Below are 125,647 nucleotides of genomic sequence, written 5' to 3'. Positions count from 1 at the left end.
TTGTAAGTACACAATTTTTTCACGGAGTTTAGTTTGATTATAATATTTTATTTAATTCATTGATATTTTCCACTTGTATCACATATTTTGGAAATAATTCCCGAACGAGATTTCAACGAGACTGAAATATCAGAAGAATACATCCTTAAGCTGCTGATAAGAAATCATCTCTTTCTACACGTGTTACTGACATGTGTTGTCCAACCTTGATGACCGAAGGTAGTACACACATGCTACGGGAATGCTGTTAATATACATTCCTTTGTTATTTCAGACTGAAAAACACGGACGATTGTAGCTATGGGCGTACAGATGAGTACAGGTTCTACGCCAAACACTGATTATATCACATTTGGGAGAACGATAGGCCTTTCTTCAAATCCAAGGACTTTCTCATTTCACGAATGGACAGTAAGAAGTATTCCATAGTTTCGCAATTTAAATCACAAGTACTCTTTGCGTGGTCCCGCCAGTTTGTCACTTATTTGTGAATTTGTTATCAAGAAATTAAGTACATGGCACTTTAGCTATACTTTTTTCCTTACTGAAGAAATAGCTTTATAGAAACAGTCCTGAGCAAACTTAGATAAAAAAGAATAACGAATACTAAAAAAAGATGAAAGATTGGAGTCCATGCTAAAGTGTCTATGATCTGAGTTCATCTGGAGATAATTCTCTTGTTTTTAAGTGTGTGTATCTAGTTTGCTTTAGTTCTGACATGATTTAAAAAGAGGCGGGAAATAACAAGGGTACATTCAAAAGGCACCAGTCGGAAAAAAACTTATAGAGCCATGCCAAAAACTAAAGGCTAAGCAACACGAACCCCACGACCAACAAGGGTTGATCTCAGGTGCTCCGAAACGGTAGGCAGATTCTGCTCTATAGTGCATTTCCATGGCAACCTGCCATCCTTTGAGTTCATGTAATTATTTTAAAACGAAAGTTGAATTTTTTTCAAGCGAAGTTGATTTTAAACCGCTGTAGCCGCTCTTCCTAGACCCTCTTTGTATTTATACTCGACGTACTTTGAGGACTTTTAATGCATTTAACTTCCAAAATCTACCTAATGAAGGTTATTTCAGAAGCAATTGCCTTGCCCATTGCTATATGCAAAATGCGTAATATTACTTATACAGGAAAACAGGAACGTACCTTTGCTGGTAATCTATTCACTTCACATTTATTGCTTAGTTCCATTTATCAAATCTGTTGGAAAACTGGACTTTTTACGACGCCTTTACACTAGATTTGCAGATTGATATTTTAGTCTTGGAAACATGATTTAGTTATTAGTTTAAATTAGCTTTGCGGTATGGGTTTTGCTCATTGTTGAAGGGCGTACGCTGACCTATAGTTGTTAACTTCTATTTAATTTGGTCTCTGGTAGAGAGTTGTCTCATTGTCAATCATATCACATCTTCTTAATTTTATATTTGAAGTAGCTTTCAGTAACTGCATGCGAGTACTCTTAGATCGGCACTTTGTGTCTATTGACATTTAATCAGTTGTTTTTGTGCTTCGTGTCTATCTAATGTGTCAAACTCTTTCCAACTGATTTTTACAATTTGTTCTTATGTTGCGCTGTTATAGAGGAAGAATGGAGCGCTCGCAACATGTTAAACTCCGCCATGTTAATGGATCACGGAAAGGAGGCAGCAAATGATCCCAATAAACTAGTGTTTTGTGGTATTTCATTAATGTCCCAAAGTTTAAGGTTTTTTTTAAAGTCTGCCAAGTAAGTATCAAGGTCTTGATGACCAGATTTGTAAAATATATTTAAGGGGAAACAAAAGAACACAGATTTGAAGAAAGGACACTGATTTGAGCCTGGATATAGATTTGACTCTTACATATACACTTATTCCTGTAATAAGATTAATCTGTTTCAACGAAATTAAAAAAAAAATGCATTTGGTTTATACTCTAAGATCTCTCTGGAGAACTTCGTAAGAGATCATAGAGTTTCATATCATGGTGAAGGAATTAGATGTTACAGAAGGTACAATACAAGCATGTTCATATAAGACACTACTGAGATCATTTGGCCCTGGTTAAACTGGTTTCACATGGAAATTTATTTACTAAAGGCCATTATTTGTTTACGCTTTAAGGACGTTTTATCGAAAATGGAAGATCGTTTTGCAGAACACGTGCGTTTACATGTAGAATTAAGGGATCTGTACAACTGGTGTACTGTATTTAATGTCTCTACAACTTCATTAATTCGTTTGAGCTTATATCCTTTAGAATAAAACATGTATTAGCGTTATACCGTTGTTTTCCCTTTGAACGTTGCTTTTCTTTGTCTATTATTCTTGCGGCCACTCCGGCTTCCTCCGTCAATGAAAACTGACCGCCACGAAATAGCACAAAAGTGTTGAAAGTGGCGTTAAACACCAATCAATCAATCAATCTGTTATTTTTACAAATGTCTATTCGATACAAAGTAGGTTTTATTTCGTATTTACCCTTATCACTTTTGTCTGGCAAAAAATGATACAGTTTGACACAGCATTAGCAATTGTCTTGATTAGCAATCTTTATTTTAGGGATCTTGTAAATTAAAAATAGATGTATACGACGATGATACTTTGGAAGATGATTATGTAGATTCTATGACCGGACACTACTTCATGGAGAGACCATATTACAATGAAACAAATGCAATAACTAAAACTTTCAAACTTTCAAACAGAGTAAGGTAAGATACCATTAGGGAGCTACCATTTAATTTTGGAAGAATAGTCCATCCCCTACCCCCGAAGCCACACATTTTCCTTAATAAAAGCAAACATTCAAAATATGTTTCAATTGACACTTCAGATTCTAAATAATTCTTTTCCAATTAATATTTATTCAAAATCACCACATTGTTTTGCAAAAAAAAAACATAACTGCTTTAATTTTGATCTTTGCTTTTATTATCTCTAGGTCGGTGCAACTATAGTAGACGTTTCGTCCACGAAAGTTTCACCAGTCCAGGAGTCAGTACATTGCTACTGACTTAACATATCATTAGTACAGTCAGTTTTGGATCATATTTACTATTTATAAAAAAGTTGAAGTATCTAAAGCCCTAAGATTTTTCTACCCACAGGCATAGATGGCCTCAGCTAGATTTTGGACAGCTTTTTAGAATTTTTGGTTTTAGATGGTCGATATCTTCAATATATATATTTATTTTGACCGTTTCACTAATTCAAGCTGCAGTGATGAGTCTAGTGTAGACTTAAGGACCTCCTTCTAGTGTTTTATATTCTAAAGTAAGTGTCAAAGTCATTTAGTTTTATAAAGGAACAGCTGCTTGTAGGGAATGCAGTAAATGATAGATACATACATGTTGACTCAATCAACACATATTTACATGAGTAAAAAACGAACAACCAAAGACTGTCTGTACGAAGAAACCTTACAAGGACACCGCTCACTCAGTTTTTTTTATTTTCAATAACCGCTAAAACCCTATTTGGCATACATAGTATGTTTTACAACTTTCACGTCATACTGAACGTGTGTTCAATGTTTAAAGCTGATGTTACAAGTTCACGTTAAACTAAATTACACTTAAACTTAAACCGACCTGTAACCAAAAATGTAAATTATTTAGGGACGGACGGAGGGACAAACCAGCTACTGGACGAACAAACAAACTAACGGACGCACAACCCAAAAAATATATTGCCATCAACTATCATAATCAGGCATAAAACATTTCATCCTTATGATGAAAATTATATTATTAAATTATAGCGGTAGATCAAACATTGAATTCCCGCACAAAATCTAGTTACTCACCTACAGTTACTGATACAAGGCGCAATATATCCATTCATGTATAAAGTCGTACTTTTTGCCCCTTGAATTCGAAAACAAGAAGTATGGTATATCTTTTTGAGTTTATATATCGAAATATACCAGGTAAAGCCTGAGTTTTAGACGTAAACATTGTAAAAGAAAAACCGGGAAAACGCATTTAACATGTAGAATGAAAAAATATGGTATGATTGCTAGTAGACAACTATTCAGCGGAAACTAAAGGGCGCGAATATATACAATTATAGGTTACCGCGTGACCTTCCATAATGAATAAAACTCATGTAAGCTATAAAAGTCCCGACTTGAAAAATTGTAGACTATTTTAAACGAGAAAACCAACTGCCTATTTTATACAACAATAAACGACAAACAAAATATGACAAACAGTACCTTTATCCCCCTTGGAAACATGAAAAAAAAACAAAGGAAAACATTTATTAATGATTGTCTTTCGAAGTTAAAAACAATCGAAATAGAAATGAAAAGCTCAAAAAAGCACCGTCATCAAGAATATGAACGTTCTTGTACAATAACCTGACATGAAAAGGCGGACCTCATAGAAAGCATCTCCATATGGAATGAACCTATTCGTTCCGAAGCTGGCCGTGCTAGAAATTTTACTGAAGAAACTTACGATAAAATCCAGAGAAAAATACATATTACCTACAAGGCACATGACTTCCGGACGAAAAAGATGATGGAAAGTATTGATGAAAGTCTTTCTCTTGAAAAACGCGGGGAATAAAGACGGACTTTTGGTCAGCGATACACAGTAATACCATCCAAGATGGCAGTCTATTTCGGTCACGGGACTTAATCGTCACACATTCGCAGTTTACTTTTTCTGGTCACGCTTACAGGGTCACGTGACTTCACAGATCAACTAGTCTGTCCCGTGATTGATGACGTCAAATATAACTTCCATTTTGGTTGTTGACGTCCCAATGAGACGATGTATCGAATCCCCCCAACGAATCCCACACCATGAATACGATATTAAAAAGTAAAACAAAAATAACGAACTCCATGGAAAATTCAAAACGGAAAGTCCCTTATCAAATGGCAACATCAAAAGCTCAATCACATCAAAGGAATGGTTTAAAACCGCACCTTTACTTCTTATTATGGCCTACATTGAAATATTAATGACGTATTTAGTCAACCAAAAGAACAATTCACGAATCTTGTAAACTGATTCATTTTGAATAAATTGTAAATTATCTTAAACTATTTACAATCCTTTCTTTATGATTAGAGGGATTTCGACATTATTTTTTTTCTACATTCACGCTTCTATTTTGTAAATAAACCTAATATGAAAGGTGAAACAGTTGTCTTAACTTTCTTGATCTGCAAGTAGATAGCTTTCAGCTGTTTATGTTAAAATTTATATGAGTTCAATATTAGATTGCAAAATGTAAAAAATACATGTGACTAAAAAAAGGTAAAAAATGTATGAAACAGGCGGGATTCCTGCTTTAAGTGGCATTGAGGACGAACTTTTGCTTTTTATATATATATGAAGTGCAATTGACAGTATAAAAAAATTAAAGTTCATGTGCATTTTAAAATAACTTAAGAGAAATTGACCAAAAGTATGCAGGAAAAGGTGTCGTGTGTAGTGAATTCGTCTTATATTACAAAGTAGGTATGTACAATAAAAAATATGATAAAATAGTGTAAGCTCTAGACTCTAGACTATTAACTTTCTTCCGTAAGTACTATGAACAAGTGTTTTGTATTCTTATCAGTAACTTCCAATCTCTATTTTTTTAATATGAACAAAAGGAGGGGAAATTTGTTAGAGCAATCGTTTTAAACTTCCTTTAAACATGATTTCATATTTTGAATTTTACCAGTCTTACAATACTGCTATATATAGCCTCACGCTGAAAAATAAGAGAAGTGTATTTCTTTTCAATAAAATTATCAGAAAAAAAAACTATAGTCTATCATGTCCATCTTCAAATTATATCAGAAGAGTTAAGAATAAGATGAAGGAACAGGTGTTGTGCTTATTGATATTGAGTTATTGTTTGTTAACATTACGAAGTATGTATCCTTACCATTAGGAAATTAAATGTCTGTCTGTTTAACGCCTCTTGTCCCCTCTTGTCCCCTCCTGTACATCAATATATGGTTTTGATTACCAGGTTGGCTGTAAATATAAAAATAAGAGATGTGGTATAATTGCCAATGAGACAACTATCCACCAAAGTTCGAATGAAGTGGATGTAAGCAATTATAGGCAACCGTATGGACTTCATTAATGAGAAAAACCCATATCAAATAGTCGGCTATTAAAGGCCCGGAAATGAAAAATATGAAACAATTCAATTGAGAAAACTAACGGCCTAACCTATAACAAATTTGTTTAGGAAAAACAAGTATGACAGATATAAACCAACGACAACCACTGAACTATAAGCTCCTGACTTGGGACAGGCACATAAAGAAAGTGGCGGGGTTAAACATGTTTGTGAGCGCTCAACCTTCAACTAATCTATTCCAGCATTTATATATGCATGTATGCGTGGCTGCGTGTGTGTTGTTAAAGAGAATCAATAGGAATCCATTGGCTGTCGGTAATCATGGTGAATTAAATATAGCATTACATTAAATTAAATATGAGACACTTTACTGTTATCCTTAATATCATTATATAATCTACAAAGAATTTGGAGGAGGAAGTGTGATTATAAGCTTTATTGAAAAGATTTATTTACAAGGTTTATTGGGTGAAAAGAAAATGACATACCTTCACACCAGCAAAATATACAATATATCAGTTTTAACAATTCGTTTGATATCATAAATATTATATCTTTGAAAAAAATGATTATCCTTTCCCTAATTAAAAAGAATACTAGTAGTAACAATCGGAATATTAAAAAACAGAGACGAAGAAAAACAGATAAATCATGACAAAAAGAAAAAGACGAAAAGAAAGAAAACATTCCATATATAAAACACTGGAAAGAAAACAAATAATTGAGCAAAACCCAAGACCGTTCCTCAACTCATGTGCTCCTTAAATGTAAGCAGCTCTTGCTTCACTTGTGATTAGGTTGAACGTTTAATCTTAAAAAATAAAAAGTGCTTAATAATTTGCGAAAATGTTGTCGACATACGCTTTTAATTTACAGCTCTATGTACTAACTTTAACACTGCCCAACCAGTATTCATTCGATATGTAATTGGATTTATCTTCTTAAAATGTGTAACACCCTCTTATAACAAGAATAGTGTAGCATCTGTTTCGTTGATATAATGCAAAGGACGATTTTATCTTTCCTATTTAAATTTTACCATTTAATTAGAAACAAAGTCATTTGGTACTTTAATTTCGACTATAGAAAAAAAATGTAAAACTTGTATAATTGGCATTTTGAAGAATTTTGATTAATTATTGCAGAGTAAATTGAATACTGTACATACTTGGCCTTTGGCCTTGTTTTAACAGAAATTGCATTTAGCGACTTTTTTGCGATCTGGTAATGCAGAAAGTACAGATAATTAGATTCAAGCGGTATATACTATATTCGTATGTAAGGTGGTGCATCAAATTCTTTAACTGATATATTTTTGTTCACTAGCAGAGAAAACATGGTAGACACGTTGGGAAGACATGTTGAAAAGTTCGCGACTTTCCTATAACGAGAAAAATTTCAAAATTGTTGGGTTTCTTCCATTTCAAAAAACTGATATGGAGTGCAAATATTAAACCAAATTTTCTCATTTCATTGTTTATTTCTTTGAAGTATGACTGTAAAGATGACGGTGTATTGCGACCGAAATTATTATGGTAGAGGATGTGACATTTATTGCAGACCGTCTTCGAAATAAACATGTAACCGGATAACCGGTGCCAAAAGGTGTACATCAGGTTGGTATTTGTATCAATGTTGCAAATGGTATTTAATTCCAAAATATGTCATATAATATTGCAAACAATTTTTCTTGGAAATTATTGCAGTGTTGATGTCCTTATAAACAATCACGTAACAGAATCATTTAGTATTTACAAAGTAAACGGTGAGGCATATTGAGAAAGCAGTAGTTTGATGTGTTAATGCGGATAGCTTGCGGAAAGTGAACATTTGTTGAGGATCATAAGAATTATCAGGATGGCAAGCGGTTTATGTACACTAAACCCTACCCCAATAAAAAAGTTTTAGAAATGTTATGACAAACGACTGATTATATTATTCACAAATCGGTTGTTGAATTCTGCTATTCGTTTTATCTTTTGAATTGTTTCTCATTTTGTCATGTTGGGCCTTTTATAATTGACTATACGGTATAGGTTTTGCTTATTGTTGAAGGTCGTACGGTATTTTATATTGACGGAGACATTGTGTCAGCTTATGTGTTAAAGTGTCTGCTTTACGCAGAATATGAAGATCGCCACATATCCATCGAACAATTTAGTAGTTCGTCATTTTCATTTATGTTTAATGTGCTACTGACTGGAACCTTAAGAAATTGCAATATGAGATGGAACTTCTGTAAAAAATGCTTTCCTTGCCGATGTATCATGTCTATCCCAAATTGAAAGTTGTGATGTTGATTGTTTTACTGTTTTGATTCAAGCACCACTGACGAGTCATGCATGTGTATATGAGACGAACGTCTGGCTTACTATATTATAAATTAACATGTTCTCTTTCGTGAATTATTTTCTCCCTTGATTGTATGATTACGCTTGTAATTATGGTGTTGGAACGGGGAACTTTGCAACTTAAAAAAAGAATCAGAAAAGTCCAAAAGGGACAATTAAAACCACAAGTCGAAGAAAAACAATAACACCAACATTTTAATGGTCTTAAATATAACAAACAAAAATCTGTCTATATCTTTTAATACGCAGTTTTCAAATGCTTACAGTTGTTTGCTTTTTTCAAGAAATATCTATGATTTTGAATGGGAAATATTCGAACCTCTAAGGTTTTTCTATCCCCGGGCATAGACTGCCTAAGCCGTATTTGACACAACTTTTTCTGTATTTTTATGCTCTTCAACTTCGTATTTGATTCGACCTTCCACCGACGAGTCTGATGTAGATGAAACTTGAATATTGTTACCCAAATTATAAGCTTAATATTTTTTACAACCACTGGGTCGATGCCAATGCTGGCGGACGATTAGAATTGTTGATTTTAAAGTGTCTTCAACTTCGTATTTGATTTGGCCTTCCGACTGTCTTAATTCGAGCGCCACTGGGGAGTTTAATGTGTAGACAAAACAAGCGTCTTGCATACCAAATTATAAGCCTATAAATATTTAGTAATTCAATTAGTCCGGTATCAAGTAAAAAAGTAAAAGACGTATGTAAAAATATCAACAGATTACGACAATTAAATGTTAAGATCGTCATAAAAATTGTGATAATGTTATCCATTTGAAATAATACGCACGAGTTTTTGAGACAATTAGAAAATCATTAGCACGTTACTCCAACAAGTCATAAAAAATGCACAGTTGTTTTCAACTGATCGAGATAAAAAAAAAACATTACAAGATTAAAAATTCAGTTCTGTTTGAATATTAGTCCCTGTAATTTTTTGGCAATTTCAACAATATTGCAGGATGGACTGGAACAGACTGTCATATTAAGAGAAATAGTTTTGCTAGTGCACCCTGCAAAACCAAAGCTACATGCTACAGCACCAGGAAAACATATCGTTGTGTTAGTAAAGATGATTTTACAGGTGAGTTTTCAGATCACATTCAGAATGTATTCAATATCAACCTAGTCTCACACTACGTAAAGTTCATTTTACTTTCAGTGTCATGTTTCGGACCATGATATGTTAAATGAAAATCTGTATAATATCGCGACAGCTATTAGATATGTTTTATGATATTGCTCATTATTAAAAAAAATAACTTTTGAAATTCATAAAGGCTGATGTTTGACCGTTCAAAAATTAAAGTATACCCTGTCAACTACATGATCGATATTAAAATCGAAAAAAATATATTATTTTAGGTCGACAATGCAAAAAAGAAATAAACGAGTGTGCCAGTTTTCCTTGTAAGAACAATGGGACATGCGTAGACCTTATAAACAATTACAGATGCATGTGTCCATATGGTTACAGTGGTGAGGATTGTGACTCGTTAACTTACTTATGCAAGAAAACCCATTGTGTGAATAACAGCACATGCCTAATGGACTCTAACAACGTCAAGTTTCATTGCGAGTGTGGTAAGGGTTGGAGTGGTCATCTATGTGGCACTGATGTAAACGAATGTAATAGTAATATATGCCAACATAAATCAACATGCGAAAACACGATCGGTAGTTTTCGATGCCAATGCACGGATGGTTGGACTGGTAACGTGTGTAATATTGACATAGATGAATGTAACAGCAGCCCTTGTCTTAATGGCGGGATTTGTGTCAACACAAACTGAAGCTTCTATTGTCAGTGTTCTGATTCTTGGAATGGCATATATTGTCAATCTGACAAAAATAAATGCGAGGACGATGTTTGTAAAAATGAAGTAGAATGTAAGAACTTCGTCCTGACTATACTTAATTATATTGTTTCATTTTATTTTTTTCACTTTTTAAACTGTAGCAAGTAAAATTTTGTCGGAGTTTGCTCCGACGTTTGACCTTTTTTTTTGGTGACTTGCTGGGGCCGTTAGACGCCAAAGCGCATTCAATATTGAAATATTGCTAAGAAACACAGAGAGAGAAAACGTTAAAAATTATATGTTTTGTAGTTTAACTTTAAGCTAACGTAAGAGATGAAATAGTATCTGTACGTTGCAGCTTCCTTATATTTATTTCCAAATACATTTCAGGCGTTAACGACAAATTTGTGATCTATTTGGACCAGAATGTATCATCGGCCATTAGAAAGGAAATTGTTTCGAGGATAAAATGGCTTATCCATAAATATGCAGCATACGATGCAGATTCTGAAAATAAAGATGAATCAGCAGATTTTCTAAAGAACAATGAAGGGTATGTGTACTACTTTTTTTGTTTATAAAAAAAACATTGTGTTGAAACCAGTTTTTTATTTTTATGCATGACTACGATTCGTTCAGTTTGTTGTTTTGGAAAGACTTTCGTTGGTTTTGCTATTTCTCATATCTAACAATGTTTTGGTCTCTAAACGTTCAGTATCCGTACTACATTGTGAATTTTGTTTCATAATTGCGAACATGTACATTGAATTTGATAATAGAGGTTCATATGGATAACTTATTTACATCGCAGTTGTTTTATTTTTGTAAGTACACCCTTTAGTTTTTTTGAAAGAGCACCGTAGAAGGAACGTTTGAATGGCACGGGTTAATACGTCTACTAAGGTGTGTTGACAAATAAGTATGTGATCATTTGCTGTTTGAAGTTGCCATTTTCTAATGTTCTTTCTCAAATTGAATGTCAACATTTCTGTTTGTTTTCTTATGTATTATTTTCAAATAATTTTCCTAAAAAGGGAATTTATTCCAATGATTTACATTTAGATAAATCGTATCTTAAAAATCAAAAATTAAGAAGTTACCTAGATGACTAAACACATATCGAAGAGAAAAGACAACAACATGACAAAAAAGAAGAAATGAGAAATGATAGTCAAGAACTTAACAATAAACTACTCAAATCTATAGAATGAGCAACACAAATACCACTGAAAAATCCGAGGGTAAACCGAGATGGTTCGATTTCCATTCTTTTGATGTGTTTGAGCTTTTGAATTTGCCATTGGATAATAGACTTTCCGTTTTTGATTTCCTTTGGAGTTCGGTATTTTGTTATTTTACTTTTTTCTGTACCATTTACCAATAAGCAATTTAAAACAAAAATATTAAATCAAATGGTTTGAAGAGTGTCTATCTGAACAAAATTTCATCCACCATAATGCTGTATTTCTTTCAGAGACACGATATCCAATGTTTCATTATCTTTATCAATTAACGGTACAAAAATATGCGGGGAAAACCTGAATGAGATTAAACGTCTTTTAAAGAGAAATGAAAGTGAATTGCCATTTAACATATTCAATGAAAGTATCGATGGCTTTACAAAACCAGAAGACATAGTAGAACGACAAAAGATACTTCAGAAGGTAAACACTTAATTCATTGTTCTGCAAATTAGAACGTATGATCTAAGGTAGAAACTAAGACTGGTCGATTGTTTCTTTCTTTACGTCCAGTAGAAAATAAGAATCTAGAGGCGTGTTTTGGCTCATTGTGTTCTGTTACTTTTGAAGATAGATGACAAAATTTATTATTTCAACACTGGGTTAGATCAGGTTGGTGGTTCTCTCTGTGTACCCCGGCTCTTCCACAAATAAAATGAAAGACTGCCATGATATAACTCAGTGTGCTGAAAGGGGCCTTCAACACCAACGATCAATTAATTATCATGTATTCACATTTATGTTACTCAATATTCATGCAACATTCTCTATGTCATCCCCATGTGACTTCATTTCAAATTTGTTTGTATAGTATTAGAAAATTAATTTACATGGTTTATAGTAACACGTTTGTAAACATATTTTGCAGTATGAATAATGATTTTAAGTATAACTTTTAATAATTTCAGGCATGGTTGGAAGACAATTGGTATTTAATAATGATAGCAGTTGGATTGGTAGTAGTGATAGCTATCGTACTGTTTGTTTTACTTAGATATAATCGGTAAAATATCAAGAGTCCGTGAATTAAGTTTATTTTCTACTTTGTGAAAATTTTGTTTTTATCTAATTAAAATTAAAACTTTGATGACGTTCGTTTTTCGCAAGTTTTCATTTTACCTTTTCTTATATTATTACGTGTAGAACCTTTCGAGAAACTTTATTTGCTTACAACATATGATTTGAAATGAGACAAACTTGAATAGATGGTGTATAACCAACGTTTGACAGAAAATTGAATTGATTTCACAATCCATTAAGTCATGGTCATGACACTGGAATTTTATCAAACAAAACAATCAATCAATCATGAAACTAATTCAAATGACACCAGTATGCATGTTATATTACCTTGTAACAATTTACTCGTTATTTTTATTATCAAAAATGATCTTCAAATTTATAAAGGTATAATTATAATGACATAGCTTTAATGTTTCTATCCTAATTTTGCGTCATTCCAATTACAGCGTTACATTACAAAGGAATATTTAAAACACAATGCAAACTATATTTATCTCGGGACGTCATGATTTAAGAATTGAAATATAATTATTAGAATTGGATACTTTCTACTGGTATTTTTTAGGATTCTAAAAGCGTTAAAATATCTGTATGAAGCTTTTATAATGAATAAAGGCAAGAGTAGTATACCGCTGTTCGAAATTCATAAATCGATTGAGAAAAAACAAATCCGGGTTACAAAATAAAACTGAGGGAAACACATCAAATATAAGAGGAGAAAAAAGACACAACAGAAACACTAAATGCAACACACACAGAAACGAACTATAAGATAACAATAGTCATTTTCCTGACTTGGTACAGGACATTTTTTACGGCAAAATTTAACTACAAAAAGGAACATTTTATTTTTATATAATGCCTTTTTTTCTATATTTGTTGTCAAAAACAACGACATTTCAGTAATGAGCCTGTATATAAGAACAGAATATTTCAAAAGCCAAAAGAAAACAGCCCTATGATGACACTGCCATCATAAGCCTTTAATGATGTCCGAAACCAGAGTGCTACAACGGAACATTAATCGACATTTCGTCACTATGATAAAACATTTCCAACCGAACAGAAACAAGTACCAGAACAGCCAATACTTTTGCTATTGAAAATGATATTTATCACAGAGCAACCCGAAGAACAGGAGAATTCATGAATTATTAATTTTTCAAATTTTGACGTAGCGTTTCAGTGAATTTATTATTCTTCCAGATTTCATGTGCAACGCTTTCAATTGTAATTATGCTCATTGACAATCATAATATAAATGTAGACACACTATAATTATTTATGTTAGAATTTTGTTAAAGAAACAGAACATATTTGTTATTATGAATCTTTCAATTTTAATTATAAAAGAATTAGCATAATAAAACACTTTCATTTCTAGCTCACTCGACCCACAGGGCCATGTAAGCTTTTCTCATCACTTGGCGTCGGCTGTCGTCCGGTAACTTTTACAAAAATTTCACCTTGAAACTACATGAGGAGTTGGCCACAATCGTTATTAGGGTATCTAGTTTAAAAATATGTCCGATGATCTCGGCTGCCAACCAACATGGCTAGATGTACTGGTTGACAAACACGCACAGTATACATGTATCTGCCTTATGGAAATTTTGACTGCAGATTAACCACATAACGTGAAGTAGAACATAGAAGTAGAATATTGTAAAACACATCTTTAAACTTTGTCATTAACAATGATGGTTAAAATGTTATAATAGTTTGGGATATAAGAAAAACTTCTAGGCAAGCCTTTACCTCCTGTACAAAATGCTGTAGTTTGGTATGGAAAATGCTAGTCCAAATTACTATGACGTCTTGAAAGGCTATTTTACTTTACTGCGAAGGCGTCAAACCAAAAAAAATAAATTGCCTTTCTAGATATCATTATTATAAGGACTAGGAAAATGCAACATACAGCTTTTTTTTTTTTTTTGAAAACCGATTATTTAAACATTAAGGTTCTATACATAAAGGCAGACATCTTTGATTCGAAAAGGGGGATATGCAATGTTCATGCATTAAATTCTTAAAAGTCTATAGTTATAAATGTATGTTCTTCATTATATACATTTACATCTGTATGTAAAAAAAAATACATCTAGGTAAGGAATTACAAATATGAATGTGCATGTTTCTGTGCAAAACCTTTGCACAGTGTCGCTGGGCTTCTCATCTGCATGTTTATTTGTTTAATTTCAAATTAGTATTTTCCAAGATCAGATTTTTTAACCTTTGCCGCTTATCATTTCAGGACATTTAGGCAGCATTGCCAATCTAGTATCAGTTTCCTATTGTCATGTGATGGACACTACCTGGAGTTGAAGTCAATTAACAATGAACACAATCATGACACTTCTGAGGTAAATGTTATAAATGTTTACGGTCTAATGTTAATCTACTTCATTTGAACTTACAATGTACATGCCAATCTTAATTGACTAGGTTTATATAAGAAAGAAGATGTGGTATGATTGCCAATGAGACAACTCTCCACAAGATAATCAAATGACACAGAAATTAACAACTATAGGTCACTGTACGGCCTTCAACAATGCAACTCGTACAAAGAAATAAGTTATAGAACACCTGATGTAGCTAGCTTGATACACAATATAATAACATTTGTTCTGGAAATCAATGAAACTGATATTGCAGAAGGTTTGTACTTAAGCTATTTTTCATATTTTTGGAGAGTCTATTACAAGCAAATGCTTAAATAAAATGAATAAACTTATTGTTGATATACATAAAGTTCTTATGTATGCAGTTAAAACATTGATGTTGCCAAATACGGATTACGACAATGAACTCTTTTTAATTTAAAAATCAATGTGTGGGGAAAATTCAGCTCAGTTTTTATCTATTTCAAATTATTTTCAACATACCTTTATTTAAAAGAAAGAGACATTCATATAATATACTGTATTATTATTTTTAGAGAGAATACATCTTGAAGTAGATACAGAGAACATAAGAAAAACATGTTCATCTGATGATGGTACAGAAAACTTAGAACCTATATGCAGAAATAAGTATGCGTCTTGTAAGTAATAATTTTAAGGCGTAAGAATTTTGCAAAAGCCAACAAAAATTAATGTTTAGCTTTTCCTTCTCTTACTTAAAATTAATTTATTTTTCATCTCATTATTAAATCATAGAATGTAGTTACAGGGTATTAGGTTAAAATGTTTCTAAATACTGTTTTATATACATAACAAATCTGAAACTGTTGATGAAGATTTTAACCAAGATGAGAAGATACAATTAAGTTTTTAATTTGCTATCATATTTAATAAATATAAAAAAATCTGCCCCCAAATTCAATATACCAAACTAATTGTGAAGTGGCCTTTTGACTGAAAATAAGATAATTGGTTGATACATTTATTGGTGACATTTAATTTATAGATAGTTGTCTCATTGGCATCATACCGCACTCCTTATATAAGGCTAAGCATTTGTAAGTCAAATTGTCACACATTATAGTATTTGTTGCACAATATTTCAGTACCCAGTGACATTAAGTATCCACCAAAGTTATCCAGGAAAGGACGACCAAAAGGCGGTGAGAAAACTGTTATTGGTACATGTATAACAAAGAAATCAAAGAGACATCACCTTCAGCCTTTCTTCAAGAAAAGAAGTGTGATAAAAGAATTAGGTAATCACAATTGTTTTTTAAATGTTTGCTCTACTTCAAATTATGAAAGGGTAATTTCAAAATAAAATATTTGGACTTATTTTTTAAAATGTACTTATATGTCTATCGAATATGAGATTAGAGTTTGGTTTAAGGTAGTTTGACAGGTTATACTTCTGGTTAAAGCTAGCCTCATAAAATGGATGTGTGCTCACATCAACAAGTAAATAAAAAAAAACATTTTCATTATGATGTAAGCTTTTTAAAATATATTCCTAATAAGGGTTTTTTATCTAAAGTTTTGGAGTTCTCTGAAAAATGAAAATGAGAGCTGGTCACAGTTTTCTATGGAAGCATTTCTTGTTGGTGTGGAAAAGCAATATTTTGTTTTAGATAAAGTAAAGAGTATGTCTTATGTATAAAGAATATTGGCTTTGATATTTTATGACATTTGAAAAAAAAATGTTACATGTTTTTTTTTCTCTTACAGCAATATTACAGTGGATTCTTGGAGATGAAAAGGGAAGAGTAGTTTTTGATGATAAAGAAAAAGTATTTCAAAATTTCAAAATGAAGTCCAGGACTTTGCTTTTTCAAGTGCTCGTATTGATGACAGTGTAGACCTTTTAATTGTTGAAAAGTTTTTTTACAAAAGAAGCAATGATTGCGGTGATGAATGTAGTTATGATAAATAAAGAAAACTCGTTTCACAAATGTAGTTCATGCACTATGGATTTGAATTTGAAAACTAATGTTGTTAAGTGCTCGTCCTGTCTAGGATGGAACCACTTGCCATGTGTATTTTTGAAAACTGTTCCAAAAGCTAAACATTGGTATTGTAAAAGATGTAAGCAAATCAATAAGTAAAGAGTTTGTCATCAAAGTTTGAAAGATGATACCTCCTACAACTTTCCCTTCCAACATTATGTCCAATAGTATTTATCATATTGTTCCTCATTATTTTTGCCATTTTTTGCTTAAAGGCTATCAGTTCGGTTAAGACAACAGTATTTGTATTTGATAAAGCAAAGAACAATGAATACTACTTTAAAATGTCATTTGTAATTCAGGGTTTGTAAAGCCTGTCTTATATATTATGATACATATTTTGTCTTTTTAAAACCAAATATTTGTGCAGACGCTTGTCATGACAATGGATCTTTGTATTTTTTCCCAATTAAGTATGTATCGCCATAATTGTATAGCTTCTTTTTCAATAAAATTGATAAGTTTTTTATCAATGATTTAAAACATTGTGGCCTCTTAGAGCTTTCCAGTTTTTTATGTATTTGTATTTAGATTACTTCTTATTATTATTTGTTCTTATATACATGTATATACTATATATATTGCTATTTTGTTTAATATGATATTTGATGTTAATTTTGTTGATAGTATTTTGATTTTCTTTGAATTTAACAACTATATATAAAATAAATTTACATGTCTTGAAATAATTTGTTCTGATTGCCCTCTACAAGTAAAGCTTTTGGATGGTTTTATAGGAACCACTCTGTCCATCTATATGAAAATAAGGAGATGTGGTATAATTGTCAATGAGACAACATCCATTTGTCTGTCCATGATCCTCATTTTTTCCTAGTTTGCACATTATCAACACCATACCAAAGCTTTATATGGTCAGTGACTGTATAAAGCACAGTTGATAGGTCCTGTGCATTGTGAATGTACACTGAGCCAATCTGGACCAAACTGTCAAAATCCTTCTTTTGGATGTTTGTATTGCCTTGCATGTGTAGAGTCACATAATGTGAGACAAATTGAGGCTCATCTAGTGGCAACAGCTTAAACTGTTTGTTTTAAGCTGTATATTTCAGAAGGTATAAGACTTTAATGCTTCATTTCATATCCTGCATACAGATGCCTTATGTTGGTAAATTTCTGTCCATTGTCCTTGACCTCATTTTAAAATTATCAGACACCCACCTCCTGTTGGCCATTTAATAGATTTTCATAGATACATGTATGTTTAATATAATATGTTGAAAATTTGTTATTACACTTTTCTAAGAAAATACTGAACAGAATGACTTCATATTTGGTTAGCCATTTGACCCTTGTCAGATGAATTGGTAGGCATTTTGTACCTGCTTCCATTTTTCTGATACTGTGTACGAAAATATGGGGTTTACTAACAATTTGTTATATTAGGGGTGAACATGACCCTAATACACAAACCCTAAGTTGCATAAAAAAGTTTTTCTAGCAAGAATATGGTTTCGGAGTAGACATAATGTCAATTATTTAAACTTGAAGGTCAAGTTCAGAGGTAATCTTAAATGCTATGGAACACATCGTGTTGAGTTGTAGCATCCATGTGACAAATATCAAAAGCCTACACCAAGAATTTGTAACGTCTCAATATACAAATCCTCACCTACACAAATCAAATATTTTGCGGTCTTTGGTCAAGATAATTATGATATGTCATACATGGTTACTGGTATACATCATCTTGTCAAATATTATAAGTCTGTTTAAAGATAAAAACAAATTTGGCCCAGGCACTGAAGGTTTCATGAGAACAACTTTGAGAAGAATTGATTAAAAATGTATAGAAACTTAACCATATAAAAGTAAAAAGATGGCATTGCTGAAAAAGCATCAACAATAAAATCTCTGTTTATGAGGGAAAGTTTCAAATATAAAGCAGTAAATGGTTATGAACAGAAAGGGGTTAAACTGCAAAAAAACTCATGACGTGTTTATATTCTCTATAGCCTATAGTCAGACAGTGTCCCATGTTGTCATGTTCCACTTGCTTTCAATTCTTTTCAAGCTTTATAGAAAAATAAGGAGATGTGGTATGATTGCCAATGGGACAACTATCCACCAAAGTTCTGAAGTAAATGTCAGCAATTATTGGCAACCGTTCAGCCTTCAACAAAGAGAACAACCCAGACATTATGGTTGGCTATATGAGGCATCGACTTGAAAAATATGAAGCAGACCTGAAATAACGACAACCACTGAACAACAGGCTCCTGACTTAAGACAGGCACATGAAGAATATACAAAACGTTATTCTCTTTTCCTGCCATACTGACACATTTTTAGATTCCGTTGATCTGTGTAATTTTATTTTGACACTAAGCTATTTTGTTTAATATGATATTTGATGTTAATTTTGTTGATAGTATTTTGATTTTCTTTGAATTTAACAACTATATATAAAATAAATTTACATGTCTTGAAATAATTTGTTCTGATTGCCCTCTACAAGTAAAGCTTTTGGATGGTTTTATAGGAACCACTCTGTCCATCTATATGAAAATAAGGAGATGTGGTATAATTGTCAATGAGACAACATCCATTTGTCTGTCCATGATCCTCATTTTTTCCTAGTTTGCACATTATCAACACCATACCAAAGCTTTATATGGTCAGTGACTGTATAAAGCACAGTTGATAGGTCCTGTGCATTGTGAATGTACACTGAGCCAATCTGGACCAAACTGTCAAAATCCTTCTTTTGGATGTTTGTATTGCCTTGCATGTGTAGAGTCACATAATGTGAGACAAATTGAGGCTCATCTAGTGGCAACAGCTTAAACTGTTTGTTTTAAGCTGTATATTTCAGAAGGTATAAGACTTTAATGCTTCATTTCATATCCTGCATACAGATGCCTTATGTTGGTAAATTTCTGTCCATTGTCCTTGACCTCATTTTAAAATTATCAGACACCCACCTCCTGTTGGCCATTTAATAGATTTTCATAGATACATGTATGTTTAATATAATATGTTGAAAATTTGTTATTACACTTTTCTAAGAAAATACTGAACAGAATGACTTCATATTTGGTTAGCCATTTGACCCTTGTCAGATGAATTGGTAGGCATTTTGTACCTGCTTCCATTTTTCTGATACTGTGTACGAAAATATGGGGTTTACTAACAATTTGTTATATTAGGGGTGAACATGACCCTAATACACAAACCCTAAGTTGCATAAAAAAGTTTTTCTAGCAAGAATATGGTTTCGGAGTAGACATAATGTCAATTATTTAAACTTGAAGGTCAAGTTCAGAGGTAATCTTAAATGCTATGGAACACATCGTGTTGAGTTGTAGCATCCATGTGACAAATATCAAAAGCCTACACCAAGAATTTGTAACGTCTCAATATACAAATCCTCACCTACACAAATCAAATATTTTGCGGTCTTTGGTCAAGATAATTATGATATGTCATACATGGTTACTGGTATACATCATCTTGTCAAATATAATAAGTCTGTTTAAAGATAAAAACAAATTTGGCCCAGGCACTGAAGGTTTCATGAGAACAACTTTGAGAAGAATTGATTAAAAATGTATAGAAACTTAACCATATAAAAGTAAAAAGATGGCATTGCTGAAAAAGCATCAACAATAAAATCTCTGTTTATGAGGGAAAGTTTCAAATATAAAGCAGTAAATGGTTATGAACAGAAAGGGGTTAAACTGCAAAAAAACTCATGACGTGTTTATATTCTCTATAGCCTATAGTCAGACAGTGTCCCATGTTGTCATGTTCCACTTGCTTTCAATTCTTTTCAAGCTTTATAGAAAAATAAGGAGATGTGGTATGATTGCCAATGGGACAACTATCCACCAAAGTTCTGAAGTAAATGTCAGCAATTATTGGCAACCGTTCAGCCTTCAACAAAGAGAACAACCCAGACATTATGGTTGGCTATATGAGGCATCGACTTGAAAAATATGAAGCAGACCTGAAATAACGACAACCACTGAACAACAGGCTCCTGACTTAAGACAGGCACATGAAGAATATACAAAACGTTATTCTCTTTTCCTGCCATACTGACACATTTTTAGATTCCGTTGATCTGTGTAATTTTATTTTGACACTAAGCTACCGCTATTGCAAAGACCAGTTTTTGACAGTAACGCCGTCCATTTAGCATGATATATTATGAGCATGAACTAAAACTTCGAGCTGAGTGTATAAATATCAATATAAAAGTCCGATCGGTGATCAAATCAATCACCTAGGTTTTTCAATGAGTTCTTTTTCGTAAAACGATGTTAGACAATATTTCTCAGGACTATTCAGCCTTTACTTATCTCCTTAAAAACACGATGTTATATCTTCATCATTATATTTTTTGGCCGGACAAATAGCAAATTACCGTAAAAATGCTATTTGTCCGGCTTGCCGGACGAATAGACATTTTTGCCTATTCGTCCGGCTAGACATTTTTGACTATTTGTCCGGACGAATAGCCACTGCCTAGAAATAAATACAAAAATCTGTTAGCGGTAGAAATGTTCAGAATGTTGGGATATACCTTCTGTTCATTTACTCCAGAACTGTCAGACGATTTCTAATTGAAGTAATTGCCGGTTAATGACGATTTTCCCACTTTTTTCGTCAAATTTGACCATTATCTTAAATACAAGTACTATAATAGATGAAACTTAAATAGCATAAATGATCAGTAAGACAAGACCTACAAATAAGTCAACATGACCGAAATTGCCAGGTGACTCTTATATGAGTTATTGCAATTAAATTTCATTTTTGCCTATTTATATCTTTGAAATTATAATAAATAGATAAAAACTTTAAAAACAAAAATAAATACAAAAATCTGTTAGCGGTAGAAATGTTCAGAATGTTGGGATATACCTTCTGTTCATTTACTCCAGAACTGTCAGACGATTTCTAATTGAAGTAATTGCCGGTTAATGACGATTTTCCCACTTTTTTCGTCAAATTTGACCATTATCTTAAATACAAGTACTATAATAGATGAAACTTAAATAGCATAAATGATCAGTAAGACAAGACCTACAAATAAGTCAACATGACCGAAATTGCCAGGTGACTCTTATATGAGTTATTGCAATTAAATTTCATTTTTGCCTATTTATATCTTTGAAATTATAATAAATAGATAAAAACTTTAAAAACAAAAATGATCAGCAAGACTAGATCTACAATCAGTTAACATGTCCGAAATTGTATGTCAACTACTTATGAATTATGAGTAATTGCGCTCAAATTATGATTTTTACCAATTTCTTGCATTTTTGTCTATTATTGTGAAAATTATTATACATAGATAGACTTTTAAAAAGGCAAGACAAAATCTACAAATAAGTCTCACTGACGAAAGCGTTGGTCAACTCCTTATATGAGTAATTGCCCCTTGATGACTATTATTACCATAACCATCTAAAACTTTGTCAATATGTCTGAATCGTCGGTCGACTCCTTTAAGTGGTTAATGTCCCTATATTTACGATTTTTTAAATTTTTTTGCATTTTTTACCAGAAATATACTAAATAAAGAAAAAGAAAACAGCAAAAATTATAACCAAGACAAGATCAACAAAAGAAGAAATCTCAGTCATGAATCATATTCTAATACTTCTTTGTTGAAAAGGCACAAAGATAAAGGTGATCAACAAAGGCTCTTTGAAGCCTCTAGTTTTTATAATATAAATATAAACGTAAGAAGATGTGGTGTAATTGCCAATGAGACCGCCCTTTTGCCATAGACTAAATGAAGCAGACTTTAGGTCACCGTACGGACTTCAACAATAAATAAAATTCGTACTGCAAAGCAAGCTAAACAAACTTAATACAATTCAACCAAAAAAAACTAACTGCCTGTTTCATGTACAAAGTAATACACGAAATACAAATTTTATAATCAGAAAGAAACTTTAACGGCAGCCACTGAATCACAGGCTCCTGACTTGGGACCGGCATATGCAGAATGTGGCGGTATTTATCATGTTTGCGGGCGCCCAATCCAACCCCTTTACCTGGGATAGTGATGCAACAGTATGACATAAAAACTATAAAAATCAGATGAAATGGGCTTGACTCATCAGATCGATACAAATCACAACACGTATAGCAAAAACAATAGACACAAAGAACTGATATGAAAGTACTCGCAGTTACTGAAAGCTAGATCAAAGCTTCTACGACTAATAAAAAAATCATGCATCCAAGACAAAATATCAATCCCTTATTGAGTTCAGTTAAAAATTTAAATTATTAAGAATCTGCCACTTTATTATAATCAAATTTTCAATATTTCTTTATTTTTTGTTTGTTTATTCACTACAGAGAGGCAAAAGATACCAAAGAGACATTCAAACGAAAACGTCAAAAATAAACTGACAACACCATGTAAAAAAAACGAAAAAGACCAAAAGACAAACAACAGTATACAAAACAAAATATAGAAAACTAAAGACTGAGCAACACGAACCCCACCAAGAACCGGGGGTGATCTCAGGTGCTCCGGAGGTGTAAACAGATCCTGCTCCACATATGGCACCCGTCGTTTTGCTCATGTAAGTGCAAACCCGGTGATAAGTCTAATTCGGTAGGTCACATTTGGGGAAAAGACGACAGGATTGTAGTTACGACAATTGGAACATATCTGTCGTAATCTGTGAAGCAATTGGGAAACTGAAATCATCTCTTTTGTCGTAAAATTTTGTTCTCAAGCGAACCTCATTGTCAATTTGTCATTGTAAATCAAGATATAAGGCAGATTTAACTGTATCTGTTCTATCCTTTATTTCAAATTTGATGGGATAAATGCGTTCAGCATAGTCACCAAACTTTGAATCATTTATTGAGAGGACATCATCTATTATATATATAGCGGAAGGTGAAGTTAAAGGATAAGACTAGCTTCTTTTAATTCTTTCTAAGAAGCTCCTGTATGAATCAGCCTCATATGAATAAAAGAACAAGTCGACAAGAAGAGGAGCACAGTTTGTTTCCATGTTTTGTTTGATTATTTGTTGAAAAACACGTCCTCCAAGCGTAACAAATATGTTGTCAAAAGAAATCAAGCATATTGATAATATCAGATTCAGACAATTTTTTGTTTCAGTAAGAAGTGATTTTTTATAAAGTACGATTAGAGAAAAGATACTTGTATCTACGTTGGCCATTCTTTTTTATGAAACAAATCAGGAACAATTCTTACAATGTTTCTTTTAGTTGGGAATTGGGAATACTAGTGTTAAGGGCAGAAAATTCAAATGTTTTATTACTATTGCAAGATGAAAGAGTCTTAGATTGTATGTACTCTAACAGATCTTTGAATTGTTTTAGCATCCACATCTGATTCACGCCGCCTCTAGAATAGGCAGTTTCACAATAACTTTGAAGCCCTGCTGAAAATGATATTAATGTCCAGTTTATTGCATTGAGTTTTTGTACAAACTCCATGCAATAAACTGGACATTAATATTTCAAACCGTAAATGTCTATTTTGTACATTATTGAACTGGCCGTAATTCAGCAATTCTTTCAAAATCTTTTAATGAGACCTTTACCTACCAGCATAAATAAAAATATTATGGTTTGATCAAATTGTATATACATTAGAAACAGGAAAGCTGTGTTTTTTTGTTCTATGAAAAACTAAATATAGGATACGTTTTTGCCAGATTACAAATTCAGTGTATATTAACATTGCAATTATTCAGTCATATCTATTTTTAGATAACCTATTGTGAATGTTAGTTTATTTTTTCTTCATAAAAAGTAAAATCACAAAAATACTGAACTCCGAGGAATATTCAAAAAGGAAAGTCCCCAATCAAATGGCAAAATCAAAAGTTCATACACATCAAACGAATGGATAACAACTGTCATATTCCTGACTTGGTACAGGCATTTTCTTATGTAGAAAATGGTGGATTGAACCTGGTTTTAAAGCTAGCTAAACCTCTCACTTGTATGACAATCGCATATAATTCCATTATATTGACAACGATGTGTGAACAAAACAAACAAAAACAATAGGTAAAAATGTCACAAATAGGGGTGAATAGTCTAATTATAAAGGAGTGGTATATCCACTTGACAATCCTTTGGTATACAATAGCCTTATCTTATTCGATGGTTTTCACATTGCTACAGACCGGTCATACGTTTTAGGAGTTGTTATCAAATTGATTAATTGTTTAATTCATATAAGTAAAATTTGAATAAACTCATAGATACCAGGAATGAAATTGTGTTTCGTCTGGAAGACTCATAAGTGACGCTCGAATAAAAAAAGTTAAAAAGGCCAAATACAGTAAAAATTTCAAGAGCATTCAGGACCCAAAATTCCGAAATGTTTTGCGGAATAAAGCTAAGGTAATCTATTCCTGTGAGTAAAAGTTATCACATAGAAGGAATACACATTGTATACATAATCATATTATCTAATTTTATGATTCCTGTTGTGTCTAAAGGGGAATATTAACTTTATATATTAAATCCGACAGTATAATGCTTTGAGGAATGACTTAAGAACATCTTCAATCATAGTGTTTGTGATACAAATGTATGCATGTAAACAATTTACCTACTGTGCATATTGACCCGACTGTAAATAACTTTAGTTCAGTTTCATTCTAATGTTAATGCATTTACATATACAAAACAAGTCATTCAAGTATATCCCAAAATTAAATATTGTGACGAGATTAAATTTGTTTGACATATTTTCCAAATTGCCTCCCTTGTTTATGTATATTAGTGAACAAGGAATGGAGTTAGCTTGTACAAGGAAGTGTGGATCAAGGTGTTTTCAATTACGTTATAGGTTTTATAACATGTCTTTGTCTCCTTGTTTATAACAAGTTTTTATCTTTTTAGGAAATTGAAGAGTTTTTGACATAAATGAACAACATTAATCCAAGTTATTGTTATAAAAAAAACTTAATTTAGAAACTTATCTAAAACCGAAAAAAAAAATGGCTACTTCACGGGTGTTACCCTTAAAAACAGTTTACCAGCAGCGGCGCTGACTAAGTGCGAAAAGCAAATTAGTGCTTCTGTGAAATTGAAAGAAAAATATAAGCACATGTTGATAAAATGAAAATTGTATCTTGTTTTATAATTTCTGCTTTTGATATCGTCTTTGCAGTAGCTTTACCACCTTCAAGACCGTTGTTGGTAAAGTATGATGCATTTGTACAAGCAAACTTCTCATTTTCAAAATTACAGCTAACCTCTTTATTCCTTTTACCAGAAAAAAAATCTTACTAGTTAAAACTCATCATAGATACTAGGATTAAAATTTTGTACACCAGATACGCGTTTCGTCTACAAAAGACTCATCAGTGACGCTCGAATAAAAAAAGTTAAATTGTTTCCTTAAGAAATAGCCATAAGTTGAAATATAATTCGAATGTTCAACAATACCACCGATCTCGGTGTCATTTGTTTTGATATCCCTTTTTCATATGTTTGTGTTCTTATATTATAGATGACCTCCTGTACTGGTATAAAAAAGTACTAATAAAAAGAGCAGTTTTACATTAATCTCTGTATTTTATTTTTGTATTGCATAACGTAACTTTGAATAGAAAAATTTGTAAATAAATAATAGATATTTTTTTGTATTTCCACTGAGCATCCTGAGAATGACGTCCGACAACAAGGTTAAAAATGTTGGTCTGAAAATCAAGGTCACAAACGTTACTTCATATTGCAGACCCTAGGCACCTGTTTATAAATCGTTTCCGATGTATATCTTAAGAACCTCTTAGTTTGAAATGATGATACTTTGTATAATTGTTATCAACTAGAAAATGTATCGTGAATGAAGCTTGAAGATCAAAGTCACAAACTTATTTTAATGTTACAGACCTTGGTTCATAGTTAAAAATCGTGTCAATTCTTTATCTTTTGTGCTTAATCGTGTTAGATGGTGATAATTTAGTGCACTACTACGTGATGTGACGCAAAAAAGGTTAATCTAACCGTTCATAAATTCTTCGCTGATACATTTTAAAACTATTTCGAAACTATGGTTCCAACTTCCTAAGGAAAAGTGACCTCAGATGGATTTTGCTATTCTTTTTATATCCCTTTTGGTCATATGGCTCTTACTATATTCATGTACTTATATGTCCGTGGCTTATTATTTCGGGCGCATCTTCATAAAGTGTTTTTTTTATTTTTTTAGCTTGAAGGTTAATGTCTCATTGTATTTCTATATCTTTTCCATTTGCTATGAAATATAACAAATAGGATTACACACAAGTTACCAAAAGTTAGATAGTACACTTGTTATATCAATAATTATAGATTTGCACAAGTGAAGCAGGATCTGCTTACCCTTCCGGATCACCTGAGATCATCCTCAGTATTTAGTGGCGTTCGTGTTGCTAAGTCTTTAGTCTTCTATGTAGTGTTTTTGGTACTGTCGTTTACCTTTTTGTCGTTTTGCTTTTTTTTACCACTGTCTTGTGAAACAAAAAATAATTTTGTATTATAAATCAACAATAAAACGAAAAATATAAAAGGGGGTATGGGGTATTTAGCCCCAGTCGACTGCGTTTTAAAGATTAGAATCTAAATGTTTTGTACGATCCAAAAACAATCAAGTCGTATATTTGGATTGATGTCATCGCATACGTCATCGTTAATCTGTGGACACGTGTTTCCTTTATAAGCTGTTTTAATTGACATGTCCTTATGAAACTCTATACTTTTAAAATCAAAATTTAAATTAGAATGTTTCATGTCAACCATCGAAAGCTTATTTAGCTCATAGGGATTTACTTCTTATCAATTACGACAATGGGCAATAGCTCTTTCTTAGCCTGCAATCGAGTTAAAAAGAAAAGTGCAATGTCTTCTCTGCAATCCTTGCTTGTATAAGGAACTTTTTTTAATGCATGTATTGTATTGTGTTCAATACATTTCAATCAATTTATTTTTTCTGTTCCCAACCAACAAAAAGAATAATAAAAATAAATATTATGAAAATAACTTTATAAAGGATTTTTAGAAAATAAAAACTGTAAGTATGTATATTACTCAAGTGTGAAAGATAATTTCTACCTCACAATGACTGGAAGAGAATAAATTCTATAATCGATCGTCTTGCTTTTATTAACTTATTGCGTGAACCCCTGAGGGTTCACGCATGTTAATTAGTTAGAAATATAGTCTATGGAGGAATATTCGGAACCCTAATTATTGTTCATTCGGAACATTTATATTTCTTATCTGTATTAGCTTCCTGCAATTAAGAGCACCTCCATACGGATCATTTAAGATATCTAAAACTTGGCAATAAAGAACTTTACACAGATCGCTTAACCTCACTTATATGCTATATGGTAATAAAAGATATAGTTGATAATCTATATAGAAAAAAATAGAAATAGATTCCCATACGTATAATTCTTAAAGAATAATAATGATTCAAAACATGGACACATGTACCTCAGTCTTTCAAAAATTCATTGAATTAATCTAGAAATAATTAATGAGGCATTGAGTAATGGTCAACTAGTAGGAGACATTAATTAATGTTCCTTACAACTGATCATCAATAAGTGTAACTCTACCACGAGACTCATTGAGAGATTAAATGATCTAATACAAAACCATTTTTGTAGAGGCATAACTTTTAAGTTCAAGATACAAAAGATTTCATTAATAAAACACACGAGGTAAAAAGGGAATGCATTCTTATTGCCTATGATGAAACATAAATGTACACAAATATGATCATTGATAATTAAAAAGAAACAGTTATCAATGTAGAAGAATTAATTGACACCAAAGAATATCCTTTAAAGATTCTCAACAAAAAAGATTTAACTGCATTTATTTAAATAATTCTAAGAAACAATAAATTTGAGTTTAATGGAAAGTTATACAAACAAGTTATAGGAGCGCCCCCTCCGTAGGTGGTATATTTTCACCATCATGCACATACATGTATCTGCATCTGTCTGTCCTATTAATGAATTTCTTAGATAAGTTCAAATGGAAAGAAAACATCAAATTACACTGTCAATATAGAGATGGCGGTTTTATGGTCTTCACATGCAAAATAGAGCAAGTAGAAGATTTCTTTAACATAGCGAACAAAATTTCCCCTATACTTAAGTTCACATATGAGGTAGTAGTTGTGAGATTTTTGAAAAGGGACCCATGCTTAAAAAGTTAACTTTAAGCAAAAAGTCCCAAAACACTGTTAAATTTCTGAATTATAGGCAACAAACATAAGTTAGCAAAAAAACAGTGTAAAGTTTTGAGATTTATTACGTATGTTTATTTAAGGAACCGCATTTCATAATAATCGAATTATACTGATATGATTATATAATATTTGGTAAACTATGCTTGCCAATGAGAGAACTTTTCAATAAACATGGCGTTGAATGTTGAGTCTTAGCAAAGCGAGCTAAATGACATCAAATTGACCAGTGTTGTACAAGATATAAATCAATGGCAATATTTTTATACAAAAAAAAACGGAAAACAGACACGATAATAAGGAAACAAAAAAACAGGCTCCGGATTTGGACAGGTATATTAAGTATACATGTATAAGCAGCAAATTGAATGTATTAGCTGGACCCAAACCCATTTCTAAGGTGGAACGGGATTTTACGGCACAAGGTAAAATGGTAAGCAAGTAGATTTTGTCTTATTTGGTAGGAATAAAACTTTCACATTTAATGAAACAAAATATCGTACTTTCTCTGAAATATGTATTCTAAAAAGAAAAATATATAAAATTACTGAGGGATTCTAGTTGAAATATTACCTCTACCAATTAACACCCTAGAAGTGTCATCCATTGGTAGTAGTTTGACCTTTCACACTGGTAAAAATGAAAGCTAACACCATCCAGAAATGAACTATTGAAATTAAAACATTCCTTATCTCCCTACTTTATATTTAACACCACTCTCAACATGCCATAATTGTCCTGATTTACAATAAAAAGAAAATATTATCCTCCACACACATGGTAATGAAAATACTGAGATATAATTTACAATTCAGTTGAAATAATAATTAGCATAAAAAAAGTTCTAAGGTTCACGTATTGACTTTTTTTTTTTAAAAAGCAACTTGTCACTTGTTTCTACTTTCCAAGGAGAATTTAATCAAAACACACAGATTCTCTACACATGTCATAAAGATTCCGTTTAATTCTGTTAAAAAAAGGAAACAAACGTATGAATAAACCGGTAAGGGCAAAGGCATTTTGTTGATTTTTAATTGAGTATTACAATATTTACTTTTGAATGAAACTTCGACATCAGCTACTGTTTTATAAATAAAGGTTCTATGGCTCGATCTTGGCTAATTATGATATCAATAGATATTCTTTGGCTAAACTCGGCGGATTTGCGTAATTTAGTTTTGTCCTCTACTATGTAGCACTTTTGAAATGTTAATTTATCTTATTTTGTGATTTTTAACTACTAGGACTAAGGATTGAAGTATCCTGTGTTGTTTTGACGACCAAACATTAAAAACAAATCATAGAGAGACGTTTGGATTAGATACATTAATTCATGATATGGTACACTTGTGTCTTTTCAACAATGGCGAGTTGTCATCAATACATACAACTCCAAAGCAAGGACCGAAGCTCATAAACTCGGCAATCAACGCAGGACTTCGGGGAAGTTCGGAGAGCCGACAACCATGCTTCGGAAGTTGATCAATATATGTGTAGCGTAAGAAACAAGGAGTTCTCGTTGAAAAAATCATTTACCAAGAAATGTGCGAAATCAATATCATATATCCTGAACATCAAGACAACTAGCACAGGGGCCTTCAATTTAATTACGTGGAGAGTGGAAATCAACATTTAATAGTTGTATTTACGATCATACTTTGTAAATAATGTATACTAGTAATTATATATGATTATATCATTAAACATAAGTGTGAAAGAGTTTGAATACCTGAATATGATCGGAAGAAAAACATCGACTGATTCGGTTTTTTATAAGTACTTGCATGCGTGAGTATAGCTATTTGACCAAAAGGGGACCTTAACGAATAACCAAATCCATTTAAGCTCATGTTTGCCTTAGGGCGTTTGAACGTTAGTTTCTCAATTTATCAGCAGATATCTTACCAAAATTTGGGTAATAAGTCATATCTGACAGTACCATTTCCCAAATGCTCCAAATAATCTTGAAAACAATTATAAAAAAAAACGCTGTTATAATTGAAGTGTAGAGATTATTCATAGCTATGTTTAGCACAACCATTTGTCATTGTGTGTCCTCTATGCTCAACAAATTCCCAATTTATGTGGCCTTTTAACTTTTTTGATTAGAGCGTCACTGATGAATCTTTTGTAGACGAAACGCGCGTCTGGCGTACAAAGTTATAAACCTCGTATCTTTGAATAGTTTCTTCATAACGCAAAATGACCAGAAGAAACAAAATATGCAACCGTGTGTCTAGTTTTTGAATGTATGTTTAATACATTAGATTTGTGTTAACAAACCAAACTTTATCACAAAATCAGTTGTAAACATATAGTCTTATTTTGAATATTTGGCCCTCAAATAGATATACGAAGATGAGGTATGAGTGCCAATGAGACATCTCTCCATCCAAGTCACAATTCATAAAATTAAACCATTATAGGTCAAAGTACGCAGTCAATTTAGATATTTAGCCTTATTCCCAAGTAAACGTTATTAAATAAAATTGCTCTTTTCTATAGTGACGTTGCCAACCTAATTTACACTAGCCAAAACAATATCAATAACTCAATTTACAAGATAGATACAAAGAAATAACACACTTAGCCAATGGCACGCCAACTTCATTCGGGTCACGACGGTGATCTTCATTCAGTTTTATGCAAACCGAAAGCCCATATGTTGAGTCAAGGAACAGGAGTGTTGAGCCCAGAGCCCGGATAAACGAATAATTAGATAAGAAAATGAACAAATCAATAGATAAATGAGTGGTGTTTAAGAATTCTTAACATTGTGCAGCATATACAAATGAAAAACAATGATGCTTTAATGTTTAAACACTTGCTGGGTTCCAAATAAATTGTTACTTTTATTGCTTTATACGCTTTTCTATTATGTTATTATTCTTTCACACAAAAGAGTTTACTTTCCCTGTTGTCTTTGTTTTCATCATCGTTTTATATGCGATTTACAAAAATAGTTAAATTAACGCTAATTTCTGACTTTTCTTGTTTATTTACTCCTTTAACGGGAAAACATAGGAATACATTTGTTGATGCCATCTGTTGGAGTTTGAATCCCGCGAAGGAACTATATAAATTTTCAGGTACAAAATGCTTTCAGATCCTTGTCTTGACGATGTTGCAAACCTTGTTTGTTATTTTTTCATAACGGTCGGCAAATGGTATGTATTTTCCTAGGCGCAAGAACGCTTTCATGTAAGGATCTGATACGTCAGAAGTTTCAATGTTGTCATAATTGATAAGAAGTAACGATTTTGATTTGTTTCTTAAAAAGTGGCTTACAGCTCCTCTGAATTCCTGCACACAAAAAGGATCGTCCTCCATGGTATAGGCTTTTGATAAAACCACAATGATTTGTTTCGACTGAGCAATTTTGATAGATATTACCTCCCCTCTATTCGATCCTGGTAGTGTATCCAGAACAGTATCGTACACCTTTAAACCATTATTTAGCAACGTGTTCCTAAGATCTTTTAAAACCCACATCCGAACGTCGAGTTCATTTACATCATACGAAATGTAAACATCATAATATAAATTTTGAGCTGCCGCTGGTTTCTTCGTCTGGCGCATCATTCGGACTATTATCAGAATTTCATATTGGAAAAACATAAATAGTCCGAAAATAACGGCTAACAACGATACAATAACGGAAGATAATATTATAAGCCAGTCCCACTGAAATGGAATCTCATCGCATCCAAGAAATACTTTTGTAACTTCCTCGACAGGTAATATTTTGCCATTTACATTACAAAGCAACGGATTTATTGTTTTGTTTACGTTGTATACTTTTCTCCATTCTCCGATCCAGAGATTGGTACAATCACAAACAATAGGAGTTTCGCCAAGATAAATGAAGTTTGCATCTAATTCCTTAAACGAGTCGGGTATATCAGTCAAACTGTGATTGAAAATAATAACCTTTTTTAGTTTTTCAAAATAAGCTATATCCACAGAAAATAATGCATTAAATTCTTTGAATGAATTATAGGAAACATCTAAAATTGAAACTCTTTTCAAATATTCGAAGAAAGGGAAGCTTTTCATACCAGTGTTTTTGAAATATAGCTCTAGATTATGACCATAACCTTTTGGCATTACTTTCAAGTATTCCGGATTGCTTATTTCTTGGTCAGTACAATTGACAACGAGTCTATCTCTGCTTGGTTGGTCAAAGCAATCGCATCGACTTGGACAACTTAAATCGCCATGAAGGTCGCATGTAAGTTTGTCCCTTTCATTCTTGTCAAGAAATAGTTTCGCATTAATTCCCGCATTTGGGCCGTCAGGTGGACAAATATAGTCGGGAAAATTTGGAAAAACAAAGCTATAATCTGGTTTCCATATGTTCGAGAAACGTAACACAGGTTCTAATCTACAGTCACAATAATATGTGTTGTTTCCGAAATAAAAGTTGGTATTTCGCATTATCTTGAAGAGTTTTGGGAACTGATCCACAGAAAATCCAACATATTCGTAATCCGGAAAGTGCATTGGTGGATTTTGTGCAACACTAACCGTACCTGTTCCATAATGTAGGCTTGTGTTTACTTTCCATCCTAATATATTTTCTATTTCTTGGAATAGATTGTTTTCATAATTTATCTTACAATAAAGTTTGTCCATAACAAGATTTGTCACGTCAATTTTTGTAAGGTTGTTCCCGGACATATCAAAATTAAAAATGTTGACAGAATCACCATTAAAAGCATGTGGATCCATTTCTTTGATCTGGTTGTTGGCTAAACTCACACTTCGTAAATTTGACATATTTTGAAACGTTTCATTGCTCAGATAAGCTAATTTGTTATATTCAAGTTTTAGAATTTCCAAATTTCTCAAACAGGAAATAGTTTTTATATTTGTGAGTTGATTTGACTTTAAATCCAAAAGTTTTAAATTCTGAAAATCACATATATTTGTTGGTAATACTCGAAGTCTTCCATTTCTGTGTACAAGATTTGCAGGAGCACTTGTATTAAAATTTGACGGTGGCAGAACAAATGCATTCGAACCAAATTTAATATATTCGATATGCAAAGTCTGAGATGATCGTTCGAAATTTTTATCGAGTTCCCATAATCCTTTAGAATGACAGCTACAGCATATTTCATAATCAGCAACACCAGGTTTGCATATAGAACTGTCGCAAAGAAGTTTTTGGTCTCCTTTCCATTGACTGGGAGACCATGGTACCATGTTTGCAATCAACATTTGAATTTCAATCATCGCTATGAAATACAATCCTAAGGAGTTGAACATTTCAATTTGCTTTAAGAAAAAGTTTTAGCCGTCATAAAGTTAACCATTCTGAGATCAATTTAAGCATTTATACGAACGGAGGACAACTCGTGACAACGTTACTGCAATACATGTGATATCAACTCCGCCTACATACGAAGACTTAAAGTACAAGTAAGTAATTTGCCATCACAAGATATGTAGTAACCAAGGGTTGATCCCGTTTACATGTATAAATGAACTAAGTTAGATATTGGATTTAAATGTCGCTTTTGTCCATAATTCAAGTAGATAATTTGGAATGTGCGAAAAAAACAGTCCAAATTATCTACTCCAACGTGTTGGTTATCACTTTTAAATGTGAATTCTTTATCTCCATATTTCATTTAATCATCTCCGAAATTACAAAAAAAAATATTTATAACGAACAATTGCTCAATGAATTTTTCTTGATAATAACTGCGCCATTTTCAATTTATGTACTTTATTTTGCCATGTAATTTTGTAAATTGTTATTACTATTAATTAAGCTTGAGATAAAGAAAACTGAATTCTAAACAATTACTTTCGTTGCACTTGAAGTGGTATCATTACTGAATTTGTTTTTGTGTTCACCATTTTTCGTCATTTGGTCTCATATCCACACTAGCCTATAAAAACTGTTTTAATCCCGTCAAATTTCGATGATAATATCACAAATTAAGAACCTCGTCAGTGGATGTCATCAGTTATAGTTTTATGGGTTTTCTTCATTCATGGAAATTGGTCTTGATGGTGGTCTTTGAGGGTCTCTGGTCAATTTACTCGCGGTTATTTAGGTCTCGAGATTTTGTATGAACACTTGTCCAAAATCCTTTCTAAACCTCAAAATGGATTCTGTGTTTGTTTGTGGGTTTTTGTGTGTTTCTTGGTTGTGACTTATTGACATATACCACTCCTTTCCGTCGTTTTAAATAGTTTGAAATATATGTTTATACATGAACATAAACCTACTGTTTGGTCTGGTTGTGCGATGTATTTGTATGATTTGTATTTTGGTTTCCAACAATCGCGTTTAATTCACTTTATGACATTATGACATTAGTCCTACTACATGTACAGAAAATCTTTTTGTCTTTGTTTTTGATATGTTATATCATTAATAATCCAAAAGTAAAAATGTAAAAAAAAAAGAAAATACTGTGAGCCTTTTATTGCGGATATGTATTCTTCGTGTGATTCGTCTTCCGTAACAACCATATCTAGAGGCAGAATGTTTATAATGTCAATAAATTCACTTTGGCATAAGTATGCATGAAATATCAACATTATGAATAAAAGGATATAAGGGGTCATTAAAAAAAACACACAAAAAAAAGACAATTACGAGAGTTCCAATCTTATTAAAAAAACAGGTCCGGGGTCCACGCTTTGCTTGCGTTCTATTTTCTGTTTAAAGGACCTTTTGGGATCCTTTGGTATTGGTTTTCACAATGATACACTCTTTCAGAAATTACATTGCTGATATAATAATAACCAGAGTTCCGCACAGTTTCTTGTATTTTCCTCCATTAATAGTAAATCACTACCATAGGGTATAGACTTTAGAAAACAGTCTTTCACTAAAGGGTTTTTAGTATAAAAAGTCCACGGTATCTTCTAGACTGGTAGAATTTATGATCAAAAACATTAAAACTGTTCCTGTTTGAAAATTCATGTACATTTGACTCTCGTGTACTCTCTTGTTCTGTACTCATGGTCATAGTTACACCCTTTTAGTATGATGTTGGTGCATCTTATAACACAAACATATTCAGTTCTAGCTGCTCTTTCCATATCTTTGCAAATATTTGTATGACAGATCTATATGTTTGCCAGTACAGTCCATAATAAGCTGAAGGAGTTTGCCATCATTTACAATATCCTGATACATAGATTTGTCCCTCTCATCTGTAATATGTTTGATCTTATAGCAGTATTTTGATCTGATTTGTTCCCGTTCAGCACATTAAAAGATAAAATGTTCCAGATCTTCAATTCCCTGTCGAGATATTGTACATCAGAATAGAAAGTACAAGCAGAACGGAGTGTAAAGTGTGGACACAGGATTTGTATTTTGATTAGATTGCAGAGTTCAACACGCGGTTTTCAACATGAAACAAGTTTCTACAAAATATGTGAAGTTCTAACCTCGATCTGAGTCTAGAAAGTATTGAATAAATTAAGCTTAGACTATCAAAGGGAGGTACGCCCCTCCGGGTCCGTCACTGCAAGCACAGGTGAGGTCAATTTTACATAGTACAAGAAATTATAAAGTTCCCGTGATTGACAATCTTACAAGATACTTGTACGGTATAATGTAACTAAAAGAGTTTACATCTAATCTAAATTGGTTTCACACTAAGGTATACTAATTTAAACAAAAGCACAGAAATATTTATTGGCATGGCAAGATCCTGCACACGAAAACAACAGATCAAAAAAAAAACTTTGAAAAAACTTTTAAAAAATCAAAATAATAATAAACTATGCTGGTTTGCATTAACATTTTTTTTTTAAAATCCATCTTTCGTTTCATACATAAATGAAACGTTTTGACCGAAGTTTGAAACCAGTTCAAATAAGCTGTAACAGTGTCGATTCCACAGTTCTGTAACACATACTTACTGAAAATAGTGTGTAAGTGTTAATGATTCCTTTTATCAATGAAATAAAAGATGTCGAAGAGAGAGACCAAATATTACAGCGTTTGATATATTCTTTATAAGAACTCTTTATTTACACCTGCAAATCACTTAAAATTGACGTAACCCCCCACAAAAGCAAAATGAACAAAAAGATTGACCGATAGACGATAAGATTGTCTTTAGCCTTTGCTCTTTAGAAGAAACCTTGAATGATCTGTTGTTAATTTTAGTAAATAGATAAACTTGAAATGGACAGCAATGATCTATGTTGATATATATCCTATCAACGATACCACAAGTTCAATTGAAATGATTAATAGGAATATATATTGGTTTTATGTCAAGTAATTTATCAACAAACTTTTCTGTGTATTTCATTTCTTATGTTGTTAGTTGGACGGAAGTATATTCCTGTTTTAGAATTAAATAAAGTTCAGTCGAAATGCAATAAAATTGAGAATGGAAATGGGAAATGTGTCAAAGAGACAACAACCCGACCAAAGAGCAGAAAACAGCTCAAGGCCACCAATGGGTCTTCAACACAGCGAGAAAATCCCGCACCCGGAGGCGGGCTTCAGCTGGCCCCTAAACAAAATGTGTACTAGTTCAGTGAAAATGAACGTCACACTAAACTCCGAAACATATAAATGAACTAATATTAAAAAAAACATACAAGACTAACAAATGCCAGAGGCTCCTGATTTGGGACAGGCGTAAAAATGCGGCGAGGTTAAACATGTTTTGTGAGATCTCAACCCTCCCCTATACCTCTAGCCAATGTAGAATAAACAAACACACATTTCTAGAAGGATATATTAATGGAACCCAATCAGAAAAGTTTGGATTGTTAATGGAAAGAATATCATCAATATATCTGAATAGGAAATTAAATGATCTGGCTTCTTTGATCTTCTCGTTTTTGACAAGTGTCTGAAGGAACTCCAACTCATATAAAAATAAGAAGAGGTCGGCAAGGAGAGGCGTACAGTTTGTTACCATTGGAATGCCGACAATTTGTTGAAAAAGTCTACCCGGCTCCAAATTCAACAAATATGTTGTCAATAAGAAACTCCAGCATACTGATCACTTGCTCCTCTGTGTAGCATGTTTTACCTTTTTGTTCACTATTAACAAAATATGCCGTATGGTATCCCAAAGTAATAAATTTATAGCGTAAATTTAGAGCCTGCACGCAATAAACGCTAGTTAATAATGAAGTCCGATTTGGCTTATAGAAAGTATATAAACTTTGAGAACATTCCAACGTTGTCCAATATTTATTTACACGATAAATATTTTAAACACTTACCAATTGTCACTACAGTAAACGTAGCTTATTGCATCTTTCAAATGCTGGATTTTTGCTGGGTATAAGAGGAGACAACTGTCGGTTAAATTTAAGTGAAATAATATTCGAAGTTTTTCGGATGTTTGAATTTAATTTTGTTATAACAACATGACAAGTGTAAAATCCTTAATATGATACTCTATTCAGTTTGTTTCTGGTCACTGTCTTAACTAACTTTAATTTTCTTTGTGTGTGTCAATACACACTTTCTCGAGATATTTAAAAAGAAATCTTTCAATTGTTGTTGTCATCTATGGTGTTGAACAGACGACAGTTTCAATTTTTTGGTATGTTTACGAAGACTGTATAATATTGTTTCAAACTGCTAAAATAAAATCCATATACATCTTTGTATCTGCTTTTTTACATTTTTTATGATCCAAAATAATATTAAAATATTTATATTCATCAAACTGCTGATAAAAGCCTGTAAAATGAAGTAATTTTTAAAAATCGTGTTTTAACAAAAAAGAGTTATTTCCCGTTTAGGAGTTGAAAATGCAAAGACAAACTTTCTTATAAAGATTTCATTTTTGTCATAAACCATAAACCTCTTACATCTGGCAAAGTGCATGAAACTCTTTTTGGATGTGACAGCTTTCTCTAGTAATGCATTTTTTTCGCTTCGCTCCGTTCCGCTCGGCTGAATTGTCACAGTTAAGATCCAAATTTAACAAAGCATTTTTATCGGAAGTTCATTTCGTATCTTATAAAGGATAGGAACACACATAAGACATATTTTGCAAATGTAAAATTTTACAGGTTACACTAACTGCAAGTAACAATTATTAATTCTTATTGTTACTTTTTGCGGATAATTGTAGCCAGTGCCTATAAATAAACTCATCAAAGATACCAGGCTTATACTTTTGTACGCCAGACGCGCATTTCGTCTACAAAAGACTCATACAAAGCCAAATCAAGTACGAAGTTGAAGAGCATTGAGGACCCACAAATTTCGAAGTTACAATTCCCCCGAATACGAATCACTATAGTGTCAAGCTATCCAGCAATTCTCATCTTGCAATTCTCTTTATAAGAATCTATCCAGACCTGCAATTCGTAATCCTGCAATTGCGTTTGGAAAACTACTTGAGCGACAATTTTATTTTTCTTTAAAATCATAGTTTTTGACTTTTTGTTCGAAAACAAGATTTATATAGAAAATCAAAGACTTTTATATCCCATTAACAAAATTCTAAATTAAGTTTGCAAATTTCTATCTCATATTTACGATTTGTAATTAGCATTTACAATAATATCATGATGACGATTCAAACAAAGTATTATCTGTTAATAAGTCCAGGATGTGATTCGTATAAACCCATGTTTAACCCAAATTTGCGATTTTCGAAACTCATATTAACGACTAAAAATACAAAATTTTGATGTAAAATGAATTTTTTCATGGTATACCTGCAACACAACTTCTATTTGAAACTGGGTCACCCACTTGTTCAAAACCATTGCCCCGGCAGTTCTGTATGGCTAGGGGTTATAGATTCTGCTCTAATAAATAGCTTTTGGGTAGTACTACATCGAGGGGCCAAAGAATTTCTGGGGTAAGCATTCCTAGAGGACGAAAATCGCGTCCGAAACATGGAAATAAAGCCCAATTCGATAAAATACGCATTGGGGGCACCCACTTTCCAACCCGTTGTCTCGGTAGTTCTTTATGGCTAGGCATTATAGACGCTGCCCTAATGAATAGCTATTGGATAGTACTACAACGTGAGGGTAAAGAATTTCTGGGGTAAGCATTCTTAAAGGCCGAAAATTTCGTCCGTACCACTGGAAAAATGTCATATTTGTTAAAATATGCACTGGGGTCACCCACTTGTTCAAAACCATTGCCCCGGCAGTTCTGTATAGCTAGGGGTTATAGATTCTGCTCTAATAAATAGCTTTTGGGTAGTACTACATCGAGGGGCCAAAGAATTTCTGGGGTAAGCATTCCTACAGGACGAAAATCGCGTCCGAAACATGGAAATAAAGCCCAATTCGATAAAATACGCATTGGGGGCACACACTTTCCGACCCATTGTCTCGGTAGTTCTTTATGGCTAGGCATTATAGACGCTGCCCTTAGGAATAGCTATTGGATAGTACTACAACGTGAGGGTAAAGAATTTCTGGGGTAAGCATTCTTAAAGACCGAAAATTTCGTCCGTAACACGGGAAAAAAGTCATATTTGATAAAATATGCACTGGGGTCACCTACTTGTTCAAAACCATTGCCCCGGCAGTTCTGTATGGCTAGGGGTTATAGATTCTGCTCTAATAAATAGCTTTTGGGTAGTTCTACATCGAGGGGCCAAAGAATTTCTGGAGTAAGCATTCCTAGAGGACGAAAATCGCGTCCGAAACATAAAAATAAAGCCCAATTCGATAAAATACGCATTGGGGGCACCCACTTTTCGACCCATTGTCTCGGTAGTTCTTTATGGCTAGGCATTATAGACGCTGCCCTAAGGAATAGCTATTGGATAGTACTACAACGTGAGTGTAAAGAATTTCTGGGGTAAGCATTCTTAAAGGCCGAAAATTTCGTCCGTAACACAGGAACAAAGTCATATTTGATAAAATATGCACTGGATTCAACTAGAACGGGATAGTGCGCCATAAGTTAAATTAATTTTATTTTTTCTTTGCTTGCCATACACTTTTTCTGCTTTGTTTTACAAGACATTTGCTATAATTAAGATAATATCAGTTACTCTTTCAACATAGACATATTTTTATTTTTTCGGTCCTACTTTACAGGATGACATTTTCGGCCTTTAAGAATGCTTACCCCAGAAATTCTTTACCCTCCCGTTGTAGTAATATCCAATAGCTATTCATTGAAGCAGAGTCTCTAATCCCTAGCCATAAAGAACTACAGAATTAATGGGTCGGAAAGTGCGTACCCCAATGCGTATTTTATAGAATTTGGCTTTTCAATGTTTCGAACGAAATTTTGGGCTTTTAAGAATGCTTACCCCAGAGATTCTCTACTATCCCAATGTAGTACTATATAATAGCTGTTCATTGAAGCAGAGTCTTTAATCCCTAGCCATAAAGAACTACCTAGACAATTGGTTGGAAAGTGGGTGACCCTAGAGCGTATTTTATTGAATTTGGCTTTATTTCCGCGTTTCGAACGAAATTTTGGACCTTTAAGAAAGCGTACCCCAGAAATTCTTTACTTTCCCGTTGTAGTAATATCCAATAGCTATTCATTAGAGCAGAGTTTATAATCCCTAGCCATAAAGAACTACCAAATTAATGGGTCGGAAAGTGGTTACCCCAATGCGTATTTCATCGAATTTGTCTTTTTTCCATGTTTCGAACGAAATTTTCGGTCTTTAAGAATGCTTACCCCAGAAACTATCTACTATCCCAATATAGTACTATATAATACCGTAGCTATTCATTGAAGCAGAGTCTTTAATCCCTAGCCATTAAGAACTAGCAAGATGATTGGTTGGAAAGTGGGTGACCCTAGAGCGTATTTTATCGAATTTGGCTTAATTCCATATTAAGGACGAAATTTTTGGCCTTAAAGAATGCTTACCCAAGAAATTCTTTACCCTCCCGATGTAGTACTATATAATAGCTATTCATCGAAGCAGAGTCTCTTATCCCTAGCCATTAAGAACTACAAAAACAATGGGTCGGAAAGTGGGTACCCCAATGCGTATTTCATAAAATTTGTCTTTTTTCCGTGTTTCGAACGAAATGTTTGGCCTTTAAAATAGCTTACCCCAAAAATTCTCTACTATACCGATGAAGTACTATATAATAGCTTTTCATTGACGCAGAGTCTACAATCCCCAGCCATAAAAAACTACCCAGACAATCCCTAGCCATAAAGAACTACCAAATTAATGGGTCGGAAAGTGGTTACCCCAATGCGTATTTCATCGAATTTGTCTTTTTTCCATGTTTCGAACGAAATTTTCGGTCTTTAAGAATGCTTACCCCAGAAACTATCTACTATCCCAATATAGTACTATATAATACCGTAGCTATTCATTGAAGCAGAGTCTTTAATCCCTAGCCATTAAGAACTAGCAAGATGATTGGTTGGAAAGTGGGTGACCCTAGAGCATATTTTATCGAATTTGGCTTTATTCCCATGGTTCGGACGAAATTTTCGGCTTTTAAGAATACTTACCCCAGAATTTCACTACTATCCCAAAGTACTACTATATAATAGCTGTGCATTGAAGCAGAGTCTCTAATCCCTAGCCATAAAGAACTTCCCAGACAATTGGTTGGAAAGTGGGTGACACTAGAGCGTGTTTTATCGAATTTGGCTTTTTTTCCGTGTTTCGAAAGAAATTTTGGGCCTTTAACAATGCTTACCCTAGAAATTCCTTACCCTCCCGTTGAAGTACTATCCAATAACTATTTATTAGAGCAGAGTCTATAATCCCTAGCCATAAAGAACTACCAAATTAATGGGTCGGAAAGTGTGTACCCCTATTCGTATTTTATAGAATTTGGCTTTTTTCCGTGTTTCGAATGAAATTTTGGGCCTTTAAGAATACTTACCCCAGTAATTCTCTACTATCCCATTATAGTATTATAAACTAGCTGTACATTGAAGCAGAGTCTATAATCACTAGACATTAAGAACTACCCAGATAATTGGTTGGAAAGTGGGTGACCCTAGAGCGTATTTTATCGAAATGGATTATTTCCATGTTTCGGACGACATTTTCGGCCTTTAAGAATGCTTACCCCAGAAATTCTTTACCCTCCCGTTGTAGTAATATCCAATAACTATTTAATAGAGCAGAGTTTATAATCCCAAGCAATAAACAACTACCAAAACAATGGGTCGGAACGTGGGTACCCAAATGCGTATTATATCAAATTTGGCTTTATTTCCATATTTTGGACGATATTTTCGGCCTTTAGGACTGCTTACCTCAGAAATTCTTTATCCTCCCGATGTAGTACTATATTATAGTTAATTATTGAAGCAGAGTCTATAATCCCTAGCCATAAAGATTTACAGAAACAATGGGTCGGAAAGTGGGTACCCCAATGCGAATTTTATAAAATTTGGCTTTTTTCCGTGTTTCGAACGAAATTTTGCGCCCTTAAAATAGCTCACCCCAGAAACTCTGTACTATCCCGATGTAGTACTACAAAATAGCTATTCATTGAGTCAGAGTCTTTAATCCCTAGTCATAAAGAACTACCCAGATAATTTGTTGAAAAATGGGTGACCATTGAGCGTATTTTATCGAATTTGGCTTTATCTCTGTGTTTCGAACGATATTTTGGCCCTTTAAAAAAGCTTACCCCAGAAATTCCTTACGTTCCCGTTGTAGTACTATTTAATAGCTATTCATTGAAGCAGAGTCTATAATCCCTAGTCATTAAGAACTACCCAGACAATTGGTTGGAAAGTGGATGACCCTAATGCGTATTTTATCGAATTTGGCTTTTTCCGTGTTTCGACCGAAATTTTGGGCCTTAAAGAATGTTTACCCCAGAAATTCTCTACTATCCCAATGTAGTACTGTATGATAACTATCCACTGAAGCAGAGTCTCTAATCCCTAGCCATTAAGAACTAACCAGACAATTGGTAGGAAAGTGGGTGACCCTAGAGCGTATCTTATCAAATTGGCTTTATTTCCGTGTTTCGAACAAAATTTTGGGCCTTTAAGGATCTTTACCCCAGAAATTCTTTACCATCCCGTTGTAGTACTATCCAATAACTATTTATTAGAGCACAGTCTATAATCCCTAGCCATAAAGAACGACCAAATTATTGGGTTGGAAAGTGGGTACCCCAATTCGTATTTTATAGAATTTGGCTTTTTTCCGTGTTTCGAACGAAATTTTCGGCCTTTACGAAGGCTTACCCCAGTAATTCTCTACTATCCCAATGTAGTACTATATATTTGCTATTCATTGAAACAGAGTCTATAATCTCTTGTCATTAAGAACTACCCAGATAATTGGTTGGAAAGTGGGTGACCCTAGAGCGTATTTTATCGAATTTGGATTATTTCAATGTTTCGGCCGACATTTTCGGACTTTAAGAAAGCTTACCCCAGAAATTCTTTACCCTCCCGTTGTAGTAATATCCAATAGCTATTCATTTGAGCAGAGTTTATAATCCCTAGCCATACAAAACTACAAAAACAGTGGGTCGGAAAGTGGGTACCTAAATGCGTATTATACCGAATTTGGCTTTATTTCCATATTTTGGACGAAATTTTCGGCCTTTAAGAATGCTTACCCCAGAAATTCTTTATCCTCTCGATGTAGTACTATATAATGGCTAATCTTTGAAGCAGAGTCTATAGTCCCTATAGGAAAGTGGGTGACCATTGAGCGTATTTTATCGAATTTGGCTTTATTTCCGTGTTTCGAACGATATTTTGGCCCTTAAGTAAAGCTTACCCCAGAAATTTCTTACCTTCCCGTTGTAGTACTATTCAATAGCTATTCATTGAAGCAGAGTCTATAATCCCTAGTCATTAAGAACTACCCAGATAATTGGTTGGAAAGTGGGTGACCCTAGAGCGTATTTTCTCGAATTTGGCTTTTTTCCGTGTTTCGAACGAATTTTTGGGCCTTAAAGAATGTTTACCCCAGAAATTCTCTACTATCCGAATGTAGTACTATATAATAGCTATCCATTGAAGCAGAGTCTATAATCTCTAGTCATTAAGAAGTACCCAGATAATTCGTTGGAAAGTGGGTGACCCTAGTGCGTATTTTATCGAATTTTGCTTTTTTCCGTGTTTCGAACGAAATTTTGGGCCTTTAAGAATGTTAACCCCAGAAATTCTCTACTGTCCCAATGTAGTACTATATAATAGCTATCCATTGAAGCAGAGGCTATAATCCCTAGCTATTTAGAACTAACCACATAATCGGTTGGAATGTGGGTGACCCTAGAGCGTATTTTATCGAATTTTGCTTATTTCCATGTTTCGGACGACATTTTCGGACTTTAAGAATGCTAACTCCAGAAATTCTTTACCCTCCCGTTGTAGTACTATCGAATAAATATTTATTAGAGCAGAGTCTATAATCCCTAGCCATAAAGAACGACCAAATTAATGGGTTAGAAAGTGGGTACCCCAATTCGTATTTTATAGAATTTGGCTTTTTTCCGTATTTCGAACGAAATTTTGGGCCTTTACGAATGCTTTCCCCAGTAATTCTCTACTATCCCAATGTAGTACTATATAATTGCTATGCATTGAAGAGAGTCTATAATCCCTAGCCATTAAGAACTACCGTGATAATTGGTTGGAAAGTGGGTGACCCTAGAGCGTAATTTATCGAATTTGGCTTTATTTCCGTGTATCGAACGAAATTTTGAGCCTTTAAGAAATCTTAACCCAGACATTCTTTACCTTCCCGTTGTAGTACTATCCAATAGCTATTCATTGAAGCAGAGTCTATAATCCCTAGCCATTAAGAACTACCTAGATAATTGGTTGGAAAGTGGGTGACCTTAGAACGTATTTTATCGAATTTGGCTTTATTTTCATGTTTCGGACGACATTTTCGGCCTTTAAGAATAATTACCCCAGAAAATCTATACCCTCCCGTTGTAGTAATATCCAATAGCTATTTATTAGAGCGGAGTTAATAATCCCTAGCCATAAAAAACTACCAAAACAATGGGTACTCAAATGCGTATTTTATCGAATTTGGCTTTATTTCCATATTTCGGACGAAAGTTCTGGCTTTTAAGAATGCATACCTCAGAAATTCTTTACCCTCCCGATGTAGTTCTATATTATAGCTATTCTTTGAAGCAGAGTCTATAATCCATAGCCATAAAGAACTACCGAAACAATGGGTCGGAAAGTGGGAACCCCAATGTGTATTTTTTAGAACTTGGCTTTATTTCCGTGTTTCGAACGAAATTTTGGGCCTTTAAGAAAGCTTACCCAAAAAATTCTTAAACATGCATAAAAACGAAACCATATCCGGGACTTCACAGATATATATCTCTTTGTGAATCGTCATGATTTTTCTAATTGTAAATTCTAGTTATAGACCGTAAAGATGAGTTAGAAATTTGTAAACTAAAGTTAGAAATTTGTGAATGGGATATAAAAAACTTTATATTTATCTTTTTTTTCAAACAAAACAAGTCAAAAACCATGATTTTGAAAAAAATTAAAATTGTCACTCAAGTTGTTTTTCGAACGCAATTGCAGGATGACGAATTGCAGGATATCTTTATCGCAAGAGAATTGCAGGATGAGAATTGCTGGATAGCTTGACACTAGTATACGAATCTCATTGATCGATGTTTTAGAAATATAATTATCCATGTATTTATTATACATTAATTCCAAAGCTTTTCCTGCTCCACATGTGGCACCCGTCGTGTTGCTCATGTTAGTACAAACCAGATAATAAGTCTAATTCGGTAGGTCACAATCGTAGAAAAGGGGACGGGATTGTAGTTTGGAACATATCCGCTATCATCTGTGAAACGGATATTCCATAACGGTCAACCAACTCGTGATGACATCCGTAAAATTTATGAAGGGATGATTTCAACTTCATCACTTGGAACTCTTGGTTTAATAGCCTCCTTGTGAGCAGCAACCCTCTATCAAGGAAATCATGATAGGAAAAACAAGCCCTGGAATATCGTATCAACTGGGAGATATATACTCCGTATGCAGGCGCTGCTGGAGTTGCTACATAGAAATGTAATAATCGTCATGATTTCGGCTATTAAAGGTAATAGTAGATTCTGTCTTTCTGATAATTTTGGCTTTAAAGTTTCTATTACAGTTTTTGAGATATTACACGGCTGTAATTCGGTATATCGAGAAAAATATCGTGAAAGAATAAGTAACGGTGGGCAAGTATTGTTATTGGATCGTGAAAGATCTGGTATACTAGAAGGATCGTAAAAGATCTGGTATAGGATCGTGAAGGATATTTTATCGAGAAGACATTCATTCAACGTCAATAAATAATCTAATTTAATCAATTAACATGACAAAACTTGGAAAAATAAAACTGTCTGTAAAATCAAGTCTTAAAAGTACACCGTTTTTACAAAACTACAACAGGCAGATGCTCTTCGAAATTTCAGAGAAATAAAAATGTAAACATGATTTTTTTCAAATTTTTAATGCATTAACTACTTTTCTCTTAAAAAAAATCGTTCAATGTTACTGTTTAGAATAGTTCTTAAAGTTATTTTGATTTAGTTTAATCAGAAACTTTGCAAATATGGTAATGTTTGTAAAAACTTGATATTTCGGATCGTGAAAGATCGGGTACCGCATTTTGATGATCGTGAAAAGGATCGTGAAAGATCTGTTGCCGCTTATTCTTAATTACAAAAATTCCACGAAAACGATCAAATCTTTTTTAAAACAAATATAAAATGATAATTTATATTTGTAATTGGTCTAACAAAAGATTGGATTTGCATGACTTATTCCGCTTCACTTTTATTTGTGAATAGGGCTATGGTAGTTCGATGCCAATGGATCTCATTATTGCATTGTAATACCACACCGAATGTCATTGGATCTGATTATTGTATAATACCACACCGACTCGTCTGTTCGTCCTGCATAAGTTTTATGTCGTTTTAAAAGTCAAGATTGTCCCATCTGATTTCCATTAATGCTTATGCACAGTCATATCTATAAAACGAAGATCCATGTTTAAACCATTGCCGTGATGCCAGCCTATTCATTTACCGTGGATTCTTTTTCTTTGGCACATACTTACAACTTCTCGTCCAATCAAATTGCTTATATTTGCCTTCTTATTTTTATAGTACATACTTTTCCTGTGTACTAAGTAACTACGCATGAATGACCACAAGGGTAAGATTTCATTGTATCGTAATCAAGATATTTAAAACAAAAATTGCCACTGGCTATTTTGAAATAAAATGCTGTGTTCCAAATTAAATTAAATAGTTTGTAATTAGTTTTCACGTTGATTTTTAAATATCCTGCTATTAAAATCTTTGGATCTAAAAATTGTTTTTGACAATTGCAAATTTTATCATTTAAATAAAGGGTAATACATATGGTTCTTTATACCTTGATTAGAGTACAACGATATCTTAAAATTATGATAATGTATCATCCATGCAATTACTTTGTACACAGAAAAGTGTGTACTATGAAACCTTGTGCAGGAAAATTAAAGCAACTTGGTGATAAACTTTCTTAAGGAAAGCAAGCCCCTCGCTCTAAATTTCATAGTATATACCTTTCCATAGACTAACCTAGACATAGAATCAACGCTTCCTAAATCTGTCGCTGAAATGGACTCACCAAATCATATTCAATATTGTTTCCTTTGTGTGCCTAATTTCATTAAATTTGAATTAGCTAATTTACTGATTTCTGTTCACTAATGGATTAATTTAAACACTTGCCTTGAAATCTCTCGGCTTCCAATGAGTTGTAATCTTGCTGTCTATTTTATATATATAAATGAACATATGATACACATCGGTATGTTATTGTGGATATTTTTGAGTAGCGGGTTTTCCCGTTTTCCCGTTTATTTTTGGATTATTATTGGCCAATTCATGTACTTGAATAAAAAATATCACATTCAATTTGTGCATTTTTGTTTAATTTATAGTATGATCACATCTGTTTTACTACATATCTTTACAAATGTTTATTCGCAAATACCTATGCGAGTAAATGGTGATGTGTCTAAAATTAGGTTTCTTGCTAGAAATATTGGCAATGTACTTATTATTTATACTTAAAAATAAGTTCGAATATGTCTTATTTCGTAAATTACGAATAATATTCAGATGCATAATAATTTAAAGACAGACGTGTTATGTTATATTTGTATTTCTCTAACCAATTAAATGTGAACTTTAATGTATCGTTAAACATGATAACAAGGTTATTTATACTCACTAACATTACCTTCTAATTAAGAAAAGGCTTTAATTTTGAAAAGAAATCAACACAATAGTTTAAGTTATAGATACAATGATACGCGTTGATTCATGAAAAACAAACAATTCGCCCTCCGGGCTCACGGTTTCTGTTTCAAGAATCAACGCTTATTCATTGTATCTATAATACAGATTTTTTTTTAAATTGGAAAAAAAAAACATTGTTTTTAAAAACCAAAAGGAAAACAACTGTCACATTCCTAACTTGGCACAGGCATTTTCTTAAGAAAATAGTGGGTTAAATCTGGTTTTCTAGCTAGCTAATATGCCCACTTGAATGACAGTAGTTAGTTGTTTAATGTTCCGTAATATTGCCAAATTTAATGAGCAGCCCAAACAGACATAATTGGTTAACATGGCCATATCTGGGATTCCGCAGCAAAAACTGTGTAAACATACATCACAAATGAATTTAAACAAAAAAGTTTTTGCAGTTGATAATGCAATCAGTATAGTAAAGCATAATTACGGAGCCCCTTAAGTATCATGTAAATATAATTTTTTTCGATTGCATGAGATTCAATCTGGTGCGCACCATTTTGAAAAATCGCGCACACAACTTTTCAGGTTGTGCACAAGACTTTCAAACTAGTGCGCATGACTTTCAATATGGCGCGCACGACTTTCAAGAACTGGGGCGCAGTTTGAAACTCGTGTGCACCAGTTTGAATGTCGTGCGCACCAGTTTTTGAAAGTTGGAAGCTCCTGAAAATCATGAGTTGAGAAATATTTACTCCATATACGGACGAAGTTGGTAAATCACTTCTAAGGTGAGGAAAATTTATAATTGATCTCTTTTGTCATAGAAACTAGTATTGAGTTGATTGCTGTAGTCAAATTTGGGGTATATGTCTAAAAATGAGGCTGAGGAAGCTGTATATATATTTGGTGTCTGTAATCTATAGTTCGTGACTTTTAATGGTACCCAATCAGAAAAGTTTGTACTGTTAATGGAAAGAATATCTTCAATACACATGTATGTAAAATTAAATGATAAATCGTCTTTGGTCTAAGCCTTAGGAAAACATAAACGTACGCATTAAGATATTTCCAAGGGAAGACCACCACAGCCACTCTCGTTTCACTCATTCATGGATGCATTTAGCATTATATATACAAAGATATTTACTTTTCTACAATTTACGCTCCTGAAGGTCTTATTACTAGTATCTTGGATGGCTAGTTACATGTAGCATTGCCTCAACATTCTAAACATTTCTGCCATATTTAAAGCGGTTTTCAAGAAACTTGCATTTTACCCCCATGTTTTTATATATATATATATATATATACATAATTACTCTAAACATTACAATGTTAAATCTGCAAATTTGCAGAAGCAAATTTTTGTTCTTCCCTCGCCAGGATTGGAACATATATATTAACCATGTTGGTTGGCAGGCAGGATCATCAGAAACATTTTTAAAACTAATTACCCCAATGAGAGGAGAAAATTTTTGTAAAGTTAACAGACGATGACGGACGCCAAATGATGAGAAAAGTAAAGGGCCAATTGAGCTAAAAATGGTTCAAACTGATTATTTGATGTTTAATGTTAAATGTCCAGCAACAAATGTCTCGTGAATAGTTTTAGGTATGTTATGTATTAATGTCATATAAATATTCACTTCTTTGTAGAAAACCAGCAGTCTGAGTTAGATTTATAAAATGGTCGCTCTCCCTGTAATAGTTTGCCAGGAGACACATCAGAGTACATCAACAAGTCTGTGTTTGTTTCTTAATAATGCACACTTGAGGGGAAAGCACCAAATATCCAAATATTAACTTTAATAGTATTTTAAAACATCTTGAAGTTCAGGCAAGTATGACAATACAAGACCCAAAGAGGCTTTTCCCCTGGAAGAAATTAATTCCAATGTAACGTTTAGAAATGCTAGAAAAGTTCTAGAAGATGGTCAGAAATAGAATATAGCAATATTTCAAGATTGGCCATGACTTGAAATGTACTAATCAATCAACAATATATTGAAATTAAATTTTTGTCGGAGTGCTTATTACAACACAAACAAGAACAAAGCAATTTCAAGAATTATCATTGACATATCCATCATCTTCACTTCTTACTTTTTGCCACCCGAGTTGACCCCTAGTATTTGGTGAAATTCGTGCAGTGAACAATATTTAGTTTTCTTCGTAGTATTGTTTTTTATTACTCATGGTTTTAATTTCATCACAATCAGACATGAGAATGGTTTCTTCTCCACTTTCTCATAGAATGTATAAATTAATACCATAGGACATGATATTTAAATAAATGGTGCTCATGAACCTGCCATTTTTACTTCATTTCAGGATAAAGCTTTCAATAAAACAAACATTACGGCAACAAACATTTTTTACATGGGGAAGTCATGTTTTTCTAATTAAGCATGAAGATGCCATAAAATGAATTTCATATACATAGGGTCATTTTTGCTTTCCACCATCATATAAAAAATATTTTCAAAATGTGGAATGCAAAAATAACCTTGTTATAAGTGTCCCTTATTTAACTTGAATTATCACGAAAAACAGGGTAAATGCTTGGAATACGAGGAAACTTTTCTCTTTTAGATGAATTGAGCTATTCTTTTTAGTTTTTTTTTTGTGGATTTGAGCGTTCCTGATGAAAGTGAATCCAGAAAATTTCTTCGGATGGATGAAATTTCTTGTGTAAATTTCATTTACTCTTTCAAAAGAAATAAACTGCTTCGCTGAGCACAGCTCGATACGCCCGCAGAGGTCCAACCCTGAACAGTTGGGACAAAAATGGACACAATATTCAAGCTTGATACAGGTCTGAATTTGGATTGTAATTAAATATTTGATATATTATAGGTTTCTGAATAAATGTAGTCAAAGAACTTGAAATTGGTTATACGAAAGATTTCTTGCTGTTGTGCAATACACTGTGCTGTTGCGCAATACTTAGTAAATCTTTTGTCAGACTATAAACAAATAAAATCTTACAACTCGGAAACGTAAAATCGAAAATTTATAAAAATCAAAAGGGAGCTTACAAAAATAGATATAAACAATTTACCAAAGTTTTATAAAAAATGCTGAAAGCATTTTTGAGTTTTTGTCCGAAAACTGGAAAATTCCCCTATTTGCAATGAATAAAATGCCATAAATCGGAAACGTATAGTCTGAAATTTATAAAAATCTAAAGGGAGCTCATGTCGATAGAAATAAACAATTCACTAAAGTTTCTTGCAAATTGGTGAAATTGTTTTTGAGTTATTATCTGAAAACTGGAAAATCCCCCTTTTTTATTTAAAAATAAAACCACAAAACTTGGAAACAGTAAATCCGAAATTTATAAAAAACGAAAGGGAGCTCACGTCAATAGATATGAACAATTCACAAAAGTTTAATGCAAATTGGTGAAATTTTTTAGTGTGATGGTCCGAAAACTGGAAAATCCCCCCTTTTTTAATGAATAAAACCCCAAAACTCGGAAACGGTAAATCCAAAATTTATAAAAAACGAAAGGGAGCTCATGTCAATAGATATGAACAATTCACAAAAGTTTCATGCAAATTGGTGAAATTGTTTTTGAGTTATTGTCTGAAAACTGGAAAATCTCCCCTTTTTTAATGAATAAAACCCCAAAACTCAGAAATGGTAAATCTGAAATTTACAAAAAACAAAAGGGAGCTCACGTCAACAGATATAAACAATTCACTAAAGTTTCATGCATATTGGTTAAAGCGTTTTTGAATTAATGTCTGACATGTTGACGACGGACAGAAAGATGGACGGACAGACGGTCAACGGTATACCATAATACGTCCCGTAAATGGGCGTATAAAAATATACAATAAACTAAGTCAAAAATTTCTGGAATGCTTTATTTTTACAAGCCATGTGAAATTTATAGAATAAGAATATCTATGAAGGTATCAAATTAACAAATGCTCATGAAAAAAATGTCCAAACCAAGAGTCTTCATTTTACAGTTACTTAACATACATTATAGTGTTGATATATATTTTGAGAAAAAAAATCAGTTCATAGTTATCATTTAGCTTCTTAAATTTTAAATCATTACTATTTTTATATTTCATGATTGTAATAGAAAAACCATGCATACATAGTCAATTATATCTCTTCAGTTACAAAAACAAATAAAAATATCTAGCTTGTTGTTTTCTTTTTCATACTTTTTGCAAATCTAGTTACTGTCCAGTCATCGACACATATCAGTTAACCAACTTTTTTCAAACAACTGCAGAGATGTAAAGACAATAGATAATTATAGCTTCATTGGTTCACAAATAAAAAATTAATAAAATTATTCTTCAATCATTTCTCATCCTTCATAGATATCCAATACAATACAGGAGGGTCTGGATCTTTATTTCTTTGTTCTTTTGATTTTTTTAGGCCATTTTTCTTTATTCTTCATTTCTTTGCCCAATATTCTATATTCTTTATTCTTTATTTCTTTGCCCAATATTCTATATTCTTTATTCTTCATTTCTTTGCCCAATATTCTATATTCTTTATTCTTCATTTCTTTGCCCAATATTCTATATTCTTTATCTCATTTTTGCCCATTTTTCTCTATTCATATTTCTGGTCTGTTATATCCCATCCAGACCCTCATAAAAGTTTTATGCAGTGTATCTAATTACTATGGTTATATCCCATAGCACCAAGTATCAGTTTTGTCTGGATGCTAAAAACATCTCCGACTTACAAATGGTATGGTTTTGGACGGAATCACAATTTCAAATGGATTTGAAATATTTACAATAATCATTTTTAATTATCACATCCTTTATATTTAAAAAAAACATGAGTTTGAAAATCAAAAAGCAGAAGTAGCCAAATATATTGATGATAAAAGCGAAGGATAAAACAAATTTGTTCATGATGTTCTGATAATTAAATGCAATTTAAAAATAAATAAATAAAGTTTTGGTCAATTTCAGAATCTATGTATATAAAAAAATCTCATACAAGTAGATAAGAAATAAAAAGAACTTCACATATCTTGGAAATAGATCTCATTATCATCATCAATGAGTATTCATAAAATATGTTGTGATGACTGACAATTTTTTAATTTTAAGAAGATTTATTTTCTGAAGATTGTATAAATCGAATATTGTCATCAATTTTAAAAAAATGCTATGTTTTATAAAAAAAAAAAAATACAGCATCATACAGTTCATATTCATACAATTATACATGCATTATATTCTTACAAAAATTTACTTTTAAGAAATTATATATATTTTCACTGTGAATTGCCTTGATCATTTGTTGATTGCTAAATATATATGTTGATTTTCAAAAGCCAAGCAATACTGTAAATAACAACCCTATATCAAAATAGAACTACAAAATTTTTAAAGTCATATACAAATTATAGCTGTGTGATGCCTAAAAATACAATCTTGTCACCACCATAATTTCAGTTTCATATAGTAAATTCATAATAATAAAATACAAATGATCTACAATTTACAAAATAACTATAAATGATATATATATATCTTGGTTTAATTACAGTTATCACAGAATTAAATATACATATTGGTTCACATTAGCTGTAGAGAGGCTAACAAAATAAAATATCACTTTCACTTTTAAACTATCTTCACTCTAAATTATACAACTTCTAGTATTTCTTGCTCCTAATGGACATGCATGACCAACTGAAACTTACAGAAGAAGAAAAATGGAACCAAATCAAATAATCCTTAATGGTTTTTTTTTTATATAGCAGAGAAATCAGGCAATAAAATAATTGAATCAGCTTTTTTTTTGCTTTAAGAAATTGGACAGTTTGTCAATGTGTCAAAAAATATTACTGAAAATATATCCTTTGAAAAAAAACCAACAATATCAACTACAGAAAGCACTGAAGGTGTTGGCAGATTGATGGCAAGAGAGTTATCAAATCTAAATGCACAATAATCATAAATGCAATCAGCTTTTTCAACAAAAACAAATTAATATTCCAAAAACTAAAATCAAACATTAATCTATAAAAATATGTTAAATATATTAAAAACAAATCATGTAATAAGTTGAGTTTTCCACACTTTTGCTCTCCCTTGATTGAACTCTCCATCACCTTCAGAGTCCATTTTCTTTTTATACTCCACAAGAGCATGCATACTCAATGGCTGCCAATCACTGACATAATCTGTGTAATACTTTCTATGTTTGTCAGGAATTGGTGCAGATTTGCAGGATGGATGCTCATCTGAAAACAAGACAATTTTTCAGTTAATTATTAACTAATTAATCACAAATGCTCAAAGTTTCACAATATATTGCAATTTAACATTGCCATTTAGAATATTTTGCTCTCCATCTTATAACCAATGACATAAAAAGGATAAAAGTTCAATAAAGCAACTGTCAAATGCTCTTTGGTTTTTTATATTACATCTGATAGAATCATTTATGTTGTCTCTGTATATTTCCCCCATGTATTTTTTTTTTATAAAAACCCTTGATAGAAAAAACAATATTTTCTTTGATTCATTGTATCTTATCTGACAAAATAAAAAAATATTCCCTCTTTGTACATCTCCCCTCCTCATGTCTTTCCTTAAAAAAACAATCAATATAGTGACCTCCAAAATAATTTGTTCTATATCTTTTATCTGAACGAATAACAACATTGTCTTTGTGTATTTTCCCCATGTCTTTCCATTTCAACACCACAAAATAGTTGTTAATACTTTCTGCAAGGCATCAAAGTTGTCTACCTTTGATCAAGACAAAATTAATAGAAAGAAAGATAACTCTTGTATTACCTGATGATGCTCTCATTCCCATTACAGAATGCGACTTATTTTCTGGAGCTTTGGCTTCATTAAATGCTCTAGGGATGTCTCTGTCCTCCCTAAATTTCTCAGAAAATCCTCCTTTGTATCGTGTGTCTTTTTCTGTAAGGAACTTTAAGCTTTCTCTTGGTTTCCTATGTCGTTTTCTAGACATAAGCAAAACTAGCTCATCATCAAGACCACTGTACTGTTCCTCTGGTTTAATGTTTTCTTTGAAATTATCTTTTATTTCTTCTGTATCTTCTTCTGCAATAGGTTCTGATGTAAAGGTGCGCTCGTTTTCTTGTCCTCTTACCCATCTTTTATATTCTTCTTCTGAGTAATCCTGAAACAAATTTTTCAGTAAAATGTATATCTTGTTTTAAAGTGGGATTCTAACAATCAATATCATAAATTAGGGAATAGTGCTTTCATATTAAATGTCTTGAATATCTACAACTTTTGAATACCTTGGAACCCTTTTCAGATCTGCAACATTTCTAGTTGTCATATAATTGGACTGGTGCCTGATCTGGTATCATTTGATTCAGTTTCCTCAGATCAACTATTTTTCGAGCACTTAAGCATTTCATAAACCCAAATACATCAAAATATATTTATAACATTATCAAACAATACCGTAAATTCAGAAATTTTTGCAATGTTTTTATTATTGCGAAAAATGCGACAGGGTTATAATCGCAATAATTTAAACTCACATTTTGAAATTTTTTATATGAATTAAACAGGACTTTTCTCAATATCGTAAAAATTCAAATCGCATTTTAGTCTAAAATGACAAAATCGCAATAATAAATGCACACAATAATTTCTGAATTTACAATATATATATGTGTTATATCATGTTTGGCAAATCCTGAATCTGTTGTAAATAGAGAGAAGTGAGTGTTCCAGGTTTTCACAAAATGAATCTATGGTTAGCATCAATGTTTTTTCAATTTTCAATTAGGATAATATACATCTGTAACTTACAGATGAATCATCAAGCCATGATGGCAGATATTTGGCCACACCCTGACCAATTTCAGCGTCTAATTGATTAACTGGATTTTCGATGTTGAGAATATTTGTCCTGTCTTGGTTATTCACTGAGGCTCTGTACATCAGTTCAGTCTTATGCCTCTGGTTACGAACTCTCCTCATCACTGACTGGTCAGACAGACGAGATATTTCCGAAACCTAACAAAAAAGAAGAATTTCAGTTTATTTTATTGGAATATGCCCAAATCATTTTTTTTCTTTCTTTCCAGTGAAATTTAGATAAAAATTTAACTATAAGACTGCTACCTAATCAATTCATTTCATTTCAGAGTAAATTTTTCCTCCTGATTCGAATATGTCAATATTTTCTCTTAAAATTCATTAAATTGTTCAATCTACAAAATGTGTTCCTTCAATTTAAACAAGTAAAAAGTAGATCTAAGAATACAATAATATCACAATTTATGTTCATGTGCTATATTTTTTATTTAATTCAGAGATCAATATATACTGTAAAAAAGTTAAGGTGGCCAAACATGTTAACATTCAGGAGGTTAAAAAAAATTTATTCTAAACTTTCTTAAAATGAGAGGGGAAATTTTTTGTGATTGTTTTGCGATATTTGTGGGGGAACAAACCTCACAAAAAATTTCCTTTTTTTTTTTTTTACAGTACTGCACTATTGTATACACAATCATAACTTACATCCTCATTGTCAGCAGCAAATATTCTTCGAAGATTTACATTATATTTCCCTAAATGGAACCTCACCAAGGCATTATAAGCATCCTAAAATGGAAAATAAAATATCCCTATAAAATGAATCAAATTTAAAAACCAAGTTGTCTGGAACTGTTAATATCTTACTAGCTAAATTTCTAATTAAAATCATAAGAAATACAACAGAATAGTGACATAATTATCACAATGTAAAAAATGCACTATTCGTCAAAATAAAATTTTGTTTTTCTGTGCAATTAACTGAAGGACATAATACTCTGCAGGGTTTCATCATGTTTTAACCATGCATGTTCCATTGTCCACTGTGATGCTTTGAGCTTAAACTTCAGCATTTCATTTCGATGTACATTGAATTGCTTTATTAAATGGTTCATTACAATCTCTATCAAATTTGCTTGAAAATTTAGATAAGACAATTACATTGCAATGCATTATGAACATTATAAGCTCCATCATACAACAGACACCACTGCAACAATGCTTTGAATACTCAATTTTTTTTCAAGGAAGGAGAAGCAATAGAAAGCTCTGGAAAGTCAGAGTGGAATGTTGTTCCCTGAGAGTATCATCAGCTCAGTAGTCAGTCCTTTGGTACTGATATGATTTATAACACATTTTCCTGTTGATAAACTAATATGTTATTAAGAAACTGAGGTTCAAACTCCTTAAGGCAAAGTTGATTTTAGATGAATTCACCATTTTGGAATCTATAAAGTGCTGTGGGTAATCTCATTCTTCGTACCCCATTCAAAACAATGCACATCATTGGTTGAATTTCAATTGTTTGGGACAATGTAAGCCAATCACAGCATTTTGATGTGTGCTTTTGAAAATATTACCCAGAATGCATTAGATTCTGAAACAGCAAATTTAGCTATCTTTTTTAGGTCCCCTCTCCTACTCAGGAATTTATCCTTGGTTTTCAAAAGTTTGGGATTGAGCATTCCTGATAAAGATAAATCTTGAAAAGTGCTTACTATACATGAAATTTATAAAGTATTCTTTTTATTCATTTTCAGACCCTTGAGATACAGTTATAATCACAACAGAACTGTAATTCCACTTATCATTTCTCTTAAAATTTGCTTTTGTTGAAACTGACTGACAATTAAAATCATTCAAAGTGACAGATACCCAGTGAATAAACACATCTTAATCTACAAGTTTCTCTTATGCAACACAGATTAACAAAGCAACAGTTAATTTCAGAATCTTTTCTAAAAACGGAATTGAAATTGTTACTTTTCAAATAATAAAATGCTCTTAACTGCCTACATTAAGATAACACGGAAGTTAAATTTCTCTAAAAACAAGACTTCTAAGATATGGTCACAGCCAATAAAATATTCAAAGATTTTCAGATTCTTCATTTCAAAAGATTTGTTTTTGTTGAAATAAAACTCTGACACATTAAATTATACAAAATGAAAGTTACATGACAAAAATACCACATGTCTTATTTTTTTCTGTCATAAGATTATGTAATATGTACTTTCAAAGCAAAACATAACTCATTAAACGGCAACTTTGCATTTAAAAATCAATACTAATGTCATTCAAGTATGAATTCTAATTGACTTAAGATTCTAAAGTAGCAATTTTGGTTTGACCTATGAATTTAGATTTCATTGTCATCTGATATCTATTTTTCTTCTTCAATTATTGATTGATTGAAGGCAGCTCAATGTTCAGCAGCATATTCAACATGCATTTTCAGAATAAAAACTTGTTATTGAGATATGAATGTATCCTACTTGTACTATATCAAATTTTAATGTGCTAGCTCAAAGATTGAAGTCTGTGGAAAGACATACAACCTTATTATTACATTATTCTGACTCCAAACCGACCAGTTTTTCCTCTTATGCCTAAATGCTGTGTGCTTTGTCAAAACAGCTAATACAAATTTCAAATTCTTTGGTTTGACCCAGTTTGGGATCAAATCCTAAAAGTCCCATACTCAAAGTAAGCAAGCTCACGTAAGCAGAAGGAGGTAATTTTTTCTTCTTCAGACATGTTGAATAAAAAGTAGTGTTTTTACTGTCAATGATTTTTTTCCCACTCACATTTACATCTAAATGTGTTTCTTGGTAATTGAAATTACAAAAATGTATTGTATTTTCTCAAATTTTTCCTTGATCTTTCTGTCATTAGCCAATCATAATCCGAGAGATATACTAGGCCAGTGAAAAGTTTTCTCTCATTTTGGTATAAAGAGAAGGTATGATGTCATAAGCTTACATCATTGACGTTGTTTAAAAACAAATAGTAATAAACAGACAATAAGTGATCTTTCAAACTGGAGAATGTTTCTCTGTTATTGCCCTTTAATGAGATTGCAGAAAAAAACAAAATATAACCGAGAGTTAATCCCAAGTCACTCAGTGTATTGAGTCTCATAGCAGATAACAGAATGTGCTCATGATTACATGTAATGTCATGAAAAATTTTCAATGGGATAGATCACAAAACTTCCATGTCAGCCAAACAATACATGCAGAATCAAATGATGAATAATTTATTTTTCGCCCACATAATAAGGTAGACTTAATTACATTACTCCAAGTTATGGCTTTTTTAAATGCAATACTTGAAAGACTTGATATCAGTTAAGAAAATCAACGTTTTTTTTATTACTTTCATCATTTATAATCAAATGTGTCTGTGATCTGTTTCAGTAAAATGTCACTTATCTTTCCTAAAAATATCTACCAGTATTCTAAAATCTTCTGCATTTAGGTTTGTCATTTTTTTTTTGTGGCTACTTGTTAGTCCTGGCCTTCAATAGGTAGTTAACTGCATGTTAATGAACGACAAGACCACTCGCATATGGGTTAGGAAATTTAAGATGTCTCAAAACCAAAGCTTGGGTGTTGGTCCTAACTGGAAGACACTTTTCACCTGCCTTTCCTGATTGACTATGGGAAAACCCACTCTGAACCTCACTGAAAACTCCTATATATATATTTCACTGCCTTGAGACATGTGTTATATGTTGGTTTTAATTTGTTCAGTGTACTAGTTCAGGATAAGAGAACAATATTGAACACCTGTCTGGCAATTGGAAACACCCCAATTGATTTTTTTTCTAGAAAAGAGCATTTAAAAATTCAAACCTTGTATTCTCTTGGAATCTTTGCATCTTCTTTATACAATCTAATCATTGACTCTTTTCTCAAGATATCTAACAATTTTTCTGCTCCTGCTCGACCTGTAGAAAAGATAATAGCAATATGTTCATTGAGTCTAAGCAACATGAATGGACCACAGTTAATCATATGTCTAAAAAAAAATGCATTTTTCATAACCACTGAATTTATTACATATGCATCCATAAGAACAATCTAACATTACAACAATGCCAAGTTCAGAAATTTGTCTTAACAATATATAGATGAAATTCTATATTTTTTCCTTTTTTAAAGATGAATTTAATTCAAAGAAGGCTTCTTTTCCTGGTTTCATATAGTTGTAAAAGCATGGACCAAACACCCATTTTTTGTAAAAGGGTTAATATGCTGACATTAGTCTTGTCTGCTTATTAGCCTGATTTCTTTCGTACATTTTCATCAATTCTCAGCTTACAATTTTTTTTCTCTGGAATTAAGATTTTAGTTCAAACCCCTTGAAAAGATTATCATAAACAGTTTTGACTATTTTATAAAGGCTTTTATACATTTTTAGCTCTAGTTTCCTATGAAGATTAATACAGGCATTCACTAAAACAACAGAAATTTAGATAATTTCCACATTGATTTAATCTGGGATGTGCTACAGTCAAAGATTTTACATCCCAATAAAAAAGCATTCAATTTTTCAAAAAAAAATTTGCATCATTAGAAATTTCCATCAACAATGTCAACATCAGCCTGCATGTATATTTTTTTTAATAATCAATAAACACATATTTAATATTTGAATCTAATGATGTCATTTCTCTTCTCAAAAAACCCACGATTTGCCAAGATGTACATTTGAGCCCAGCATGAACATACTCATGCACTTCCTTGTTGGATGATGGATTACATATATATGTACATAGAAAAATAAATATCAGAAACCATTGAAATTCTGAATGAGATGAAAATAATTCATAAAAAAAATTACTTTGCACCAAATACACTATTACAAGTTTCATAAATAAAATAGCCCACATAAATCTATTTGACAACTTTTTATTAATTGTAATTATACAAGTTTTAAAAAATTACTGAAAAATACTAAAATAACATTAGTAATCTCATAAAGGGGGGGGGGGGTTGGGGTGGCTTTGCTGCAATTATATTATAAATTCAGTCACTATTTTCAAGTTTTGGCAACGAGGTCACTTAGTTCTGTCAACCTTGTAAAAATTTCTTCAGACTTCTAAAGTCATTGTCAAGTCACTTCCTGGAAAATGGTTTACATGTAAATAAAATATTTTCCAAAGGCTAGTCTACGAGCAGTTAATAAACAGTTCTTCCTGACATTCCCCCTAAAAACAATGTCCTTTTTGTTTATGCTTGGTATAGGAATAACATACATATAAACTGCAATATTTATGTTTTAATAAGCAGGGACAAATTTAAAATTCAAATTCCAAAGAAAAGTGTTTATTCTGCAGAAGGTATAACAGGACACATTCAGTTTTTCAATTTGACAAACTCATCAGACAATCACTTGCATTGTATGTACATAAGAAAAGTTGGTTTATAATAAAGAGAACAGCCATTTTTAATACTTCTAACCATTTGAATTAAAGCAACCAGTGAAATTTACACGTTTGACAAATACGAATAGAGCTTTTGATCCCTGTAAAAGTATGAATAACCCCAATAATAAATCTGTAATTTCAATGCAGAAACACAGTATTTTCTAATGAATGTACTATTACCAAGAAATTACAGAGTTTCGGTGACTTAGAGATTCTGAACTAGGAAGACATTTAAAATTAAATATAAGAATTCCCCAAGGTAAATGATATATGGTCAAATAAAATACCACAATAGACTTAAAGGTACATTAAAACTTGTATTCTTAGCCAATAATTTGATTCCTGTGGCAGTCATTGCATAATTATTGATTTTTTATTTCATATCAAGTTTATAAGTACCTATTTTACATAATCATTAAAATGAAATAATGGAAGCATTGGTTATGTATCAGTGAAGGATTAAATTTGTGTCTTTTCAGCAAAAGTTAACTTTTTCTTGTGTGAATAATTTTTGAATTCCTTTTTTCAATTTTTTTTAACTTCGTAATAACCTGTGTGAAATAACCAAAAAAAAAATGTTTTCTTTAAAATCATTTCAAATTTACCCATATATGGTTAGGATATAAATCAGATTAAAAAAAAATTGAATTAAAAAATGTATATAATGTGTCTTATATTAAAGGGTATACAATACAGTTAATGGGGAGATAACGAGGTGGCTATCATAAAATAAAATTTTTAGTGACATCAGAATGTGACATATTGGGAAAATGCATTTTTCGGCTGATCCTAATTATTAGCTTGAAAGTTGTACATGGACCCCCTTTTTAAAATCAAATTTGGCTTGATTATGTTTGAAGATTATTTGTACAAATTTATATGAACAAATCACAGATGAAATTATTTAAAATTAGATGATAAACATACAAAAAAAGATGATTTTTCCTAAAAATCAAAAAATTTAATAAAATAAATCATTTCCAAAGATTTGTTACACAAATTAAGTGCACACTTATGAATAGAAGATATTTCAAATGTTTTTACAATCTTGTACTAGTGTTTATATTTTAAAACAAAAGTTTTTTTATGTCTTTCCAAAGGATAGATATGTTCAAGAAAAAGAAATTTTGAGTAAATCTCTAAAATCTCGACCTCATTTATCTCTAAAAGTAGCACATGAAGGTGTAATTTTTATTACATATTTGAATTGACTAGGTGAAAAATAGCTTGTATGCAAGTAAATTTTTCTCAAAATTTACTTGGGATCAAAACTATTGTATGCACTTAAACAGTTTTAGGTTGCAGTTACTTGTGAAATGATTACAATTAATGTACCTTAACCATTTCCTACAATAAGAAAGCTACAGAAATAAACGAAACAAAAATAGAGTTGTCTCCCATATTTATTCCAAATTGAGCCTAATAACCCATATATAGAATATCTATTTTGCCTGAAAAATTTGATTCCCTAAGGAAATCTAGATTTACCCTCGATTTCTGCATTATTTTTCCTCAATTCTTGCATTCGTTTCCATTCAGCTAAAATTGGATTGATAAGAACTTTCATATATCCATATTTTTTGCAAGTTGGTGATTGATTTTTCAAATTGTATAGATTGAATGGTACTTGGATGCTTTGAAGCATTTATTTTCAAGGCAGAAACAATTAAATTTTTCATTAAGCAAAATAAAATGTACTGGAGCTTATGAACCTAAAAAGTATTAAAATACTATTAAAAGAGGTTATAAATTTCCAACAACAAAAGATATCAATTTTTGATACTGAGTAACATAAAAGAGTATGGAATTTGTAATTAAATCACAATAATTCCTTTTCAGACATGAACAATATTCGTCTAAAAATCAATGAAACCAATAAAATTTATTTCCATCCATTTCTGACATGATAATTGTATAATGATCAAGAATAATAAAAATCATCATCTTCCAGTACCTAGGGACTAGGTATAATCACATCACCAACTACTACTAGCTTTTTAGAGAAAATTCCTCCACAAACAGAAGTAATGGCATTTAATGCTTTTTGAGTTCATAAAACATTTTAAAAATGCTGCTTATATCCATTGATGCTGAGAAAATAAATGTCATTGTCGCTTATCTATATTTCATAATTCTAAAATAATCAATTACTTGTGGCCGGTAACAAGGAAAACTAACTAATGCAAATATTAAGTTCTGTTATAACAAGGAAATTATGTTTTAAATGATAATGATATTTGAAATCCATAACATATAGCAGCTTAAATCCATTTTCATTTTTTATTTGCAGATGCTTAAAAGGGTAATAGATGCAGCCTCTTTTTAATAATTTTACATCTCATTCTCAGCCCTTGTGTCTTCTCAATATACATGCATGAAAGGAATAATCATACCTGCCATAAAAACTGCACCCTCCACAATTTTTCAACCTTTAATCAAGTAGGTCAAACATTCATAAATTTATATACCGGTAGCCATGAAGGCCACAGAATTGTTTAGTCCAACATTTACCATTGCTCTAACATATGAGAAAATTATCAAAACTGTATTAAAATTAATCTTATATAATCTTATAATCTTATAATCTTATACTCCTTCCACAACATAAATCATTGAGGGAGGAAGGATTCTAGTTTTTTAAATTTCATTAATTATTACTAAAGTTGCTTAGAATTTAATATTTAAGATTTCAAAGAAATATCTTAAATGTCAAATAAAAGATAAAATCCCAGTGATGGAGGGATGAGAATCTAAAAATAACATAATATGGCCGTAAGCTATTATCATCTCGTCAATAGTGTTATTCAGTGCATGCTACACATATGCCACGAGACTAATCAGAACTGAGAAAAATAATGAATAAATAATAAGATAATATAAAAGGTCTTGAATAATAAAAAAAAATAGATATGAACAGAGACGAACATCTAAAATGTGCATACAGTGTAATATAAAGAGAGTTGCAGTTCTAGAAGTATCAGTTGACAGTAAATTATAAATAGATTCTCCAAGGAGTCTGTATAGCTCATATGGCACCAAAATATTATACTGAATCAAAATGGAATCCATTAAAACATCTATAATTATCATAAAGTTTAATGTGGGACTATATTTGGTCATGATGGCCATCTTAGATTTTGGGAAGAAACATCAATTTAAACTTAGGGTATTAGATTTGAAAGCCCCAAAAGTCTGATTCTATTAGGCCAAGTTGTTAGAGAGGAGATGTCAATAATGGCTTGTTCATATAGAGCCTCTGAAAAATTTACAGGCAGACGATGGATGCTAAGTGATAGAATTGCTCTCTTGCACAAAGTGAAATAAATGACAGATAAATGAGTAAGAAACACTCAATAATATAAGATATAAAATCAGAGTGAATTCGTAGAATGTGCAAAAAAGGGGAGACAATACAGGAGTGAAGATATAAATATTTGGAGGGAGTAAACTTTAACCAACCTGTTAATGGATTCACAACATCTGAAATTAATAGGTATGAACACAAATTAATTAATGTAGTGAAACTTAATGTGCTAATTTCCTGTCTGTCATTACTCCAATCTGGTTGAGAAACAGATCCCGTATCCATGCTCCCATTTCAAGGATCTGACAACACTCCATTCTGTTCAGGTTATTCTTACATCAGCCAATGAAAATTCTGAAAGTGTCTGTCGTTACAATAAAACCAAAGGATCCTGAAAGGTCTTTAAAAACAGTAGTAAAATGAAGTGTTTTCAGATCCTTGTAAGCAAAGCTTGGACACAGTATCTGTATTTCAAAAAGATTGTCATAACTTACAAATGTTAAAACAGGTTAGTTTGACCAAAAATTCTGTTTGCAATTATTAACAAATATAAAGAAAGGTTATTTTGCAAACTATTCCCCATTCCCCGTTTGTCAATTCTAAAGTAATGACTGGTTCCTTTTTATTTATTGTTCCCTGTTTGCCAATACTGAAATATGTAATGAAAGATTACTTCAACCAAATGTTCCAGATTTTACCAAAAAATGTAATTTCATTTTACTTTTGAGTAATGGTTCCCTGCTTGCCATTTGTAAAGACAGGTAACTTTGGTCAAACTTTCCCTGTATGTTAATATAACTGAATGCCTAAGATAATATATCAATCTCTTCTTTCCATGAACTATAAAGCTAAGTCAATCTGACTATGTCCTTAACTGGCTATGTTAAAAAAAAAATCTGTCTTGTTTGTTTTAAAATTATAAGTCTTTTTCAGAAATGGTGCAATTATACCTTAGTTACATGAATTCATTTCATTGGACCATACAAATTGTAAAGCTGTTAGGAAAGATATTAACTTATTTTCTTGGAATATTTTTTGCGGTTATCCCTTTCTAGCCCTATTCATGCCAATTTTTTGTTTGTTAATTTTCTTATTTTATTGATCTAAAACTTTATACTAAAGATGAATTTATATTCCCAATGTTTATATTCGTGTTAATTTTCTTTTTACAAAAATAGCAAAAATTAGTTGGTTTACACTCAATCAAAGTTGGAGCCTCTTTTTAAGAGAACTCTGGGAAAGACATATTGGATTTTCTTTGTGAAAAATAAAATCCACAATAATCAAACGCACCTCCATGTTTGTGTAGTTTTGGGTGTATTGGTTTAGTGGTCTTCTGTTCAATCTTTGGATGCAAGAAATAATCAGCTTCTGGTCCAAACTTCTGATACAGTTGGACTTGGTACCATTCTAACATCTCTTTCTGTGACATTGGGGTGCCTGGTTTTGACTCTGGTCCTCCAAAATCAGGATTGGATGGTGTTCTGGACATGGGGGGTAGGGAGGCCTGAAACCCTCTACCCTGTCTGGTCCCTGGGGACACAGAAGCCCTCCCCTGTGACCCAGCACTTCCTGACTTCTGTGTGACATTTCCTGCTGATGGGGTGCGTTCAGTTACTGTTGGGGGTTGAACTACATTGCCTTTAGATTTCTTCTTCCTTTCCCCTTTGGCTGATTTCTTATCTTCCTCTAAAATATAAATAAACATTATAATACAAAAATGATTAACATCAGAAGACTTTAAAAAATAATGGCAGTATTTATTCAAACATTGAGTGCTTAATCATCTTATCAATAATATTTTCTATCAAGTAGTCCATTTTATTTTGAATAGATCAAAAAGCTATCAGAAATGTCTAGCATTTGAACACAATTTACAGAATAAAGTATTCATGTGTCCCTTCATAAGCACATTAGTTCACACCTGGCTCTCTACAAAAATGAACTATTGGTTCTTTCAATCGATGTCCATATCTTTTTTACTTTTGCTCATGATATTGTCTTTTTTTATGTTTTCTTATTTTTTCCCCATCAATTTCACCTTATCACATATACTACCGACTACAGCTCTGAACCCAAAATAACGCAAACATTTTGTAGAAGAAAATATTGACTGGTAATTTAGACCATCAGGACTCACTAAGGACTCTGATAGACAGTCACAATTTGGTTAAAGTTTGCTTTAGAGAAGAGAGCACAATGACTTGATGATTTTAATATTGCCTTTAAAGCATGATAAGAGAAAGAGCATCATTTCAACTTCAAAAGAAAACAGAACTGATAAGTTTCAAGTGGTCACTAGAGAGAGAAAGCAGCTCTTTCAAAAGTCATTCCCCTTCAGTCATTCACTTCTGATAGTAACCAATTATTATGATCAAGCATAAGTAAAGGCGTCAGTCCATAAACATTGGAGATACCAAACCACTACTGACAATTCCACAGAGATGATTAAAAAAAAAAAAGTAATCAACAAACACAGACGAGGGTCGATCATATAACTCATATTTCATGGCAGTTCTTTTCATCAAGAAAAGGTGGTTAAAAAATTGTATATTTTATCACAAATATGAGTGTATGTTTTAGTAGGGAAAAAAAATTGCTTAGGATAGCTTCATAAAATAATTGTTTCTGGATCAGAGAAGAGACTCATGTTTGGTAAGCTGTTTACAACTAGCCTGCAGAGTGATGGCAAAAGCGGGTTTTTAAAGGAAAAAGGTGTTTAAAAGCTGGTTTCATGTTATAAATTAGTACAATACCAAATAAGGCTTGTTTCAATGATCTAGATGAAATTTAACATACATAAAATCAGCTGGATCACAGTTTTAAAATCAATCTTTTTCTTTTACAGAAAAACTTCATTCATATAAATAGGGATTTCAAATTAATGTACAAAAACTGTTATCGACATACCGGCTATGGATTCAAGACTTCCAAGTCCTATTATTGAACGACGTGGTAACATGTTTTTTCATTTCGTATATTAAACTTGTTAGTAACTTAGATTTTTCAATTTGGTAATGATGGATTAAATCTAAATCTTAAGTGGAATTAAACTACCAAAAACTAAGTATAAAGTTCTTAATAATCTTAATGTGTGTAGCTAATCTTTTATTTTTCCATCAAAATGAATAAACAAGGCTGTTTTTTAAGATGATTATTTTTTTAGTACATACATATAATGGTATCAAATGTATTTTTTCTGTAATGAGGTTCTTTTAAAGGAATTAAAGTATGTAAAGTTTTTAATCTGATGATAAAATCTAAACTTTACTGTAAGAACGATGCCATTTACACAAAAATGTGATACATGTACGCTTGTAAAATGAATCTCAAATATTTAATTTTCATATTTTCTGCACATAAATAAGCTTATTTCACTTTATTACCAGTAAAATTGAGAATGGAAATGGGGAATATGTCAAAGAGACAACAACCCGACCAAAGAGCAGACAACAGCCGAAGACCACCAATGGGTCTTCAATGCAGCGAGAAAATCCCACACCCAGAGGTGGTCCTCAGCTGGCCCCTTACTAAAATTGTGTGCTAGTTCAGTGAAAATGGACGTCACACTAAACTCCAAAACATATAAATGAATTAAAATCAAAAAACATACTAGACTAACAAAGGCCAGAGCTCTTGACTTGGGACAGGCGCAAAAATGCGGCAGGGTTAAACATGTTTTGTGAGATCTCAACCCTCCCCCTATACCTCTAGCAAATGTAGAATAAAGAAACACATAGCAATACGCACCGTAAAACTCAGTTTGAAAGAAGTCTGAGTCCAATGTCAGAATAGGTAACAAAAGAAACTAAGCAAAATGACAATGATACATAAATGAACAAAGGACTACTAGCAGTTACTGACATGCCAGCTCCAGACCTCAATTAAACTGATTGAAAGATTATGTCTTCATCATATGAAAATCAAGTACAATCCCTCCCGTTAGGGGTTTAGTATCATACCATCATAAAATATATGAGAAGAACATAACCCGTATCATGCCAACAACTGGTTTTAGAATAAATGTGTTTATTTTCGATGCAAAGACCCTATGAGTGAATCAATATTAATACCAAAATATGCAATCCTTAATGACTTGACAACAGTATCGTAACTATATCCTTTCCGAAGAAGTCTGTTTAAAGGTTTGGTTAGCTTTTGAGGTGAATGCTGACATTTTTGTGCTTTGTAAAGAATATTACCATAAAATATTGGATGTGAAATACCTGAACGCATAAGATGTCTGCATGTTGATTTATATTTACGAATGATGTCCTTGTACCAATGATAAAGTTTAGTAAATGTTTTGACTAGTTTGTGATATCGAAAACCCTGGTGTAATAATCTTTCAGTAATACAGGGATTTCATTCGTTGAAATCAAATACGTTGTTACATACACAAGCGAATCGAACAAGTTGAGATACTTTAGGTCTGCCCTTTTTTGGTTATACGGCTCCAGTGTATTTGTATTCTTAAAGACTGTAACAGCTTTTTGTTTGGAGCATAGGTTAACCCAGAAATATGCATCAAGAGCTGCAAAAAAATGTGTTTACTGTCTTTGATTCCACCTATCATGACACTTTGAGCCAGCTTTTGGCTCTTTGCAGCTCGGAGCTTTTCTGATAAAGGAAAGCCCAGAAATATTCACTGAAGGGTTCAAAAACAGTGTGTTAAATACTTTGATTACCCCTGATATGACACTTTGATCTAAGAGCAGCTCTGAGTCACTTTTAGCTCGAAGTTTTTCTGATAAAGTGAGGTCCAGAAATATCCACCAAATGGACTTTACTTTGATAACCTCTGTCATGACACTTTGAGCTCAACGATGTTGTGAGCCACTCTTAGCTCAAAGGTTTTCTGATAAAGGGAGGTCCAGAAGTATCCACCAAATGCTGCCAGAAAAACTGTGTTTATATAGATTTAACCTATCATTACGCCCAAACAAAGAAACACAATCATTATCTTGAGTTTTAGACACCTTAGCAAAAAGCACTCAAGGAAATATACCATCTAAATAAGCTCGATTAAATGCTTGCACATCATTTACACAGTATAATGACACTTATTTTATCATTGATTAGATTCAGTAGTGTAATTATAAGTCTGCCATAACATGATGAATTAGGCCTACATTGAGAATAAAAACCTATAAATCCAAACCATGTTATAATTAAGTGTTCTATAATAACAGCTTCTGTGTACACAGGGCTGTAAACCTAGAGTCGTAGGTATCTAAGTTCAAGACCTCACTCGACATAATAATTATTGAAATTAAATTAAACACCAATTGAGTCCACGGTAAATTCTATTTATAGAACAAATGTAAGGGCAGCATGTGTGTTTCGGTTTGTGAAGTCATTTTGTTTTTGTGATAGATGATATTTATGAAGACATTTCTTTAGAGAATAATTCCATACATCAACAATTATGTAACAATCTTACGACCGATTTTGCCATGAATATATTTCTTGTGGGACATGTCAATCAATGTAATGCCATAAAGTACAAACCTAATGACTTTTTACATTTTTCTTCCAAGGATGCTTGTAAATCACGTCTTTTTTTCTTTTCTTCTTCCTTTTTCTGTAAAGATTAGAAAAACAACAAACATAAAACAAGCATTATTTTTTCACTGACTTCTTAATATCTTTAACGGAAAGTCTCCAGAGAAAGAAGCTGTCTATAGGAAGATGTAATTTTGTACAAATGATATGCTATTTTCCTTCAGAGTCAAGTTTAATTCGTCTTCTCGATAATTACATAAGAAAGGATTAAATTTTTGGTAAAAAGACTAGTGCAACTTGACTAAGTAAGATAAAATATTTTCTTAAATTGATCAATGCAAGCAAGAGTGGGTGGCAAAAATCAATAGTCTGTTCATCTCTTAGGTCCCGTAGAAATTATATCCTTGACACATCTGTAAAGTGTTATAAAGAAAAAAATCCTTGAATGCAATATCTAATAATCATATTTTTTGAATAACTGACATTCCAGTTATGAAGATTCAGCATGTTATGCCAATCAAGGAGTTATAATATTGTATTGCCATGGCAATGTGTTCTTTATATGCAAACTTTAAAAAAAATATAATCAAGTTTATGTCTGTCATATCTGTTTCATCCACATTCGTTGCAATGAGTTTGATTTTTTGCATAGTAGGCAAACTATTATTATCCAGTGTGCATACATATAATTTTACATACAAAAAAAACTAAAAAACTAAGTATATATTATAACAATGAAAATATCAATTAAACAAAAAACTTTTGTCTCCCGACTTCAAACCAATGAAAGGACATGTGGAGTATTCCTCACTGAGACATAGACATATAGATAAATGAATAATTTTATTTCTGAAAATATTTAATCCAAAAAATAAATAAACAAAAAAATAAATATATAGCATGTTCAAATAGGTTACTGAAAAATTCTATTCAACAAAAAATTGTGCAGCTTTATATGGTTTTGGTTTGCTAAAACGAAATTTAATTTCAGAAAAAAATTCATATAGATTTTTTTAAAGTTCCTTCATTGAGCCTCAATCAATATTAATACCTTGAATGTTTGCGCTGTAATGGGAACGAACAGGTTTTGGGTCTTTTGTACAAAATAATACGTTTCTGCCTGATCGAGCTTGTCCAAACATAGACAATAGTCAAGATTACAAAAAGTAATAATCCTATTAGAATACACCACAATTTATAGCATTGGAGGTTTTGTTTCGATAATAACTCCACTCAAACAGATCAAAAGATAAAGTTATATGAATACCAATTTTCATTGTTCTACCGATCGGCCAGTCATAAATTGTACAAGAATGCATTCACCTGCATGGAATGTATTGTCTTTTTTGTTCGCATTATTTACATGATATACATGAAAAGTATGTCTTACAGTCTACTGATAGTCAAATAACAAGAGCATTTTTCCGTCTAAAAGTATTTAAAATATATTTATTTCAAACAAACTGAGCAAAAAAGAAAACAAAAATGAAATATCATGTGCCACTGACAGTATTGCAACAGTTCAGTTTTATATGGCACATGTAACAATGAACTTAAGAATTCATAATGTTTGCCTCAAAATTAAAACTAGCAGTCACACTGTTACAGCTATCCACATGCTCTTGAATTTAACCTGACCTGAGCTCTCCCTGAAAGGCAGATCACTTAATTTTTTGTCCAATTATTTCTCATGCTTGCATTCAGAAGTGTACAGTTAATCTGTTTGATTTTACCTGTGACATAAGCTTTTACCATTCAATCATGTCAATAGCAAGAAAAAAGAATCTTATATTTCTTTCTTTATTTTATTTTTCAAATAATTCTGGTGAGATTGTGAAAAATACAGACTAGTGCTGGCAAATCAGATAAATTTTTTTTATTGATTATCAGAATTCATTGGATATGTAAATATTATTTCTAATCTTAATATTTGTGATGTTTCTCTTTGATTTGATATATATGAGATTGACTTTTAAAAATGATAGAAACCACCCTCCTCCCTGATATATGACCAGAATCAAAATAAAAGTTCAAATTACTAAACTTCACTGTAATAGTTATACATCAATGCATCAAAATTTTCAATTATTTCATTAGTTTAAAAATTGATGGATAATATTAGCACTTTTAAGATTTCAAAGGTAGATAACCCATCCTCTGATATAGCTATAACAACTTAAGAACAATCAGTAAATCTGTTCTTCTTTTTTTACAATTTGCGTTTTTTGTTTGAGAAGTTATTTTATAAAAAAAGCTTCCCATCTAAATTTGTTTTTGAAGTTTCATGTTTGCTTCCCTTTAATGCTTTGGGCTATTGTTGTAGTTACTTAAAGGAAAAGTACAATTTATATAAACTGTTGTTTAGTACGACCAAAAACAACAATACCATGGCATTTTAGCAGTAAACTGAATTCAATTGTCAAGCTTTCATTGTTTATCTAATGGATTTATCTTCACCATGCTAAAATGTATTCAACAGTCTGTTTTGCGTAGAATTACGATTGATATAATTTCTAATATAATCAACGAACAAAAACTATTCAGACACCAAATAGGCAAGAGTAAATAACATTGCTGTTTCTTCCTGTGTCAGAAAAAAAATAATGAACGATTTTTGTTACAATTTAATTCTACGCTTGCTTTAGCCAAATTTATCATTGATTGGTAAATAAGTATTGAATTTGTTGCATCAAGCTTAAACCAATCAGCAAGATTTCATTATACCACGAGCAACAGCGATAAATTCTAAAGCTCGTACCTATTATGTATATAGATCACGATAGCTGGTTTGATACACTGGCGGAATTAGATTAGTGCTGATTGTTTGGCATCAAATCTCTAAGGTCTTTCCTTAATTAGAATATGGCTTGCATAGGGACTTCAACATTAATTATTCATTGTGCACTCAACAGTTTAAGAAAAATATTCTATCTCTCAGGGCTTTGATGCATAATTCATATAGGTAATTGAACAGGAGCATAGAGAATGACCTTCAGAATAAGTAAATGACATTCAATGTAGATTTTAAACGATATATACTGTACCGGTCAAAGGTTGTAGAAGATTACATCTGTATAACTTTCATTGATATTTACATACCGTATTTTGTTGTGTATAATACACACTTTTTTACCCCAAAAATGTAGTTGGTCGATTGGATGCGTATAATACATAACTATAGATGGTTTGAATAAGAATTTTTTGAATGTTACCTCATTATATATATTGGTTAATTAGTCATATTTTCAAACTTTTTTTCTCATGGCTGGGTTTTCTTACTGAGTTTGAGGTGAAGTGAGTTAATAACAATAGTCTGACTTTTCTAACTTCATTCCCTATTCATTAAACATGGTTCAAATGATGTACCTAGACCGGTTCATTGTTTCTTATTGATCTTGTTGATTTTCATTGATTGCATGTGGACAAGTAATGATCGCCATATTTTTTTATTGCATGTAGACAATCAATTCCTGTATAGTAATCCAAATGGTGTTTTTGTGGTTCTACTTCTTATATATAAGAAATCAACAACATTATATATCTCTTATTATGAGAATCAAGAGAAAATAGCTGCATAAACATAATTCACTTTGATACCTGATAATTTTCCTGTTTAATTAATAAACAATTTTTTTCCCCAGGCCTCCTCAACCAATAAAAACTGACTGCCACAAAATAGCACAAGAGTGCTGAAAGTGGCGTTAAACACCAATCAATCAATTTTCCTGTTAAGTTTAGGATGACAAACTTAGACCTAAATTAAGCTTCTGTTTATTTGTTTGATAGGGTTAAGGTGCAATCCTTTAGTTTCATGGAGGTCAGTATAATTGTTAAGAGAAACCAAATTGCAGGGGGTCAACATGTCTGATATTTGGCAAGTACCTAAATACTGATTAATCAAGTGCACCCTCTCATTTCTACAACACCTTTTGTAATAGTGATAAGTGATATAGGTAAGCTTTGACCAACTTTTTATATACATATGACCATTAAGTCTGAATTTCTGATTGCATTAAAACTAGGCCAAAAAAATACGAACAAAAATTGAATAAAGTTCAGTAACCTTTCACCAGATATCACTTTATCACCTTGATTGATCTGTTAGGAAAATATAAACTCACTAAAAATAAAAAGATAAAAAAAAATAGATTGTCCATATATTGATAATAAATTACTTTCAAAGGTTGAGCCTGTTGAAATCTTGTCAGTTAATAAATATCTTTAGGAAGTTAAATGCATGCAAGCCTACAGAATCATTGATTTTTTTCTGTCCACAGATTCCATTCTGTCCTACCTGTAATTGATCTTCTGCAGTCAACCATAAATGTTAGATCACTTTTATTGGTTATAGATTAGAAAATGTCTTTTAATTGCAAAAACTTCCAGTCTAAAGCAGCATGCAAATATTAAATTCAAAATAGGAAAACAGGATTTTTCAATCATGCTGAAAGGGAAAAAAATTCCATCTTTAGCTTGTTTTCAATGATCAAAAATCTTCTCTGTTCGTATAATCACAAAAATTTGATTTTCCGACTCAGCCTTCTCCCACATCAGTTTCTACTTTAAATTGATTTCTCTACTGTCACTGTATTTGTTCTTTTAAGTGTTAATTCACAGATTTAATAGAGAGCAGAGCAATGGAATGATATAATGTTTCAACTTTATCCCTTCACTGTAAGACACATTGCAATAATGGGCCTCGTAATAAAATTTATGTTAACTAGTACATTTTTCATTTGTGATTAACTTTTAAGAGCAAAAACACCATCAACGAAGAACCTTTTCAGTATGCAGTTGATTTATTTTGTATCTTGGATAGAGACATCAAAAGCATTAAAGATTCTTAAGATCACAATGTATCGGATAGAAATTACCAAATTGCTTTCCACATGCAAAATTAAATCAGAAAATCACATTAAAGAAAAAGACAGAAATGGAAATGATAAGTACAATTTATTGTACTAAGAAACAAGGTGCACAAAAGAGAGTTGAATCTGCAAAGGAAATTATGTTGCATTGGCAATTTGCACATTGGAAATTGTTGCTTTGAATTTGAACATGAAGAGTTTCACTGAGGACTCATGTCCTGCACATCAGAAACATGAAGGTACTTGTCAAATGTGGAAACTGTAAACAATCTGTAAACACAGAAATATGTTTGCCTGTCACAAACTATAATAATCAAAAGCCATAATATTGTTTGAACCTAAAAGTTACACACATGATGCTTATAATTCAATTAATTCAAAATTGTCAAGGTGGGAATGGACCCTACCTCTTTTTTTTTTTATCTGAGATACAATGCTGGTTACATTAAGTTCAACTGTGTATTTTATTTTTTGACATCCCCAACACTGGAAACAGCATGCCTAAGTCTCACTTCTACATCTTGTGTTGCAGCAAGAAAAAGTGCATCATTCTGTTGTCTTCAATGGCTTTTACAATCAAAGCCCAGTCAAACTTATCATAAAGACTTCAACTTTTTATAACTAGAATTATCTCAGCTTATGTCTAACTTGATGTATCACAGTTAAAGGCAGAAAGTACTAAAATCTCATATATTCTGATCACAAGTTAAGAACTTTTTTCAGTGAGGGGAAAAAAAATCAGACAAATGTAAAATATTTGTATTCTGCTTCTTTGAAAATAGTTTAAAACACATTTGCAAATGGCAGTCAATTCATTAAATTATGTATAAATTCCAATTCCTTTCAAACTTGAAATTAGCAATTGATTTCTTCCAACATTTGATTGTAATATAATGTTTTCTCAGGGCCCTATAACATATTTACTGTAGAATGAATAGAACAGCACCAAATTTGTCTGTCAATAAAAACCCAATTATATAATTATCTGACAAAATTTGTAAATACACATATATCTAATTAAATTCAAAGAACCAAGGCAATTTACAGGACCAATAATTGCTGTAAAGTAATATGAACTGCTTTTGAAAACAACAATAGGAAATTTATAGTTGTATGATCAATATTTCCGTGAAAATATAACATAACAGGGAAGAAAATTACCTTGATAATATTTCTTTTATTTGAGCCTAACTATTTTGTTTGAACTTAATATCTAAAATGTACAAGGGGTTGTAATGCCATAGAGGTCTAAGCAATCAAAATTTCATTTCAGTCTGTGTTTTTGTTAAGGAATAAGTAGGATAAACATTAACAAGAGGCGCACATAAGAATTTCATGGTGCTGTATACCGGAAGCCAACAGTCATATTATGAGACAAACATCTTATTTTTGTATCTAAATACCCATACATAAAAATGATATCAGGAATTACCAAAAATATAAGACAATACACATAAAAACAGATCAAACAAACCATCAACAGCCAACTCCTCCAAGAAAACAGACATACAAACATAGACAAACAACATGTCCAAATAGTCTGATTTGGTGCAGGCACAAAATGTGGAAGGGATATACCAGTTTTACGTGAGCAAAAACCTCCACTGCAAACAATTCTTCTATCAAAAATCAAATCATCAACATCGGAATCTAGAGAAATTTTTCGAACAGAATTCTGCATAAATGAATATTAGCAATCTAAACCCAGTTCGTCACGATATTCATAAAATTCATCTGAAGCTGTCATCTTCTACATAACGGACAAATTACTGTATAATAATAGTCTGAACATTCAATAGCTGTTCCCCATTGTCTATAATCGATAGAAAATGAATTAAATTTGCAATGGATAATTAAAGAAAGATTGACAAAAGTATCAAATGGTAATTTAATGATCATGTGTGACACAAATAGGAAACTTTATGGCGCAAAATATCACATTTCAATGGCAGTGGATGACCAGACATTTCTTATGGTGTCCTCACTTAATTATTTCTTTGGAAAACAGGGTTTCTGGTAGGATGGTCTGGTAGTAAAATACAAAGTAGTCAAATCTGCTATAAAGGCCAACTTTATTTTTCAAACAACCTATCTTGTCAGAAGTTCAGCCAGTAAAATACAAATTAGTCAAAGCTGCTATAAAGGTCAGCAATGGTAAGCTAAAACCTATCCCGTCAGATGCTTAACAAGTAAAATACAAAATACTGTCCAAGCTTCTTTAAAGGTCACCTGACTATTAAGCTAAATCCTATCTTGTCAGGTCACAGGCTCTTCTTGTCCCTTTGTAATAATAAGACCTATGCATTTTAACCCTCAGTTCAAAGGTCACCTCTTTTATAAAATTTATTTTTGTTTACAGGTTCGACTGAAGCAATTTACATAAAAGAAGTCTTTTCAAATAGAAATTGTACAAACATAAATAAAATGAACAACTAAAGATACATCTGTGCAACTGAAAAACTAGAATATTGAGTGGCTAAATAGCCCAAAATGCTGGTTAAGTTACCTTCAGTCATATAGTCCTTCAAACAACTACCATGGCAAGCAAATGTTTGAGTGGACTTTTTTTTAAACCAAAATTTGATACAGAATCTGCATGCTGTTCTCTGTTGTTAAGTCATTTCTAGAAAACTGATTTCAAATGGTGCTAGAAGTAAATAAATCTATCCACCAAATGAAGTCAGGGTTCTAAATCTGTACTGTGTGTTACAAAAAGATTTCCAGTCAGTTAATCCCTTTCCAATTCTGCAGAAACCATTCTGGAAGCCAAGGATGATATAAAAATAAGAAGATGTGGTATGATTGAGACAACTCTCCACTAGTGACCAAATGATGTAGAATGTTAGCAACTATAGGTCACCATACGGCCTTTAACAATGAGCAAACCCCATACCGCATAGCAAGCTATAAAAGCTTGTATATATGATGTATATATACCACATATGGTATATCAGAAACAATATCAAACCTATAAAATTTGACATGATTGGTTCAATAACCTTCATCCCAACCCTCCAATGGGGCCTCCATTATGCCTGCAAAAAACCTTGCATCATAAAAATCTTGACCAAAATAAACATCTAGAGGTCTACAAAAATGGAGACATGCTCATAGTCTATGGTAACTTAATATCTTGAGTAAAGACAAGATTGAAAAAACTGCTAACAGAGCCAACCTGAAACCTTTGACCAAATATTACTACTGACAAATAATAAACTGTAAGCATGTGGAGAGATAAGTCTCTCTCGTATCATATTCTTCAACAATTGTTGAAGCTGCAGCCACCACAGAAACCCAAGTCTCATCGAAGGAAAAAAAAAACCAGAGAGACAAGGACAACACTCATGACATTTCAAACAGAGTATTCAGTGAACTCTTTTTCAAATGGGCTACTCCCTGTATAACGACATTCAAAATATTTGAGTTTTGATTTCCTTATAATTCAATACCTAACTCAACAATAAAGACGACATTCCTCCTGCTGAAAGGATGGCAATAAAACCTACTACTGGAAAAAAAAAAAACAGAAACATTACAAACTAAGGAGGACCCAAGAGTGTATTAAATCTGATCTGGTCTAAATGAAATGGGTAAATCAGCTTACTTCTGTCACTGAGTATATTTTTGCTTATGTATGTGAATCAGGGCTACTACACATGTTACATGTAACTCTGAAGAAGCCCAACTGGCAAATACAATCAAACATTTCAGACCAAACACCAAATTTGGAATGTATACTTGTAGATTACGGTATTGTAACTTATTTTCAATCCATCCAGTCTTCAATTTAAAGTGACCTCCAAAAAGACAATCCAAACATAAACCTCTTAACAAAATCATCAAATAGCCTACTGTATTTACTGAAAATGACAGCAAAGACCTACAAATGCCAGAAAACAGTGTTAACTTTAGGCAACATAGTTAATTTCCTTGTCAAAAAAACTTCTTATTTCAGTCTGCTGACAGAACAAACAAGTGATAACATCATATCTCGGTAAAAAAATGACCTTGACCGTGAAACAAACCTTACAATTGCATCATTTAATTATGGCTTTATCCAGTAATCATATTGCATTAACCACAGAAATAAGACTCGGTAAACTTGCCGATGTATTAAATAACTGCAGCAGCTGGTACAAAGCCCATCCGCAATCTGTTTGCTGCTGTTATTCTAATCAATGGAATATATCTTTATCTCGACAGAAGATATAGATTGATGCTAAATATGGCAGACCATATTAGCTTTACTTGAGACCGGTCAAAGGCAAAAAGGATAAAAATCCACATGGTATATTTATAAAAGTTATAAAGCTACATTAGGAAACTCATCCTATATCATAGAAAAAACATAATATTCCATTTTCAAATTTAATTATTAAAATTTTTTTTTTAAATCCCCTCAAAATTTCCTTGAAAATAAATTAAAATCAAGCATTGAAAAATAAACAATACTGTGTAAATGTCAATGAGACAGACACCCAACACAACATAAGGACCAAATAGGAGCATTTTCAAAATTTTGTGACCCAATTCAATAGAAACAAAGCATCTGTAAAAAAAATCTGTAATATTAACAGGTACTAAGTAATTTAAGTTTTAATTGTAGATTATACTTTTAAGATCATTCTTTATTTCTCAGTAGAAGATTGCATTACCTCCACATAACTATCAGTTCTTAGCTACTAGCATAGGTTTTAAACCTTTAGATTTCATACTTGGCAAATTTCTTAAGACAAAATCAAAATGGATATAAAAAAAATTGTCTCGACTTTTATTAAACAAGTACTATAGTCTAACAAATCTAAAGTCTAAAATTTTTTTGCTTACAATTAAAGTTATAAATAAAAATTATTTCAAGTTAACATTCTTGTCATGCGATGATTAGAAATGATTAAAATTGATGTTAATTCCAACAATTATATTCTTTGACAAAAAGATCAAATGCATGCGTTTAAGGAAACCACAAAACTGTAATATCATGCCAATTTAATGACGAAAAGCTTTCAAGAAACATCAAAATACAAACGTTCACCTACCTGTGGCTCTCCACGATTCCTTGTCATTCTGAGATCTGTTTAATAACCCAGTAATCAATAGTTAAACTTCTCCAATACTCTACGTCCTTAGAGAATCAACAATATCGTACTTTCATATCAAGCTAAATAATGCGATACATTGGAAACCATCAACCAATGTGCTAAATGACACAGCATAACAATGTTGGGTTTGACGAGTTTATTGAAAAAGACAGCAATAAAATATTCAGGATGAAATCCCCAGATGCATGGCGGTATTTCAATTGACTGGAGTCGAAATGAAAAGAAATGTGAATTTCAAGTGTTCTGACTCTGGCTGGTTTTTATTTCGAGTCCTCGTGTATTCAACACGGATAATGGATCAATGGCACAATATCAGATCAATTGAATGTTTTAGATCATTCTCACCATTCAACAGTTATCCCCTACTGGCGATAATCATAGAAAATTGGAAATCATCAATTCCCTGCTTTAGCTTTATTTCCACTACTTTATATCTCAACATTTTGAAATTTCCGGAAGTGCCTTAACACATAATTTAGAATTTCCTAGTATCGCTTATCTTATAAAGTTTTAAAGGCTTACTGCAAAGCTTCTCTTATGTATTCATGATAATTTTTTTCTTTTACATAAATTTGATGATCGTTTAAAATTTCATGCATAATTATGCTAATCTTTATTCTTAACGGATTTTTCTCACAAAAAATAATTCAAACGTTATTTTTGCTGTAATTTTCTTATCAAGATACATACATCCAAGATTAAATTTATTCAACTCAAATAAAATGTAGCTTGTTTAATCTTTTGTACCATGACATTATATTCAATTGTTTCCATTGTGTAACATGAATGATTCTTAAACAAATATTTGGACAAAAGGCAGTTTGATGTACCGATTACAACAATCTACCTTAATACCAACTTCAATGAGAAATTAAATAACACGTTGAACAGAATTCAGTGGGTGGAGGAGCATGAATGCAAAACAATTAAATAAATGATACCCAGACGAGGAAATAATCTTAAATTTGCCCGTCCATTCAAGTTAGAGAATCGCAGACTGCCTAATGATTGTTGGTGATTTATTTTCTGGGGTCAACTTATGTTATTTACATGTCCATTCTAGTACCGGCAGATTATAGAAGATGCTACAATTAAGTAAAGAATGATGCAGAAGACTGGTTTTTATAGATAGAGAAAAACCAAAGATCAATATATGTATCGATTCGTTAAAATGACCTAGAAGTATGCCACAAAACGATCTGTTTTCCCTGATAAAATGTAATGTAAAGAAAGAGAATGTTTATTGGAACAATCAAATCTAATTTTCTTCCCCAAAAATACCATTACTAAAAAGTGATGAATCTGAAAATTGACAACTGCATTAACCCAATCACTGTGATCTATTTACATAGAAAAAGATGGAAGGTCGGAAATATTTTATACTATGAAGATATACATGAGAGAGATGAATACATTCCATATACCGTATACAGTATTGTATTGATCTTGGAATGTAACCATCTGTAATGTTATCCATAAATAGAAATGCAGTAATCCTAATAAGAAAATTAATGACCAGTTTTATGTAGTTGATTCTAATGCAACTTGCAACAAATGAAATACAATAGGAAACTGTAAACAATGCAAATCTACAAAATTATTATCTAAGTGATATCTAGCCCAAAAAGTCTGAACTGTGGTTATTCATCATAGCTAGAAAGTTAATATTGGTAATGTATATGAATCTGTGAAAAATTAAATAATATTTGTGTCCAGGTTATTTTTCACAATGTCTACAATCTTTAGCTATCAAGTAACCTTATTTAATCGCTACTGTCCAACAGAGGAAACTGACAAGCTTGCATTCCTGAAATTTTGAAAGTGAGGCTAACTACAAGATGTCAACAATAATGAATGAAATTGAAGCCATGCAAAAAAAGATAAGACTTAAATGAAACCCTATCATATGTAATACAATGATGATATTGACATAAATATTGTTCACAACAGACGAAACAGGAAACAAAGAACTGCAGAAGATCTGTCAAACTCCAGGAGCACTGATTTCAAATGGTGCTAGACAAATTTTCTCCTTAAAATCTATTCACCACTTGAGACCAGAATCCTAAAGGACACTTATTTAAAACAACACAGAAACAAAAGAAGAATGTTAATAAACTGCTTCATCAAGGACATGATGATGAAGTGGGTTAAATATCTAACCTTAAAAGCAAATAGCAAATACATCTTGGTTTGTTAACTGGGGCATTTCAATCTATGGTGGCAGGCTCCAACTTAAAGAGATAAAAGCATTTCAAAAAGCAACACTCAAAAGGTTACTGAATGACCAACTGCTAGATTTGAAAATTTTAATCTGACAACAACAGGCGTTCTCAAGATCAATGCACAATAAAAACCTCAAGTCAATATATAAGAAATACCTGTCACCACATAAGTTTTTCTTGTAACCATATCTGTAGTCCTTGAACTAGATATAGTCGTTTCCATAACTGGTTTTGATATAAGACAATTACATAATTAAATTTCTAACCGTTCTAATCAGACATCCATACAATTTGAGAATTACTGTAAAGAAATCAAATAAAGTGTCAGGCTATAGATCTAGATCATCAACGAGGTTTTACAATCATAACTATATATTGCTCTGAATAGGTTAACCACAGAACCAACAGTTTTGCTTGGAGTCCTAGCTCTATAATACATAATTACGTTTACACTACTGAAGATTAACCTTGTATCTATAGCAGATGTAATGGTAAATTGTTGAAAAATATCAATACCAATCAGCGCATCAGTTAGTCACTTTACAATTCACACAATCTTTGTACATGTAAAACAATCTGAGAATTTATCATACCACTTTAAGCACTGGAGAAAAAAAAATGTCAATCTCTTAAATAGATGACATCATTTTCATCTGAAATTTAATTTTCTCCCCGTATTTTTAATTCTTTACTGAAATAAAACGCTAAATGTGATTTAAAGCATTTCTCCCAATTGATTTGGAGGAGACAACAGCAACACATTCAAGACTTGGCAAACAGTTTTCTACAAATGATTACGGCGAAATCAAATTTACTAATAAATATGAAGTTGAAATCTATTTCCATTGCACTATCTAAAGTGAAATCTATAAAGGATAAAAGCTAACACACAAAACAATTTTATGCCATTGTTAGAGTTCATTCCTATAAAATACTTAAAAGTCAAAATTAATCCACAAGAGAAAAATTTTCCTTTATGGAAATATTTCATATCAGATACCAGATTTTAATACTTTTAGCTCCCTTATAATCAGCGATCATATCTAAGCTTGCATGACAACTAGAATGTATTATCGTGTAAATACAAGGTGTAAAAATAAAAAAAAATTTATGGGTCACAAAATCAGTTCTAGATATAACAAAATAAACATATTAGTTTCCATTTATATCACAACAGCAACAAGACATATAGGAAGACAAAATCCTTACAACAATGGCAAAGGGAGATAATTTGAGTGCCCTCCCTTTCTTATAATTATTTAGAGTACCAAGAATTTAAATCGTTCAACAAATTAGGAGTATTTAAAAAAAAAAAATACCTGTTGTAATTCTTGCTGTTGTTGAGCTCTTCTTTGCTCGATTAATGTGTCTTGTCTGCGTATTAATTCTTGCTGTAGTCCAATTTTGCGTTTCAACTGTTCATAATCATCTTGTCTTACTTCTGACTTGGCTTGGTCCCATTTTTGTGACAAGTCTTCATATTTCTATAAAAAAAACAAAAACATAAGTAAATATTAAAGAATCAAGCTTGAAATGTGAATAATGAAACAAGATCAGTCAGAAAACTAATAGCACAGTTTTTAACCCTAATCTTCCATAGTCAAGCAAATAAATTATTTAAGTATTTAGTCAACAATTTGAAACCTCAATCTAATTGCATCATATTCTAAACATTACAATAAGCACCACTAATTGTAGATAAATATGACAACTGCATTAATGCAGTCTAAATATAGCACTGAAAATATTCTGATTTTCTTTATAGCAATAAAAGAACATAATGAAGCTAAAAATACGTGTACATAATATGAAATAATAATCATATTTTGTAAAAATCTTTTTGAAATTTCAAAAAGGAAAGTAGTGACCTTAAATAGAATATAGCATAAAATCCAAACCCACCGTACACTGTACCAATCAGATATAATACCAAACATGACTTTTACAAATGATTAATTTTGACCAACTCCATCTGTCCGACACTGTTGATCATAAGAATGTGATAGTTTATACAACGATGAGGTAGTTACTATATAAACACACATAGTAGTACTGAAACCTTGGATGTATTGGGAAAATTGATAAATTATTCATACATGTGTAAATTACCATTTTTAATACAGAAATATAGTCCAGATCAATACACTCACCTACAAGATTCTGTTTCTTGTTAAAACTCATTTGACTTATAAAAATGTAACAATTTAACATTAGAACAAAAAAACTTATCAAAGGATTAACATGCAGAATGCATTAAAAATGTTTTTGTTGCAATCCAAATCAGGCAACACAGATTTAAAACAAATAGTCAATTACGTTTGCAATAGTGATACAACTGCAAATATTTACAACTTAAAAATAACATTGATGAACCCCTCATGCATCTAAAAAAATTTATTGCTGCATTTCATTTGACACCACAGATTCAAAATAAAGACTTTGTTGCCCGCCATCTCCAAATAATATCACCAGAAAAGGGCAAAGTCCATGCTTTGGTTTGGAAATTTCCAGCCATCACATCTATCCTGTGCTCTTATTCCAAGTAAGTGTTAGTAACATCATTATACAAGTTATTCATAACCTATGCTTTATACAGTTAAGAAACCAATATTGAATATACTGCGGCCTTTGCTAAAGATTATCGATAAATGTACATATATACATACAAAACCATCATGAGAATTTTCCGTGTTAATGAATTCTGGTGTTGGACAGAACAACATGTACAGTTGGATTGCAGTCAGGTCACAGTTGTGAGGAATATTGAATTAGAAACTTAGATCTTTCTGATTCAATTGGGATCAATGATGATGATCATAATAGTGGATTTATATTATTTCAAGATTATTCAGTTGATATTAGACACAATGAAACAATTTTAGTAGGAACAAGGCATGGAAATAAGGTTTCTTCTTTGTAAAATTTCATGAGAGTAGAAAAAATAGTTTGAAGTACTGTTTTCCCAAATTGTCGTAAAATGTTACTTAAGGGATTGCTCTTTAGTATTTCACCAAGTATAAAGGAATAAGTATAACTTGCCTTATTTCTAATCCACTATAAATTAATAAGTTTAAACTACCGTTAATTCAGACATTTTCCTATGTTTTTTTTATTATTGTTAATTGAGCATTGTGTTGATTGTCCAACAATCGCAATAATAAATTTCATCCCAAACATGCATGAAATATTTGCCACTGGACATATTTAACAACGAACAATCAACCAACTAATAATAAATGCAAGCAAAATTTCTGAATTCCCAGCACTAGAATCCAAAAATGGCATCATCAATATGAGTATAAAAAAAGGAGAAGTGGAATAATACGTCAATGAGTTAGGAACATCAATAAGACAGCAATAACGTCTATTTTGGATTTCAAAAAGAATGAAATTTCATATCAGTTAAAACTATGGTACGACATCAATGCATTCAAAACAATCACTTAAGGGCAATAAAAAGTCTTTCCATTTATTTTTGTGCCAAAAACATATCTATAAGGTAATCAGATATGATGTAAGATCTACTATGGGAAAACATCAAAGATCATTGTTCTGGTCTGTATTCTCACAAGACCTATTATCAAGTTATATTTTTTTGATGTTTAATTCATTTCAATTTAATAAATGATAATTTGAGAAGTCATAAAAGTATTATGTATACCTTCAAGTATAACAAGAGTGAAAAAAAATCAAAATGCTTTTCACAAAGTAAAACATTTCAGGAAATCACTAAGGAATTCACACGGATTTTTCCAATTTCTGTCATGTTCTGTTGTTTAAAAAGGTTGAACAGCAAGACTTCCATTTGAACCAACCCACACCCACCCCCTTGAAGCATGCCTATGCAGGTACTTACAGAGGGAGTTTGAAGGAAAGTCTAAATAATTTAAAAGATTCTATCTACTGCAGGACAATCACTTAATCATTAAGAAAAGTTCACTTTTTGTTAAAGGTCTCCCCTCCCCCTTTAAAAAAAGAAAATTCCTGAATTATTGCAGGTAAATAAAAATCAGCTATTATCTTAGAATTACATCACTGAATAGCAGAAGGCTTGAAGGCTAAAAGAAATCTTAGAGAAAGTTTTACTTTTGTGTATAGACCTCCCCTCCCCCCTTTTTTTAAAGCCCTGGATAATTTCTGATAAACAAATCTTATTTTCTCTTTGATTACATAAGTGGACAACAGATGGACAGTACTTAAGGCTTGATGACATATGTACAAGAAATCTCAGGTAATATTAACACCTGAACAACTATATAATTATGTCATTATCACTTTACTGATATACCTGGCCTTGGGGTTTATAACATATGGATCACCATATCTGCCATAATTATACATGGTTTACAATATAGTGTGAACAAATGGTATGCATAGTTAAATTCAATCTTCTATAGTTGTTAAATTTGTACTCTTTTAAACATGTCACAATCAATGAATGTCATGTTGGAGACTAATTGTTCAACTTACAAACTTAATATAGTGAAAATTAAATGCATAAAATGCAAAAAAAAAATTGCATCAAAATTATACTTTGTACTTTGTCATTTCCTTTATGATACAGAAGGTCTGTATGGGGGTTTAAAAAATGTAAAATGATTTTCATTATCATGCTTATTTGCTTGTCTAAAGTAGGGCCTAAAATTACTGGAATGAAATTATTCGAAGGTCATCTTCTTTGAAATAATATGTCTGGAATTCTCAACCCCCCCCTTTTTTTTTTTTTATCTTTCATTGAAATTGAAGCAGCAATTTTTTTTCAACTTTCCAAACATTGAAAAAGTAAAACAGTAAATAGTCCATTTTCACGAGATTTGTTAAAAGAAAACAGTGTGCTACTAAGCTTTCTTATTCAGATTTAAAAAACCTCTAGTTAGAAGCATCAGGTTTTATTGCCTCAAGTTCAATAAAGAACCACATAAGCTATCATATAATTTCAATCGACTTTTGGTTAAGTAAGTCATCTTCTAATTATCTAACAACTAATAAAACAGGTTATGATAAAAAGGTTTATTCCTTAAGGGTTACAGAGAGTATTAATCATTCACACCTTCTACCATAATTATGTACTTTAAAAATTCAACATCAAAAGGATTATTTATTTCCCTTGAATCAGTTATAAGTCAACAAATTTCCCTGGCCTGCAATTCTATCTTTTACATATTTCATGCAAGTGAAATACAACAATGATGATATTGACATTCAATTAATCTAGCCATATGAGAAGAAAACAATCTGTCTCTATGCTAGTGTTAATTTTCCAATTATGGTGTAGGTGTTTGTTGACCAATGGAGGCAATATCATTTGAAAACTCATATATCTCCTTACAGCTGTTTAGATTATTATCAATGCTTCAAAAAATATACTACAGCTTATTTTGCAGCTATAAAAGACGGTTATTTTATATCAGAAATAGACACACAAAAAAAATACCAGTAGTGAATAAGGTATAAGTGAAAACTTGACATATACTTAAAAAAAAAGAAAAAAATGGAGAATGTGTCTATGGGCCACAGTTGCCCCCGCTTGTAAAAACGCATGAGTGAACTTCCACATACAGATGCAGGATTCACGTAGTTAAGACCGTTTTGTGATTAAAAGCATAAGTTTCATAACATTTGGTTGAGGTAAAGTAAAGTTAGAGAACAGAATTGAGATTAAGCCATTTTTATGTTTATAAAGAGGCATAACTCATGAACAGTAAAAATGGCACCACACAATTTTGAACCTGATCTGTGTTTTGTGGTAATAAGCATTGTGTATGAGTCATACCATTTGGTCTAGGCAAACTAAAGTAAGAGAGAGGAAACGACAGATTTAGCAATTTTTCCATTTATAATGGGCATAACTCATGATCAGTAAAAGTGATGCCACCCAATTTCGATTTTGATCTGTGTTTTGTGGTAATATGCATTGTGTATAAGTTTTATAACATTTGGATGAGGCAAACTAAAGTTAGGGAACGGAAACGGAAACTTTTTAGCAACTTTTATATTTATAAAGGGGCATAACTCATGAATGGTAAAAGTGCTGCCACACAATTTCAAACTTGATCTGTGTTTTGTGGTAATATGCATTGTGTATAAGTTTTACAATATTTGGTTGAGGCAAACTAAAGTTAGGGAACGGAAACCAATTTTGGGGACGTTCGGGACGAACAGATGGGACAGGCGGACAGATGGGACGGATGGACATGGGTAACACTTAATGCTCCCTCTGCTACGGAGGGGGCATACAAAAAAAAAATGGCATTGTGCATGCAAGTTCATTAAGTCACCTTAAACAAATATAATTACTTTGCTCTGGCCTTTTTATTTTAATAAAGATAAACTGTTTGCCAAAACCAAAGACAGAATTTAAAGACAGTCTAATTACTTGTGCTTAATAGCCTAGTAACAGTCATTATGTTGTATTGTATATATTGTGGTTTAAATGTCATTGTAACCTTTCATAAATCCATTAATCTTCAACTTTTTTCACAGCAAAAACTAGGCATGTGTTAACACATTTTTTGTGTACAAGTGATCAATTCTATTTTTATTCTATCAAGAGCTATTTAAAGAAATATAGGTAAGTCAAAGTTAATTTAGCTGGTTATCTTGATTTCATTAAGTAAACAAATTTTAAATACTCTGAATGCAAGACAATATTTTTTTTTTTATTTTATTTAAATTTATTTGCAATTCAAATTGAACAGATCAGTTGTAACAAAAGAATCAATAAAAATTTGGGCTGGTTCAAGCAAGTCAATTAAGTTACCTTAAACAAATATATTTTGCTCAGGCCTATTTATTTTATTAAAAGGCCAATTATTTGCGAATACCAAAGACAGATCAGGTATAAGAAAAATGGTTACCACATGGATGATTTATGCTGTAAGTTGATAAGACTTTTGAAAGTTAAGAAGTTATCATTAAAAAGTAACAAGAAATCTTTGAAGTGTGAAATCTTACAAGTTCAAAAGCTAAATAGACAGTATTAAGCTACTTTAATTGAAAATTGTTTAAGTCTCCTTGATTATGCTAAATCAATGACCTACTAAGTTCTCCGATGTTATCATCACCAACAGGTCAATAAGCTTTCCATTAGTTCTATTCAACCAATAACCTTTTACGTCTAAAACACTAGCATAAAAAGCCTTAGAAACATATATGCAATTCACGCTACCAGGAAGCTTATTCTCTTTTAGGGTATAAAACTGAAAGTTGTTCAAACTACGGAAGAGAGATTCCACATAAAGGAAGAATAGAAAAATCAATGGAAAGCACACGTTTAAATTCTAGATGGCTGATCAAAAAGTTCATATTACAGCTATTCCACTTAATGACTTAATTGTTTTTATTTGCCGACAATAAATTAAAGCAAAGAATACTTCTATTTAATCTTCCAATGAATTGGTTTATCGAGATGGCTGAATAAACAATTGCAAAAAACATTCGAAACCTGTTTGATTTGCAATTCATAATGTCTTACTGAGTAAGCATAATTTGCCAATGAATATTAGATACTTTACCTCAAGTGTTTAATTAATCTCAATTTAGAATCATGGTTTTTCCAATTTTTTCTTCAATATGGAGGATACTCCATTATTGGGTCGGATGATATATAGTTTTTCAATATATATAGTCAATAATTATTTAATACTTAAAATTTGAATTACTTTACAAAAATCGTTAAACCGTTACTGGACATTCATTGATTCAAATCATAAGGTTATTTGATTATTACAACACACCTTGTCAAATAAAAAGACACGTTTTACTGAACCAAACCAATTTTAACCAGACCTCAAATTTGCCACTGTCCATCAGTAATAGTTATTATTTATAGTTTTTGATTGCCTACTTGATATCTTCTGTCTTGTTTTTTTTAGCATAAATTAAATAGTATAACTGGTTAACTAAATATCTTCAAGTAAAATTTAATGTAAATATATGAAAATGTTGAAGCACATTCACATCACTCACAAACCTAAAATTGAAGAAAATTTGTCAAACAATTTTAATAAATCTGAGCATCTATGCTCGTCTAGACATTATCATATTCCAAATTATTAGAGCAAAAAATAATCTTTTCAAGCAATACAAATATCATATTAAAAAACATACCACCAATTATGGTTTCTGTACCATCCAATTATTAATAAAAATTAAAACACTAATCATAACTACGGAAGCCTTCGTCAATGTGCGTGTAGTTTACATGTGTAGAAATGCATCCCATACAAGTATACAATTTCACAAACAATGTAGGTACACAACAAATCGATCGACCCATTGTACAAATACATAAGTTTGCATGATACAGGGCGTCCCTCATATAATACTGACAAGACTATTGTCCTAAATTAGTTTGGTTTGTATTCTTTCTATTGTTCCAAGAAACAACTTTTAAAACCATGTTCACAAAGGCCTGTAAGTTTGAAAGGTAAAAAGTCAACTTTAGATATTGAATAAAGTTTAATATTATTTCAACATAGAGAAATATTTCTAAAAGTAAGAACCTTTATTGCCTCAGTGAAAACAATTTAAGAAAGAAAAGACTTCACTAAAGACTGTATAGCTACATTATCTACGAAGAATACTATCGAATCATTCTGTGTCCTTGTGACTACAAATACAGTGATCTTTTTAACAAACTTTGTTGATTTAATCAGTTTGTTCTGGTTGAAAAGAAACCAGTCTCAAATTGCCCCACAGTTCAATCGGCTAGGTTGTAAGCATTTGTCCTGAACTGACATCATCATACACAATGATCACCCTAGACTACTTCTGAGTGAACTACTGGTGTCCATAGGGCAATTTGGTACAGTCAGGGTCTACTAAGGTCAAAAGGAAACAAAATATCGCTTGTCACAAAGTTTTATCTTTTCTATTTTATTCAAATGAAATTATAAAGTAGTCATTTTAGTTTCCAATGTTATATTAAGATTTCCACACAACTATCGCTATGCATTTTTTCACTAAATCTTTCGTTGTTTGTATGCTTCTTTTTATTTGTCCAAAATACCAAGAACTTAAGCTCAGTGCAAATTGCATCACATGCTAATTAACATAGAAAGATGATGATGATGATGGATGTCTGCTTAACGTTCAGCAGCAAATTAATATGTATATTCAGGACGAGAACTTGTTATGTAATATGAATATTAACCCTGCTTTGTACTAGACCAACACGCTGAGCCGGATTTTTAATGTGCTAGTTCACAAGGTAATAGTTCGCAGGAAGACATGTCACCTTACCCGGACACATTATTCTGACTCCGAGCCGCGTGTTTCATGTTTCAGCAGAGAAGCAGCAAAAACCAATTTTCAAGTCTTTGGTTTGACCTGACCGGGGTTTGAACCCACGACCTCCCGCACTCGAGGCAAACACGCTACCATGAGACCCCCAAGGCAGTCATAAAAAGATGAAAGAAGGGGCTAACACTTCCCCATGTATAATTAATTTTAGTTTCAGGATGATTATACATATATCTACACCATATCTTTATATTGTGCTGACTAATCTTGTCTTAACAAATGACACACAAAACACAAAAAATGTTTTTATATTCCAAATTCTGTATATTTTTTTAAAGTCAGGACATTAAAATATAACTTTGCACCTCAACATTTTATTAGAAGTGAATTTAATACAGCAATGACATCAAAAAAGAAGCAATTCAATCAAAGATTATCAGAATTTCATAAGGTTAACAGCCTCTATCCAACTACGACATTACAGATTTTTGAATTGGGCATGTAACTACATGTATCTTAAAAAAAAGAAGAAATAAAATACATTTGTACAACAGGGCAAATATAAATTAGAAGTCAAAGAAGGAAAGAGGACACCATGTACAAAAGAAACAAAATATGAAAAAAGCAACAGCTATCCACTAAGCACTACAGAAAAAGTGTAAGACTTCACACATTTTTGTTTAGGGGCCAGCTGAAGCCCACCTCCGGGAGCGGGATTTTCTCGCTGTGTTGAAAACCCATTGGTGGCCTTGGGCTGTTTTCTGCTCTTTGGTCGGGTTGTTGTCTCTTTGACATATTCCCAATTTCCATTCTCAATTTTATTCAGTCACATAAACTGCATCTAAAATCAGGGTGAACTAAATATGTGCTGTGGAAGGAAAAGCAGTTCCTGACCACTAGAAGCAAACTATACAATCAAAAATTATCGTAATATCAAATTGGAATAAGCCTGCCAATGAGTAAATTCACATTTTTTTTAAATAAAAAGTTGAACTGAAAAATGGAAACATGAGATAAATAAAAACTTTGAGGTCAAATCGAGAAAGTAATGATACTGACCTGAAAATTAACTGGCCTTAATTTGGCAATGAAAAATGTGTTGCTCCTAGTATGAAAACATTTCGTTAACCACAAAAATGCTCCAAATGAATTAAACTTCACCAATATAGTACCTGTTCACTTACTTTCAAATTTCTTTCAAGAGTTTTATTTCTCTGTATACATTGTATTCTTGGTTTTTCTTCATCCTCCTCATAGATTTTCCTCCCTTTCGGTAGTGCAACAAAACTACTTGGGTTTGAATTAGCAAAAACAGTTTTTAAATACATAACTTTTTTGTCTTTGTCAAAGTTATTTTCTTTTTAAAATAAATTAAATAATAAAATAAAAAATAATATCCCTTTCTTCTCTTTGGAAACTCAACTCCTCACAAAACAAAATATTGTCGTTATAAACAAAAGTTTTCATTATCGTCAAGACCTTTTGTCTACTGCATGCATTCTAACAATACAATTGTAACTTAACCAAGAAGGTATTTGAAAAATCAAATAGAATTTGTAAAGAAAAGACAGTAAAGATAATAACCTTACCTTCAATTTTTTAAATTACGGCTAAAATTATGATGAGTAATCGTACTTCAACACAAAAGCGTGAAGAAAATCGTCCTGTATTAACAAGTCATTGTGAAGGCGGAATTAAAATTTCTGACTTCAAACAAGTAAAAAAGAATCTAGAACTAATCTGACAAATTTAAACTTTTCATGTCCAATGTAAAATTTCCTATTTGGTCAGTACAACTTAGGATTATGGTTTTGGAGGGAAAGTCACTCGGGTGGATAAATCCTCTTATTTGTTCTGTAGGGTTTAATAAGGGTAACTTAACACTGAGATATTTGAACAAGCCACTCACGAAACATAGTTTGTCAGTTTGTCGTGGGTTCAGTTACATAATCTGAGACAATAACTCGCTTCATTTATAGAACTTGACACATATATATTATTCTACAAACATTTGCATAATGATATCAAAAACTGCTAATTTCCCAAGGCCATCAGATGGAATACTTGTGTAATCTCATCTCCTTTAATCTATTTTTAGGTCAAGCCTTCACTTAATCTGGTCTTGTTCAAATAAGTTAATCCCTATTTAAGAAATTCTGAATGATACACAAGCTAAATTCTCAAGTGCAATATAAAGCGTGTTAAAAACGTCCATTAAGACATGAAACCCCAAAAAATCCAATACCACCATATTCAATGAACAAGTACAAATACAAAGCCCCCCCCTAAAAAGAAACATCAAACAACTGCATGACTTTGCTTGAGTTTGCAATAGTATAACATGATCAAATAAATTTCAATATTATCTACCCCTACTATACCTCTTTACTGCCATATTTAATCATTCCAAAATAATATTCTTTCTAATTCCTATTCACACAGAACTATTACAGATTAAACTTTTAAATATATTTATACACAAAAAGTACTCTTTAAAGCTAAAATTGACCTTGGGGTGTGTTTTCACAAGATAATACCATAAAACTGGGTTTTTACTATTTAGATGTTGAATTGAATTCTAATATTTTGCTAGGTTATAAAACAGTCTTTACCTCAAATTACTGTCATTTTAATATCTTGTTTATGTTCAAAACACACTCAATACAGGATCATCTTTCAATTATCTATTTAAATCTGTTACACGTTTTAATAATAAGCATTTCGAAATAATCTGAAATTTAAGATATTTATAGAAGAATGATTTAATACGTAAAACTTAATATACCTGTGCTAAAAATCAACAGTTTATTCAACTTGCTGCTCTTTCATGCAAATAAATGTAATCAAATCTTTGAATATAATTTTTTATTACTATGTAAAACCAAATAAAACACGCAAATACTAAAATTCATAGATTCTCAGAATCATTATGCAATGATAACCTTGTAATTTTTTTTCTATTATACAAGATTGACAATACAATCTAAACCTTTTCATAAAATGACAAACTTTGATTGTAATTGACATTTCACAGCTATAAAACTTTGAAATCGTTTAGTATTATTCTGCAAAGTATTTTCAACTTCAAAAAGATGTGCAAGAATGATAAAATGTCAAATTATATTTCCAACATGGTCTATTATTTGAATAGTAATATTTAACAATATTTAAAATGACTGCAAATAATCAAATTATCTCCCTTTGAGAAATTCTGAAACAATACATGGGTTTACCTTAAACTTTTAAAGTTAGTTCTAGATTGTTACGACATCTAACAGCCTTTTATGGCACTTACTGGGGCCCCAGCAAGTCCTAAAGAAAGCCATCAGACAGGGGCCCCAGCAAGTCCTAAAGAAAGCCATCAGACAGGGGCCCCAGCAAGTCCTAAAGAAAGCAATCAGACAGGGCCCCAGTGAGTCCTAAAGAAAGCAATCAGACAGGGGCCCCAGCAAGTCCTAAAGAAAGCAATCAGACGTCAGAGCAATCTTTCAACTACCTTCAGGTATAGGGCAAGGCAAAAAAATCAAAAGGCAGAGAAATAAAACATTGAGGTTACAAAATAACTTCTCAATTGAAATTTATCTTACAACATTAAAAATTCTTAGATAGGAGAAAATAGAACCCAGACATACTGGAATGAACTTATGCTGATAATAGGCTTTCCAAACCAAATAAATTTTCAACTCCACAATTTTGTCTTTCTAAACATATCAATACCTTTAAATTAAACCAAATATGAAAATTGTCTGAACAAAACAGCAACATTTTATAATTCCCCTTCTATCAAAGCAAACAACTCAATCATAAAGAAAATACTAGGATGTAAAAAAATATTTTTCATTGATCAGAAGAACATAATATTTTTTTTTTTGGTGACTTAAATATATAGAATTAAGTGACATGCAAGATTGTATGGTCAAAAGTAATACAAGATCGTCTCCCTTTGAATTTTCAAGCATAGTAGTACATGTACAAACTATGAGTTACATACAAGAATAGTTACCTCCATCGTATATAACATGGCTAAAACATAACTCTATCCATTCCCAGCATCACAAACACAACATCATTTTATGAAGTTGACAGTAATGTAATTCTAATCAATGATAAAATATGTCTAATCTTATTGACATGAGACCATATAATCCATTTGTCTGTTGACAGATGTTCTCAATTTCTCCAATCAATCATATTCAGTGAAAATTATATATTTATAATCATGAGGCTTTTTTTTTTTAAATCATATTTGCTCTTTATGATAATGTATGCAAAGAGAACTTTTTAAAGTACTGGGTAAGGAAATACTGTTTTAAAATGGGTACAGTGTACTGTTTCTGTTTTGATATTTCATCGTATCGGTTTCAAAGCCATTTGAGATATGGAGGCATTACCTTTCCTTTGTGGGATTTAGCATATCACTTGATAAATTTATAACATAGGGCAATAGCAAATTCATTGGGTTGTAACAGTTGGGGGTTTCAATTATCAGAGCTACAATGCACATTTTTAAAATGTTTTTGAAAGTTGAAAAAAATGAATTGAATTGAATTTAGTTTCAGTTTTTCTAATACCCAACTAGCTTTGTCATAATTATTGTTAACAGAGGTCTAAACCTAAATCTCATTTGGAAGCAACAGTGCTATCAATGCATATTTGCTAACCAGAATTGCAGAATGTTTTAAAAATAACCTATGCAAACCTTTTTTAATGTGACCAGCAATAGCATTCCTAAATTTGACAAACTGTCAAGAGAGACAACTCTCTTAGAAGCAAGTTTTAAAGTGTCAGGAAATTGCTGTAACTTGTTTTCAACTGTTAGCCAAATTATTAAATTCATCTTTTTGTCAATTGCATTGAAATTGTGAGTGACAAAAGAAATGTATATTTTTTAACGTTGCCATTGATTATAGCTTAAAGTTCTATATAAAACAGCTTGTCTTATCATGTTTTAGAAAGTCAGAATTGACATATTTGCTAAATTAGCAGAATCATTTCAGACCAAACACTTGATATAACTTATTAATAATTCTCATAAGGCTAATCAAGTATTTTACTCCACAGAATCCATGTTAAATGACCATTTTAAATATCAATAAATTGGAGAATAAACCATATGTCAAGTTCATCATACAATGACCACACTACATCAATTTTATTGTTCAACGATTTGGTGAATATTAAATGACATGTTACCTGATGTCAAACAAAGTCGAAACACCTTTATGTTTATTGACCACTCGTGGCATACAAAAGAAAATTACACTGATCTGAACCTGGACTACCCACAATTCAATTTTAACCAATTAAAGTCTCCAGGTAACTCATTTTTGATGGATTTTTCTAATGAATCAATATCTTAAAACACCCTTATGTGAATCAAGGAAGATAAGTTTCTATCATGCAAATTATAATAAGGTCATGAAAAAAGAGCGTGTCATTTTTTCTTTTTATGTTTGCAAGAATTCTCATTATTGAAGTTAATTACGCTGGAAAAATTTATCTGAACAACAAACATAATTTTTCATAAAAGGCTAATGAAATTGAGTAGAAATGGAGGAAATATGAAATTACAATGAAGCTTTGATGTCTCAAACAATAAAGGAACAATCTAAAAACCAAGTTAAAAAATATCTGAAGATATTGAGTGTTAAAACTCCATTTTCATTGCAATTATACAATATGGCTATCAGTTTTATTGGCAGAGAGAAGCTGAATGCATTGAGCAACCAATGAGAATTCGACAAGTGAATGGTGAAAGATTTTGTCACATACCACAAGTTTGAATGAGTGCATTTTACCTTATTTGCAAAAGATCAATGTAAGAACTTAAACATCAGCTATAAAGTTTATAGACAGCATTAATCTGTACAGGCAAATACTGTGAATTCATTTATTTTCGTGGGTACCAATTTTCGTGGATTGAGGAATGCCTGTATTTTCATGGATATTTGATTTTGGGGTTTTGCCAAAGTTTGCATACAAACCTATAGAAAATTTGCAATTCGTTGAATATTTAAATTTGTGGTTCAACTGTACCCACAAAATCCCCCAAAATTGGTATCCAACCAATATCAATGAATCCCCAATAGTAAACTTAAACCTATATGTACAGCATTTCCACCCAAGCAAGCTGAAGATATAGTTATTTGTTCTTAATCTGTATCAAACATAGTTGAGATCTCTGCTATTTTTTTTTACCATGCATGTCCTAGAATTCACATATGCATTCAATGTGGCAAATTTCATCAAGTTTTAACATATCATATGAATTGAAAAATATATTATAAAAAAAATTAAAAATTCTGACAACATGTAGTCACACCCAAATTGATATATTGTACATAAACCCTGTGAATCAAAACTTCTCTAGCTACATGACTGAATAAGTTAAGGTGGGATATGAATAAAAGGAGGTCTGGGGTATAAGTCAATGTGAGAAAAACACAAAACACAAAAGGTTAAAATACAGTCTCAATCAATAATTGCAATGATTTAAAAAAAATTATCCATCTAAACATACATCAGTGAACTACATATAAACTGTGTTAAATTCTAAAATGTCCAAACTAACCTGTTATACTAATCAATAAGGGAGTTATATGTGCATCTCCATTATAAAGTATATTTCAAAACTTAAAAAGGATTAAATTCTTTACTTTACATATCAGTGAATTATCTAATACGCTTTGAGTGGCTGTCTTTACTTATATATGTATACCCTAACGATAATGACTTTAAGTGAATTCAGTATTGATGGCAGTTCCCAGTTACTAGTAAATCTAATCAAAATTTGTATGGACTCCAGGACCTCATTTCCTAAAATTTTGTATGTGCATATCCACTGGAACATTCTTTTAGGGTCCATTTTAAATTTAAAATAAAAAAAAAAACACCAAATCTATTAACAAAAATCTCCAAAACCTCACAATCTGTGAATCCATTCTTTATCTTAACTTTACCAAATAATTGTAAAATTTAACTATTGCAATATAATTTTCAGAAGTATAAAATGCCTTTGTATAATTTCCACCATTTAAACAGGAAATGAAACCTACAACACCACCATGTGCTTTTCCAACAGGTGAAATGAAATACTATGCAGGTAAATTATTCAAAGGTCAAGTCTTATTATATCTTGTCATTTTAAAATTTTTATATCTAATAAATTAGGTTGCATAAATTATTTAACACTTTAAAAACTTAACCACATCAATACCCTCGAAATAAACATGAAGAAGTGTGTGATATATACTAACCTCGTGGTAGAAATGTGTCCGCTTCTTATATAGGTATTAACCTGCTCATATCGTTTTATGTCTTTTTTTTTATCAACAATACATGAATGACATGGTTTCTTCCATCTATAATACTATGTGAGAGAGAATCACTCAACCATGGTCATTGATTAAACCACTAAAGCCCCCTATCTTGTACATGCTTCTGAGCCTCTTCTCACTATTTGGCCGATAATTAGTTTTATGGCTCTTGGCTGTATACTCTAAATACATTGGTCAAATCCCTGGCAGAACGATCAGATCTATACATCAACCAATCATTGATTAGCATGTGTTACGATTCCAATTAAGAACTTTGTCAGGTGTAAAATACCCGCTCAAACCTAACTCTATTGTTTTTCTGGTCGAACAAGATAGATTTCTATAGAAGGGAACAAACAATAGCTCAACAACCAAAATGAAATAAGTCTTTTTCCCCCAAACCGTATTGATCTTTTAAAAACTAGTTATGTAACTGGAACATTTTAAACCTTACCTTAAAATTGGACAAAAGGCTCAATAAAAACAAATTCTAGTGTTAAACAAACATCAACACGAAATTGTAAATCCATTATTGACTTACGGAATTCAACTTGTGAAAAAAGTGAGGACTTTTAATAAATGTTCATTAATGACTATTATAAACAAGTATTTTAAAATTATTTAACCTCAAGGGTCGGGCCTCAACATTGAACATATAATCTATCGACTACAGTGTTTTAAAAAAACTTGTTCATGCATGCCTTTTGAATTTATTGATGGAAAGGTTTCCACGACTACTAAATATCCAATTATTGTAATATAATTTGCTGTCCCAGCACAGGTAGGGAATATTGAGTGCTGTTATTGACAAATGGACCTGTATTGCTTTCAACTGTATTTAAAATGAATTGCAAAGAACCAAGCCTTGCAGAGAGGAATCGTTGATAAACAGGAAGGCTCTCTGTGGGTCTTTTCTACTAATTCTGAAAAGACAAACTTTCCTGACACATTATAAAAGAGATAATCTATGCATATGACTTGGAAATTCCAGTAAAAGCCCCATATACTGATATAGTTTGTTCAACTCTGTAGTTTTTATTATATTTCACCTACCATAATATGGTAATCAATGAGATAAAATTGAGAAATTCTAATGATTTTTTTTTACTTTCTATGCTTACAGAGTGCACATTTACATCGGGACAATATCGTGAATTACGATCATAAAATAAAACTTTTGTTGCAACAATACTAAAAATATGAATCTACATAAAACAGAAATTCAGCTTTCTTTTAGTTCAAGCATCCAAAAGTACAGTATAAAATCAGAGAAATGTGTTATCATTCTATTTTTTTTTGTACAATCAATAATTTCCTTATCTGTCTTCTTCCTAAATTCTAAGGAAATTATTAGAAATGCAATAAAATGGATTTCAATTTTCCATATCTAAACTATAAAGTAAATAAAAAAGCAATTTATAATCAACTTCAAAAGTCATAATGTTTTACTGTTTATAATTGACCAATGGTTAAAATGCCATCAATGGCTTAACTCTGCCAGTAAATTAACTTTCAATGTTTTTTTTGTGTTTTTTAATGTTTACATAACATCAGGAAATAAACTTTAGAAGGTTGATAGATGACCCTAAATTTCCACTGGACTTAATTCAAGCCACAATCATTAAATCAATTATGGTAGCCCTAAAAGTTAAGAAGGTCAATGGAAAATTGGCAGATAAGGCTGGAATGCTCTTTCATTATACAATGTATTTGTCCCATTTATATATAATTCTATGTCCATACAGTTCAGACCTGTTAATCCCTGGGACCCTAATCTATTATCTGCCAAGTATTCAATGTCCAGTATTCACTGTGATTTAGAAAAAACATCTTTTTCTCAGCCAATACATTTTTTCTGTTTTCATAAACTTGCTTTTGGTCGAATTATGAGGTCCTGTAAACAATACTGAAATGGGTACAGCAATCCAAGTTAAAAAAATAAAGTACAAATGTACTTGTTTATTTGAAAATTATTCACCTGGTACAGTGACAATTATTAAAATAAAAGAAATTTTCAAAGGTACAACAACACACTACATATTTTAAAGGTAAATCATTAAAATGAAAAAAAGAAAAAGAAAATATTAAAGCTCAAAGACAGAAAATAGCTTTCCTAATTCACATTTACTATCATTCAGCCTTCTGTTACAAAAAGAAGCAACTACTTATGAATATTTATAAGTAAATTAACAATCAACAATGTATTGTTTAAACCTTTAGAATAATTAGTTGTTCGTGTCAATACCTTTGGGACAAGGTGAAAAGGTAATAAGATAGGCTAAATAGAAAAGTATATGGATTGCAGGTAACAACTGAAGTCAATGGTGGAGAACTTTGTGATCACACCGTAAAATTACGTTTTATACGAATTATACCTACTGTCATCTTTGCTATTATCTGATTTGCTAAATAGATTGTTGAACAAAGTGGAAATGCCCAAGATATTTTTAAACCAGCCTACACATTGAAAAAAAAAAACGTATCAATAGCTTGAATGAATTAAAAAATTGCTGACATGATATTCAACACCGTAATGTCGGTCAATAAAAAAACAAGGTCTGCATCAGGGGATAGCAATGGGTTTTGATTCTGTAAATGGTATATGTTTGTAAAATGTATTAGAAATTTTAAAATCTTGCCCAATTATGAAGTGACTTAAATTATCTTTTAATTTTTTAAATATTGCAAGAGTTAACAGGCAGAATTCCTGTTTTTAACTCACAGAATTAAAATCAGAAAGTAGCAATAAAACTTTCAAGAATTTGCATGTATTCATAAAGCATTTTTCAACAAGTTTTCATGTAATTAATTATTATTAAATAAAAACTTATGCAGCACTTACATGTTACAGACAATTTTGGAACAATACTGCAAATTTTGCATTGCAGAACATGTTTACAAAACCACAATGAAATGATCTGTATCTTAAAGAGTGTAACACTTTACTATTAATAGAAATGGATTTCAGGTACGAATTTCCTTCTTTTACACAAAAAAATAAAAACAACTGAGAATCGTCAAAAGCCTTCAAAACTGCAGTTTTAAGTAATCTCAAAACAAATAATTTAGTCATATAACTCAATTAGTAATAAGCTGTGATTTTGTTAAAAACTAACAAACATTAAGCTGTGATACTAACAATTAATTAAGTATTATAAGTTGACTTTTTCAAAATGGCCCTGCATGGTGAAATAAATTAAGTGGAAATTAGTAAAAAAAAAAAAATCAGAAATAAATACAAAGACAAAAAGGTAGGCCTGTCCAACTTTCATTTTCAGCAGAAAGGACCAATGGAACACATTATTACAGCTACCTATGTCCAATAATTCCCTGAACCATATCATTTGATGAGTAAATGTCAACTTATAGACATACAGAAGTCTGCAAGACCTTGAGGGTGCAATAATTACTTGTATCAAATAGGACACTTCAGGATGAACAACTGACAATTATTAACCTTTATGAAACCTTTCACAAAGTTACAGCCATAGTTTTCATAATGTTGATATCTGATTTAACCAGCTTTGTCTGTATGGTAGAACTTATAGGAAATGATAATAAACATTAACCATCATCAAGTCTTTGAACTAGCAATCTACAAGTTATGTTTTTATTGATTGGGACGAAAAACAAGACGACATATATGATTAAATGGAAAATGAAAACAACCGAGAAGTCCATCTGATAATGTTTGCCAATTCTGAATCTGAATAAAACTAGAATATCTCTAAGCAGAGCTCATTAATGCATACCAGAAACCTTGCAATTACACCAGTCATGCCAGTATAGGTATATCTATTGCAAAGTCCATGTTTGCTTTGGAAACCCCCTAATCTAAATTACCCTGTCATTAAGTACTGAAGGTTTAGTGCAAGTTTCCCTTAAATATACATGTAGCAAGTACTTTAGAAGATATTGTGGTGTTAAGCCCCTTTTAGCACACAAAAAAGGCTAAGCAAATGTTTTTCTTTGGGAAACTCAAAATCAACACAATTCAGATAAAGATGAAATTATAGGTCACTGAAACTCAAAGTTGTGTGCAAGTCTCATTGAAATGTAATTTAACTGCATAAGGATATGAGCAGATTCAAAAAATTTGCTAATCTTAGAATGGGTTAAAATACACCTTACTGTTATTTGTTTGCCATAACTGGACATCACAGACAACTTCCCATAATTTTTTTACCTCATAAGAAAATAAGTCTGATGCAACAATGCTTAAGTGATAGTTGTATGACGTCAACAGTTCAAATGTCGCAAAATCTCAGGTCAAGTGTGGCAGATAAAACAACATGATAAGGTCTTCAACAACACAGATATAACAAATTAATTTTTGTAAATCTCCAGCTTAATTTACCATTTGACTTGACCCATATTTGCAAAGCATTTAGCAGTTCTTTTAATGTATGACTGACTGTTCTAACAGCTACACTGAAATGTAAGCAAATATTCTAGTAAACATTGCTTTCACATATCATAAACAAATACAAATTGTATTTTCCAAATAGGCACTACTAAGTATTTTAACATTACTCTGCAGTGTTTAAAGCATCCCATTAATACAATGTAAGTCATCAGTACACTTCTCAGTGATGCCTTGCTACTTTTCTTTTGCTAACTTATTTATTTGCACCATCTTTAACATAAAGAATATGGATAATGAAAAGTCATGAATAGGAAATCTGTTCAGACAAACCAACATTCCATTCACTTAATAATGTACTCTCCTATTTCAAGCAGGCCACTGTTTAGACTACATAAACCAGCCAATGAAAGAAACAATTAAATATAGTACAATAAGTTGAAAAACAATTAAGCATTTCAGAAACATTTGCTTCTGCAGTAAATTTCAAATTAATATACAACACACCGTGTGCAGTAAAACTCATTTTAAAGAAACAAAAATAGTCTATACTATTGTAATCTTATGTTTTTGCAAAGGCTCATTTCAAAAAGACTGAATTTGACTTTTAAAATTTAGAATTGAATAGAATTTTTATCCTGTATCATGGTAAGATGCAGATATATTACCTGAAAATTGTCATGTTATATCTGCATGAACTACTTCCATATATCACTTCCAACATTCTTATAGTACTAAAAATATTCTCATACTAATGAAATTTTTTACATCTAATTGTACTTCTCATTATTATACACCTTTATAGCAGCAAATCAGTAAGCTATCTACATGTATACCATAAATTATTCCCTTATTCATTGTTTGTTTACTCACTCATATAGTTCCAAATGTATCTTCCAAATTTTTTTCTTGCTTCTGGCTGGAAGTATGTTTAAGACATTTGTCTATTGTTGAAAACTGTATGTTGCCCTTTGGATTTTTTTTTTTTTTTTTGGGGGGGGGGGGGGGGGGTAATTGTGTTGTTGGGTTGTTGTTCAAAATTGAAAGTTGCAAAGATCAAATTTTTTGTCTTTTTCTTTGATTTCAGTCATTAGTTGAACCCATTGTACAATGAGCTGCTATGGATAAAAACAAGTTAAATTTATCTGACATTTTGATATTTTTCTAAAGTTTACTTGGAACAAATGTCATTTAATTTAAAGCTTAATTGAGCAGCGTGATTTGACCTTAATGTGTCATCATTTTTACAAAGAATGAGTACTATACTTGCCAAACATTTCAAAATCAAATTTAGGCTTCCAAAAACTAACTTTCTCAAACAGGATTTTAAAATGATTATCAATTGCCACCTGTGTACCAGTGGTGTGATCAAAGTGCAAATGAACAAGTGGAAAAAACACTAAACCCTCAACCCTTTCCCCTCTCACCTTACCTATCAATTTCTATATTACTTACAAGTTTCAAAATTCATCTCTCTATAATAATAAAACATTTATCATGCATACAGTAATTAGTTTCACATGAAATCAACATCCATTAATAATTTACCATTCATTAATTTTAAGTATCAAAAAAATGTTTCAGAAAACTTTTTGGGGTTGTGTGCTTGTGACTATAACGCACATATCAGTTACAATTGTACTCTAACCTAGACACAAAATATTACTAACTGGAAGATTTAAAATGCACATACTAATATGTAATCTTGAAATCTTTATTGCAATAAGATAAATGCATAACTGTATGAATGAACTTGCAATAAAATAATCTAATAAACTTCTTTTTATGTCATATGAAAAAAAATTTATGATAAAGATCTAGGGTGGACATAAAATGCTATAGATACAAGTTTTAAGTAACATGTTCAATTATTTCTATATAAGTACAGTGGTACTAGGATAGAGGATGTACAGACACATCATTTTCAATCCAAATTTAAAACAGTCATGTGTATAGCTAATTACTCCACCAGATAAAAGTAAGAAGCTTCACAATATTTAGATTCAGAAACTCAGGCACACCTGTTCAATGTACAAAATTGCAGCAACAGGCAAAATTGTCTTCTATTTCTTTAGAGAAAGAAAGGAAAGAAAAAGCCAAAGTTAAACAAAATATTTTGTTTAATTATGGTCTCAAGTGACTGGTCTGACCTAACTTTGGACCTTACACATGACTTTCCTTTAGCTACAACAATGTACCAAAGCATTTCACATACCAAACACGGTATTTATAATAAACAGAGATCAATATTTAATGCTTGTAGAATAACTCATAATTAATAATTAAGTGAATGTTTACTGACATGTTGATAAAAAATTTAAAGATGCTTCTCAAAATATTAAACTTAACCTCAAATATTATAGTTTCACCTATAACAATAAACATCAATTCCTTTTCAAAGAAATCTATAATTTAATAAAGAAAAGAAAAAACGTAACAGTAGTTCTAAAAGTTCTCATTTTTAAATAATTAAAAGATTCATTGATTTGATAAAGAAGCAATAACTATTCAATTGAGCCTACCTTGTTGTAACAAAATTGATGGAAACGATTCCGTCAGCCCTTTGATCTATTATTGAGTAAAGAACTCTTGTTTTTATTCCCCTGGCACCGGAGTGCTAGTTTTTCCTATATATGGAGAGTGCATAGAGAAGACCGTTGGAGCGTAACTGATCAATACGCAACACTATTTCATATTGACAATGAACATTTCATCCTGTGTTTGTATGTATATTTGACTAATGGTCAATCAAACAAATTGATTTTAGCTTGTTTTAGATCGGTAAATAATAGAACAATGATACATCAAGGGTAACAAAAACCTCGGGATAATTTCTGCCTACTAATTGAAGTCGATCTTTTAGGCTTTTTATATAACGTATTCCACAATTACCAAACAAAAGTGTATTTTTGTTCAATATATAGATGGGATGTTAGATATTTTATTTGCATATTGACTTTTGTATCTTTCTAATGTATTTATCTGTAAGTTTACAATGTTTTATGTCAATAAATGCAACAATATCTAAAACTGGAGCAAACAATACCACCTGATGTTAGCCCAAGGTTTTAAATTTTAAATGCTCAATGCATTATTATTGCACATATTTGACAACCAACAAAAAACTATTGAATTGCAATTCCTGTAAAGTATTTGCTGGCAACAATTAAAATGCAAGTTATAATTCCATGTTTTGCAATGTTCATCTTCTTGCATATTGTGCAATATTTTTTCAATTCTTAAATTTATAAATTATTTAACGGTATGTATTTCATCAACATCAAACATAAAAGTAAATAGTGGTTGATTGATTGATTTTTGGTTGCTATTGTCTACTTTGTGGCAGCCAATTTTGATTGGTGGACGAAGGCTGGAGTGCAGCGAGAAAACCACCAACCTTTGGCTGGAAAACTGACAATTCTTGTCAATAAAGACTGACGTTGAAAGCACCTGCAAAGTGCAGGGTTTGACCTCACAACCTCAGTATTGACAGGCTAGTTGTATAGAAGATGACACATAGTTCACATGGCCACCAAAGCCCCCTAAAATAGATAGAAATAGTTCAAAACTGTTATAAATATAAAAGTGCTTTGTAAGGAGTTGCAAAAGTTTTCAATGTTCAGGTTAAACCAGTGCTAGTCGACAACTCTGTGTTTAAATTCTCGCAGGAATTTTGAGATAAAAAAAAGCACTGCCCTTTGAATAGGTTTTGTATAGGGATATTTGTGGATTTTTGTCATGAACCTATTCACCAAATTACTTCTTTTCCATTTAAAAAATTTCAGTCCGACATTGCCTGTATGGTTAAATAAAACAATAATCATGATTTTTTAACCAGATATTGAGCTCAAATATTGCACTGAGTCAATAATCCCTTCATGTAAGCACCAAAAGGAAAGACTTTCATTCGAATTACCAAGGATTTTTTAATAATCTATACTAGAATGAAAGATGTACAACAATGTATAACATATAAATATTAATCTGTCACAATTGATTGAGAAGAAGCAACAGCCTGGGTAGTATGTAGGTATCTTGTTTGTAAAAGAAAACATGTTACCTATATTTGTTTACAAATCTATTTCAATGATATTTTATCACTAATCAATAAGCACTTTCAAAACTTTATCTATAATTTAGATATATCTTTTTTATTCTACAGCATGCTCTATAAAGTATAATTGATTGCTCTGTTGGTCTTAAATTAGTTGTATTTTGATCTATTTAAGGTCCAGAAGATATAATTTCCCTAGATAGCATCATGAATTATTTCTCATAATTCAAAAAATCCTTGATCTAATAAAGGCCTTGTGAAATAAATCTTTTTAGTACATTATTCGTAACATTGGTGCACCTTTTTGCAGGCATTCTATTAGCTGAGCATTGCTAAATATCACATATGTGTTAGTATCAAGGAATTACTGATTAAAAATAACATGAACTGAGACATGGAGGACAATGCAAGATGACAGAAATGACCCCTTTGTGTAGCTACATCTTCCCTATCAGCCTACACAATTATGCTGATAGTGTGTAGCAGACAAACCAAAACAATACAATACATGTGTTCTACACATTCCTTCCTGGATTCTTTGCAAAGGGATAATCAAATATAAGTTTTCCTTTGACTCAAGACTAATGTCTCCACTGTTTCTTCCTGTCTCTCTAGGAACAGCAACTGTATAAAAATGATGTTATCTGGACATTAACCCACATGGGAAAAGGCAAACTGTCAATGTTCACTCTTTTGTAATAAATTTTAAACAAACTGACTGTTTTTTACTGTAGGAGTATTTTCATGGACAAACTTGTTTACTTATGTGAAATCCAAAAAAAGGATCATGCTGATATAAAAAATAAGTACGGCACATGACATAAAGTAATTTAGTCCTGTTTATCTCTAGGGGATTTTCCGCTCACAAACTTTTTTGTTTGCAGAAATGATTAAATCACCTATCACATATGTAGAAATAATTAAATCTACGTTTAGTTAGAAGAACCAATAAGTTTCCATTTAAAAACAGTTGATGGACAAGGTAATAACAAACTAGATGCAAAAATGTAGGGAAGACTTATTGTTCTACTTTCACGTCAATCAAAATATCTTAAATATGAATAACAAGAATGTGTCCATAGACACCATGCCTCTCTCACACAATCACACTCCAATGTTGAATAAACTGGGATATCTGGGTAAAATCTCTAATTGGCAGGGCTGATCCAGCCATTTTTAAAAGGGGGGGGGGGGGGGGGGGGGGGGGGGGGGGTTCCAACAATATGTCCCCATTCAAAAGCATTGATCTTCAAAAAAAAGGGGGGGTTGGAACCCCCAGAAACCCCCCTGAATCCGCCACTAATTGGCATTAATTTTTAAACTTATTTTCTCATCACTTAAAACTTAAATCTACATTCAGTTCTTGTATTTACATACACTTATATGAACATACAATTCTTCATAATATAATTAAGATAATTTTATCAACAGTATTGATTAATTGATTTTTTAAAAATTGTTTACTATGTATTGATTGTAGCACATATGCTTTAAAATGGCTAAGTGAATTTCACTCAACATGAAGTCTGTGACCATAACATATGGCATGTATTCTAGCCAACAGAAAAACACAGATTACAAGATTATAAGTGAGACCTAATTATAATGTAATGAGCATTGTGTATAAGTTTCATAACATTTGGTTGAGGCAAACTAAAGTTAGAGAACGGAAACCAACTTTGGGACGTACGTACGGACAAGGGTAAAACTAATTGCCCCCTCCGCTATGGCAGGGGCATAAAAATAAAACATTAGTAAGATATACTTTGCTTAAAATGTTTCCATATAGTATATTGGACAAAAGAATTGCTGTCCAGAAAATGTTAAGCAAGTTTTATATGGACGGCCAACATCGCCAAAGCATATATATTCTTCAAACACACAAACATCATAATTGACTAGCCACACATTGCTGCAAGTTAATAGATAAATTTATCTGCTAATTTTATCATTCTCAATCATTTATGTTCTGATAGAGGTAATCTTTAGAAACTAAATGTTAGTAAAAAAAAAAAGTTGCCACTTTTTAATTCTATATGTTTTAGTATGAAATATCTGGCTAAAAAGTATTTGTTACTGTAGATGTTAAAATTGTTGTCTAAATTTTTAAAAGTGTCAAGAGATAAAACAGACTGTTATAAATATCCAAAAGTATTTTTATATTAAAGATAATTCAATGATTTGAAAGAAATTTTGTAATAATAAGCTATCAGTTATTTGATTACAAACATGGATACAAAAAATTAAATTGTTGTTAAAATTAGACAAGAAGTTGGGAACTAAACAATGTTTTAAATAACAGATTCATCTACCAGTTTTTTTTCCAATGCTATTTATTTTACCTAGGTTAAGGGACATAACTCTTTAAAATCACTAGTATGTTTGTGTCAACAATTTTCATACAAATATTCTAAGCTACTAAGTGACACAGTTTTTTTTTTAAAAGCTGTTTCACATAAAAGCTTAAAAAGCATTGTTGAAACTGACTTTGGCAAACACTGTACTGATTTGATTTCAAGCGTTATCTCTCTTTAACAAGGTCAACCTCCTTCAGAAGCAAGAACAGCATGATCAACAAGCTAAGACACACTGAAGCTTACCGCTTTAATTCCTTCCTGAAATTTGATTTAACATGAAGATTAATTAATACTCTTGTTAAGAAAAGATATCAACGACTCCATCATCTTATGTTTAAAACACATTCCAGTATTCGTAGCTCTCATTTTATATGAAAAAATATGTGAATCTTGAATAAATAATAAGACATCTAAACCTACTAAATTCCCATATTCAATATACAACATTTATGAGCCTCTGCTGACATTGCAATATTTCTCTAATACTATGAAACATAATTTTGTAAACCTTTTAATACATTTTCCTATAAAGTTCCAGTTTTCAGACTTTTTTCAATTGAATCACATTAGAAAATTTTGAAAAGTAATCCCCTTTCCTTTTCATAATTTCATTAAAAACATCTTAAACTACAGCCCTAAAAATCTGGTCAAATTCTTGCTATTTGTTAAAACATTTTGACAGTGAAAACATCTCAATACAAATGTATGGAAGACAACAAATAAACTGCTGTTCCCCACTGAATTCTTTAACTGCTTAAATGTCTATAAGTATGGTAACAAAAACAAGCAAACACACAGAAATATATTTTACTGACCTATATAACATCTTCAGCAAATGTCTTTCAATTAATAACTATAGAAAACCAAATTATTTTCACAGATACTTTTTTAGGGCTATCCTATATGAGGCAATTTTGCAGCGATTTGTAATAAAGATTTTCTAGTTTTGTTCATGTATTCATGTACAAAACCATGAAGTATCCTTATTTCCAAAAGTAGAACCAACATATCGATGAAGACCCTGAAACTTTAACACCCCAGGAGAGATGATTCCAGAATATACAACTGCTTTAGTTACTATAGTTACTGTTGTTTACATCAAAGTTAAGAACAAGGAAGTAGTATAATAATTTACCAATAATAAAGCTCTCATATTTTGATTGCATGTGAATTTAACACATAGCAAATTATTTAATGAACACTCAAAGGGATAAGAGAGTTTAACATTTTTCGTTTATCAGTTTTCAAGATTTATTAGTCATCATTATTGATATTGAATTAAATTGGTTTATTCTTTAATAATTATTGGAAAAAATGTTCATATATTGACCAAATTCCATCATAAACTAATTAAGTTCTTTGATATATCTGTTATCACACAGTATTGTGTTTCATGGTTGTTCTTTTTGTGCATTTAAAACTTTTTCTTTGTACATGTAGTAAAACAATATGGTAAGGTTTGAGAACTTAAAAATCTAAAATCCTGTAATCAACCCTGTTACATGTTTGTGTACCTGTCTCAAGGCAGGATTCTTGTCAATAGTTACATGTACTGCTGCCACTTCATGCAGTTTTGTCTATTGAGAAATTTGGTATTGGCATCTGACATTTGGTTGCCTGTTATTTTATTCAGCACTTTAGACTTGCCATATAAAAGGTATGGTACAGGAGTCCAGTCTAATGTTGGAGCGCATATTGTGCATATAGTTATTTCCAGATGTTTATTTTGGTTTACCTGTGTCTTTGACATTTACCCAAAATTTATTCTAATTTATATCGTTAGAATTCTCCTACCCCAAAATATTAAGAAAATTAAATCTAGAAATACCCTGCATACTTATATATATATATATTTATACTACTGATTTGTTTTTCTGAACTTAACTGAAAACATTTTTTTTAAATACCTGTGCAGGATGTGCTCGTTTGCGTTTAGTGGTACTTGCTGCCCCAGCTGAAGTGCTCCTGGCATGGTCTGCACTGGTGTGACGACATCCATAACCTGACGATTTTGGCTTCTGAACTTCTTCTTGCGTAGATACTTTTACAGGTTTCTCATCTTGAACTTGTGTCCGTTTTCTGTTGAAAAAATAGACAGTAAATACAGTATATTACCTGGATATAAAAATGAATAATCTTTAATTAATAATTTGTGTAAATCAAACACGTATCTTATTGGGAAAAACCATTCAGTTAAGACCAGTTTTCAACAATAATTTTTCTCTTTATTGAAAAACAGAGCATTCATTAATAATTATTAAACTGCAAAAGTAGTTGATGCCATAAATAATGCACACTTACATGTTTTTTCTTATTTTAATTCCTATTTTAAGTTATTTTCAACTGTTTTATTGAATTAAAATGCATCATTATGCAACAGCATCTTGTTTTGGCATAGATTTATGAACTTCCTGTTGAGTAAATTGTAATACCTGAATATCTATCACTGTTTAAAATTAAAAAAGTTAACAGGATGCCAGTCTGGAAAATTAATTTAATCAATCTCACTAGCTCTATTGGTCCTGTTATATTGGCTGTATACCATTGTATACATTCAGGACATAGTCATGATAGTGGGCAAATTAATATCAGCATATTTTATACATATATTACATGTATGAGTTACATATGTAGTAGTAAATCACCATCTTGTTTCATAGTAACTCATTCAATATTTATATAAGCAAGAGCCACAGAATAAACTTTTCTGAAACTACTATATTTATTTTTTGTGATTCTTCTATTTCTATTAAAAAAAGCCCTAAAATCACCTTCCTCTTTAAAAATAATGTAAGCTATGCAACTGCACAGTCTTTAAAAAAAAAAACCAATAAGAACCTCGGCCTTCAGTCTCTGATGGATATTCGTCCCATTGGCAATTGTGCCAAGTCTGTGCCAAAAACGTTTATACCTTCATGTACATGTACTAGCTAGAATGCACATTTCAAGATAGTACTTCTGTATGACTAACCAAATTTTGAAAATTTTCACTAGCAGAACCAATTTTTTCTTGTTGCAGGCTTAGGGCGTCAGTTATATATGGATCAGATAATGTATTATATCTCATTATTTGTATACTTAAGGTCTGTTTATCACAGAGTATCCCCTAATAATGGATATTGCTTTAAACTGGTACCACGGACTGTTTAAGCACATGTAGCTACAGTCAATTTACTGTACAGTAATTGCTGCTCAGTAATTAAACCATAAAGGTAGTTGCATATTGGGACGAGAACATGTTAATGTGATATAAAAATAAACCCTGCATTGTACTAGCCCACACCCACAATTTTTTTATTCTTTGCAGTAACTCCTAAATGCTGAATGCTTAGCAGGGAAGCAGCAAATACAACATTTCAAGTCTTAGGTTTGACCCAGCTAGGGTTCAAACCCACAACATAACAAACCTGAGGTGAGCATGCTACCACGAGACCAATGAGGAAGTTTTTTCATCTGAAACTTGTACTATAAACAGGCCTCTACAATAACTTTTTTTTCAACTTGTCCAGTAGGACAAGTACATACCAAAACTTACTTGTCCGAATGAAATTGTAACTTGTCCAAAAAAAATCTTAATAATAACCTTTTATGCATTTTAAGTTGATTCAAGGAGCAAAATGAATTAAAACAATAGAACAGAATTTGATTTATATCTTTTGAAATACTTTTCAAAAATATGAGTTGAGAACAACTGAATCTAGTCATGTCACAGGACTTATGTTCTAGCTTTCTTCAATGCCAAAGTCTGATCAGACTCTGCACATGAGACACCGTCTGATAGGCCTGTCAATGTACACTCATTGGATTTGTATCTTGGTTTTTAAGTTGAAAAAAGTTTTTCAAATGCAATCAATAAAAAAAAAAATGAGGTATGATTGCCAATGAGACAACTCTCTGCAAGAGACCAAATGACACAGAAATTAACAACTATATGTCACTGTATTGCAAGTATTGTTTTTTTCTACATATGATCAAATATGATTTTGTGAATTTTATGGTATATAATTTCTTCATTTTTATTTAAAAAATATTATTTGTTAAAAAAATTACCGGTATGGTATTTATAATAAAGCAAGGATTTGTATAGTGAGAATCCTTAAATAAAGCAACAGAATAAGGTCGGAAAACGAGGTACTGATTTGTCTTGGTCCCGAAATGTCTCCTGCATTGCCAAACTGTCTATTAATCATGTCTATTAAATATGTCTCCTACAGTGCCAAACTGTCTATTAAATTTGGAGCCGAATCATTTCAGAGCTGGTGACGAACTGTCTTGAAAAGTTACCTTATCTACAAAGCACATCACTGATTCGGATCAGTAAGACAGGTTTCCCAGAAAAGTATGCCTTTAACCTCTTAAAAAGTACCTGACAAAGAACCAGTTTTAAAGTATCGATTGCAAGTAAACATGTCAAATTAAAACTTGTTTTTATCTTCTTTTCTTGTTTTTTGTTTATAATTACTTTGTTCATCAAAGTTGGATTAAATTTATTTTCTGCAGAATAATTTTACTTGTCCCGTCGGACAAGCTTGATATATCTTTTACTTGTCCGAACTTTTTTTCCTCTGGTACCGGACAATCGGACAAGCGTTATTGTCGAGGCCTGTATAAAGGAACTTCTATTCCCAGGGCTCTCACCAAGGATTTTTGAAGGAGAGTCCCAGGACTCATCATTTTTGGCCTTGACGAGTCCAACAGTGAGAAGAAGAAAATTTTTCTGTTTTTTAATTCTTATTTAGGGTTCCATGACAAAAAAGAGATAGAAAAGAACATCACATTAAAAGTAATTTTAATTTTTTGCCATAAAATGATGATTTGCTGCGCTCAGTTGATACAAAATATTACAATCTTGATGCATCTTTGGACTTTCCAGTTTTGAAAATAATAAGTCCAGACATATTTTCATGAGTCCAGGACTCATGGACTTGCCTAAATGAGAACCCTGTATTCCACAACAAGGTGCTAGGTACAAGCAATATCTAGTGTATTGGATACAGTGTATATTGAGAAAATTTATTGAGGAATTATATAAAATTACGGTAACTGAGTAACAGTTAGTTCCTTTAATTCATTATTGTTATATAGTCAAGATATCACTGGATTTGAAGAATGAAGTAAAAATTCCCAACTACCTTATTGATAAACACACTTGCATACTGTACATTCATAATCTTTAAAAAATTTATTAGCCATCCAAATTAAAAACATAAGCAATGCAAACTGATGAGTAAGAACTAATTTGTTTGAAATATGTACTACTTTCCAGTATGTTTTTTTTTTAACCTGGCCCGATTTGGTGGTGTTACATCTTACAAAGTCTATTCAAATCATTTTTGAAAAGAATTCTGCTCTAGCCAGTGTTGAAGGCCTCAGTGTGATTTTGGGATGAAGAACAGAAATTAAAGCGCTGTCCCTTTGCTTTTTCTGTTTTTTGCTATGCATGTACTGATTTTGTGTCATGGATGGAATCAGGATACCCCATATCCTTTGTTTTTCTATGAAATGTATTTGCTATCTTTTTGTGCATTTTTGCAAAAATTGCTCTGTCATATTTACAACATCTATATATACCGGTAATATACATTATCTGTACTGGTGTCCCTCTCAAAATAATGTCTTTTTCATACTTTGTTGCAGATGTTAACAAACTGGACTGGTGTTTCTTTCCAAACAATACTGTACTTAAAGTCTTTAAATTAGCTCATGTTTGGAACATTGGCTTTTATTACATAGGATGTCTATTTCATGTGCTCAAGATGACTGTTGTTACTTTAAATAGATTTAATTAACGTGTAAGCAGTTGGATCTTTCATTTTCTTATTTTCTTCATTCCTTTTTTTCCTGTGTACAAGCTTTAGTAACCATGTAACCTCAAGTTTCCAAAATATTCTATAGAAACACCAAATAAAAAAATAATGGTGCTTTGAAACACCCAAGATATATGTTTATGACTCAGAAATTGTGATGACTGTCATACAAGTGAGAGGTTTAGCGCTATAAAACCAGGTTCAATCCACCATTTTCTATATTTGAAAATGCCTATACCAAGTCAGGAATATGACAGTTGTTGTCCATTCGTTTGATGTGTTTTATCATTTGATTTTGCCATTTGATTAGGGACTTTGTTTTGAATTTTCCTCGGAGTTCAGTATTTTTGTGATTTTACTTTTTACTGCTATGAAATGTAGGATTATTTTCCTACAACTGTCAAATTCAAGGGAATATTTTTTTTGACCCTTTTTTGTATGCAACTGGATGTGACGTACTATGATTTGGTGGTATTACACCTACATGTAACATGCACTAAGCAGAAAGTTCTACAACGTTGGTAGGAAATATGGACAGTGATGTGAAAATGAGGGTATTCTGGAGAGGGACAGAAATTCAAATAGCAAACATGCAACCTAGAGGCCTATCAAAGAGTTGTAGGAATAGTTCTTTAACATGCAGAGAGCTAGGTACTTTTCACATACATGTATGAGGCATATAGGTAAATTTTAGGACAAATTTCATTCAATAACTCAGCAGAAATTTAATGATTAATCTAGTCATTATTCTACCTGAATATCTTTGATGTCCTGTGTATAAAAGAAAAGAAAGGATATGGATTATCCATTCATGACACAATACCAGTATGTGCACAGCAAAGGAACAGCTCTTTTATTGCTGTTCTTCATCTCAAAGTAACAGTAAGGCCTTCAACACAGAACAAAAATAACTTTCACCTCACTACAAGTTTAAGATGGCCCCTGAGTGGAATAAACATACATTGTAGTCTTGCATGATCGGTCTTACAAAGTTACATCTGTATCAGCCTCGCTTCAATCCCATGACCCATAGACCTGTAAGCTAATGCTCTTCCAACAGAGCTAAAGAAGTACTACAGTAGCACAGCTGATAGACATATTTACACTTTTGAATATTTAGCTGAATTCGCTTTGAAATAACCCTAGATTTGTCTATGAATAACCTTCTGACATCATGCAACAATCACTTTAAATTTTGACATCAAATTTTTCAAATTTTGTAGCTTCAAGTGTATATTTTGCAGGAACTTGTGTGATTTTTAGAAATTGCAGACAAATATGCAAACATGTGTAAATATGTCTATGGAAAAAGCTTATATAGCATATCCAATTCTGGTAATTTCATTCCTTTGATAAGTTGACAAATAGACCTATTTTCACTTTTGGGTATTAAGCCAAATTTCCTCTAAATGATCTTTAAGATATGTCTCTGAAAAACCTTCTGGCGTCATGCAACAAACTTTTCAATTAAATGTTTTAAATTGTAATGCAAAATTTTATGGGAACTTGTTTAACTTTAAGTATTATATTGCGAACAAGTTTGCATAAATGTGTAAATATGTCTATAGCAATAAGTTGAATAATGGGCTGCTCTGTGAAGTCTTGTGAATCTTAGCACCCTCATAATTTGCACACTGCCTTAAAATATAATGCAGAGGTCTGATTTTGACACAGGCACTCGTTTCTATCCATTGGGAGGTCCACTAACCATATATGTGAAAGTGAATCAGTTTGCATTAGGGGAGAATAGTCAGCCAAAATGGACACAGGGGGCTGTGCCCCCGTGACGAGGACAGTGCAGGGATATTACCAGTATCCTCGTCTCATGGGTTTTCGTGCTATTAAGAATGCATTGTGAACTCACAATTTCCATTGAAAAAGCATGCATAGTACGAATTCATATGACAACGAGAACATATGATCTAATCATACATGAAATTGAAAGAACTATATAATATAGAAGTCAAACTTGTCTTGTGTGTATTGAACAGTGTTCGTATGTGCTACATAAATTCGAATTATTGTCATTTGTAACCTTTAGATGACCAAAAACTAATTGGCGCGTGCATTATAATATTTTTCATCGATTTTGATTATCGATGCATGCCACGACCTTCATTGCCAATGTAAACAACTTACACAGAAGCTTTTGGGTCATATTCCGGGACATATTCTTTAAGAACTGCTGGTAGAGTTGTCGACCGAGTTTCTGATTTCTTCATCTTCGTTAATTTGTCTCAGCCATCGCTACTTTCTCTTTTCATACCTGTAGTATAGGGCACCTTGCCAAGGTCCCCACGTTTGTCAATATTTTGTTTGTCATGTGATTCTCTTCTGAACGGCCATGGAAACTTCCTATCACGTGATTTACATAACATTTTCCCGCCAATCTTATAAAGCAATCTTTGAGTTATAATCTTTCAATGATCTTCAATCTTATACAAAAAAATTATAACAAAAGGCTGGCTCCGACTCAAATGGTGCAATATATCTCATGCTTTTGCATGCGTTCTTTTTCAACGGTTAATTTATCCATGAAGAGGCTCTGATAGCAAGGAATTGTATATTTAAATATACAATTCCTTGCTGATAGCAGAGACATATAATGTTGTATTATATGTCTCTGCTGATACAACTTACTGCTAAAAAAATCGTAAGATTTTATTCTAATGCATACAGGTAGTAGCATTAGCCTGTCACTGATTTTAAAAGTTATTTCAACATGAACTACATGTTTTTGTATGATTTCTTTGCAACAAATGGATGCTCAATATTTTTATTTTTATTTCTTTTTACCGTTGACATTCTTACTTTGTTTCAGTCACTTTGACTGACTGATGAATATTTTTAAACGATTATATCTGGGACTATTGTTCTAGTATAATAGTCCCAGATTATATGATCTTATATGTATCTCAAATACTGTAACTGTTATCTTATTTAACTATATAACTGAGACTACTATAACGTTATAGTAGTCTCAGTATATAAGTAATAATTTGATTCTTTTATGTCACAGTTGACAATGCACATTTTCGTAGTACTTTTCAGAAGTAAATATTAAAATTCACTCTTTACAAAGAACCGGCAAAATAACAAATTCACTATATTGCCGGCGCCGGCAAATTATCCATTGCTATAGAAATATGCTATTTTGCCGGCTTTTATTAAGATATTTTGATCAGAGCCGGAAGAATAGCATATTTCTCTATTTTGCCGGCGACGGCGAAATAGCCACTGCCTCTCTTATAATGAATCAAAATGCCGACATTTATTCATCTAGGCAAAACCTTTATCTATAGGATGAAAGGGGGTGGTAAACTGAGGTGGGAGGGGGGGGGGGGTGAAAAAAACTTGAAATATAACATAATTTCACGTGAACGTGAAATAATTTCTGTCATGAACGTTGCACGATAATCGAAAAAAAGAGACTGATGTGAACCTTTTGTGTCTTCCTGCAGTGGCGGATCCAGGGGGGGGGGGGGGGGGGGGGTCCGGGGGTTGGAACCCGGCCCCCCTTTATTTTTGACGATCAATGCTTTTGAATGGGGATCTATGGTTGGACCCCCCCCCCCCCCTTATCCTGGGTTGGAACCCCCCGTTTAAAAATGGCTGGATCCGCCACTGTCCTCTATATATGAGGGTATGGCTGGGGGTCCTTCATTTCTGTATTCTTTATTTTTTCGCACATTATTCTTTGTCTTTAAAAGTACTGGCTATTCTGTAATTACTTGATACCTGTATTCTGGACATTGTTCTCTTCTGTAATCAGTATATTTTTACCTAATTCTTTAATTTTTGCAGTAATTCTTTATATTTCATTTTCTATTCTTTATTTTTTTTGTCCATTATTCCCTATCATCTGTAAACCCCACCCACACCCTCATATATGAACTCTCTGTTTTACTTGATATTCCCGATTTAGTATACACATTTGTTTTACTTGATATTCCCGATTTAGTATACACATTTATGATATAAATGGTTTACGGCTTTTAAAAAAAGTATATAACGATCTTCTGAACTTTTAAAATGCAAATATCTCGCAGACACGAAAGTGTATTCTTGATCTATTTCATGTTCTTTATTAACAAGAATACACACATGTCATGCTAGCCATGCCATCAGCTACCATGACTCGTGGTTCAAAGTATCAGAAATAGGAAGTTTGAACTAACAGATGATAAAAAGTGCAAACACTTCTGGCATCGCATTGATAACTTGCCAGAGTAATCATCATGTTGAATATGGGCAGTGTTTGGAAGAAGAAGAAGAAACCTCATCACTTTTAAGATGTCGGTCCTATTTATAAAAAGTCATTCTTTTCGTTTTACCCAAAAAAATCAAAGAATCGTCAACGAGGAAGCATGTATCAAGGAGATCCGAAAAGTATTCACAAGTTAAAAACATATCAGATTTTAACTTAATATGAAGACATTTTATTTAAAAAATACCGAGCACGCAAAATAAGCATTTGAAAATCACGATGCACGTAAAATTAAATAAGCAAAACACGCTGAACGAGGCACCTGTCTTGCACGACTGAACGTCAAATATAAAAGTAAAAAACAGCGATCACGCTGCACGAAAATAACCATTTACCACCCTCTGAAATCTGTATCTGTATGAATATGTTGTAGAATCCCTATGTGCTTTATTAAAATGGGGACGGAGAACGCAATCAGTTTCTAGTGCGGCTATATAGGATATTGTGCCCATTTGCATGAAGCCTTCGCAGACCTGGCAACCTCAGTCACGATTTATGGGACCGGGATTTCCCCAATGAGAGGTGTTGACCTGAATTTTGAAATTCTTTCTAATATAATCCAAACATCTAAAAACAGGCATTCAAATGAGTTAAACGGGTATTTAAGCACCTACATACTCATTCAAACAATATAGTAGAAGATTAAAAACACTTATGACAATAACAGAGGAGAATTGTGTCCTCTTGCTCTTAAAATCCCCCATGGAGATTTTGAAAAATTGGCAGGTATGCCTTCGCTTGACTTTGCTGTAACTATGCTTCAAAATTCATTAATCAAAAGTTTATTCATATATATTCATCAATGTCTAAAGTATTGGTAAGGTTCGCTGTTCTCACTCGCCAAAATTTTTATACATTGTGGCTCGCGGCTGATATTTTAACGCAATCAATGTGTAGAAAATGCGATAATCTATATTTATTATGTAAATAGATCAGAACACGGTTTTTAAAGACATCTTAACAGAAGAAGAACATTTATGACCACTTGGCATATAAATTTCTACCCATTGGTATGTTACCTCCATGCAATTACATCCCATACATTACCTTGTATCGTTTCTTTTGTTGACTAGAATATATTTGACAATAAAACAAAAGTGACTCATACCAGCGGCACGTTCATGTATAGCTTTATATAGGAAGAGACACTCCCGTGTAGTCATGATGACAACAACACTGTCTCTTATGCAAATAGGGATATAAAACACAATCATTTTTACACTTAAAAGGACCGTTTGACTGGTTGTCTTCAAACCAAATAAAGGCAAACCTGGAAAAAAACCAAGCTTTGGCAATTAGTAAAAAAAAACAACAATGGACATGAAAACAATATTACATATGACCTGACAGGTAACAAAATAAAATGTGAAAAAAAGAGGAAAAACTCTTGGACATCACTGATTTTTTAAAACTTTGAGCTGTTTAGATGATTTTTGGTAGATGTTGGAGACACGTGTGTTGAAACTAAATTTCAACACACGTGTCTCCAACATCTGCCAAAAAATAATCTAAACAGCTTAAAGTTTTAAAAAGATTTAGCAAATACTTAAACAAACTGGGAAAATTACAATATACCCACTCTATCAGTATGTCTTACTTTAATTTCTGTCCACTATCCTGTCATTTCTGCAGCTAGACAGAAATTGAAAAAGTACAAGAAAGAGTACTCCGTTTCATCGACAAGGATAAGAATAACATATATGATGATTTACTATCAAAATAAAAACTACCGTCTCTTCAAGTAAGACGTCTTAGAACTATGTCAATAGAGGTATTTAGAACTATGAATTAGGAAAATCCTATATACCTACATAATTTGATAAACATTAAAGAAACACAATATAATTATATTCTTCCAGATATAAAAAATATGCTGAAATTCCTACTGTTCAAACTACAAGATAAAATAAGGAGACGTTTTATGATTGCCAATGAGACATTTTTCCAGCAGAGTCCAAATGACTTTGGTTTATTCAATTATATGTCACCGTTATAACTTCTAAAATGAGCAAAACAGACACCGTATAGTCAGCTATAAAAGGCCCCGACATGACAAAATGTGAAACAATTCAAAAGAAGAAACCAACGGTCTGATTTATGACAACATAATAAACGAAAACAGATTTAACAAACAGCGACCAACAACAACCACTGAATTATACGCTCCTGACTTGGGACAAGCTCACACAAAATGTGGCGGGGTTGAACATGTTTGTGAGTGCTCAACCAACCCCTTACTCGGGACAATGGTGTAATTACAACATAAGAACAAACTGTAAAAATCAGTTGTAAATGGCTTGACACACCAGATCGGCACGAAGTACAAAAACAACTAACATAAAGACAATTTACACAAAGTACAGATCTGAGAGTACTCGCATTTACTGAAAACTAGTTCAAAGCCAATAACAACTAATAGATAAATCATGTTCTCCCAGACTTAAGTATCAATCGGTACACGTCCAGGTATGGCTTGCAATCCATCAGATATTCTGCAGCCAAACTACGGAACGAGTTGCCAAACCATTTAAGAACCGAAGCATTATGTACTCAATTTAAAAGTTTAATGCAAAAGAATGGATTTGCATGAAATATTAAAGTTTTATATGTCTTTTATTCTTTGATATCAGTATTGTGTTTACATTATGTATGTCTTGCCGTGAGTATTTGTTGGTTATAAAACACCAGGAGAGCTTATAATGTTAATGTTATGTGACATATATATATACCGACTTCTAATAAATCTTTTGATCGGAAAACTGTATTACCATCTTAAAGTATAATTACTTATTTAGTTTCCTAATACCGACCCATTTTCTGAGATAACATTTATGTTGTGCTATACCTTAAATTCCCTCTATCCCAATTTTCTTTCAAAAAATGTGCACAACACACCTACTTATTAGGTGATGAATGATGCTACAAAATGTTGAAATAGTTTGTAACTTAACACGAATAACCATGCAGGTATAGTCATTTGCATTACCGAATGTTAACACAAACTTTGATTTAGAATTAAGGTATATAGTGACCCCAGCCGCCTTCAAATACATGTATATATAAAAATAATGTGATATGATTGCCAACGAGACAACTATCCACCAAAGTTCAAATAAAGTGGATGTATGCAATTACAGGCAATCATACGGCTTTCAACAATGAGGAAAAACCCATACCGTATATAAATGGCACCGACATGAAAATTATGAAATTGAATTCAATTGAGAAAACATAACAAAACAGTAATGATAAACATGAACCTACGACAACCACTGAATTACACATGTTTGCTGGAGTCAACCCCCCCTAAACCCGGAACAGTGCATCTATTTGATGATATGTCTGAATATGAACAGTAAAGATCTAGTGTTAATCAGATTGAGCTTTAAATAGGAAATCTAACAATGGAGTTGTATCCAATTATTTTTCTATCTTAAAAAACGGTTTCACAGGCATAATAAAATTGAGAATGGAAATGGGGAATGTGTCAAAGAGACAACGACCCGACCATAGAGCAGACAACAGCCGAAGGCCACCAATGGGTCTTCAATGCAGCGAGAAACTCCCGCACCCGGAGGCGTCCTTCAGCTGGCCCCTAGACAAATATGTATACTAGTTCAGTGATAATGGACGTCATACTAAACTCCAAATTATACACAGGAAACTAAAATTAAAAATGATACAAGACTAACAAAGGCCAGAGGCTCCTGACTTGGGACAGGCGCAAAAATGCTGCGGGGTTAAACATGTTTTTTGAGATCTCAACCCTCCCCCTATACCTCTAGCCAATGTAGTAAAAACAAACGCACAACAGTACGCACAGTAAAACTCAGTATAAGAGAAGTCCGAGTCCGATGTCAGAATAGGAAACAAAAGAAAATAAACAAAATGACAATAATACATAAATAACAACAGACTACTAGCAGTTACTGACATGCCAGCTCCAGACCTCAATTAAACTGATTGAAAGATTATGTATTTTTACAAAAAAAAAATATAAACGGTGCACATTTTATTATGCCATTTTCGCGTATTTCGTCAAACGGCGTTCCTTGAGTAATGCTAGAAGCAAAAATATTTGTAAATCTATGACCTAGACTGGTTTTGTCTATTCTGTTAATGTGCCTGTTGGTTACTAGTAAATATAGTTTCTCAATTTTTTTTTAAAGAACCCGGCTTTCAAATTTTCGGATTTGAGCATTCCTGATGGAGGTCAATCCAGGAAATCGACACTGGTTCATTTTCTAAAACCTAATACGTTTAAACATTGGAGAGTTCATAAAACCGAAAAGTATTAAATGGTCAATAAATCAGACCAGACGATTTGACCATTAGCTACGCAAACAATCATGATAGAAAGAGTTAGACATGGTTCATTAAGGCTCTAGTTTTTAAATATGTGTTCTCGTTTTGACGACTTTATTTGGCCATTACATTAAATTAAAAAAAAAAAACGAAAAGTATTGCAAATGGTTATTAGGCCAAACCTTATCAAGGAATCAGGACAATGCTAGACGATTTGACCATAAACTAAACAAACAAGCATGATAGCGACACATGCTTCATTGAGGCTCCTGTCATAAACATGTTTACATTTTGGCAAATTTAATTGGGCATTTCATTCAATTAAAAAGAAAAAACGAAAAGTACAGCAA

The 125,647-nt window shown here is 32.0% G+C and overlaps 1 protein-coding gene across 6 annotated transcripts; it reads right to left on the bottom strand.

Annotated features, from left to right (window-relative positions):
* Nucleotides 1-53,193: 53,193 nt before the first annotated feature.
* Nucleotides 53,194-119,075, bottom strand: LOC127721000 (hepatoma-derived growth factor-related protein 2-like). 6 transcript variants are annotated; one of them, XM_052227715.1, is made up of 13 exons: nucleotides 118,865-119,075; nucleotides 112,826-112,997; nucleotides 111,162-111,176; nucleotides 84,905-85,069; nucleotides 71,400-71,472; nucleotides 67,182-67,577; nucleotides 66,044-66,064; nucleotides 64,073-64,123; nucleotides 61,008-61,102; nucleotides 57,856-57,939; nucleotides 57,142-57,348; nucleotides 56,140-56,494; nucleotides 53,194-55,580 (listed from the first exon to the last, which is right to left on the bottom strand). In XM_052227715.1, the coding sequence occupies exons 1-13, from the start codon at nucleotides 118,945-118,947 to the stop codon at nucleotides 55,390-55,392; spliced, it is 1,908 nt and encodes a 635-aa protein (XP_052083675.1). In that variant the 5' UTR covers nucleotides 118,948-119,075; the 3' UTR covers nucleotides 53,194-55,389. The 6 variants fall into 6 exon arrangements, with proteins under 6 accessions (XP_052083675.1, XP_052083685.1, XP_052083680.1 ...); XM_052227725.1 differs by lacking the exon at nucleotides 64,073-64,123; XM_052227720.1 differs by lacking the exon at nucleotides 111,162-111,176.
* Nucleotides 119,076-125,647: the final 6,572 nt, after the last annotated feature.

The sequence above is a fragment of the Mytilus californianus genome, unplaced genomic scaffold (genome assembly GCF_021869535.1).
Source record: "Mytilus californianus isolate M0D057914Y unplaced genomic scaffold, xbMytCali1.0.p SCAF_1, whole genome shotgun sequence".
NCBI classification, from domain to species: Eukaryota; Metazoa; Mollusca; class Bivalvia; order Mytilida; family Mytilidae; genus Mytilus; species Mytilus californianus.
Note: the sequence above shows the minus strand (reverse complement) of the source record. Positions and strands in the feature narration are given on the sequence as shown.

Coding starts and splice junctions, on each gene's coding strand:
- LOC127721000 (XM_052227715.1), bottom strand. CDS start 118,947: ATGAAGAAATCAGAAACTCGGTCGACAACTCTACCAGCAGTTCTTAAA. Junction 112,998..118,864: donor TATGACCCAAAAGCTTCTGT/GTAAGTTGTTTA, acceptor TTTTTTCAACAG/AAAACGGACACAAGTTCAAG. Junction 67,578..71,399: donor AAAATGTAAAAAGTCATTAG/GTTTGTACTTTA, acceptor TTTATATTTTAG/AGGAAGATAAGAAATCAGCC.